The following is a 144,179-nucleotide window of genomic DNA, read 5'->3' on the forward strand; positions in this document are numbered from 1 at the left end:
AAGCGAGTACAGCCTGAGCCAAGCCTTTGATATCAAGGACCTGAGCCTTTGGTCTAATGAATAACTAGACAGGTGAAGTAGCACGTGTTAAAATGGCCTCAAGGAGATAATTGCTAACATATCAGAGAAAGAAACACTGAACCACAGTTGCTACTTTCACACGCACAAACACACACAGCTCCGGGGCAGAAGAGAGGTTTCAACACCTCAGTTTAAACGTCTCCATGTCAGGGAAAATTTGGAGTGTGTGAGCGCTGGACTCTGCTCGGAGCGACTTGCAGCAATTGTCGGGATGTTTGAGCTCACCTGACACCGTTTTACCTGTGAACCACCTGTCAGTCCGCCCCATAGGAAGAGCAATGGTGTTCACGTGCGTTGTGACAGAAGACCCACTGGAAACACAATCTGGGAGGGATTAGGGAGCAATTTGTGCGTTAACTGACACAAAATGGAGCGCTCGACCTCTTTGATGATTGCTGACAAGTCAGCAGCCCAGGTCACTTCGAGACATTTAGATCATTTTCAGAAAGAATTGACACAGTTGTTGCACTTGTCAAGATTTCTCTTTCTTCCAGTTGTTTGACTGACGTGTTGGAGCATATCTGATATTAATAGCACTAATTGTAATGATCGTATTTCAAAATTGTTAGAGTCATTATGTAAGCCGCTCCCTTCAGATGCAAAGTCAAGTTTACTGATCTCAAATACTTGGCTTGTTAGTGCATTTTCTGAGTATTCTGATGCCAGCAATTACACACACACACACACACACACACACACACACACACACACACACACACACACACACACACACACACACACACACACACACACACACACACACACACACACACACACACACACACACACACACACACACACACACACACACACACACACACACACACACACACACACACACACACACACACACACACACACACAGATGTTTCAGTGGCAGATGCAAGGCTTAGTGTAACTCTAAGCCTCTCGTTTGTACATGCCCTGGAGCACATCACACTGTGGGAGTCTGAGAGGCAGAGTGAAACTATGCACTGATAGGCTGCCTGTCCCCTTTAGGCAAAGAACAGTCTAGATTTGAATCTCACAACACTCGTAACAGTAAGCTTAGCAAGACAAATTGATTCTGAGTAAAATCGGTAAGATACTGTATGTTTATAGTTGTGTAAACACACCAGATAAAAGCGTCTTATCACGTTGTTGGGAGTTGAGACGCTGACAGAGCAGCAGTGGCCATCAGAAAACATCATCCTACATAAACCATGATGTTGTGAAAGTGGATGTCTTCCTAGTTTCTTGTTTTATTTTTGGATTCCAGTCATGTTTCTGCACTGTTCTCTTCATAGGTAACCACGGCCTGATTTCCCAAAAGCTATGATGATAATAAAAAAAAACATCTTAAGGCCTTTACACACCGGGAGCATGACTCGCCTGCAAATATTTTGCATCAAAACTATTCATACCAGCCAGGCTCTAGCCCTTTTGGTGCCCCAGGTGAAATTTGGATTATGATTTTTTGTTTCATAAATAACTGTATTTATTATAATATAAATAAACAATTGGTTCCTGATATTGTTGGCTTAAACGTGTTTAGAAGGCGACCAGAACTCCAACGAAGGTGGCGCCCTAGGCGACCGCCTATATGGCCTGTGCCTTAAACCGGCCCTTAGTCTGTCTGTGGTAAATTGTTATAGGTAGATAGGATAGGATAATATACTAAAGTCATACATGTTTATACATTAAACAAGTGCAAATTTTTTGCATTTGTTGCATTTTTTAAAAATGCAATGAGGTAGAGTGAGAGTATAAAGTTGCGCAAATTCACTTTTGCAAGGTTATGGAAGAAGCAAAACAGAGTGGAGTAGCCAATTGTTGGACGGAAACTATAAAGCTGAGAGTCCAATGCTGCTCCCCCAGCAGATGACAGCGAAGTACAGTGCACTGGGCACAGTAGACTGATAGAAGATTTCCAACATGTTGATGCACACGTTGAATGATCTCAGCTTCCTCAGGATATAGAGTCTGCTCATCCTCTTCTTATAAATAGCCTCAGTATTGGTCTTCCAGTTCAAAAAAATCCTGGTATAGTGTGTCGCAATAAAGATTCCTAAAAAAGTAATAATAGAGTATGTAGAAAAAAAAGTCATAAAAAAGTCATAATATTGAATGTCGAAAAAAAGTCATAGTATAGTAGGTTGAAAAAAGTCAGAAAATACTTTGTTGGAAAAAAGTCATTGTATAGTATGCCAAAAGAAGTCAGAAAATAGTTTTAGTATAGTATGTTGAATAAAAAACATACTATACTATGACTATTTCCGACATATTATATTATGACTTTTTTTCGACATACTATATATACTAAGAACTTTTTCGAGATACTATAGGATGGCTTTTTTTAAATCAATTTTTTCAACATACTATACAACTTTTTTTTATCACTTTTTTCCGACATACTATACTAGGACTTTTTCAAAATACTATACTATGACTTTTTTCGACACATTATAGTATGACATTTGTATCATTTTTTTTGACATACTATACTATAACTTTTTTTTTTTTACATACTATACTGGGACTTTTTTTCAACATACTCCAACACGTCCATTTCTGAGTCGCTCACAATGAAGGTTCAAAGAATATGTAAACAAATTTGATAAGACAAAGTCACTTGGTAAACCTAAATTTCAATCCAATCCAATTCACAGACATCCAGCCCTCTTCTAACACAAACTGATTATTTGCCAATCAGCTGTCAATTAAACAAGTTACGCTGCTGCCAAGTTTTTCGACATACTCTACTATGACTTTTTATCACTTTTTTGACATACTATAGTGTGACTTTTGTATCCCTTTTTTGACATACAATACTATGACATTTTTATAACTTTTTTCGTATCACTTTACTATGACTTTTTTCGACATAGCATACTATGACTTTTTTGTCACTTTTTTCAAAAATCATAGTATAGCATGTCAAAAGATGTAATAAAAACGTCAGCGTATAGTATCTCGAAAAAGTGATAAAAAAGAAATAGCATAGTATGACAAAAAAGTCATAGTATAGTATGTTGAAAAATTTGATAAAAAGTCATAGTATAATATGTTGAAAAAAGTCATAAAAAAGTCAGAGTATAATATGTGGAAAAAAGTCATAAAAAAGTCAGAGTATAATATGTGGAAAAAATCATAAAAATATCCAAGTATAATATGTTGAAAACAGTGACAAAAAAAGTCATAGTATACTATGTTGAAAAAAGTGATTAAAAAGTCATAATATAGCATGTCAAAAAACGTTATGAAAATATCAAAGTATAGTATGAAAACTGATAGTGTAGCATGATGAAAAAAGTCGTAATATAGTATAGTAAGTATACAGAGTATAGTAAGTCGAAAAAAATTATAAAAAAAAGTTATAGTACAGTATGTCGAAAAAAGTGAAAAAAACGTCATAGTTTAAAGTCAATAAAAGTCTTATGATTTTTTATGACTGTTTTCAACATGCACTATACTATGAATTTCTTTCAACATACTATAGTATGACTTTTTTGTGACATTTTTTAACATACTATACTATGACTTTTTTCACATTTTTTGACATTCTATACTATGATTTTTTTTACATACTATAGTATGACTTTTTCATCACTTTTTTAGAGAAACTATACTATGAATTTTTTCGACATGAAAGTATGAATTTTTCATCGGTATACTATACTATGACTTTTTTGTACTTTTTTCAACATACTACACTATTATTTTTTGTGCCTTCTTTCGACATGCTATACTTTGACTTTTTACAACTTTTTTCGACATAGTATGACCTTTTATGAGTTTTTTCAGCAAACCATACTATAACATTTTTGGGACTTTTTTCAACATACTATAATATGACTTTTTGTGATCTTTATGACATACTATACAATGACTTGTTTTTTTCTTTTTTCAACATTCAACATTTTTTTTTACTTATTTCACATACTATGCTATGACTTTTTTACGGTCTGTTATTTTTGTTATTTCTTTATAGCAGACCGTTGCTATGGGTGCAGTTCTGATTCCGGACTCTGGTGGACCGTTCTTGTGTCAAATCATTGATTTCATAAGTAAATAATCGTATAATAAGTGGGATAATGTACAGCTAGCGGGTCATTATTGTGAAATAAACTCTTCGGGGTCCATTCGCTGTACAATATCCCTTACTTCAGGCATACTATATCATGACAAATGTATTATTAGATATTATATTGTTTTTATTATTATGACATACTATACTATGACATTTTATTCATTTTCATGACATACCATACTTTTTTACATTTGTGATGATATACTATACTATGAAATTTTTTATGCCATTTTTAATGGCATTTTTAAGGTATTCTATACTATGACTTATTATGGCATTTTTGTGGTATCCTATTCTATGACATTCATTATGACCTATTATATTAAACCATTTTTGATGATATACTATATTGTAAAGAATTATGGCACTTTCATGGCATACAGTACTATACTATGGCTTTTTAAAGACACCTTTATTGCACACTATACTATGACATTTTTATGGCATACCATACTATAACATTTTTATGGCATACTATGCTATGACTTTTAATGCCGTCTTTATTGAGATACTATAATATTACTTTTTACTTTTTACTATCACTTGCGTTATGATGTTTTTTATGATATAATATACTATGGCACTTTTTATTACAAACTGTACTATGAAGTTATTAATGACATTTTAATGGCATACTATACTATGACATTTTATGGCATACTATACTATGACATTTTATGGTGTACTATACTATGACATTTTTATAACATTTTTTATGACTACTACAACTACATCAACAACTATTAATAACGTTACTATAACAACTATAACTACATGTACAGGACGTCAAGTGGTTTCAACACATAATATGTAATTCCCCTGGTTCCATTCTACAACAGCTCTTTTAAAAAAGAAAAAAGAAAAAGAAAGAAAGAAATCTGAAAAAATGATCAAAGTATCAAGAGAATATTTTGGCGCACAGAGACACAACAAAACAAAACACATTACAGGCACACAATCATTCAAATATAAAAATCATGAATGTTGCACACATTCAAACCAACCTCGGTGTATGAAATAACAAGTTTGCACTGATAAAATATCTTTCATTTAATTTACTGCACATATATTTTGTTGTTAATTAATTAATTATTTTAATACAATTAAGCTTGTATGAAAGTTTGTTTTTAGGAAACACTAAATTATCTATTTCTGTGACATTCCAGTAATCACAATAATGAAATGGGTTACATACCAAACGGAGGTTAATTATCCACTTTAGAAACTATCAATATATATTCACAGCTCCTTCAATCACTGAGTAAACTAATATGCCATTACTAGCACATGTTCACCTTCTAAAATGAGATACTTATGCTTACAAAGCCATGTTACAGTATTGAATCAATTGGTAATGAGAGGCAATGATAGAAATAAGAGCATCATGTGGAGTAAATTACAACTGCGCCAAAACTAATTAAACTGATGCTGAACATGTTACACATGCAGAGATTAATTACCTTAAACCATATTTAACCCTCATCCTACCAACTGGGGTACCCACAGACCCCAGAGGTTTACTTTTTGTCATATCTCACAGGTGCTTTATTCCATTATTCCAATTTTTCATGACCTTGTTAATTAATTTGTTCCTAATGACTTAAAGAACTTGTTTTCGGTTTCTGTTTTAATTAGTGCTTTTTAAATAATAAATTATCATATTTATTTGTCAAAAATATTTGCCCACATTAATCACATCTACCTGTGTTATATTTTGAATAGTATATTTTTTAGTCCAGTGTGTCCAAATCTAAGTCTTGACATTATTGTCTTATCTCTCCTGTTCCTTCCTATACACCTCATTTCTCACACTTTCTTTTTAACTCAGTAAAACCACCGCCCTTTCCTCTCTTCCTCCCATTGCTTCTGACACTTTTCCTTAGATCTCTTTTTGATAATGCTCTTGATTTCTGTTTTGCTGAAGCTAACTGCCAAATCAATGTAATTATTTTTTGTAACTTCCTTTGCAACATTATCTGCCATTTAATTTCCTCTGATACCAATCCATATCCATAAAAATATTACTGTAAGACACATCATTTTGATTCTGTATACTGTGTGTCGTGCTTCTATCAAACTGTCTGGTCTGCTGATGAGCTTGAGTTTGTATAAATGTTTGCTATCAATGGTCTTGTATCCTCTATCCACTGCACTGCTAACAATATTGCAAGCATTTCTCCTGTGTGAAATGATAATTCATTGCGGATCCTTTTCCCTCCTTTGGGATAAAACTCTGGAACATTAAATGCTACTCATATTTTACTAACTAAACTCGCTGATGCATCTATGTAGATCTGGACGTAACTGTGGTAACTATCAATATATGCCTGTATGGTATGTGAATTGACAATATACGTCCTGTTCTTGTTCTGGGAGTTGTTTCTACAGTTTTTTTTATGAAGTAGTTTTTGGAATGTAAAAAGTGGAGGGGTCCAATACTGCCTTGTGAAAAAGTGTGTGTGCGTGTGTGTGTGTGTCCCTTTCCTAGCACAATCATGACAGTAATGACTGAATAGCACTTTGATGGAGAGACATGTTAAAGAATTTCTCGTTTCTGACAATGGACGTTGTATATTAAGTGTTAATCTAATGACAGAGGCAACACCTGCACAAAATGTTGATGCCGCTCACTTATGTTTGGAAGCTTATGTGAAATGTCACGACTGGATCTGTAGGGCTAGTTCTTACTTTGTGCTTAGGGTTAATGCTTGTGTCTAGGAACAATGAAACTGATAAAAGCACACCAAGTTTAGTTTCCAAGACCCACTTTCACCTACTTTGTGTACTAAAGAAAAGCTCTGACTGCTCATAATATTTGCATAATTACTTTGTGTGCGTGTTATTGTGTGTATTGGAATGCATTATATTTCAAAAAGTCAGACGTCAACATACGTCATTTGAATTTCTTCTTATAAACAGGAAGATTTAAGAGTTCAATATAATTTGATAATTTTAATAACAGAATTAGACAAATTAACATTTCAGAAATAATTAGGTGTAGTTATTATTTAAGTTGCTATCAGTCTTAAAGTTTTATTGGTATATTTTCCTGTTTTCGGGAGGAGCTACTTTACCCTATATATCAATAAATTGAACTAACCCTAGTTAAACTTAACATACCTCCAAAGTGCCAGTACAGACATAAACATAAGAACGCATGACTCTGGTACCAGAGAAAAATAGTGTAAAAGAGAATGACTAGCAAAGTCGACATGCGTGTTTGGGTGTTTAGAATATGTACTTTGTGTCCGTTGTATAAAGGTACTCGTGTGTGTGTGTGTGTGTGTGTGTGTGTGTGTGCGTTAAAGCAAGCTGACCTCTCCAACACCACATGCTCACCTGCAGACAGCTGGACAGTCACCCTCGTCAACACCCCCCTCCTTTTACTCCCCCTCGCTCGTTATCATTTGAGCTCCACAGAGACTCTTCTAATGACAGCGCTTGTCTATAACGTCGTCGTCACGGCTCGTGTACGTGTGTGTGTTACTCCGTGTGTGTGTGCGTTCATGCACTTGTACGGGCGCATGTTTGCCCTGTAATGACAGCGGCTGTCTATAACAGCTCGTCCTGGCAGGGATCATTCGTTCCTCCCTCTCTCCCACGTCCGCTGTCCGGTGTCACCCGTGTCCGGGTGGACGATGATGTGATCTTTAGTCCCCTCTGCGATCTATAGACTGGCATTTGGCTCAGGGAGCGTCCCCCGGCCCTGACATGCATGCTAAAGCGTGCCGCTGTTCTGCCGATATCCCCCCCTGCCCGCCTTACCTCCCCCAAAAGGAAGTTAACGCCAGCCAGCGCAATATTCCGACAGGCAGCATTAGATACCGGAGTGGCAGTTAGCCACTGAAGTTTCGAGCCCCTGTAGGGAAAAGTATAGACGGTTTGTGTGTATGCATGAATGTGTGGTGCAGTGTGTCTTTTGTCGGTTAGCAGTTGGATGTCAAGATCTCATTTGGTTTCATTTGTGCATATTATTAAAAAGCCATTTCATTTTCATTAGTTGTTGAATGTTATTTGTATTAAGGCAAATGTTTTAAAGTAACCAACTCCCATTAAATGCCATTTTCTCTGCATATAGTCAAGCTCAAACTCTTTTCAACTCTTCCGACAATAGCCTACCCAGTATTCACATAGTCGTACTGCATTCTCACAGAGAGTCAGCAAGCCAATCTCGGAACCTATCAGCTATCGGTCTGGTAACGGATAAATCTCTGGGGGCAAGGCGCTATATTTTTTGGGCTCCGGTGTAGCCAATGGATATCTGGGCCAAGACTTCCTTTTCCATGCGCTGCTCATTGTTTACAGGCCAATTAGCAACTTGAGATGCGAGAGTTGGAGTTGAGAGACGATAGGTACGACCGGATTGTTTTGCCATTAACCAGTTAACAAACTGATTTTAAACCAGTAAAAAACAAAATCCTCGTCAGACCATAGTCGATGGGTTCACAGATTGCATTTCAACCAATGCATTCCAATGCATTTATCTGCATTCAACCAAAGCCTGCTCGAACGTCAGTGGTCAATACTACTCAGACTACAAACGGAAACCAGAACACTTTCAACATCAAAATCTTGTCCCGTTGCCTGTTTATAAAGATTATCAGCAAGCTGATGAGGCAGCTACCTCAAAGATATACCAGAGGAAATTCAAATTAGCTACCATAACATTGCCGCAAATGGTATGTAGTTGGGAAAGCTAACACGTAGATGCTTATTGTCATTTAACTATAAACCAGATTGTTGGTTGAGGCAATGTCATAAAGGTCGTAGGCTATCGCCAAAGATAGCACCGCCACAACACTAGATGGATGTATTGTACATTGTGCAACCCTGCGTTTGCAGAATGACAAAAAATTAACCTTCAATCAGGCAGTATCGTGCCTTCAATGATTTTACCCACAGTAATTGTGTTTACATTCTTTCATTTACTTTGTGATAGGAGCAACGGTGAAAGGTCCCCTTTGTTGGACAGGCCACCAGTCTGTCACAAGGATAAGTGAGAGTGCAATGCAAAACAACACATAAATCAACACTTGGCCCTATTGACGATGCTCTTTAAATAAAAAAAAAGAAAACAAATCATCTTATGAATTATCTCAATCTCAACCCTTATGATCTTATTACATGTATATTGACACATGTGTTCCGTTTATGTGTCCGTGTTTTCTATCTCTAATATAGGCTTATATGCTCTCTGATGTGCCATTCGGTGTGTGTGTTCTGGTTGGTGTGTTGTCCTGAGGGACTGGCTGTGTCCACTCCTGCATTGATGCCATCACACTCATCTGCATACCTGACAGCACAGACCTTCTTCTTCCTTCTTCCAACCCCCTTTCCTCCATCTCTCTCTGTCTGTTCCTCCAGTGCAACCTTTTACTGTCATTCCTCCTTAATTCCCACTGACTTTTTCTCCTTTCTTTATTCACCTTTCTTGGTTGTGCCGTCTTATGCTCTCGCTCTTTCTTTGCTTTCTCACCCCCTTGCTATTTTTCTCTCTGGGTCAATACTGTGTGTTGGGGATTCAGTGGTTGCAGTTTCTAGATAAACACCCTGTTAGCAGGATTATCCCTGTTGTCCTAACAATGTAAACCCGGGATTAGGCCCAACTCCCCAGGGATATGTGTGTGTGTGCATGTCTGTGTGAGCGTGTGTGTTGTCCTAACTGCGTATGCCCTCCGTCTGAAAAGGCTGTCTTTCAGAGCATAAGGTCCCAGTAGCTCACTGCAAATAGGAACAAATCATGTGTGTTTAAGGTGTCAAAATGTCCATCTTTACATTATATATTTTAGTAATTTGACGTAATAAAATGTATGGTGTGGAAACCTCTACTTGCCGTCGACACTGTAAACAGGATTAAAGGTAGCCTGTGAAAAAAACGAAGGAAAGTTATGTTAACATTAATTGTTAACTTGAGGTCTAGCAAATGGGTTGAGTGTATTTTCTTCCTCATAAAACAAAGCAAATTGCAAATGTGATGTTTTGAATATCTTTAATCGTGCTAGCTAGCAGTCTTCTTCTTCATTGCCTTTGCGGGCGCATTGCTGCGCTTCGTAGCACTTTTACTGCCACTAACTGTAAATCAGTGGAATAGCGTGAAACTAGCATGCTCATGTGCAATACAGATAAAAAAGGAGACCCACTCGTCAAAGAATTGCTCCATAGCACCACAAGTGGTCAAAAAGCCCACAGGGTACTTTTAAGGAGCGTTGAGCCCCAAAACACCACTATGCTAAAAATACACAAGAGGCTGTATTCAGCCCTATCAGATAAAGGTAGGCTTATCACACATCAAAACACGTTTCTCAACTGTTACAACTCTGACAAGTTACTATGTTGGCAATCATTTTATCCTCCATTGCAACAGTCGCCAGGTAAAAAGTAGAAATACCGATTTAGCCCTGGCTGTATCAATACAGTGGCCTAATTGGCATAAATGTGGGGCTGCCTTTTTTCATGCATTGCTAATGTCTGTCTAAACATGGCCTGAGGCTTCCCTCACATGAAATTGTGTTATGGAAGTAAGGCTTTTTCAAACATAAAATATCTAAAAGATGTTTTTATGAAATAATTTACTGGAAAGTTGTTTTGTTTTGCATTGATTTTAAACATCAGAATCAAACTGTGTCACTAAAAGAAAATTCTTTACATTAACTTAGAGATCATGACGAATCAGCCAAGCACCGTTCTTATAGCTCTGGGTAACCAAACTGCTGGCGAAGGGAGCGGAGGAGAGAGAGCTGAAAAGAAATTAAGGCGGGGAAGCAAGCAAGGGGGTGGTTGAGAAGGCGGGGCGAGGGCTGTGTGGTGGCGATGAGGAGGTGAGAGGTCAAAGGTCAGCCCCCCTAGTGATATCTCCTGTGCCAGCGAGGCAGTCACGACCCGGTCAGCGGAGGTTCAGGTGTCAGAGAGAGACGACTGAGTGACGAGCCCTCTCCTGCGCTCCGTCCCAGTTGGACCTTTCATCCTTCCTTCCCTCCCTCTCCCCGTCACTCCTCCGTGACCCATCCCTCCCTTCCTTAAACCGCAAACCCTCTTCGTTGCCTTCACTCTCTGTCTACCCACAGAACCCCCAACCCTGTCATCCTCTCATCCTTCCCTCCTTCCTTTCCCCCCACTCACCTTCTTTTTCACCCCTTAAGCTAAACATTACCACAGGGTTTCACTCAGCAGGCCAGGCTGACTGGGGCAGCTCTCTGTGGGGCTGCATGTCTTCAGTCCACCATCATATGCTCACACGGCTTACATTCACACTCACACAGAAACACTCACATATGCACAGGTTGTTGGCAGGAGCACATTCAGCCTACAGGAACATTTTGAGTATTTGAGTTTCCAGTTTTTACATACCGAGTCTTATCTTTCTAGTTGTTGCTATCATGCCTGTCGGTTATGAAAAAACTTCATTCACTGACTTCATTGTAGAGATTCTGCTCATGTCGTCACCACTAGACAATGTGGCAAAGAATATGACCTTGAATGTGAGAGAAGATTTCTAATATCTGTTTTATTGCTGAGCTTCTTTGTTATTTGACGTTCCAGGAACGGCCTACCATACCTCCTTCTTTAGGAAGTTTGCTAAAACTGAACTAGTTTAAACCTGTGCAAGGCTCACTGAGTTTCCCTTTAAGGGTCAATAAGAAAGTCGTGGCTTAAATTGACCTCAATCAGCAACTAAGGACCTGCAACATCATCTGCTTGAGACTTTATGTTATGTTAGTTTGCACAATGAGTTTTGAAGTATCCAGAGAACAACTGCTGAGTCACTGCTATTGATTCAATTAACCTCCACAGACATATTATGGTCATTTTGTGCTGTGCTTTTATTTATTGCCGCTTAAACACATATAGGGTTGTCATTTCCATCTTGTGGTGCACCCATTGAATCAATATAATACACCTATTAGTGTGGGTGGGTGGCATTATAGACTTGATACCTACTATTAAGTTGGGAGGGATTGAGCTGCCCATTTCATCACTCACTGGAATAGCTGCCCTCTTCACATCCGTCAATCCTCTAACAAATCCACATTCAAATACCATCTACGAATACATTACTTAAACAGCTGATCGATAGTCCAGTGTTGGTCATGTATGGTTTCTTTGTTTTCTTTGTTCCTTTTTCCCTGATGATGGGCCTTGAGGCTAAACAAAAAAAAAAAAAAAAAATTGTGGAAGATTTGTGTATGAATTTGAAATTTGAAATTTGAAATTTATATATGTTTGAAAATTTGAGTGTTATTAGTGTAACACAAATGTGATGTTGTATATAGTATGTATGTGATAAATTAATGTACATGATTTCGGACCCCAGGAAGACTAGCTGGTGCCATTGGTATCAGCTAATGGGGATCCTTTTTAAATAAATAAATAAATAAATGACTATTTCCTAATTACGGCACACTGTATTACCAAGAATTAAAACGGCATATCAGAAACCATGTTTACAGCATACTTTAAGTGTATGACAAACAATGTCATAACAATAGATACTCATAAGTTATTGACTCCTTCTGACCTGGTCGCCAGCCAGATCTGATAGAGTAACTACAGCTGACCGCAGGTCACAGAGATGGTGTCATCTCATCAACCACTGGTGATGGACGGAAAAAATTTAGCTATTAGTTATTGAAATAGTAACTATAATGCTTATTGTTTGTTCCGCACAGACAAATTATTACTTGTGGCAAAATGGTTCTTAATAGAACCATCAGCTTTTGATGAACCACAAAACCAACAAAAAACTATAGCAGCCTTTGTACATGTACAGTTCCTTTCTGAAGTATACTGTACATACATTTCCTTTCTGAAGTATAGATTTGTCCTATCATCCGTTTGTGATAGTGGATGGCTGTCTTCATCACAAATTGTGTTTTTACTGAAGTTACCAGATACACATTTAAAAAAATGATTGCAACTTTGTGATATGTGACGTGAACTCCAGTCCCGAGGCGTTGTCACGGCTGTCTGCGTGTCATATGAAACGCATCGGGCGTTCCATTAACTACAATGTAAACCCAACAGTAACAGTAACAATCAGAGAAAGTACGCCGGGAGTGTGGTGATGTATAGTTTAAAGAGTGAAAAGACACACACAGGGAGGGCGAGAGGGGACATTGATAGGTCCAACAAACACAAGGCTTTCATCCAGGAGACCGCTGTTCGTGACCCATACATTAAGTTTCCCTGTCACGTTACAATCAGCTGTAGTAGTTTTAAGCTCAACCATGTTGTTTTTTTCCTATACCTTACTAAGTGGTTTTGTTGCCAAAAATAAAGTGACGCCAAGGGGTGACACCAAGGAGTGACAAAGCGGAGGTATGTGACGAGTTAGGATGAGAATGTGTTGCCTACATGGAAGTCAGATTTCTTCATCCACCTGATCTCCACAACCGTACTTTCTGCCTTGCTACATAAAGGGCTCACTACTTCCTGCATTGGCACTGAATGTCGGATGTAAATCGTGAGGGGCAGAATCCAATGTGAGCACAATTCCGAGAAATACTGAGCAGGGCCTCTAAGGACATAGTTCTTAAGGATATTTATGCATATACGTATACTGAAACCTTTGCATTATTGTGGCTGCATGTGTGTAAGATCCCTTTGAGGCCGTCTGTGGGAATTTAATTTGCTGTATAATACTGTTGGCTAATGGTATGTAATGTACCTGCAGCTCTATCAAACGCTCAAGTAGTTTACATGTTTGATGGACTGATCTGCAAAATTCTGACACACTGTACATAGTCAATCATGTAATTCAGCGAGTCTCATTAAAAATACATATAACATTGTCACTTTTTTTAACTAGGGCTCATGACAATGGGGTCTAAAAATACAGTACAATGTTTTTACAATTATTTTTTTTCCGTCAGCTTTCTTATTGCAATGTGGGAACGGTATTTCATAACCATTTCACGTCTGCAGAACGAACCTCACCCCCGAAGGTATGGACGAGCTTCTCATCACTCTCTTACTGTCTCATCATCGTGTTGACTGGCTGGCACGCCCGAGGACACAAGACAGCCAGACATAAGGCACTGGCAGGTATGCACACACAGACATACACTTTGGCAGGTGCAGGCTGCACGAAGGGCCGCCAGTCGTTTCTTCTGTGTTGCTTTTCATTAACTTGTCTAATACAATCAAAGACTGTCAGCAAGAGTGACAGAAGGAGAAAGAAAGGGAAAGACAAGGAGGAGATCGAGAGATTGCCTCCTTCGTTTCACAGATATGACTCTGTTCATGCAGCTGCATCTGAAACAAAACTTCCTTTTTCTTTCTGATAGCATTGTGTCTGGCCTTTTGTTGATTCTGAAATGTTCTCGGGGCGTTTCGCAGACACAGATGCGTCACATACACACCCGTACAGGTGAGAATTTGTAGCGATAGAAGCATGAGCGCTCTGGGCTGCATACATTCTACACTGTCAGCTCATCATAGTATATCTCCAGGAGCGCATCACCTGCATGTTCCAAAAAAACATTGAAAAGGCAAGTATTACTGTTTTACAAAAGCGACATTTGCAGCAATGCAATCAGGACGTAAAGTGAAATGCCACAGCTTAATGAAATAACGACAGCATGCATTCACCTCTCTGCATAAACCGATGGCTTATTTCTTTGCTTTCGGGAGGCGCGTCACTCTGCTAAAGGTTAAAGGGAAGATATTCTAATCAGGGACTCTTTACAGAGCAGAAGCTCAATAAGGTCAACTGGTGTCACAACATTCAGGTTGGAGGGAGGAATGTGTGTGTGTACAAGTGCGTGCATGTGTGATGGTTACTTTGCAGTCTTCTGTTTACGCCTCTGTGGCTCGTGCAATGTTTCTTTTTCTTGTTCTCTCTATTTCTATCTTTGGTTGCTTGTTTCTTGCCATGAAAACACTATCACTACATTCCTCCAAGACACACACACACACACACACACACACACACACACACACACACACACACACACACACACACACACACACACACACACACTGAGTCACATTTAAAGCGCTGGTGTCTGACGGGGTGATCCGCCGGCCAATCGGCTGTATTGATTATTGGGCCAGGGGAGGTTGGTGGAGCGGCAGCAGTAATTAGGGCTTTTTGGTGTGGATTAGCCAAGAGAAAAGGTCACCCGCTCAACATCAGTGGCAGGACCACAGGCAGGGACAGGGAGGGTTGGACGGGCGGAGGGGACTGTCCCCAAATGTGATGACCATGATTGGCAGGGCTGATCTTGTATGTAACATGTATATAATGTATGTAAGCACATGCAGAAATTGAGTGACAAAGGATATTTCCATTTTACAACAACGTGGTTCTTATTTTTGTAGCTTTGTGCATCAATTTTTTATTGGTTTTGATAACACTGTACTCACCAAATTAATTGCTGAGATCTGGGAACACAGTGAAAATCTGACAGTGGTGAAGAGAGACTCTCAAAACCACTTTACTGGAGATAAAAACCCAAAGTGAGCTCATCTATAATGTCAGTAACAATCTGCCTTTGCACAGGAAAACTGTGTATACAGAACTACATTAAGTCAAGTATGTTAAAGTTAAACCAAGCGGTCAGTCTATAGTCGATTTGGATTAGAAAAAAAATACAAGTAAAGAGTTTTCCCTCTTTGGAATTGAGGGTTTTATCCACTGTCTGTGTCTTCTTTTTAGAAATGCTGACACATTCCCCAATCTTAGGGATTGTGTTATCATAACATGTAGAACCGATGGCCAAACCAACAAAAAAATTAGATCCAAGTTGTGAAAAAACAGCATTATCTTTTCACACATGTATAAATTAAGAGTATACATGTAGAGTATAACAACTTATCTTCATGCAAAGGTTTGTATCTTACGAAAAGTTATTCCTTATTTTTTGTGTGTTTTCCTACGAATGTCCAACAACACGTGTCAATTTCTGCTCCAGTCTTTTCAAAATAAATTTCCGTGCTTTTTTTTTTTTAAGATTAGTTTTTTTGCCATTTCAAACCTTTATTGACAGGACAGTGGACAGTCTAGAAAGGGGGAGACATGCGGAAATGGCCGCAGGTCGGATTTGAACCCGGGCCGCCGCGGTTAGGACTCAGCCTTACTATATGGGTGCCCACTATACCAACTGAGCTATCAGGGTGCCTATAAAATTCCATCTTAACAGGAAACAGCTTTGTTAGGGTTAGGAAAAGATCATGGTTTGGGTTAAAATATCTACGGAAGCGACGTAACATAAGTCCGAAAGTTACGGACAAATAAATCAAGGTTGACTTCTGGTTTCACACGGGGTCCAGCATATTTTGACACACTCATCCACCCTGACCTCCTCCCTATGCGACATTTGTCGCTCTTTATACTTTCTGGTTCACAATTATGTGGATTACATATAAATTGATTTTGTTGGATATATACAAATTCCAGTGCATTACTTTTATCGTAGGTATAGCTACGATAGGTGTATGAGAACAGCTTGAGTATATACTGTATGTGTTTGTGTGTACTCAGACTATGCAAATACATGTGAATATTATTTACCTTAAAGGGACTGTTTGTAAGAATCAGAAATGCTTGTTAACAGCGACACCTGTGGCCGTTAAGTCAACAAAAGTCAGAGTTGAGCAAAAAACAGTGAGGCGACACACGTCAGCTAAAACCACGATATTGCTCTATATTTCACCTGCTTGGCAGTAATGTTAGCTGACCAGACGAAGGTCTCTCCATGAATCAATGCTGATCCTAGTGTTGGCTTTTCCTGCTTCAGCCTCCGAACCGTGGCCGGAGGGATCAGGGGAGACAACGGAGTTTTGGTCGGAGACGAAAACGTTTCTCGCTGTGGAGACCCGTCACTTCACAAGACACGGGAAACCTCTGTTAGTCTGGAGGAGCTGCAGCAGTTATTTCTGCACAAACATCCACTATACATTCACTAGATATTCTCAGAGCTACTAACTCTTCTGCCGTGTGTAGTGTGCACGCATGCACGTGAGAGTGGAGCGAAAGAGCGAGAACAAGCGCGTTGTGTGAGTGAAGGCAAGCAGGCAGAGGAGCAGAGTACAGCAGAGACTCCGGCTCTACAGTCTCCCCCGCATCCTCCGACCGCGGCCAACACTGTTTTGCAAGACGGGCTTCACTAGATATAACTTTGCGGTTTTGGTGTTTCCGTGTAGTTTGTGTTGGAGTCTTATCTGAACAGCAGCCACACGCGAGCGCACATGGGACACCGACCCGGATTGATTTATACGTGTAAGAAATTACAAACAGTCCCTTTAAGTGCATAAACATGGCTTTAAATGACACTAGAATCACCTCATGTACTGCTGCATTAACAGTTTTGAACTTACAACTTTTCCTCTCTCTCTCTCTCTCTCTCTCTCTCTCCCTGTTTCTCTCTCTCTCTAGAGATGCAGGTTGACTTCTCAGTGGTATGGCAAGTCTGAGTGTATCTAGAGGGTCATGACCCTCCCAGGCTGTGACCTGGACAAACAGGACTGAGGAGCTGCAGCAGGACATGGAATGTCCCTTTTGTTTTTGTTTTGTTTCACTTTTTTGTTGAAAAGGTGGAAAATTCCTCCCTCTGCACTTGCCAGAGCAAAAGAAAACATTTTCTGGGCAACGAACGGGGCTGAGTTTACATAAGAAACGCTATGTGACTGTAACAAAAAAATCATAGAAGCTCAGGCAGTGCTCTGTGTTGTAACGGAGGCTGCATTATTCTTTCTTTTCCCTTTGTGATTGTCATCTTCTAAGCCACTGAAAATGTGATTTATTTTAAGAGCAGCCCTTTTTCTTTGCAAACATATTTTTGGTGTTAGCGCAGCCACTTGTCTGCATTATCTGTATGTCCCACATTATATATGTTCTATGCGCCTGGTACCATGTGGAACCGATTGTTTCTTAATAAAAAAAGAAGCCAATGTGAATGATTAAGAAGGTGTCTGCTTCTCTGCATTTACTGGGTGTCAACTCCCCTTCTTCTGCTCCACAGCAGCTCAGTGTGAGGCAGCAGCAGCTGTGGCAGATTTGGAGGAGCGCTGGTTTTGTGCTAAGCTGCAGCACTCCTAGTGGTGGAAACGCAGAAGAGGTGCTTCATTTCTGCAAAACCAACCAGACAGGAGGAGAGACAAGTGCTGATTGAGAGCGCTTGTGTGCCCAAGTATTGCTTTGTATTGAATCACCTTGTTTTTGTGTGCTGTGTTTCTGCAGTGGCATTGACACGCCTGTTTGTGTGATGGTGGTGGCGCATGCATACGTGACTTTTCTGTGTTTTGTCTGTCTCATCACACAACAAGCTAGTGCCTGTGTCACGCGTGCGAATATCACTGTGTTCACTTGCACATCCGGGCTTTCTATGTATGTAGCGTGCATGATTTGTAAATGTCAGTGGAAATGGCATGCCAACAGAGGTTCTGAAGAAGTGTTGTGTTGTGTGACAATGAAGGATATACATAACTGAGAGGCGAGTCGGAAACAAACACGCGAGGGCCAAACAAACCTTGAATCCTCCAAAACAGACCGCCTTTGCCTTTCAGATTTGTGTGAAGACAGTGAATGTGGCAGATCTGACGTCAACATTTGCCGCCTTTCTGCTGCTGCAGTGTTTATAGCTGGATATTTGACACAAGGAGACAATGAAATGTTCACTATGTCTGGTAAAGGTGAATAGGATTGTCCAGTGATTAGCATGTAACTAAAGGTGCCTGATTATATTTTAATCTACAAAGTCAACATTGCGAAAACACTTAATCCTTGTAAGAGCAGGTAATCCTGTTGTCACAGCAAACTGGTGTTGATGAAGACTTTGTTGAGATTTTATTTTGTTTCCATGACAAAGGTATGCAGCCTCGATCTTTTCTGATTGTGTCTTTGGTATCTGTTGTCATGGTGACCTGGTCATATAAAGCTAACAGTACACCTATGGTGCACTATGTGGCAGGATAGGCAGGGCAGACAGGGTCTATCCGGACCCTGCACAGCTCCTGCATTATAGAGTTCACCAGAGGGTCAAAAGTGTCACCACATACATCACAGCTGTAGCAGAACGGCACACACCGTTGCCATGGTGATCGGCCATTTTTTTCCCCCCACGGTGCTAAGCCAAACAGTGGTGGGTGGGTGCCGAGATACGAGAAAAGACAAAAAGGATTGTGTGCCCGGTCTTATGCATGTTTCAGAGTGTTTGTATGTAAAGCGAGTGTGTTTATTTGGTCAGGCGCATTTCGGTTACTCCCAAAGAGACACATGTGTACCTTCCTTGTTTGGTCTGACTATCTGTGGTCTCAGCTGTACTCATCAGGAGCGCTGTGCAATGATAGCTAAAGGTGCCCGCGGAGGGAGCTGCACAGCGTGATAAAACTGGCGAAATGAGGGTGTCAGAAGCCCCATTGAACATAATCAGGCGGTGGTAGATGGGCTCGGCTGTTGGGTTTGGGACCATAAGTCTGGCGATTAAACATGCATGGGGAGAATCCTTCATCACAGGGCGAAACAAAGCCGCCCTGCCCTTCCCACGTGTTCCAACATCGCCATGGAAAAAGCCTGTTTCCCTGGCAACCAAACTGGCTCTCTTTGTCACAGGAATGGGGAAGGAGGAGGAGGAGGAGGGGGAGTGGAGGCATGACACTCCACGCTGACCTCCACCTGACCTCTAGGTGAACATGCCGTATTGGTTTCCTGCTTTCCTGGAGGAGAACACTGTGATTGGTCATTTTTCAGCCAAACAAAGACGTCAGCTGAAGTAAATTTTTAAGACATTTCTAATGTTTCTGTTCAAAATATCATACATATTTATACAGTAAAGAGGAATGTTCTTGGACAGCGAGAGGAAGGACATTTACATGGGCTGTCATTACTCCATGCTGACAGACAGCGCTGCCTAAATGCTTTCCAAAAAAGCCGACATCTTTTCTTCTACTGCCCCCAGTGGTGCATTGTACGGCCAGTGAAGGTGAAGCGGGGAAAAGCATAAAAAGGGCTGAGTGAAAGAGAAATGACTCAAGGCGAGGAAATGGAGGATGCAGTTCAGAGAGCGTAGTGGTGAGAAAAAGACAATGGCTTGTTAATACAGGCGGCCAGAAAAAGAGAGGAAGGGAGACAAAGTGAGACGCCGCTTTTATGTCGACCCGCGGCTGCTCCCATAGCGAAGGCTGGTACTCTAGCTGTAATGTTAACCTAGTGTTTCCCTAATGGGCTTAATGACATATGGAGCACAGATTGCAGCAGGAGTCGACTCACTTTGAAACCACTGTCGCCTCCCTCAGGGCTCCACGAGCACTACATTATGAAGACGTGGTGACTGGAGGACACAGGTCATGTCTGGTGAACTTTAATGGTTATCAGATGATAATTGAAAGGATCTTTTCACGACCTGAAACATCTTTACATACGATTGTAATAAAGCGGCTCTCAACAGGTGCATTTCTTTCTTTTTCGATTCCCAAAACATCAATTCCCAACGATCATTATCTAAGACGCCACGCGATGATATGCCTTCTTTTGTAAATTCTCGCCACCGGCCCGTATGACATCTCCCTAAGCATCTCCCCGCTGCATATCACCCGCCATTTTGTTTCAATTTGTTCCCATCACCGATATCTCTTCCTCCTCTCAGCTGCTTTAGTCCGTCCGCATCTCACTTGTCGTCTGGCCGTCATCTTCTCGCGGACTGTTACTGATGATATCAGATTGCTGTTGGCTTTATGGCGCTGGAAAGTGGGAGCTAATGGGCTTTCAAATGCTTTATTGTGAATGCAACCTGTCAAGAGGGGAGAGATAGGATCAGATTTGATTAGGGGGCGACAGCGGCAGAATAAAACGTATTTAAAAAGAGGGAGGATATTGTTTGTTTTCCTGCATGTCTGTGTGCGTGAAAGAAAGAAACTTCATAAAGTATATTTAGCCAAATTTACTGCTTTGCACCGACCTTATTAGACGCCCTTGGATCATCCTTATCTCTGCAAGTGTTTTCAGCCCTGCTCCCATTCTCCTTTTCCCCTTTCCATATGCATCCCACCCCAGCGGAGCAGAGAGTAACACTGCCTCTTTTGGCTGGACGCGGTAAATGTGTTCCTCTCTGGCAGATGAATGATGTCAAACAGACATATTTATATTCATTTAGGACTGAGGAGGAGGAGAACCCATCTGTAACGGATGTGATAGAAACCGCTACGTGTGAGTGTGCGTGCATTTAGATGTGTGTGTGTGTGCGTGTAGGCACACGCGTGTGTGAGCATGTGTTCCAAGGTATCCATCGTTTGTGATGAATGAATCGTGCTTTTGTGCGAGTTGATACCGTGTTTGTGGATTTGTGTGTGTATGTGTGTGTTTACAACGTGTGTGTGTCTGCGCGCAAGCGAGGTCATTCCCCGGTCACTCGTTCAGGCTGTGTGATGAATGAAGAGGAGAGGTGCCTGCAAAGCCGGAGAGATTTGGGAGAAACATTGTTCCGCGGGGTTAAAAATGGTCTTGTGTTGTGCCAGAGGCTGAGGGAATGTTACTAAAAAAAATGTAAGACTGCAACTTAAGTGGATGTTCATCATATCCGATGTTTAATATGAAGCTCGGCAAAGTAATAAACTCATAAAATATTAATATTAGCCATTTTGATTGTGCAGATTTGCTCAGCGAGAGACTTTGCAAGTAAACGCAGTATCCAAAATTTGCTCCCTCTCTGTGTCCATTTCTTCTTTCCTACAGGAGAAGTGAGGTGGAAGTGGCTGTGTTTGGTTTGGACGGCAGGCCGGTGGGGTCAAAGACATTTGACTCAACCAGGAAGTATCAGGTTGCGGTAGACAGGAAGTCAGTGGACCAAACAGGAAAGACTTTACGCAGTGGAGGCTACTGAAAGCCAGCAGCATTCACAGCCATCAGTGTCTGTCAGCACGGGGACAAAAAATAGATTGTGCATGTGTGTGTGTGGTAGTTATGTCTATTTTCTGTCTTAAATATCTTGATGGGACTTTTTGACTCCACTTGCATGCTGGATTTCATCAAATTTTCATTTTTTTTTATCAAATATGATGGAAAAAGTCAATCAAATTCACTTTTTTAAAAATAAATCCAAATATTTAGTTACTGCAAGGTGTGTAAAAGAGTAATCAAGTCTCTGGATGAAGGCTTGATTGAGGTCAGCTCTGATCTGAGGAACTGCTGAGGATGATTTGTGTGTGTGCGTACACCCAAGTGTGTCTGAGAATATGTGCTTGGGACAATGTGGTCAGGCAGAAGTGCATTGTGGGATCGATGTCCACACCTCGTCCTAAATTATTCATCCTGTCAGCTGGCCTGTCCACCATCGCTGTGGAAACCGCTGACCAAAGAGCTTTACACCCCATCCCTACGGATTCACCTCTTCATCCCCTCCTCGGCCCTCACTTCCTCTCTCTCTCTCGCTCTCTCATTATCTCTTCCCTGATTCGTTCATTTACAGCCTCTCTCGCCCTCACTCTTCCTTACTTCTCCAATCTTTTCATCTGTCTTTCTTCTACTCCCATTACCCAGTATATCTGTCTTCCTCATTAGTCCTGAACTCCCACTGACTCACTTTCTATTTCTTTCTCTCCCCGTCTTTCCCCATGCTGACATTCTCTCCTCTGCTACCCCCGTGTTGCTGACTAAGATTATAATGTGTTGGCTTTGTACGATGTTTATGTTTGTGTCTTTGAAGTCTGCCCCAGTGGCCTCCTGGAAGACAGCCATAATCCTAGTGAGCCGCCAGAGGTTGTTCAGCGTGTGTGTATTCATCCTCATACATGTGTGAATGCATGTGTGCACATGATCAACTCGGAGTGCAGTGTGTGTGTGCGCGAGCGTGCGAGTGCGAGTCAGTAATTGTGACATGGCTCATACATCATGGCCAGAGCCCGTTTGATTACAAGCGGAGGGGCCCGGTGATTAATCGTCGGATTCAGCTTCCTGGCCCGAGTTGTGACACCCGGTCACAGAGCATCTGTACTGACACACCCCCCTAGCCCCACTGCCCTGCTCCAGCGTACCCCCATACCGCCTACACACCCCTATACACACACCCACACCCAAATACCCCCTGCCTTCCCTTCACTTCCTCCCCAGCACTCCATTACCTTCTGCCCTTCTCTCGCCCCCAACACCTTTTCCTTTCTGCTTCCTCGCCAGTCTCGCCTCCCTTCTACTCCTCTGCCTCGTGTTTTATCTTAGCCCAACCCTCCCACTCTTTTCCTCCAACTCCAGCACCACTGTATACTGTATCTCGCCTTTACCACTTTGCACTCTCCCACCTCTGCACTCCCTCATCTTGCTCTAACCTTTCCTTTTTAAAGCCAGTCTGTGCAGCCCACAGCTTCATATTAACCAAAGCCTCACTGTTTTGATGTTATCACCTTTAGCCTTGCTGTTTTTTCCTCTTTCCCACAAGCTATGACCCCTCCACTCCTTCTTTTATATATATATATATATATATATATATATACAACAGCCGCACTAACCCTTTCCCCTAATCTGATTCTGCTCCTCTCGAAATGTATCTTAACTCCCTCATGCACACACAAAGAATCACACATACAGTCAATTCATCCTTGTATGCGAGTCCGCAAAACACACACACTTTGATGCCAAGCCAAACGCGTCTTCTGTACTTCAGTTCCAGCATCTAAAAGGATCTTTAGCCCTCTCCGCCTGCCAGTTAAGGTCGTGTGATTCAGGTCCCTGAGGTCCAAAAGCTACCCTTAATCCAAGAAGCAAGCAACCTTGAGGCCAAGCAACTGCCCTTTAGTGCCTCGTATATGGTACCGTCAACTAAAATACCTGCAGTTTGCATTTGTGAACGTTTTGTTTTTAACCAGGATATTTCAAAAGTTGTCTGCGCTTTGTGTCCACATCATAGTCCTGTTTTTGTTTTTTTAAATATTGTTAGTATGGTTATTATAAGAGGAAACAATTTAAAAAAGTAAGCAATATGAGTAATAAGCATCAGAATATTGATGAAAATAAACAAAAAATTAAAGGATAAGCCTTGCATCATTCTATATTTTTCGTATTGTCAACAAATGTCATGATAAGACCAACATTTTGCAGATGCATGCCTCATCTGTAAGGTTTTACATGGGCCTGCACCTCCCACACTGAGTCAGTTCATAGAAGGATAGTAGCAGCAGGGCAACTACCAGAGGGGACAGTGTTGTACAATACAGACATAGCAAGCTTGGGCAAACTGTCTTCCTATTGAATTAAGAGACATCATCAATTACCAAACCTTTAAATATAAAGTTAATAAATGGTTTAAAGCAAACCAGACATGTATCATGAGTAATCATACAACCTCATCTCTGGCACTGCCGCTACATGCTCTCATTGATTTTATATCCGCTACTTTGTAATGTATTTATGTATTTTATTGCATTGTATTGTATTGTGTTGTTCTGTAGTGCTTGCTGAAGCATTGTATTGATAATATTTGTAATTTGTTATAACCTGCCTATAGGGATTACAGATGAAAATTAGCTCTTTATCTCTGGCACATTTACATCGAGGTAGAAACTAAAATGTTGATTAATTTGCACTGTCCCTCATAAGTAAATAAATAAAAGCAACAATTCGGACTTCACAAGCATGTCCGTGGCTCTCAACCCCAAGCTCATTGGTTCCTGGAAAAGGTAAATCCTTAAATATGTAATTACATTTTTAAATAAAAACAAAATAATTTCCTAAAACTGAAGGGCACTGTAGTTTTTAGCAAACATTATTCAAAACAAGAATTAATAGTGTATTTGCTGGGGACTATTTTCAGGCATGGATGGATACATATTGGGTGCACTACCTTGTTATTTATGGTGCTGCGTGTGGATTAGATTCAAAATAAACTACCTATGTTCATCTTAATGAAGTGCAACTGTGTCTCTCACTGATGACATCTCTAGCAGAGAGGAATAAGCTTTATCAGGCTTTAGTTACACAGACAATACCCTTGGATCAATTTACTGTTGTTTTTGGTCTTTTCATGGGAATTGTTGACCAAAAGGAAGCATATATATATATATAAAATATAATCTTACCCTTTAAACACAGGACTGATTGAGTGATTTGATGCTATGAGGAAGATAAGGAAAAGAGCATGAGGAAGCGAGAGATGCAGGATAGGAGTCGATGGGAAACAAAGGAGTGAGGTGAGTGTGAGCAAGCAAGCAAGCTAGTGAGAAGCAGAGACAGTTTGTGTGTCTCAGTGTGTGTGTGCATGAATGTGTGTGTGCGCGTTCCCCTGGCTCTCACCTCCATGCGGTATCAGGATGAGGGATGGTCCTGCCAGCGATCAGCCCAGGCCTGGACTCAAGCTCCGCACAAGGATTCCCTGCTGAAACCATTAGTCTGGGCATTAAACACCATTAGAGCGCACACACACACACACACACACACATACATACACACACACACACACACACACACACACATACACACACACACACACACACACACACTCACCATTAGACCAGCGAGTGGAGTAGAGTGACTGCCAGAAGGATTGGTTGTAGCTGAAGGTAAAAGAGCAATAGGAGAAAGAGAAGGAACAATGAGGAAGAGGAGGGACGGAGATATGCAGAGGGGGGGTGGAAGGGCGTTGAAAATCCACTTTTCCTTTAACGTCTCTTTTCCTTCTTCTCTATTTGCCTTTTTCTAATACATAATTAATTAAGGACAAGTAGCCTAAGAAATTAATTTCCTGGATGTCAGTTTTTTTTGCGTAAGCTTACCTCATTTTCCCCCACACTACACATGAATGCTTTTCTCATATCTGCATGTGTACCTGTTTCAGTATGTATGGTGAGTGGTTATGTACGTCCGCGCTCTCATGTTGCACGCTGGAGCGAGAGTGTCCCCGGCGATCCAGGTGTAATTGGGTTAGTGACAACCAGGACAATGTGACACCTGCAGGTCTCAGCTGTGCCTCTCCCCGCTGAACTGGCCTGGAGTCAGCTGGAGCTCTGTCATCTGGACTGGCCTGAGCCGAAATGGCCATTCTGGGACCGATCCAGGGTTAGAGGCTCCACGGCGTGCAGCACAAATATCAGTCTAAATAATAACCTTTTGTCTTTTAGCTGGACAGAAGCAACAATAAAAGGACAGAGAACGAGATATTTGACATCCATCTCAGATTATTTATTTTCCTACTCACTCACATGCGCATTTAAATAATAAAAGAGGAGCAACATGAAGACCGTTGAAATTAAAGTGATGCACAAGTGTAGTTTGGTGTTTACTCATTTTTACCTGTCCAACACACACTCAGCACTATGGGATGTCAACTTGAACACCAGTGTTACCGATTACACCAGACATTTTACATGAAAAGATGACGCTCAATAGCCTGTATGTAGAGTGCTTACTTTGATCTTTATCGTTGGATGGCTGTGTGTCTGGCCTCTCCGTTTGAGCTTACCCGGCGCCGCCGTGCCGCGCACACCAGCTGTGAACACTCCATCCTCCGCACGGCCATTGCCTCATTAACGTTATGGTTCCTTTATAGCATGGGGTTTAAATCTGAAATATTGACGAATAGGCGCTTTTGCTTTTCACTTGGATACGTTGGAACCTTGGATTCACCAAATCCTCCGCCATCATCTTCAACTCTCTCGTCCCGTGTGTGTGAAATCGGACTCCTGCTGCTTTGTGCTGAGACTCCGTACAAAGCAGACATTTTCACTTTCAGTTTGCAGCGTCCGTTGTCCGACTATGTATTGATAACACGGCACTGATGTGCAAAAATGAACTAAATGGGATTTATTTCTATTAAAAAAAAAATCTAAACGATGGTGGGGTGGTGGGCAAGTAATGTAATTGGTGTGTGCCCGAACACCGTGTAACACCGGTAGCACCGACTACAGTACAACTGTCACTTTTAGTTCAATATTCACTATTCATGTGGGGGGAAAACAACTTTTGATCTGAGTATCTGATCTTAATGATCCGTCCAAATTCAAAATGAAGTGTACAAGAAAGACTTTGTCATTGCCGGTCTGGCGCGTCGGTAACCTAGGCTTTTGTTGTTTTCTTTGCCAAAATGAAGAAAACTAGCAAACCATGTTAAATGGATATGGCGGTGAACTATTTGGGAAGTAATGTGAGGAAGCATTTTAGGTTCAACGACTATTTTCTAAATTGAAATTAGGGGATTATGAGGTTAACTTTGTAAAATATTTATGTAGCAGTTGTGAAAAACAGACTTCAGACTTCTTTACATCGGTTTCCCATTGGAGATTTGTTATTCATTTACATAAAGATAGATGGGTAAAGATACTGTATTATCAAGTAAAATCTTGATCCCCTTTATATATGTTTTTTTGTTTAAATGTTAAATGAATGCATTCATTCAAACAGAAAATAAACCAGTTGTTCCCAATCAAGATTCTGAAAAAAATGTTGGATTTTGCATAAAATCAAACAGAAGCAAAGAAATTCATCTTGCTTTTTTCTGAAAGGCACCTTGTGGTCTGAGCATTACTGACAAAATATCCCACATACATGCAGCAAATAAACGCTGCTGGTGTGTGACAGTTTCCCGGATGCCCTCCTCCTCTCATCAGGCAGAACTTGTGATCACAGACTGATATCATCACACAAACATCTCCCTGTCACATCAGATTTCTGCTGCTCAAGTCTGAGGACTGTCTCTCTAGGCCCGAGTGGCGGCAGACCATGCTAACCAGCGCGACGCCATCGGAAGCTAATAAATCATCTGTGGTTTTATTTCAGATTTATTCGGACCGTAATGAAGACGCGACGGGCCTCGGGCCGTAACCGACGGCGACAGGGTGACACTGATGAATGGCTGAAGGTGCGTTCTCTACAGTCGGAAGGAGAGGGAGGACTGTCAGGCTGCGACGGTGTAAGTGTGTGTGTGTGTGTGTTTGTGTGCGTGTGTGTGTGTGCGTGTGTGATCACTTACACTCCAAGGATCTGTTAGATCACACAATAGGTGTATAATATATGGCGTTACCGTCAAATATATAATTATTACTCTTCGCAAAGAGTATGTGGATCCTAGTACCAGGAAGCACCATCAGTCCTCAACAGCATTATTATCATCGCTGCCGTCATTATTGTTACTAGTTATTGTGTTTATACCATCCTCATCATCAAATGCATTATTAAATTTACAATCATCATTGTCCTTAGCGTCAATATCCATGATTAACACATTATTTACATTACCCACACATCATCATCAGCACAAATCAACATTGGCAACTCTATCATTATCATCGTCATCAGCACTGTCCAAAACCTCAACATCTTCATCATCTTTCATCTCTGCCGCCTGCTATTTAAATGTTGATTGTATTCTCTGCACTTGCTGTCTTGTGTGTTAAGTGTTATACTAGAGGATATCAATGGAAATACGCATTTGAGCTTTATTGTGTTTTCAACCTCGGTGATTTTGAAAATATGCAATGACTGCAATGCGGTGTTATGTGGTTTTTAATAATCAAATAAATGCAATCAATCAATCAATCAATAAACATCAACATCACCGTGATCCAACCCGCTCTCAATCCCAACTTGCCAAAAACCAGACGCGTTCTTCACCCAGGAGACCACCTGTTCATAACCCGCATGAAACCAAGTCAACGTTTCGTTATTACTTTTTTAAAGATTATTCTTTTAACTTTTTGCCTTTCTTTGATAGAGATAGTTATAGTCATGAAAGTGGGAGCGAGAGAGGGGACGACATGCAGCGAATGGACATGGGTCTGATTCGAACCCCGGTCGCTGCGGTAATGACTCAGCTTTGGTAAATGGGGCGTCTACCAGGTGAGGTACCGGGGCGCTCCAACATCTACTTATTTAACCTTATAGTTTTGTTACATAACTTCCGTACTAAACTAACTCCAGTTACTTATTTTAACCCAAACCACAATCGTTTCCTAAGTTTAACCAAGTGAATTTGTTGCGTAAGTCAACCTACAAACTAAGTAAACCTATGTTGGAAGTTTATTTTGAAAAGAGCCTGTATATAACGAGCAGAAACAGTACATTTCCTGTGAACACGGAAGTTTATTTTGAAAAGATACTATGAATGTAACTGAGAACGAGAACCGATACTTCGGTACCAAGTCGATGCCAACATTTTTAAAAAGTGACGGTACTCTTTTTCTACAGGTACCGTACGATGCCTGTAATGGTCGTTGGTAGGGATTTGACAGTGAGAAAAATTTCCCCACCGGTTAATAAACTTGTGACAACACCGGTGTCACCGAATACACCGGACATTTTACAGGAAAAGATGAAAGTCAATATTTGCAGAGCGCTGACTCTGATCTTTACCGTCGGGTGGCGGTGTGTCTGGCCTCTCCGGTAGCGCTTTTGCTGCGGGGCTCCGCTGCGGGGGTCTACCTGGCGCCGGTGCTCCGTGCACACCGGCTGTGACGGCTCCACCCACCTCGCGGCGATTACCTCATTAAATGTTATGGTTCCCTTATGGCATTGAGATTAAACGTGAAATATTGCCAAATAGGTGCGTTTGCTTTTCGCTTCGACAACAAATCCTTTGCCTTCTGTTCCTACTCCTACTACTCTGAGCTGACTGACCAAATGCATTCACGGTCAGTATGTGTGTGTCCGTCGTCTGACTATCGATTGATAGAATGCCACTGATACGCCAAAATGAACAAAATGGGTAAATTCTTTTTATGTATTACTTAAAGGCTACCTGCCTCTGTTTTTTGTAATGTTCAAATGTTTTTTTATAAAAGAGTACGTGTTGAATTACATGGGATTTATTGTTGTCGTTGTTTTTTTTTACCGTGGTATCAAATTTGGTATCGAGAATCGTGGAAATTCACTGGTATTGGTATCGACTACTAGATTTCTGGTACCGTGACATCACTAGTATCTAGAGCGTCATAGTTTGAAGCGTAGGGCCACTGACCAAGCGTCGTTGGAAGTGACATTGTGATCATTATCACCATCACTTTTATAATCATCTTCGTGTCCATTATTATCCCCACCCCCACTACCATTATCATTATTTTCAATATCACAGTCATCATCATCACAAGCACCACCATCAATTCCGTCATCAGTGTAATTATCAATATTTTTCATGTCATGTCATTAACAGCAGCCTCACCAACATCTTCATCACCTTATTAGTAACATTACCACCATCACCACCATCACCATGACCACCAAAATACAAATCAATGGCATTAACTTCATCAACACAATCATCATCAGCCTCATTACCACCATATCATAATCATCACCAACACCTTGAATGTTCATAATGACTCAATCATCATTGACATCATAACCTACATACAGTAGCATCATTATCACAAACATCACCAGCATGGTCATTAACTTACTCAAGGGTTGATCCAAGTGATCCAACTTTTTCTCGTCCAATACTTCAATCGATCAAATACAAATGATCTCTTTTCTGCAAATACAAAATCTTCATACCTCACTGCATGGATATCATTGGCCAACCATGACTGAATAAATGTAACTGGCTGCAGAAACAGTGAACTTTCACCATCATCACCATTATCACAATCATCATCATCATCAAACCTCTGACCTCTCCCTACCATGTATGCATTCCCATCCCTCTCTCTGTGTGTTGCTGTACTCTATTACCCTGACTTTGTGTTTTGATAGCGTGCCCGTTCTGTGTGTCATCACAGTCCTCTCTGTCAGCCAAGGACAAATCGACTGAACCAACTCAATGTTTCAAGCGTGGCAGCTTCCAGTCATCTTGTCAATCAATGAATCCATACCAAGCTCGTCTCACGCTGGCCTGACATAGTATGGCACAGCACTTTTTGAAGATCACAAAAAGACATGGGATACATTATACTCACACAACACTGTGGCAAACAATATGATGTTGAAATTCTCACCCAGCACTAAAAAAAACTGTATTTACACTGAATTCCATTAGTGACCCAAGCTCACAACGAAAAAGTGTTTCTTTCACAATTGTCAATTCATCAATAAATATATAAATATGCTTCTTCTGCTGGAGGTTACCGTCAGGAGACGATAGCGGGACATGGAAGTAATGCATTTATCTATGGTTGTGGCTAAATCTGGAGTGCAAAGGATCAACAGTGGACTAAACACCACTAGTTGTTGAGGATGAGGATCCTCCAAAGCCACACCCGCCTTTGGTTACTGTTAATACCTCAGCCAATAAAATCCAGTCGCGCATTTTCCATTTAGCCCCCTACCACAGTGTAGAATTGATAGTTACTAGGAGTCAAGCAACATATCCAAAGAGACTGACAGCAAGGCCTTCAATAAACTGTTTAACCCCTTTGCTAGTTTATCAGTATCTACACTCTACCCTTAAAACTGAGCCTTCTACAACCTCTGAAAGACCGAATAGCTGCCTCTGTTTAAGAGGTTAAACAGAGATTTGAGGAGAAATAATTTATCAAATCCATGAAAAGTTTAGATAAGTAGAGTAGTGTGTAGGATTTAGTGGCATCTAGCGGTGAGGTTGCAGATTGCAACCGACTGAACACCCCTCCGATTCAAAGCATGTCGTAGAACTATGGCATACTCGTCTACGGGCAACTTATAAATCCACGACTGTCAATGGGAAAGGAGTCTATCTTCTATTTTAGTGGGTTTTTCTGTGTTTCAAAAAAACCTGCATATACGCGCTAATTTTGTTTTGACTTGTAGCTGGGAAAGCAGATGATACCAATTCCGTTAATGATACCTCTGTTCCATTAAAAGCCCCAGTGAGGCATGACAGTGAGCCAGCATGTACAACACCAGCACCCTGGAACTATGGAGTGCACTTATATATGTTATTATTAACACCTGTGCTTTTCCTGCTATGACATGCCAACATGTTTGCCATGAGAAATGTCCATTGATGAGGGCAGTTGCCGCAATGTTTTTGATTGGATAAAGTAACCTTCTGCCTAGCCCAGTTTAGCTTGCTTGTAAATTGTATTCTCGACAACTGTACACCCCATGCCTTTTTCACACAAGACATTTTGACATCTCACAGTAAAAGTACAGGTTTAAATAATAAAATAAATGATGGCTGAATTCCATTTAGCTGCTCCAGTTTCAGGCTCCTGGTATTGTGCATGCTGGCTCATTGTCACACTGTTATGACTTACTGGGACACTTGAATAGAGCAGGTTGCTCTCATACACCGTTCGCAGCTATACCTATGAAAAGTAATCAACTGTAATTTGTGTATATCTCACAAAATCAGTTTGTATGTAATCCATGTAATTGTGAACAAGGAAGTATAAAGAACAGCAAATGCCGCAAAAGTGGGGAGGTCAGGGTGGATATGGGTCAAAAACACTGGACTGTCCCATGTGAAACCAGAAGTCAGTGTTGATTTATTTGTCACGTAACTTCCATGCTTCTGTTACGCCACTTCCAGTGTTGTTTTAACCCAAACCACAATCTTTTTCCTAACCTTACTAAACGTTTTTTGTCACGTAACTTCCATAATTAACTTAACTACGATCTTTCCCAAACCTAAATAAGTAGTTTTGTTTCCAAAACCTAAATAAGTAGTTTTGTTTCCCAAACCTAACTAAGTGGTTTTCTTGCCAAAAACCTAACAAAGTTGTTTTTTGTGAAGACGGAAGTTTATTTTTGAAAAGACTTGAGCAGAAATTGACGCTGGACATTTGTAGGAAAACGCAAGAAAAATGAGGAATAACTTGTCGTAAGATATCAAACGAAACTTTGATGAGGATACGTTGAATAGAGCAGAGACATTGTAAATGTTATCGCTAACACCTGTGCTTTTCCTACTATAACAAGTCAAAATGTTCATTGTGAAAAGGCATTGTTCTCGATGATCTGTTGTAAGATAAGCAATTCCAATCCTTTAAGGTGTAGTTGTTTTTTATCAAGTGTATATTTTGCAATCAGAAACAGATGATGTGTACGGATGCTTTTGCATCTCTCTGCTTGTATAATGTCGTGCACTGTAGTGCGAGTGTGTCGTCACTCCATCACCCTGTCTCTCCAATTACTGCTGTTAGTATATGGTGAGACAACATGAAGGCATTTGGCCTCTCCGGCTGACAACCGCCATGAAAGGACAGATAACACACTCCTCCTTTACACAAGACTGGCACCATCTCTCTCCTTCCATCTTCATCACTTCCTCTCACACACTCTGTTACACTCCTTCACTCTGCCTCTCCATCCCCTTTCTACTGCTCTACAAAGCTGTCACTCACTGGCTGCAGAAATCTCTATCACTATCTCTTATCCAGTTATCTACCCTGTCTTTCACTACTCTCTCTCTACTAGTCTGTGATCTGCTTACCGTATTTGCAGCACAGTTTAGTGAGTCTTTTAATTTTAGTATCATATGGGTGACAAACACGCATTCATACACACATAACAAAAGCACACACACACACCTTATAGGTGCACAGAGCCAGTTAATTAGAGCTGGAGGCCCTTCTCTCCTAATGAACCTGAGGGTAATTAAAGAGCCCCTGGACACGGGTGTGTCTGCGAGCTGCTTCTAATTAAGCCCCAGCGAGCTGATTTAGCTAATTAGCTAAAGGCTCGATGTCGGACACCAAAGCATTCCAGCCCCCGCGGAACACAGGAAGTTACAATGTTCCCACATCGTCCCTGGCAACACTTTCATTTCCTGGGGCATTAATCACCAGAGTTACAACTGTCGCCATAGTGACTGCCATACGGAATGGAGGAGGAGGGGGGGGGCAGCTGCAACCCTGAGGGTGCGAGGTGTGGACCGTTCGTGTTAAAGCTCTGGGACCATGGGACCAATCACATGCTGAGTTCACAGCCAGCAGGTAGGAGGGAGGGGCTGGAAAAACACTGTTTGAGAATTAAAGTGTGTGACATAAACATTTTCAGTATCAAACAGCTAGTGATAAAACTGTTATTATTTAACAAACCCTTACCTGATATGGACAATAACTAGTCATCAATTAATCACCTAAATCAGTCAGACAAATCAACACGTTCTCATCCCAACTTGTCGTATACTGACGCATTCTCAGATCCCTTGGCGTCACTTTTTGGTCGCAGTAAACACATGCTTAATGTTGTGGATTCAACAAAAACACTTGTTTGGGATTAGGCAACAAAAGCACTTGGTTAGGTTTAGGAAAAAACAACATGGTTGGACTTAAAATTACTTTGTTTGTGCAGTGAAAATGTTACTTGACATAGTGAACACGGGACATGAACGAACAGCTGATTGTAAAGTGAAATGTAACGCGTGGGACGTGAACAGCGGTGTCATGGATGAAAGCCTTGTGTTTGTTGGACCGATCCACCTCCCCTCCCACCCGCTCCGTGTGTCTTTTTCACACTTTAAACTACATCACCACAACACTTTCTCTGAGCGTTTACTCTTGCTGCAGATGGGCTGGACAAATTGGTTTCTTGGAAAACTAGGATTTAATTAGAGCTAAGAATAGGTCCAACGGAGCAACAAACACGAGCAAATCTGCAGGTTAGAATTTATTTTGCAGAGCAAACAAAGGACATCGGTAAAGTTATTACCAAAACTTCTGTTGTAAACATCCATCACAATTCACAGACCGACTTCCTGGACTTCCATAGTTGTGCGAACTCATACAGTAAAGGTGTACTCGCTTTTTGTTATACCAAATAAGTGGTGTAGATAATCTGTCATCACCTGACTACTCATGTTAATTTTCCCGTTGGTTCTATAACAGCCCCTTCTCATTCCCAAGGCGTCAAATACAGATGCTTTGTCACGGCCACTGGCACACAAGGCACCCTTTAGTGGCGGTAGCAGACACACCAGACTTTTCATTAACTACAATGTAAACCCATCCGTGGCAACAGTAAAAGCACAGGGAAAGTGCTGTGGTGACGTAGTTTAAAGAGTGAAAGATACACATAGGGCAGATGGGAGTGGTGATGGATGGGTCCAACAACACAAGGCTTTCATCCAGGAGACCGCTGTTCGTGTCCCGTGCGTTACGTTTCACCTAACAGTCAGCTGATAATTTACTGTAAAAACGTACTAATTTTAAGCCCAACTATGTTGTTTTTTCCTAAACCTAACTAAGTGGTTTTGTTGCCTAAATCTATGTAAGTGTTTTGTTTAATTCACAACACTGAGCATGTGTTTCCTGCAACATCAAATTGGCGCGAGATGTCTGACAAAGTGTCAGTATGTGACGAGTTGGGATGAGAACGTGTTGTCTAAAACCAATAGAACCAATGGCTGTAGATTCAAAAGTAAAATCTGAGTTATTACCCTGCAGGTTTCCTTTAAGGAGGCAACAACCATTCAGTGATGTGGTGTTTACTTGGCTTTAAAGTATTGCGCTGCAAAGAATATGCAAAGACTAGTTTCTTTATTTCCTTCATTCACATGTTCATATCAAAGCAGAGAAGTGTCACATTACAACCTGGTTGCCAAGCCAGTTTTAATAACCCATTACTATTCAAACAAACTAGTTCATACGACATGTCAGTGTCATCCGACCACGTCTAAAATGTTTATTCCTGTTCCTAATTGCAACATGTCAAGGCTGGATGAGGGGTGAAATGTGACGAAAAAGTACAAAAGAGGTAAATGGCGCACGCTTTCGGACAGTTTCTCAGACTGACAGACATTCATGGATTTTCAAAATGCAAAAAGTGACAGAAGTAGTTGTGAGAAGAATGAAAAAATACACCTTGAGCGTTCAAACCCTGCCTCCTTTCACATCACACCTGGCCATACATTGTTTAAAGAGGGCGTAATTGACAGACACAGATCTCACAAAAACAGCATTAGTCAAGTAATGCCAAAGCCCAGCTCATCATGTCAGCAAATGACATGATAAGTAGACATTAACATTTTATGCATACTTGTAGGATTACTTGGACATTTAACTACTTTAGGAGCAACGGAAGTCAGGCGGCGGCTGGCGGTACCACGGTTTTGCACTCTGCGGCTCACTTAACCACAGTCTAAAGGCTCTCTCTAGAGCCAGTGTTTAGTTTGTCTGTGGGGGCTACTGTAAAAACATGGCAGAGCAACATGGTGGACTCCGGGAAGAGGACCCGCTTCCTATGTAGATATGAAGGGCTCATTCTAAGCTAACGAAAACACAACAATTCTTAGTTTCAGGTGATTATACAATAATGAAAACATAGTTATGAATATTATATTCCATTTCTGCTAATAGATCCCCCGAAATGCTACATACTGTTCCTTTAAGGGTAAGCAGAAACAAAAATGCAGAGAGATACAAGTATGGGCTGTTCTCATATCACAGGCACGAGGACTTGGTATCATGAATTCAAGTGTTTCGTAACTCCTCCCGGAAATCACAAAACTTCTAAGAGCAAATACATCCCAGAGTAGATTCTCATCTCGTTTCATCTGCCTCCTCCTCATTTTCATCTCTCCTTCTCCTCCTCTCTCGATCTCGAGTCACCAATAACTCAGCGTCCAACTTCATAGCCGGAGCGCATCTGATCCCCATTCATTTCCGCGGCGGGGAGAGTGAGAGCCGGCGTTGGCCACTAAGGCCCTGATCAATCATGATCTAGCACGACAGCTTGTATTAGAGACGGAGAGATGGAGGGATGGAGAGATACAGAGGGAAGAGAGCGGGGAATATAAGATATTCAGACATGGATATTTCTCTTTCGGAGATGCGTGTGATTTGTCGACATGACCAGATGTGATCAGAAGATGGTCAAAAGAAAAAGAGTGAGAGGAGGAGTAAGAGATGTAAGGAAGAAAAACATCCCCAGCCCTGTTCGTTATTAAGAGATTAAATCCCATCTCTGACAGACTTGTCAGTGCGGGAGACAGAATCGAGCACGGCCGGTAATTTGACTAGTTCCCTATCTCCTCAGCGCTCAGTTGGCCGATGACAGCCGGGCGACAGAGCGTTGAATATGCAAGATGTCTCTCCTTCTATCCCTCTAAACTCTACCGTCTACCTCAGAGACACACATGCACTTACACACAATCTATGCATACACACACACAGCCCTGTGAAATGGCACATTTTCATCCATTTGCATCCTCACCAAGAGGTTTTGACCTCCGAGGATATTGACAGATGAAGGCTTGCAGGTTCAGGTCCCTCACATGCGTGTTAGCAATACGAATTCTCACTTTTAAGATGGAGCTTTAGCCTCTCTCTCTGTGAGTGTGTGCGCATCTCCACTGACAGTTCTTGTTAGCCTGCTGTGCAGATCCTTCCAGCACACCCACAGTGATTCCAGTCAGGCCAGGTGTTATTTTAACACTCACTTTCGGAAGATGAACGAGGGACGTTTTCCTCCTCCTCCTCCTGCTCCCATCTCACACATTCTCATCCCTTGTTCTCTCTTTCCCCCCCTAGTCCCATCCCTCCATTCGAAAAAGCCTGACCCAGTATTACGGTGACATTATGGGGCCACTTACCGCCCTGCTAAAATAAACCCCAGTGAAGGAGGCGTTGTGACAGAACGGGGTTACAGCATGCCGTCGCGCAAATTAATCAAACAAATAAACGAGGAATTTAGACTTAAAACAGGGAAGATCTCCCTCCCTCCCCTCCTCCTCCTCTCTCGTCTATTCTCTCGTCTTGCAGCTCCTGTGTTTGTTCTTGTCTACACTCTGAAACACACAAACATGCAGATGTGCAAGCACACACACATTAATGCACGAACAGATGCGCGGTCACAGGTGAGACAGCAAAGACCTCCGAAGCAGCTTCAGTCTGACCAGTTTGACATTCATCCACTCACTCATTCCTTTATTTCGTGTCAGCTGGAACTGTTCACAGTCAGGCCGTCTTTTACTCTGGACCGGATATCGGTTGCTGCTGGAACTCTGTGTACCGAAAAGCAGGGCTGGACCACATTATTAATTTAAAGATTTCTATCCAAATTTTAGTCAAGCAACCTATTTCTTACCAGTCTGGTCAAACTTTGCACATTTCAATGCCTACTGTAGGTAGCTATACCTACGAAAGGTAGTGCACTTAATTCATGCATATCCCACAAAATCAATTTAAGTGTAATTCATGTAATTGCGAGCAAGGAAATATAAAGAGTGGTGAACGCCGGGAGGAGGTCGAGGTAGATGGGTGGGTCTAAAATACCGAGCTTTTGCCCAGGAGACCGGTGTTCGTACCTTGCATGAAACCAGAAGTCAGCGTTGATTTATTTGTCCCGTAAGTTACGTAACACCACTTCTGGAGTTATTTTAACCCAAACCACAATCTTTTCCTAAACCTAACTAAGTAGTTTTGTTGCCTAAACCTAAGGAAGTTGCTTCCTGTGCAGACGGAGGTTTTATTTTGAAAAGACTGTATTCATGTAACAAGCGGAAATTGACATATGTTGCTGGACATTGGCAGGACAACGAACAAAAAAAGGAGAAATAACTTTTTCGTGAGATATCATACGAACCGTTGTATGAGGATACGTTGAAAATAGTAAGACCCATGACTTTGAAATGACAACAAGCATGACCTCTGTATCAACTGTATGCGTTCTGTTGTATGTTTTTGTATCAATGTAAAGCTAATTGCTACTTTAATGTGTGTTGGTTTAAAGTTTTCCCAAAATGCATGCAGCTTTTTACCTAGCTAACATGACAAGACAACAAAATAAAGGCTTTCAAATGTCCATTCAAACTTCTAACCATGTTTAAAACCTAACCTTGCTCAATTCTCTTTGCTGTGATAATGATGTAAAACTGTAACAAATTACTGTTGGAATATAAATCAGCTTTATGATGTGACAGCATTATGGTTAAGGCTTTGTTAATGTTTAGGCAAAACTAAATAAAACTGACTTGGTGAGGTTTAGGGAAAGATAATGGTTTAGGTTCAAAACATAAGTACTTTGCTAAGGTTAGATGACCTTTGTCATCATGGTAATAAGCAAGTAGTTAAGGTTAGGGAACAATGCAAATAAACTATGTTCACTGACGGTTTGAAATGGGAAACAGCTGTCTCCCGTGTTAGCATCTGGTGTTTTGTTGACCCATCCGACCTCCGTATACTGACTTTGCCGCTCTATAATAACGCCACCTTACTACTCCTTAATTAATTAAGTAATTAACAGCATGCTAACATTGCAGTATTCTGTACAGTGCATTACCCATGTGTTCATGTACACAATTATCTTCACTCTGGTCTTTCTACTTCTTCTACCGGATTAGATGTTTTTCCTACATTATTACTATTTATATATATTTTGAAAAGCCCTATAGGCTCTTTGACTGTAGGGAACTGGCAATCAAATCCACAGTTGCTGTAAATGCCCAAAAATCTTTATATGATTAAACTGTATCAAATGAGTAAAAGAAAAAACGCCCAATAATAAAATGGACCCATAAGAGTGATCCATGTTTCAGTATTTGACTCACAAACATGTATTGAGAAAACTGATCACTTGAACTTGTTGATGCTCAAACTGGTTAAAGGAACAGTGTGTAACATTTCGGGGGATCTATTAGCAGAAATTGACCATAGTATTCATAACTATGTTTTCATTAGTGTATAATCACCTGAAACTAAGAATCATTGTGTTTTCGTTAGCTCAGAATGAGCCTTTCATATCTACATACTGAGCGGGTCCTCTTCACGAAGTCCGCCATGTTGCTCCACCATGTTTCTACAGTAGCCCAGAACGGACAAACAAACACTGGCTCTAGAGCGAGCCTTTTCGCATTTTTACGTTACCTGAAGGACACCGTAGTTCTCCGACACACTTGTGAAACTGCGGTAACGTGAGCCGCAGTACTGTGGTACCACCAGCTGACTTCAGTTGCTCCTAAAGTAGTGTTATCATGGTAAAGATGACCTCTGAGCGAGGCGAACGGCGTTACAACGGTTTTGCACTCGGCGGCTCACGTTACCACAGTCTTGGAAAGGGAGGAGTGAGCGGAGGAGTACTCAGTTGGTTGCAATCTGCAACCACACTACCAGATGCCGCCTAAAACCTACACACTGTACCTTTAAAGATGCAGCTTATGGCTCTTCTTGGATGACCGAACTACACACCTTTGATTCTGTCTATGATATCATGGAGGGTGGTATTTGATTTTTCAATCTTGGAACAATTTTCTCACCACAGTCTGGAATGCAGTGACATCCAAGTCTTAGTGGCACATTTTTGTTGCAGCCATTTCATCTTTCTTCCAATTTTCTTTGGCTACAAAACCCCACTTGTTTCTTTTTTATTTTACTATTTGCTCTGTCCGGACAGTTTTTTCTGACAAGTGTATGATCATTTTCAGCATTTTATCCATTTTAAGCACCAGTTAGTTTATGCAAACATTCAATCCCCGTGTCATCTCTCAACACTTTTAGATTCACGGTGTTACAAGCCGGTTACCATAGCAACGGCTCCGAGGCCCATTCTGCATGCAGGCAGCATCTTGATTAATCTTGACGATGACAGTGCGACTCTTGATGTGGACGGCTCCACATTGATCCGTAATGAAGCCATTGAGCCGCATGACGAATGGAGGGGAAGGAAATGTGTGAGCACATGATTAATGAAATAATTAATTAAGTAATTGGATTGACTTAATTATTTATTTCTCAATCCTTGAAGTCTGAGAAAAAGTTTGATTGCATATTCAAATTAGGGGGCGCAATGAGGTGAGCTGTGTTCTGCTTTTGATTTGTGCATGTATACAGATCAAAGGCATCAAGTATTTTTCATTCAAGTATTAGCCAAATAAACTCTTTTCAGCACATTTCGGGGACGTCTTCCAACCGCAGAAAGCAGATTCCTCCACATGACAAAGTGAAAGTGGCTTCCAAAGTTTCGGGATGATTTGTTATTTAGATGATCGGATTAATGAACATCTGGGCAGCCCGTCCCATGAGCTCTCCAATTTGAGCCAAACACAATTGTTTCAGTTTTTCATATTGTTAATAATATAGATGATTAACTATCTTAATGAAGAGTTAAGTCTGTGATCCTATTCCCATATGTGACTTCCAGTGCGTCTGGAAATAGATTTTGTGATTCCACGTTGCCGTTTCCATCTGCTGCCTGCTGTTACGGGGTGTGTGGGATGTTTCCTGGACCTGCTGTCAGGACGGTGAGCTTTTCCAGAGAAAACATGCAGGAATTTTGGATCTTCTTTTAAACAGCTGGCGTGGTCTTCCTGCATGAGATTCTGCATATGTCATAGCTGGCATTAGAGATTTAGCTTCACACTAACTCACATGGAAAGCTTGCTCTAATTTCCAATAACTCACATCATAAATAGTCTTATATAGCAGTTATTCAGGCCAGCTTGGTAGCTATTGGATACCACAGCAGCACATTCTGCTTATGAGGCACAGCACCTATGATTACAGGTCTACAAATCCCAATCCATGCTCGTCTAAACAGATTTTCATCACTTTCCCTGTCTCTACTGAAACATTTGAAAGTCTAATAAAAAAAAAAAAATGTACAACTTGTATTTTTATCTTGCAAGGACTTTGCTGAGTATGCATGCTCTTTTTCCAGCAATCCCTTCGTTTCACAGTCCTACAGCTGGACAGCCACACCTGGGAGCTGCCCACTGCTGCCACAGTATTCCTCCATTGGCCGCAATCACTAGCAGAAAGAAATAAAACTATCTGAATGCTATTTCTTGCATTTCTGCATATGCCCGTGTTAAAATTACTGTGGCTGCCTGTCTGTCTTGTCTAGCTAAAGTTTATACCTATTCAACATGGAACATATGCACTTCAAAATCCAGGAAACAGGCCAGAAAATGGCTGGGATCCCGAAAAAGGTCCGGTGAATGGGCCCTCCCCAAATCTGCTTTACTCATATCAACGCATGCTCTCTTTATCCTACTAAACACATACATATAAACTGAGAGATACACTCAGTGATGGAGGATACATGCTGTTCACTCCAACATTAGTTTAGGTCAGTAAATTTCTCAGGCTGGCCGCCCGTGTTTTTTTTCCGCAACGGTTGCATACAGAGCCAGTCCTGACCTGTGAGCCATGTAAACCATTTGCCGTTGCCACACAGTCGAACCTGACACCCCAGCGCTCCCACTACATCCCTCCCTCCTTTAAAACAGTTTGCTCTGTCGGTTTCAGAATAAATAGACATATACAGAACAGAATGAGGTGTAAACAAACATTTATTGAATAGAATATTTTCTATAGATGGCTAAGATAAACATTGCTGTTTGGTAATTAGTCCAGTCCTCTGGCTCCCCCAGTTTTCCTTTTATACATTTTTAGATATAAAAGTCTATTTATAATATGGTTTGGCTGGATACTTGATGGTTATTGGACACACCACTGTACAAAACAGACAAAACTGATGTGAGGAAACCCTATTGTCAAACAAGAATACTGATGTTGGAAGATTCTGCAAAACCCAGTTACCCGTCCAGTGCCAAAAGTATTAAAATATTCACTTTATGCACTATTTTTACATGGCAACTACAGTATGGTTATGGTTAGGTAAAGGTCGTTATGGCAAATAAACAGTGGTTAAGGTATGGCTAGGGTTTGCCAACTAAAACACCTGGTTATGGTTAGGGAAAGATCATAATTAAGGTAAGTAAAATGATTAACGACATGCTAAACGCCCCTCCTCCACACTGACCTAAACACTTTTATTTTCCATCCTCACTACGGGCACACTACTTTATGTGTCAGAACCAATATGGGTGTTATTCATAGGGATACCTCGCTGCGCAGAAACATTCAACAAAGTTTCCTGTGTGATCACAACCTATTAAGTAACTGTGATCTATATGGTGTCTTACTGCCTGTGTGGTTGGAGATAAACATGCAGTATCCAGCTTTCAAATCTTTTAAAGAGTTGAGCACAAGATGTAGAGATGTGAACGTAAAGAATGAGTAAAGAAAATGGCAGTATACCAATAAATAATGTCATGTTTACAATGCATCCTCTCATGTTTGTGTATAACTGTAAGAGCATGGACTTATGAGTTTTTGCATGTGTCCGTGAGCCTGTGTGTGTTTGAATATGTGCTTGCGTGTGCATGTGTTTATATGCAGCGTGTGCAGGTCTGAGTCGTATTGGAGATTATTGTGCATCCATCAGTATGCCGTTAAGCAGTGGCCAGTGAGGATATGAAATGCCTCTCACTTTAGGGCTATCGCTGATCAATGCTCATAAACATTTAATGTCATAATCAGCCATCAGGCGGCACAATAACACATCAGCACTAACAGCTTTGGGGCCGCGGACAGCAGGACGGCAGCACACATGCTCGTACACACATGCATGCACGGGCTCACTTCTTCGGTGTAACATCTCTGGTACATTGAGTATGTATATTTTATACGGAGGTGGAAACAACCTCTGCTCTGCACCACACACACATTAAATATCTTGCCTCACACACCATTAAACAAACACACACCATCAACCATTTAGGCACTGAAATAATGTGTGTGCTCAGAGTGTGTGTGATGGTATGCTGTGGTCTGGGTGAGAGATGAAAGAGAGAGACAGGGGAGAGTGCTGGGGTGAGGAGGAGGAGGGAGGGTATTATCGGGGGAGGGCTTTACAAAGTAAGCCAATTTATACAAGGTATCCCGGCTCGAATTAGCGGCTAATGACTCTATTAGCTTTCATTTTTGCACCGAGGAGATTTGCCTGCATAAATTAGGACCCGATCATTGGCAAAGTGTCACGGCCAAAGGACAGTTTATAAATACAACAGCCAGGCCCTGTCAGCCGCGCCGGGCGCTGATATAGACGTCTCTGCAGACTTTGTCGTTGAGCGCAACAGACTTGTGCCAGTCAGACGGTGACAGGGGACCGTGGGGGTCCCAGGGGGAGCTCTCTCGCCGTCGTCCCTGAAAAGGTCAACTTGACGCGGGCACAGCCCATCGACCTGCCCCCCTGTCGGCTCCGCTGATAAAAATCAGATAAACTTAAGACCACTTATCGATCTAGGCTGCGGAGCCTTAGGCAAATGTTGGCCGAGCCCTCCTCCTCCTCCTCTTCTTCCTCGTCCTCTTCTGCTGTGCATATGATTACACACAAGCAAATTAAAATAGGGGATGGGGGGCGGTGAAACAGAGAGAGAGGGGAGAAAGATAAAGAGATGAGAGAGGAAGGCAGGAATTCTTGCTTCTCTGAGGAGAGAGAGAGAGATGGGGGTGTTATTAAGAGGTGAGAGGATGAGAAGTGGGAGAAGGGACAGTAAGATTAATCGCAGAAATTTGAGCAGAGACAGGGAAATTTCATTAACTATGAGAGCACTTGTTAGAGCTAAATGGTCAGAGAGAGGCGGGAGGTGGAGGAGGAAGGGGGGTTGAGAGAGGAGGGGATCTTAGAGGTGGAAGAAAAACATAGATTCACACAAATCATGCCCATGCAACTTCCTTTTCCACCCCCCTAAAAACAGCACAGATGATCTATTCCCTAATGTCTCGCTTTAACTGTAAAGTCTGAGATAGTTGCAGAGGAAAGCTGATGAGGACACAACAGATGAGTGAGAGCGGCTGTGGGAAAGAATGAAGGCAGAAGGGGCCCTGCGGCAGGAAGGATACGGAGCCGAGCAAAAGGCCAGGAGTCAAAGTTAGTGAGAAAAGACCAAGTAGAGACGGCTGCGGGGAGACAGAATTAGAGCAGGAGAACTGAGGGGGGAGATACAGAGGTGCAGCACATCTGGCCGGCAACACAGTCGCCTCTGTAATCAGACCACACATCCTCTCCAGTCTCACTCGCCGCCGTCCTCTCTCACAACGTCTCTCTCTTGCCAGGCTGGGTGTCTGTCTGCTGCCCTCTGCACCCGCGCTATCTTTCCACACTTCCTCCCTCCATCACTTCGCCCAGGCATCCACACGTCTACCAAACCCCTTTCTCCACAATCACACATACTGTATGCACACACACTCGCTCTGTGTCTCTCTCAGGAGGACGAGCAATACAGCTCGGAGCAAAGAGGTGCAGATAAGGGGACAGGAGTGTGACGCGAGCAGGGGCCGATGACCACAGATAACACGCTGACTCGTGTGTGTGTCTGTCTGTGTGTGTGTGTGTGTGTGTGTGTGAGGCCCATAGTCGTCAGGGTGTAAGTGGGAATGATGAGGGTAACCCCGTTATCAGCTCTGTCTATGTCAGCACCTCCATCTGGTGTCGGCTCTCTGGCTAGTGTGTACGTGTACGCGCAAGTGCGTGTGTGTGTGTGTGTGTGTGTGTGTCACTACAGGGCGATAGTTGTCTGGTGAGCAGGAAGTGCAGTCTGGGTCAGACTGGTGACACATGCAGCACAGCCTGTAGTGTCTGTCTGGTTCTCTTGCCTTGTGTGTGTGTGTGTGTGTGTGTGTGTGTGTGTGTGTGTGTGTGTGTGTGTGTGTGTGTGTGTGTGTGTGTGTGTGTGTGTGTGTGTGTGTGTGTGTGTGTGTGTGTGTGTGTGCGTGCGTGCGTGCGTGCGTGCGTGCGTGCGTGCGTGCGTGCGTGCGTGAGAGCATTAACCTAATCAGTGCAGAAGAAGAGGAATCATATTCAAGCAACTTGGAAAATACATCAGTTACTTGATCACCAATGCTTTTCAGCCTTATTTTTTACTGCTATCACTAAATTCCACATCATGTAGTGATCATCACATCTCCTTCTTATGTATAATTTGTGCAGTTGCTAATGTGTTAACGGTTACATTACAATCAATTTTTAGAATAATATGTGGCACATACTCTCAAATAAGTGAGTTGCATATATAAGCAATTTATGAAACTTAGTAGCATGTAAAAGGTGCCAAAAGAGATGAAGATGCAGGCGATGTTAGCAGCAGAGGAGGTGAGAGTGAGTGCTTGGATGAAGCCGTGATCCTCAGCTTTAGTCCTCTGCTGCCAACTACTGGTGGAAATGTGGAACAGCAGAAACTCAACCAGAATTTGAAGAACCCCTTTTCTCCTCTGTGACTTCTCTCTATGGAAATTCTCAGCCACTGGAAGTACAAAATGAACATATTATGCTGAAGCTGTATTAAGAGAAAATTGTGAGGCTTTCAAATTGAATGTACAAAGTTGTCAGTGGTGGGATGTATCCAAGTACATTTACTCAAGTACTGTACTTAAATACAATTTTGCACAGTACATTATTTTCATTTTATGCTACTTCATACTTTACTCCACTACATCTCAGAGTTAAATGTTGTTCTTTTTACTCTACTACATTTATCTGACAACTTTAGTTAATAGTTACTTTGCAGATTTAGATTATTACTACACATTTTAACTATAGGTTAAGTAACCCAGCATTAAATAAAGTCATTCAAATAAGCTCCACCTTTACCAGCTGCAACATTAAAGGAAATGGCCCATTCTGCAAGATGAGTACTTTTACTTTTGGTACATTAAGTACATTTAGATTCTAATGCTTTTGTACTTTTACTTAAGTCAAAATTTTAATGCAGGATTTGTAAAGTAGCAATAACACTGTGTAAGGATACACTGTGTTATTGCTACGTTTACTTAAGTAAAGGATCTGAGTACTTATTCCACCACTGCATGTTGTGAAACAGATTTTGTTCTTATTAGTGGAGGATTTACATGTGCATAGTGGAAGGATTTATAGGGAAGGAAGTAAGGACCTTTTCCTCTAAATTCATAAAAGGTTTTGAAATATGTTTTCTTCTATTTGAGAGTCAAGTCTTTTGGATTTCAACCTACATAGTTTTTTTTAAGAATGCATTTTTTTTTTTACTATATTTGCAAGAGTTCTTCAAGAGATGTCTGATGACATGATTTATTTTTTTAAATGTCTTAGTTCCATTGCGCAATAATCCCTCAGTTTATTGTCATTCTTTGTCAAAACATATTGCATCAAAATCAGAGATATCCATCTGACTACAGGACATCACAACCAACATATAGCTTGTTCTTATGCATAGAAACAAACTACAAACACAACGCTGCTCTCTTATCTGAAGCAATTTCGCCTCTTCCCTGCACTGCACAACAACACACACCACGAAAAAACACCTCGGATGATACACAAAAAGTAGACTTTTATCATTCCTAAATGTATGTATATGATGCAGAAACATGATTCATATGGACAAATCTTGATATAACTCATAGGAGATGGGTCATTATGATTACACAGAGTGCTCCCTACTGGCCATTATCATTCAAGTGCATCTTTACACTGAAGGACACAGTAAACCCTGTTTGGCTCCGGCACCATGGTACAATTTGTGGTGGCTCTTTGTGTGTGTGTGTGTGTGTGTGTGTGTGTGTGTGTGTGTGTGTGTGTGTGTGTGTGTGTGTGTGTGTGTGTGTGCGTGTGTGTGTGTGTGTGTGTGTGTGTGTGTGTGTGTGATGGAGGTGGCTTCTTATTTGGAAGAAACAGGTGCACTGAGTATTGCAGAGTTTTAAGTACAGTCTGATCAACAGTACATTAATAGTGGAATAACTCAGTGCATCTCACTATAGTGCGTGTGTGTATGTGTGTGTGTGTGTGTCTATTTCATCATAAGTTGCAGTGGACACTAAAAGATGCAAATAGGCCCCAATAAAATATCTGTTATTTTTAAAATCTAATATCGATGATTCAGTATGTATCCTCTCAATAAAACGCTGCAGTAAATGGCTGGTGGATTTATCTCTAACCATAACCTGACCATAAGGTTAAGTGTTCCTAATAGTTATAAATGAGAAGCTGCCCGTTACTTTTGTTTATTGGCAAAGCTTTTCTTTAGGCCCCCCCCCTCACTGATTCCAGTAATATAACATGTCGCTCTCACCGCGCTGCAAAATGAGATTAGACTCTGACACGAGGCCTCGCATCATCATCCGCCCGCCGACGAGCCCGCACCATGAACTCTTCACCCGAAGAGACGAGACGACGCGCGGAGGTGGAAGATCCGAGCAGGAAGGAAAGCAGCCGGCTGCTGCTGCTGCGCGCTCCCTGGAGCTCCAGGCGCGCTCCTCTACCTACCTCTGCAACAATTATTCATTCAAGTCTGCCATCTACCGGCGGGAAAAACGCAATGACACCTTCCACTTCACAAAATACTATTCCAATCTTACAAGGGCTCCAAATTGGGCTTATAAATTCTGCATAATGAGTACTTCTACTTTTGGTACTTTAAGTACATTTAGATTCTAATACTTTTGTACTTTTACTTAAGTCAAAATTTGATTGCAGTATTTTTATTTGTAACTGTATTCCTACACTGTTATTGCTACTTTTACTTAAGTAAAGGATCTGAGTACTTATTCCACCACTGCATGTTGTGAAAGAGATTTTGTTCTCATTAGTGGAGGATTTACATAAGCATAGTGGAAGGATTTATAGAGAAGGAAGTAAGGACCTTTTGCTCTAAATTCATAAAAGGTTTTGAAATATGTTTTCCTGAATTTGATACTCAAGTCTTTTGGATTTCAACCTACATGTTTTTTTTTAAGAATGCAATTTTTTGGACTATATGTGCGAGAGTTCTTCAAGATATTTTTTTTATGTCTTCTCGACATGTATTTGTTGCACTAGTTCAGCCATTAATGTTGTGTGGATGGCGAAGTATATCTATTGTGATTTTTTCAAAATTTTCATTATATTGGTATTTGGAGTCCACTGGTGACATTTTGGAAATATTCCTATAAAAAGTTGGATAAGACTTTGTTGTGGCAATTTTCAACTGTTCCAGTGTCCTTTTATTCAGTGGCCATCATGCACAGGTAGGAAGGAATCTTTTTCGATTTTACGCAAAATACAACCGATTTCCAGTCGTTATTATTTGCAGTTTAGTTTGTTGTTTATTAAAGTAGTTTAAACATAGAGATGAATGCACGTACCAGTTTTTTCCAAATGTTGTTGCTCTTTTTTCCTCTGGTCGGTGTGGTGAAAACTGTGTGCCCTCCTCTTCCTGTCACCTATGCCCCCTACACTACGACCCTGTGCCTCTAATGACCGCCACCAAGTGTCCAAAATAATACTGCAATACATCTCATCAACATAATATGACCACATGCCATGACAGTAAACAAAAACGGCTCCTACAGATTTGTTATGTATCTCTGAATTGCAGCATTGAGGCTTTCCTGTATCTGTAAGATGTGAGGTTTGATCCCAGAAACAGCCATGCGCCTTGTCACACTGTAAATTGTTTTGGATGAGAACTGCAGATAAAATATTTGTGAACTGTGGGTTAAGATTTGCATTCTGGTCATTAAAAGTACAACTGTTTATTATTTAATCTAATATCCTGACAATAATATTACTTAAATATAAGTAAAGTATACTTATACCACATATACAAGACAGATAGATGACCACTCTGAACACTCTTTAATGCACAATTTGTGCACAATAATGTACATATTGTCTGTGGGGTGGATAAATGCACAGGCTGGCCTATAGGCTGCAGCCTAGGGACCCCATGTTTGCAAGGGCCCCAGATTATTTTTAATTATTAAAACGTACTTCAGAGAAAAAAACAAAGAAACGTTACCCCTTTTGGCAGATAAGAAACATTAAAACAAATTAAGTGGGACACATCTACCCAATCAACTGACCTTATGAGCCTGGCCCCGTGATGTGACCAGGTTCATAAGGTGAATTTGGCTTTCGAATAATCACTATACCGGACAAAATAGTGGCAAAAAATGTCAGAAAGAAAATATGATCACGCAGCACAAAAACAAAAAGCACAACGGCTGAAAGAACACCATGACCAAGATCTACTAAAGAAAATCACTAAATTGACTAGATATATCAAGGTTTAGATTAAAGGCTGTCTCAATGTGTGTGTGTTCCCTGAGTGTGTGTGTGTGTGTGTGTGTGTGTGTGTGTGTGTGTGTGTGTGTGAGTGTGTGAGTGTGTAATATTCCTAGTACGCTTTCATACATGGTATGCTGCATAAATTACTTTTTTTCTGGTAACGTTAAAGCATGATGAGTAAAGGTGGGGGGCCCATACAAAGAGTAGCCTCGGGCCCCCTGACCACCTTAATCCGCCACTGCATATTGTCCATATATATCCATCCAGCATTTATTTCTTTGCACTATTTGTATTGTTTACAACTTCCAGAACACTTGACTTGTATATAGATGTTTTATTTAATTTTACTATTTTATTCGTATTTTATTGTTGGTCATTGATGCTTTATATTTCTAAAATATTTATATATACACCTATTTTTTCACTACTTGTGTACATAACAGTCCTGATTCTGACATACAATCAGTAAATACCCTAAAACCTAAATACATACATACAGTATGTGTAGAGAGAAGAGAAGGAGCTGCAGTAGGAGAAACAGAGGGCCGTTTTATTGGACTGGTTTTATTGCTCTCACTCAGGACTCATATCCTGAGTTTAAAGGCAAAAGGTTTTAAGTGTGTGTGGTGTGTGCATGTGTGTGTGGAATAGAGAGAGACGGTGGGGGTTAGTGAGGGGTGCACTGCCAACGCCACATTATGTAGCACCAAGTCAAACACAGTGTAACTATGGCCAAAAATTGTGTTACCGTCTACTTAATGTGATAAGAGGAGGGCAGTTACAGTTTATTTTGTGGTAGTATTTCACCCTATATTGATATTGAAAATAACAGTAATCTGTCATTTTTCACTCATAATGCTGCATAGAGCAGTTTCAAACTTTGAATCAATGGAAATTAGAAGACGGAATATATAACAAGGGAGGAAATAACCACCAAGCTGCCATCCCCGTCTCATTCTGCTCAAAAAAATTGTTTGACATGAGCGTTTCCACCAGTTCCAACATCACAATATTTACAGATCCTGTTAATAGTGTGAGGGATAGTGTTTCCCAGATGGCCTGAGAGATGCATCTTTGAGCCGGATCATTTTACAGTTTGTTTATAACGCGAGCAAACAACAGATTCCTCCCCGTTATTCAATCCATCTGAGAACGGACACAATCACTTTGAAGATAGAGTGACATAAAACCATTGCATTGTTTCATCCTGATATCACTGTGCAGTAATGAGGGTTATGTAAGCAGGGAATGGTGCTGCACAATCCCGTCGGGGAGTGCTGAGTAAACATGAGCTACAGTTTTAATGCTCTTTAATGGCCATATGTTATCTTTTACATTCCCTTTTAATGGATTTCAAACTCTTTATGGTTTGGGGAATTTACATGTAGGGGTTTGAGTAGGTCAATCCTTAGCCTATATTTTCTCTGAATATTGCTGCTTCCATGAGGTCAAAGTTCACACAGGAAATACCTTTGCATGGGGCTTGGTGGGGAGGTAGGTTTGTAAATCATTACAGACATTACAGATTTTAGCTTTCTATCTTTATGTCTGTGACCATGAAACTGAACCTAACAGCAGAAACTCTTCAGTATTTTTGACATAAAACAATGTTGGCTTGGACAGATGCATGCTGATGATCCTTGTTTACAGAGGCGTCTTCCTCTCAGCGCAGGACAACGACAGTTTACATCCAGAGTAAACTTTGCTGTGTCAAAACCCTCATAGCTGCAGTTTGATTTATATCAACACGCTGTAGGAATCTCTCATTCTTGGGGTGCAAATTAAGTGAATCTGTATAATTCCTTTCACATTAATTTGATTGCATTATTACCTCACATGTTTTCTGTCTGATTGATTGGTCACATGCATACATCAATGTATGTATTTTCATCTCATATTAACATGTAAACTAATAAGTGCAACATTCAAATAAAATGACGTTCCACCTTTACAAGTAATGGAGATTATGTTGGTGATTATTGTGATGATAAGTATGTAGTGACACTGATTTCTTTTTCTTCTTACTGTTAAAATTCACTTAGTAGTAGTAGTAGTAGTAGTAGTAGTAGAAACAGATTGTTCAAGGTGCTTCACTATAGGCCTTTCTCACCGTAGACATCATGGGGTGCGTTCCAAATTGCATACTTTGTCTTTTCACTTTAAGTATGTACAGCTGCCGTTACAGAGTACGTACTGTTGCATACGGTAAACATACAATTGGGACATACTACTTCATCATAACGTTGTACCTTGAACTTTGACCCTCTTGCTCATATATCCGCTACACAGAGGATTGTGTGTCAGAATAGCCAGAAAGGCATGCTGGCTCGCATACTGCAAAATGAACTGTCCCCATGTAGTAGGACATCCTGGAGTACAGTACAGAGTGCAGTATTTTTGGCATACTGCTCTTGACATACTATGTACAGTATTGGAACATACTAAATATTTTTCTGACATACTAAATAGTATGGGTATTGAAATGCACAGCTTGATTTGTCAGAGTTGGAAAAAGTATAGGTGTTATTAATAACATTAAGGATGGCTCCGTCCTATTCAAGTGTCCCCAGTAACACTCCCATGAGGCAGCATGCACAATACCAGGACCTTGAAACTGAAGCAGCTAAATGGAATTCAGCCATCATTAATTATATTATTATCTGTGCTTTTCCTGTCAAATGTCTTCAGTGAAAAAAGGACTATCGAGACAGATAAAAAGACAAGGGACAGATTAATAAAACAGAAAGATAAGTAAAACATGAAAAATGTAAAAATCCAAGCAATTGATATAAAATTGATTAACATCACATTTTTAATGAATTCACAAAATAGCTGACAAGGCAACAAAAAATTGAATAAATTGGTAATAGCATGCTGTAAGAAGATATGGCAGATTCATACAGAGACATGGCTCTTTGGAGCAACTTCCCTGCAGATTAGACTGGCGAGCTCCTTATCGCTTATTTAAATCCTTCTTAAAAACATATTTTTTATAAGTGTGCTTTCACTGAATTTTCACTTGTATACAAAGGCATTCTCTTAACTATTGATGACGATTATTTTAATGATTTTATTTTACTTATTGTACTTTTTTTCTCATATGTAGCTCAATTGCTCAATGTTGTATAAACAATCCTTTTTTTACATATATATATATATATTTATATAAACTTTTAAACTATTTTAAATTGTTTTTATCTTGTAAAATTGCTATACAAATAAAATAATAATAATAATAATAATATAATAATATTAATATAATCAAATTATTGTTATTATTATAATTATAATTATTATCATTATTATTATTATAGTTAGAAATAGCAAAAAAGAGGGATTTTTTAAATTGTTTTTATCTTGTAAAAGTGCTATACAAATAAAATAATAAGAATAATATAATAATATTAATATAATAAAATTATTGTTGTTATTATTATTATTATTATATATTTTATTATTATTAGAAATAACAAAAAAAGAGGGATTTTTTTTAGCATTTACAATTTGGAGGCTGTACCTTACTTTGACCTGTAGGTGGCAGTAGAAGACAACAAAGTGGCTGCTCCACTCATCCAGCTGACAGGATGGTGGTGTTGTGTTGTGATCCCCATCTACGCCTTAATTGTGCCCTAATGTCACATTTTTGGTTTCTTAAACCTTATCACAGATCACATTTAATCAGCTTCCACACTAAATTAACACTGTAATGTCTTGATAGACGAGATAAAACTGTGATTAGGTCTGTTTTAATAAGGATGCATCAGTGATTTCATCACCAAGGACCTCAAAGACACTCACAAAGGAGCTCAACTCGAGCAAAGCCAATTTCTAAAGTGTGTATAAATGTATACCTCGTTGCTTGATGATAAAAATTACTCTTGCCTGCTTCTGCTTGTGTATATCAATTCATCTCTGCCTCTGCTTTTGTGTTTCAAATGAATTCCATCTAATTCTATTACAAGCTGCTGAACCTGCATCCGCGATCATCTACACATAAAAACTGTAATTGACAATCTTCTTGGCTGTCGTCATATTAAGGGGTTGGGTTAAACGCAACGTGGAAGGCGAGCTGCGGGCGTGCAGACTATAATTAATATGAACTGTTTACTGCGTCGACGGGGCCACGTTGGTTAATGGTGTTGTTTATTGTGTTGCAGGAGCCCCGCGTTTCCGGAGCATCAATCCTCGTGTCAGTGAGCTGGGCCCCGGTGTGTCGCCGAGGAGTGATGGCCGTGATGGTGATTATAACGGAATAAAAAGGCCGTAATGAAGTGCTTTCCGCCCCGTTATTCCTGCGCGCTCCGGCCGCTGTCAGCCACCTTGATGCTCCACTCCTCCCACTCTCCATCTCTCCATCCCTTCACTGTGTGTTGTTCTCTCTTTTTTTTAATCATTTTTATCCTTCATAAGGTTCATATAAAGTTGAATCATTTAAAATACTTTTTATTTATTTATTATTATTTCTTTTTTTTATTCTAAGACAAAAGTCAATACATTAACACAACAACAAGAGGACGACAAGAACAGTGAAGACAGGCCAGTTAGCACGTTTCTGTGTGTGTGTGTGTGTGTGTGTGTGTACATGGAGAGAGGAGAGGTTAATAAAAAAAAAGAAAAACAAATATTATATTTATATACATACATATACATACATGCATATATACATATACATATACATACACATACAGCATATACACAAATAAATACACTAATTAAAAAAAAAAATAGTAAGTAGTTAACTATGGGGAATCATAGGTAAGGAAATAACTAAATAAATGAGCAAGGAACATGATTAATTCTAATAATAATTAGACTAATAGTTACTAATAGACTAACAGTTATAACAACGATAGAGTCAGGGGCGGCGCAGCCCCGTCCCTCGGCGGCGGGCACAACAGGGGCACTGTCAGGGACCTCCAGAGCAGGTCAGCAGGGTCAGTTCGGCAGGGTCAACTAGGTTATTGTTTCATATTGTACTTATTGATTCGAAGTTGTATTTTGTGCATCTATTCTATTTTATTTTATTTTTCTTTAATTATTTATTTTTGACTGAATGACCCAGCATTGGGCCGCCCCAAATAATTTAGAATGCTAATAACCTGACAGGGGGCACAGCTGTATGTGCTGTGTGTGTGTGTGTGTGTGTGTGTGGCATTTACATTAAACCTGCAGTAGGCAGAATGTTTTTTGGCATCACTGGGCAAAAAAATCCCTTTAAGCATATTGTAATCAATCAATCAATCAATAAAAATGTATTCGTATAGCCCTTTACAATAACCAAAAGGTACCCAAAGTGATTTACATTAACATCAAGAAATAAAAGGAATAAAAACATAACATATCATAAAATCCTAAAAAGGTACATAAAAAGCACAGGAAAAATGTCACAGAGCTACTAGGTATTAAAAGTCAATCTAAATAAAAAAGTCTTGAGTTTAGATTTAAAAAGTACTAGGTCAGTGATAGTGCGTATATCAGGGGGTAACTTGTTCAATTGTTTAGGAGCAGCGACAGCAAAAGCACGATCACCCCACAGCCTATACCTCGACCTTGGTACTTCTAAAAAAGTTGACTCGATGACCGCAAAGCCCTGTTATGCTCACGGAGAGTTAAAATCTCGGACAAATAAGGTGGGGCGAGGCCGTTAATGGCTTTAAAAACAAACATCAAGAGCTTAAAATCTATTCTAAAGCGAACTGGAAGCCAATGGTGCAAATGTTCTGACAGATAATTAGACTTCTGCACCTCCTCTTGGCTCTGTTTTCAGGCTTTAAAAAATCTAAGCCCGTGACGGGAGACTTTGGTCAATCACAGGTCATTCCAGAGAGAGAGAGCGTTCCTATTGAGCGTTCCTATTGGCTGTGCTCCGGCTGGTGGGCGGTGCTTGGTATTTCCTCGACTGATCTCGACATGGCTACCGGGTCACAAACTTTCTAATTTTACAGCTAAACAGTACACTACAAGATGTTTCTGAAAACATTTGAGGTAAGAAATAGGCATTACAGTAACAGAGTATTGATTCATATTTGATCAGCACTGCCTAGTTTGACCGGAGTTTGCGAGTGATTGACAGCTGCTCAGAGACAACAAGGCTCCAGCTCGGCTCTGATTGGTTGATTTCCTCCAGTCTGTGAAATCTTGCAGATGCCATTAGGAGCACCGGAGGACACAGAGACACATGATTTCCTGTCTCATGCACTACCGTCGGGATATAGTGACCGTTTTATAGAAATAACTTTTTTAAATCCCCTTTTCTCCAATTCTACCAACTGTAGCTTTAATGCCTTCCTTGTGGTTTCTGTTAATATTACTGCAACATGTCTCTGTGTAGGCTAGTTGCCATGTTTCTATATTTGATGTGTGCATATAGCTGTGTGTGTGCACGAGAGAGAGAGAGAGAGAGAGAGAGAGAGAGAGAGAGAGAGAGAGAGAGAGAGAGAGAGAGACTAATGGAACAGGTTTCTGGTGATTAATTGGAGAAATAGAGAGTTGATTGTAGTAATTAAACAAAACAAGGTAAAGCAAACGACTGGGCTGCCATCTGGGCCCGCAGGCTGAGAGCACATGCATTTACCCACTGCCAAGCACACCATTTATTTACCCATATAAAGATGCTAGGGGACCGGCTGGGGCTCACTGTGCTTGTTTGTGTATGTGTGCGTGCATGTATGTGTGTTGTCAGCGAGAAAAAATAATTTTATTCATCATATGGCGGTGTGCGTATACGTGCACGCGCAAACTAATGTTTTGTTTTCAATGAGAGACTTTGGTGTCTGAAATGGTAACACTGGATATGTGTGTGTGCGTGCAGAAGTGTTTGTGTGTGTTTCTATCATATTTGCATCTGTGCTGGTGGAGACATTCATCCGGTGTCACTCTGCTGATCATCTGTGCTGCTTTGGTGGATAAACATCACAATCAAGTGATGCCGCGATGGAGGGTGAATGTGCAGAGAGGCATAACAGAGACATGGATGGCACCAGATTAATTAACACACACACACACACACACACACACATAGCCATATGAACTCAAATGCTTTTACGCACCGAGCAGACATCAACCCACACGCACTCCCAGGCTGTGGGTTATTTTTGAAATCAGTCAACCATCAGCTGAATCTGGTCTCTTCATTTTGCCGGGCGCTTCGGAGAGAGAAAGCTGTGAGAGGTGGTGTGCGCATATGAAATTGCTTACATTATATGCTGAAATGTTTTTCCAATGGGCTGGAACATATTAAGCTGAAAATGAATAGCAGGTCTTCTCGACACCATGTTGAGCGGTGGATAAGCCTTCACTTCCCCTTCCCCGAGTGCTCCATCATAACGACAGCTGTCACTTTTATAGCGCGTGTGTGCGTCCGCCTGTGTGCATATACTGTGTTTGTACCATATGTTTGAATTTACACATGCATGTGTGCATTTGTGTAACTGCTACTGTAGGCCTATAGCTGTGTGCAGTGGCCCCTCCATGGCAGGTCATGTGTTGAGACAAAGGATCACATCTGCCTGACTCCCGCTGGAAGGGGAGCCGTGCACATCTATTTGCTTTAGCGCCGCTCGTACAAAGCAGGACGATGTTCGAATGATGTGCATGCAGATGATTATCATAAATATGACATCTTTTATATACCCCAGCAGGTACAGAGTGTATGCATCTGAGCATATGCATGTGTTGGGGTGTGTGGGTGTGTGTGTGTGTGTGTGTGTGTGTGTGTGTGTGTGTGTGTGTTTGTGATCTCTGTGTGTTCACATATGCATATTTATGCCTGTGTGTGTGTGTGTGTGTGTGTGTGTGTGTGTGTGTGTGTGTGTGTGTGTTTGTGTGTATCAGACGGTGGCTCATTGGTATGCTGAGTGTCTCCGGTTCCCCTGTGGTGCTGGGTGGGATAGGAAGCATCTGTCACCTCTGCAGAGATCCAGCATGCTGCCGACTTAACCCTTAAAGCGCCGCATCACCTGAGGGCTGATATCTGAGAGAGAGAGAGAGAGAGAGAGAGAGAGAGAGAGAGAGAGAGAGAGAGAGAGAGAGACAGAGAGAGAGAGAGAGATATTTCTATTGGCAGAGCCACCCAGATGGGTGGGTCGCTTGTCAGTGTTTTTCCTTGATTGATATATTCAAGGGAGGAGCTAATGCAGACAGACATGGCCTATCCCAGTAGGAGGCGGAGCCTGGTTGCCGCAGCAACCCCACACCTTGATAACCTATTGGAGGACCAAAAATTGCTGACATATTACTCTCTCTCTTCTTCTCCTTCTTCTTTTATCCCCCCTACATCCTTATTTCCCTTTCTCAGTTTCTCTTTTTGCTTCTCTATCTCTCTCTCGCACACACACACACACACACACACACACACACACACACACACTGGGTTTTGATCTGTCCTGTAGGTGTGTGTGAGAAGGGGTGGTTGACACAAAATGACAGCCATTACACACTGGGTCACACTGTTGGGGCCAACAGATAAAGCCCTACACACACTTACTTCACTGCACAAAGACAGTGTGTAGACCTTTTTTAAGGGAAACATTTTAACATGTCATATATCAGGAAAAGTACGCGTGTAATTATTAACATTAACGATGGCTGCATGAGCCAGTTGCAAGGTACTGGTTTTGGGGATGCCACCATCGTCAGTCTTATTATTAGTTAAGGGCCTTTCACACCAAACACAACAACGGCACCACTGTGCTCTGACCCCAATAGCCTATTTACAATGGCACCACAACAGGTTTTCGTTTTTTGCAGTGCTGCTCGCTGAGCGCACTGTAATTTGTGAAAGCCCCTTTGCACCTGTGGTTTCCCTGCTGAAGGCACATTCACACCAGAAAGCAAAGCCAAAGTCATCCTTGCGCCTTCCAAAGTATTTGGTTTTAGAAGCTTGATGACGTCACACTAGTTGATGAACTCCGGTTATTTGCCAGCCAGCTTGGAGATGCTAGTGCCAGTCAGTCAAATTAGAGATTCTTTTTATTTTCTGTGCACTGTGCCGTTTACTCCCCCCTGGCATTTTGTCATTCATCACAGGATTGTATCATTTCTTTCAACAAAGAGATGTATCTGTAGAGGGAAGAAGCTCTCGAAGCTAACAAGTTTACTAACTGCTTTGTTTAGCTACTCATTTTTACCAGCAGGAACAATCTGACAGAGGAGGGTTAAAGAAATGGGGATGGTGCAACATCGCTAATAATCTATAGCTTTCTCCATTTTGGGCACTCCGTTCCTGCGAAGGTCGGCGCTGTCAAGTCGGCTTGCTATTGGAGAATGATCAAATCAAAATGTCTCCCATGAAAACACTTTATTGATAACATCTTTAACCTCACAGGTGGTAGCCTACTGTAAGTTGTCTGACTCTTTATACTGTTACACAATTGGACACAATGTCAATGTAGACCTACGGAACATTTTAAAATGCAACACCAAAAGAAAGAAACGTATCAGTTTGTATATATCTTCCCTTCCTCGTCTGTGTGTGTTTGTGTGTGTGTGTGTGTGAGTATGTCCTCCGGGTGTCATTGAGCTCCGGTATAAATCAGCTGGGTGTGCGAGCGTCGGGCTGCAGTAAATTAGCCAGGTTTTAATTGTGTCTGTAATAGATGACTATAATTAGTCAAGGCTCTTCCACAGCCTCCACTGCCCTGACATAATCTTCTTCTAACCAAACTACGTATCCCTTCGTCTCTCCATCCTTCATCTCTCTGTAGCCTGGAGGGACAAGAGGGATCTTCTCCTCCTCCTCCTCCTCCTCGGATCCCCCTTTCTGACAGATTCTCAGAGAAAGGCCCCTTTTCTTTTGTCTATCTCCTTCCTTCAGCACGTCTCATCTCGAAATCGGTTCAACTAAAGAAAAGGAAAGTTTTGACTTCAAGTTAGCAGGGTCAGTCACCTTTTAACAAGTTCTGATTAAAGCAAGTTGTGTGTTTTCTGAGAGAACATTCCTTGTAGAGTTGTTATGAACATAATTAAACCAATTATCTGCAATTAGATTACTTAGTTATCCCAGAACTGGTCATGCTCTCACATTACAACCTCTGCAATCCAAATTAGATTTCTACATACAGCACATTGGCACCAGGCAAAACAACTCTATAGGGACAGATACATCAGATTATCTGTGTTGACATCGGTATTTTTGACACAATGTTGAAGTCATCCTTAGCTTTATGCGCAGGAAAGTAACAGCCACAGTCGTGTCAGGTAACATGCAAATTGCGAAACTCTTCCAAGATGGTTAAGGTTAGGCTTTGACCTTGAATAATAAAGGTTAGGACAGATCGTCGGGCAGCAGGTCTCGCAAGAGTGTTTTGCAAGTTTTTGCAATATGCGAGTTACCTTCTAGACATGACCCAGAGCCATGCCTTTATGGAAATGAAGCAGGTGTGCGTGACTGGCTGATACACCTCAAAATCAGCTCTTGAAAGTAAATAGTGTTTTTCATGAAAGGTTGTCCCATCATGTACATACAGCCTCCCCTCTTACGATACTGACCTCCTGCTCCTCAGATACTATATAGGCATGACACGTCAAAGAAAAAAAACAGCATAAAGTGTCTTAAGAGGTCAGTAACCTTCAAACAAAGTGCTTGTCCGATCGCCGTCACAATGTAACTCTCAGTCTGAAACCAACAATCCGATAAGCATCTAGTTCACACAACGACTGGCCAGGTGTGTGGAGGTGAGAAAGTAGGAGAGAACTGTACTTCTCTTTCGAGCTCTTTTTTTTTTTAATCTCCACACAACTACATTCGTGCATCCGTACATGCATTGGTACCAAAATCACCATAAACATACCGTAGGTGTTCAGTTGTACCCGATTTGACTGTTATCAGGCCATTAAATAGGAGTTATCCATCAATATAAGCACCATAGATGTGGGTCAATAGGGGCTTACCAAACCTACTACGTTGTTAAGACTAGAAGCGAAACCTAAAAGCACCTTGTAAAACTGAATGAAACGTTACGTTTTGAACACAAACAAAAAGGCTTCTTTAGGTTTAGACAACAAAAACAGTTAAGTTTAGGGGAAAAACAGTTTCGTTGGCTTAAAATAACTACATTTCAGAAATGAAAATGAAACTTTTGTGAAACGCTTGTGAACACAAAGACAACTACATGTTGTTGGTTTCACACAGGATGCAAACTCTGGCCTCCTGGGTGAAAACCCTTGTGTTTCCGGTTTTACGTTTTATTTTGTGTTTATCCCCCCCGTGCATACATTTCAACAGCTTCCTCGTGGCTCTCTGAGCTGTTGTTTGCAACTCATGATGTGTGAAGTCAGAATCCAGGTCAAGACCTATGTGGCAAACCATCCCCTCTCCCAGCTGATGTAAAAGAAACTTGCTTCCTCACCTGAACTTCCAAACTACCTAAATGTCAAAAACAGCTGTTCTGAAGGTGATCATAGACGTGTCATGTTGTGCAGCTGAACTTGTGCAGCAACACTTTGAACACACGGTCTTCCTGCAGGAATCCCAGCCCCTGCTTTATAATCTGTAACGCACCTAATCACCAGCGGGCGTAAGTGACAGAGGGGTCGGACCAATGGGGTTTGACATAGCTGACGGCCTGCACCTGATAAGGCAGGACAAAACTGAAAAATGTTGCTGCAGGGGGATCCATGCGCTGATTAGGCTTGTGTTCGATTCCTCCGAGTGCCGATTCATCAGTGTCCACCGGCGCCCGTTTACCCCGGTTCTCGGGTGTCAGTGTGGTCACATCGCTGCCGGGACCTCGCCAATCTCTGTCGCACAGAATCAGCGTCCGGGAAGGTGGGAGCTCACCCCTGCCCCGTTCAAACACACACACAGCATCGCTCCCTAATCACAGCAACAAACATGATAAACTGCGTACACTAACCCTGCCTGTACACATACAGACCACACACACACACAACTTCAGCTGGATCTGACCACACACACACACACACACACACACACATTAGTCCATTCTGAGATGTGACCCCCCCTGAAGTGCCTTGGTCACCAATCAGGACCACTTTGTCAAGGCACAGGTAACCGTGACGACTCTAATCCCTCGGCAATCGGCCGGTCATTCATCACCGCCGAGGGAAGGAGAACGAGAGGAGCGGTAGAGAGAGAGAGAGGGAGAGGGAGGGAGAAAAAAAGGGGGGCGGGTGTCACAGACAGGGGCAACGGTGCAGACAAATGGCCCCAAAAATTCAGTATTAATCAGCAACTGATTTGCTGCCCCTTTAAAGCCAATACCACTTAACGACTAGAGAGAGGGAGGGAGGGAGGGAGGGAAGGTGTGGAGGGAAGATGAGTGTGAGCATGGAAATAGAGACAAAACAAGAAGAAAAGATGAAGAACTAAATGAAGGAATAAAGGAGAGAAAGACAGAAAGAGAAGGCACCTTATTGGAGTCTACTGTTACATTAGGTGTTCAGTTTGTGACTTAGTAAAATGCTGCGTAAGGTGCTCCCCTCACCACACACACACACACACACACCAGTAGCCCCTCTGTTGATTTGTCACTGGAGTTGATCAATAGCCGTGATGGAAACAGAATCAGCTCAGATGGATTAAACGTCCCAGTGGCGCTGACGTTATTTTCCCATTAAAAGAAGGCTAATCATTACACACACACACATGCACACACACACACACACACACACACTGAAGCACATACATATGCATAAGTCTCTATACTGCACTGCATGGATGCAGTTTCATATCAATTTAGGCACAGTTAGCGACATTAACAGGACTTTATACGCATGGTGGCACGTCTAAACACACACACACACACATTGGATGTTAAAGAAGCTGTGACTAAAGTGCCAACAGTGTGACTGTATTGATCCAAGCTTGTTCCCCTCAACAACACACACTTTGCTCTTAAACAAAACCCCACTTATCACTTTAATTGACAAGAAAGCAACATTTTACAGGTTTTTCCCTTTTTATTACCTGTTAATCATGTAAGAAATAGAGTGGACATGGATTTTTCTGGATTATTGCCCACACAATGCTATAATTTATGTAATGTAATGCTGATGAGACAATGAAAAACGAGAAAATTCACTTCAGATTGATGTAATAGATTTAATTTGCATTTAAAGGATTGCAACGCAGATAGGTTTGGGTTTATGTGCCGAGGTTTGGAGATATTCCTCTCTAGGATATTTATGCCATTGTATTGAGATGGAGGCAAAAGTTGAAGGAAAAAACAACATATACAGTCCTTATAAGTTCCTGAGCCACCATGAGTCTCCAAAGCAGCTTCTCGGCATGGATTCTGCAAGTCTGTGGCTCTTTACTGGAGGGAGGAACGCCATTTTTCCAAAAGATTTTCCTCATTTGGTGTTGGAGACCGCAGTCACACATCAATCCAATGTCTCCCGTTGATGTTCGTCGGGTTAACACGTGGTGACTGCGAAAGCTGTACTGCAGTAAATTATTTATTTAACTTTCATACTTATTAAACCACTCAGTGACACTTCATGCTGTGGAAGCAACTGCATTTTCTTTCCACTTGTTCGTTCCATTTATTGTTCTTTAATTTGTCACCCATCAGGGGATATAAAACTAAAACTATTTGCACATCTAAATACCACTTGAGGTAAGTAAGAAAAATAGTGTCGTTGTTGTTGTTGTTGTTGTTGTTTTTTACATTTTTGTGAGCCAACGCATTAAAAGATAAGGCTGGTGTTCTATATTTTTTGGATTGTCAACAGATCTCATGAAACAAAAGAAAGTTTGTCCGTCTCTCAATACTTCCCGACAGTACTCTGTCTGTGGCACTCAGCACTGAGCCATTCATTTCTACTGAAGATATAAATCTTTGAAACTCGGTACACATAAAGTTTCATTCTAAAATAAAGTTAAAAACTTCCTAAAACAGCGGGGCACTGCAGTTGTTAGCAAAAGCTACTCAAACAGGAGTAGCTTTTGTAACATTTGTTAGGCACTATTTACATCCATGAATTAATACATATTAGTGAGTATTTACAGTATTACATTATTACTATTATTACACTCATATAGTAGATGCTTTTTGTCCAAAGCAACTTACAAAAAGTGCATTTAAAACACGTTGGAGAAAGATATCATCCAAAATTGGGAGTGTATCACTTTTAAACAAATAACTAAAACATGTTCAGTACTACGGGGCAAGTATGGCACAGAGGAATAAGCAGCCCGTTCGCAGGGAATGGCGTATGAATACCACGATAATGTGCAACGCAGTTAGCATGCAATAAGAGTGCCTTTCATGCATTTAGTGTGTCATTTGTGCACCATGCAGTCTGTACTGGCTGCAATGTTAACGCATCCGCATAAAAATGCTACGCTCAGAGCTAGTGATGTAGAATAAAAAGGGGAGAAAGACCGTTCACGTTCATTAACCAGAAAACCGGTGTTTTGTTATGAAAGTTACATTAGTGATGTTTGTGATGTGTTTTTTAGTGACGTTTGTGGCGTGTTTTCTGTACTTATGTTACGTTGTTACCGTACCTATACTTATTTTAAGCCCAACCATGAAGTTTTTCCTAAACCTAAATAAGTGGTTTTGTTGCCTCAACCTAACTGCGGAAATTAGTTTTGATGCGTGCCGTACAAATGACACACGAAAAGTGGTGTACAAAGAACATGCAAAAAGTCTAAAATGCATCCTCATGACACGCAGAATGTTGTTGTAATGTCGTGCTATTTATACGCCTTCCCATGAGACCAAGTTGGAATAACATATATCAGGCTCTGTCTACACAGGCGATATTGTTAGTAGGATAAATAGTTGCTTTTGGTATTTTTATGTGATTTGTTGACATTGAGAAAAACATGGATTGTCACTAGTATTACCCTTTAAGAATAACAACACCACAACAGTGACAGAAATCAAGTTAACCCTGCAAACCCCTGCCAACAGAAGGCATGAGTCAAGTGTAAGACAGCAAATAAGGTAAATACTATATATGACCAAGGACGGTGAGGTGAGGTGATGCATTATCCGACGTGTGATGCAGGAGAGAACATGAGGAGGGAGTGCAGAGAGAGAGAGGAGAGTGATAGCTCTGCAGGGAGGAAGCATGAGACCATCTGCTGTTGGCTACCTGCTGTTCACCCTCTCTCTCTCTCTCCACTCACCTTCCCTCTCTTCTTTCTCCCCATTTCGCCTGCAGTCTATGAAGGTACTCAGTCAGTTAGTGTCAGAGAGATGGCACACACATACACACACATGCACAGACAGTACAAAGCAAGCGTTCAGTTAATTTGTGGCTTCATATTTGATATTTATAATCTCCATTCACTGCATGCTCGTTGTTGCAGTTACTCCTTTACCCCTCATGCCTCTTTTCCCCTCCGTCTATGTCACTAAAAATGCATACATGACACACACACACATGCGTATACAGATACACAACAAACACACACACACTGCGAGAGGGTCTCTCTAATGGATTCTGAAGATTCCAATTTCCCCTCTGCCACCAAAGACAGAAAACCCTCTGAGCTCAATTACCCCTGTCTCACACACACCAGACGAGACCACATGCACACACACTCGGACGCATCTTCACTTGTAATCATAGACGCACACACACACACATCCATGCACACCTTAAGCCACTGTGACATGCCGAGAATCACACAATCAGAGTCACGCAAGGCAAACTGAGAGGAGTATTAGTCTAAGGTAGATTTCATGTGATAGGAGATAACAGGGTGAGGGAGGAGGGAAAAAATGAAGGGGTTGGTGGGAGGTGAGGCGCGGGGGGAGAGGTCAGGATACACAAAAAGTGAAGATGGTCGGATAGAAGATGGCAAGATGGGAGAGAGAAATATGGGAGCTGGCAGAAGTGCAGAGGCAAAGAAAGATGTGAAGGAGATTATATGAGCAGACTTGAGAGGAGGTGCAGGCCTATGGCTTTTACAGAACCCACTCTTCCAGAAACCTTATTAAATTCCACAATTAGCCGAACGTCTCAGGCTATAAATAGGCTCACTTTTCCCATTCCGTGATGTCAGTCAGCGAGCCAGGCTTCGACTGTGGGGGGAAACAAAACAATTTAAATTATAGCGAGGCTCTCTCTTTGTCTGGCCACCCTTTTAATGGGATAATTACTAGTCTATTCATTCGCGTTCGGCCAGGGCGATATATCACCTCGCTGCGCAGCGGCCCCGCTTTCTGTGATAAACGTCCTTTACTGGGGGGATGTGGGGAAGGAGGGGGTGAGTCTGAGGGTTAACGTGTGCCCGTTTGATATCAGCTCACTGTCTGCCGCTGGCTTTCACCGAAAGCCTCGTCCGCTAGATTGAATAGCCTCCTGCCAGAATCTGGAGAGCACCAGGAGTGCTGCACCTTGGTTTCCAGAGTGACACCGACACCCTCCCATGGGGCCCCTGCGATGAGGAAATGAGCGAGAGAGAGAGGGGAATGAAAGGGAAAGAGAGGGAGCGAAAGGCATCTATTATTCAGCACGGCCCCGACCCCTGCATACGCGAGCCATTAAAAATAGGAAATCCATAGCGGAGACAAATGGCTTCTAAATGAAGCGCTACAGGAGGAGAGCGGAGATAGGGACCCCTGTCACATGCGCTTTAATTGTCTCCCGGGGCGATAAGGGGATTTATCAAATTCATCGCGCTAGTAAGGGCTGTTAGGCCTGCGACGACGAGCGGTTGGAGAAACAGCGCAGCACGTGTTTGTTCGTTCAAAGATACGCGCCATGAGACGGGATGGGCGAGCAATTAGAGCGGTCATAAATTGTGCCGAGCTAAAACAACTCCGGAGCCAACTGACTGTTATGGTTAAATAAAAGCCAACGCATGGGCTGCTCCTTTGTAAGTAAAAACACAAAAGGAAACTTTCTGAGGACACAACAAGCAGTGATTGAAACGCATTTACTCAGCAGGTATGTGACAACAGCTGGTGAAAAGAATCAGTATACCTTCATCCCCATAAACCGCGTTATCGTCTTCACCAGCAGGAAAAATATATTGCCTTGTCATCAGCAAAGCAGACTTCACCTAAAACCACTCAAATGTTAGGAGACCTATTTGACCTTTCTGAGATCACAAGTGCTCCTCCCACAGAGGCCAGAGGGGAGGGAGCTGCTGAGAGAGATGTTTTTTATTTGCTTCTGCTGTAAGGGTGGCCGCATGGGGTTTAGAGCAAAAGGGAAGGACTGCAGGGTTAACCTCTGACCCTTAATTATGGAGTGATGCTTCAGGGTTGTTTTAGTTTATTAATACTCCCAAATGCACACAATAACATCCAAACATGATTTTTTAGTTGGTTAATACATCTATTTGGCTCCTTATGATCTCTGCTTTAGCCCCAACCATAAAAAATAAAAGACACGAAAATGGGAAATACTCGCCTGCAAATATTATATGTCTAGGGCTTTTATTGTGAAAGGTAAGAACAGAAGGAGTGGATCTTGTCTGCACGACCTTTGTTAAGATTGAAAGAAGAAACAAAGTTTGTCGTCCTGGTTTGGACTCCGTATTGTTGTTTAATAAATATAGGCACAACTCAACTCGTTCCGTACAACATGATTGGTTGATGCCTTTATTGTCAGTGGGAAAATCTGTTGCATGTGACGTCATGCACACTCGAGAGTACCTTACTCTCTTCAGCTCCGTTACAGGGCTAACAGTGTGCAACGATAGATAACGTTCGGCTAGAAAAGGAATCCGCTAACGCCAACAAACAACCAGCCCCCACCAAAACTCAGACGCCAACACCAACTCCACAGAAGCACAAAAAAAACAAAGTTTTATCTAGTTATGCCCTTATTGCAAATCAGGAATGTGACCGAGGTTTTGGAAAACTAGGATCAACATCGGCCGGGCCTTCGATTCATGGAGGGACCTTCGATTGGTTTTGTTTCCAAACGGAGCCCGAGCTGACAAATTCCTATTGGACAGGTAAGCTAACATTACTGCCAAGCATATGAAATATATAGTGATATTGTGGTTTTAGCTGTCAATCACGTTGTGTCGCCTCACTGTTTTAACCGATGCTCGCTCACGTCTACGTAGTGCGAGCACAAGCGCGAGCAGCAGGACGAGTTAACAGCTACAGGTGTCACTGTTAACAAGCAATTCCTGATTATAGCCCCTTTAAGATGAACCCTAACATACCCACACTTGCTTTATTTTCATGCAAGAAAGCATTTTGTCAGTTTATGACAGTTCAGTTGTTTGTGAAATGCAAACACACAAGACCATAATTCCTGCTAATCTATAAACAAATGTTGTTTTTCGACAAACAAATTCCTGCTGCCACTCTCGTCTCCAATCTCCATTTACATTAAACAAAGTGACATGTGCCCTGCTGCTACATTTTGGGATAAACACCAGTTACCAGACTGAGATTCTAATTTGGTGTCATGCCGTTTCTATTTTAGCTCTAGAGACACACGCATACATACATACATATTTGCCCTCTCGAAAACACACAGAGGCATACAGCGTGCACGGTTCTGTTGTTGAGACATTATAAATGACCCCATTAAAATTAATGACAAAAGTAATTACAATTTAATTAGAAAATGAGCACTTTTTATGATTGTTACAATTAACCCCGACTGATGTTACAACTGACCCTTGCTGCAGAGTAGATTACGCCAATGTGCCCCTCTGCTTTTCATAGCAGTGCATTTCTCTTTTGAGATTACACAGGATGCATTGAATCAGACAGATAGGAGTGCTCGGTATCAAATTTGGAGTCTCTGGGCGAAATAACCGCAGATTAATGGGGTAATAAAGCGAAGGCATTTCAGCAGTCCCTGCTCTCATTTAGAGCTGAAATTGGGAGGCAATTCCTTCTCTAAAATACTTTTGTGACAGTTATGGTCGGGAATAGAGACGGAAACAGAGCAGGAGAGAAAGATGTATCGATGGAGACCAAAAAAAGTCTTTTAATCTAAGTGGAAATTTAAATGAAAACAGAAAAAAAGTGTGTTTAGCTTTGTATCCCAGGGAGAGTGTATATGTATATGTGTGTGTGTCTGTGTGTGTGTGCTGTCTTTTGTGATGGATGAATGACAGTCGGCATGGCAGCTCATCTCCTCTCAGGCGGCTGGGTGACAGAGAGAGATGTTACAGCGCAGAGACAGCACAACCGCCACACTGGTGGGCAGGTGTCACACACACACACAGTCAAACACACACAGTCAAACACACACATATCCAAAGCATGCACCTGAATGCAACATCAAGATCCCTGTCTTCCCTTTCATGGCTTTCACCCGCCTCCCATTTCACAACCCCGCCACCTCTGTCCACCACCTCTGTCTACTCGTCTCCTGCGCCCGCCTCCACCCCCTCCATGTTCCCTGTAAGTGAGCTGTCTCTTTGTGGGCGGCGGCCTCCTCGTCTTCCTCATGGCCTCAGACCTGAGCCCGTCAAACGCTCACCCACCCACCACCCCCCCTCACCCTCTCAATACCTCCCACCCCAATCAATGGGAGAGCCATGAAGATTTCACACACCTCAGGCAGGCGTGAGGCAAGCTAGGAGGAGGAGGAGGAGGAGGAGGAGTGTCCCGGTCGCCTGGAGGAGAGAAAGGGGAGAAATAGAGGAACGGGGGGTGGGATGGAGGGTTGGGGGAGGAGGGGGTGATTTAGGCTGTCAGGGCGCCAGTTTGGTGGAGAGATGGGGCTTCTCTTCCTGAGTCAGACAGGGCCAATAACTCATTAGAGAGAGAGAGAGAGAGATGTAGAGGTGAAGATGTGGCAGAGAGGAAGCGAGGAGGAGAGGGAGATGAGGGGAGAGCTCCTCGCCACAAAAGCGAGGAGATTTTTTTGTCTCCTTTCTCTCTTTCTGCCTTTCTCAACCCCTCACTTCTGTCTCTCCTCTTTTCCTTCTCACTCCTCATCTCTCCTTTTTTATTACCACACACACACACACACACACACACACACACACACACACACACACCCCTTCCCCTCTTTCCCTCGGCAACTCCCCGCTAACCCCTCTCCCCCTCCTCCTCTCCTCTCCTCTCCTCCTCTCCCTCCATCTGTCTTTCTTGCTGCAGTGCCCATGCTGCCAGGCAGTATAAATCACATCTCTGGGCTTGGCTGCAATGGGCCTGAAAATAAAAAGGCATAAAAGTGTCGGGATGAGCTACGGGCTGGGGGGGAGAATTCCTTTATGATGGGTCTAAATCCTCCTCCCGCCCCGCGTCCTCCCCGGCACACACACACACACACACACACACACACACACACACACACACACACACATACATACACACAGATTGTTGATGCATACACATGCACAACATACGCCTCTACTCTGAAATGATCCCCCCAAACATCAGCAGTTTGGGTCTCTCTCTCTCTCTCGTAGACACCTGTGCAACCCCTACAAACACACACACACACACACACACACACACACTCTGCCACACATCATATTAAAATCTTTGTTGGCTGTGATCATAATTGAGACGTGGCCTGTCTTTAAAAGGAAGGGACAGTTCAACTAAAACTCTAAGACTATGTTGACATAAGCTTGTCACTGTCATCTGCCCTTGCTCACATTTCTCTTAAGGCCCAGACACACCAAGCCGACATCAGAGAACTAGCAGCGATGAAGGCCGACCGTTGCGTCGCCTCACGTCGCCTTTGTCTTGGTTGACAAGTTCCATTTGAACACACTGCAAAGACTACAGCCGACAGCCAGTTAGCACATACGTTCTGCGCCTGTGTGAGAGGAAATAACTCTCCACACCAGCAGGCAGCGGTAGTCTGTATTATTCATTCAAAAAGGGAAACAAGAAGGCCGAGGACTGTGGATATACAAGCCGTTGTTAGGTCACATACATGAAACAAAGCGGCAATTACCGACCATTTTCACACCACTCTCACTCACCACTTGGCTTCATTCCAGATGGCCATGTCGTTGTGAAAATATCCGTGTATTGGAATGATCAGATGAGATGAAGATGAAAAATGAGAAGATCCTTCTGTGTTTTTCCTCTTGACTTTAGTCATTTGCTTGCTTTCCTCAGGTCCGTTTCTCTTCTCATGCACTGATTCGTTTAAGCTGAACAGCCAATCAGAGTGATTTCTCTCACCGACAAGCTCCGCCGCCAATTTAACGTGCTGAATCGGCTGAAAAACCTCTGACACAGGCAGATTAGAGCCGACGGTGCGGGACACACTGCAAAAAATAGGGCGACAGACGCTCACCGATGGCCCCAAACTGTCCAACGGCCGACATCCGGACGAAATCACTCTGATTGACTGTTCAGCTTAAACTAATCAGTGACAGAACGGAAGTGAGGAAAGCAAGCCAACGAGTAAAGTCAAGAGGAAAAACACAGATGGCTCATCTTCATCTCATCTGATCATTCCAATACATGAACATTTTCACAATGACATGGCCATCTGGATGAAGCTAAGTGGCGAGCGACAGTAATGGTCGGCAAATGTTGCTTTGTTTCTTGTACCTTCATAAAAATGGCCTGTATATCTGAAGTACAAGGTCTTCCGGTTTCCCTTTTTGAATGACGAATACAGACTGACGCAGAACGTACACACTAACTGGCCGTTGGCTAGTCTTTGCGATGTGTTCGAGTGCAACTTTTGGCCAAGACACAGTGACGTGAGGCGACGCAACAGGCGGCCTTCATCGCCGCTAGTTCTCTAATGCCGGTTTGGTGTGTCTGGGCCTTTAGTGTTTGCAGTGACCCTGGAGACAAATTGCTCTTCTCTTTTTTTGAAAGAACAGGAAGCGATAAAGGATGGTGGGAGTGACATCTACAAATTGGCACATTCGATTCAAATGTGCAAGGGCAGGTTGAAAGAGCAGTCACGTTACTTGCAGCCCTTGAAGTATTTGAGTCCATTCCAATCTGAGTTTTACACAAAAATTAAACGTGTCATTTTGAAAAAATGTACACCAGCCCTTGCAAGATGATGCAAAGGCGAGAAGTCACAGGTGATAAAGGGATAACCCTTCTGCAGACAGGGATTCTCACAATTTGGGGATATCGAATTTTGTTCACAAAAATGATATACAGGGAGTTCCTCTAAGGTTTAGTCTGGTATTAATGAGGGCAGTGGATGTGAGAGTAAATGTGCACCGAGTACCTGAAGTCATCCTTTACTGTCTGAAATGGATCTTACAAAGGTGTTCACCCCGGATTATAGCACAAAGGAGAGTCACTTCACTGTGTATAATGGTAATTGTGGACAATTTATGATCTCTCTCGTCTCCATCTATGTATCGTTCTGAGTAAATAAACCAATAAAAAATGATTGAGGAGGCCTATAACATATTGAAATGAACCTGCTGGCAGAGATGCATTGTAAAGGTTGTCTAAATGATTACGGGAATGAAGATGGAGGTGAGCGAACGCGCGGCGAATGGGCAACTCCATCACCTGCTAAAATCAACCTATAGCTCAGAGTTCTCCTTTAATATGCGTCCCGATGTGCACTTTGTCAATTCTATTAGGTCACGCTGTGTGTGGTATGAACATAGGCACGCACACACACACATAGTGATGATGATAATGGTGAGCACCTCCCTAGGTGAAGCCTATTCAGTCACAGTGGGAGCCATCTCAGACCTAATTATGCTTGGTTTGGCGTTTTAACTGTATTGATCAAAACGCTGAAACAAACGAGAAATGCTTATCAAGCTGGAAAGGAAGAGCCCTCAGGAGTTGGTGTGTGTGTGCTCCACGGGAGTGAGCGAGAGTGATGGCGCAGGTCTAAGAGGTGGTGAGATATTGGTGGTTATAAAAAATTGCAATTCTGAGCTTATGAGTTATTAATTACAGCCTCCCCTCCTTCACCTCTTTTTACCAGCCATTACCAGCCACACACACACAACCAGATATTTCTATATGCTCACATATGCAGGCCTCGGGACATGCACAAAAACACACACACATCCAGGATCATGCACACACTCGCACGCGCAAATTAGCTCGTCCATATAGCAGCACTAAGTGTACAATACCCTGCTCTGATGAGCAAGCTCCCGTCGACCTTGGAACTCTCTGGAAAGACAATGCAAGGGGAGCCATGCTGCGAAAGGGAGGAGGGGGGGGGGGGTTGGTGGGAGTAGATAAGGCGGAGGGAGGGATGGAGAGAGGGAGACAATAGATGAGCGAAGGAGGGAGGGAAGGAGAGAGAGAGAGAGAGAGCTTCTCAGTATAGGGCAGGAGGGCAGTGCTCCCACCCTCCTCTCCATCTCGGCTCATCTTGAATGCAAATGTGGTTTCTATACGGTTCCTTTGTGCCGCTTCTAACTGCTCCAGAGAGAAGCAATTACAACTGCTCCATTCACTCAGAGAGAGAGAGACACGCATGGATAGAGAAGGGTAATTAATAAAGAGATAGGAGGGATGAAGGAGGAGGAGAGGAGGTGAGCACGTACCTGTGGAGGAGCTTCAACTGTATTGATTGTAGTGGCAGCTTTGCTATTGACACACACATCGACCGGCTCATAATTTCAGACCGACTACTCTATGAAAGGTCAAAGGTGAGAGGTCATAAGCATTACACCAGAAGTGCTATGTAGAGTGTGTGTAATGCAGCATTACACCGTGGCCCCCTCTGTAAATATACTTCATCTGTCTTAGAGTCGTTATTCCCCCGATCACCGCTTCACCCCGCAGAATATATGGAATCAAAAGAACTCCATCTAGATATGACATCACCCTCCATTCCTCTCCGTCTTCCCACAGACGGATAGTTGCAGTGCCAGCGCCGTACCCCTGTTGCAGTCACAGCGGCCGGGGCGGCGCTGCAAGGTGCGGCGGGACTTTTTATGGCAGTCATTTGGGCCGCTAATATGTCATCTCCATTAGCCGACTTTTAACACTCGCAGATAGATGGCCCTGTGACATTTATCTGCGCACGGGTCGTATTTTAGCTGTTAAATGGCCGGCGATGTGCGGGGTGCGTGCAAAATGAGCGTGTGTGTTTTAGGCGTGCGATGGTTGGGGTTGGGGAGGGAGAGAGAGGGAGATGCATTGACTTTTAATGATGCTCTATGCAATAGCACTTTAGAGGTAATAATCGCAAATACAATGCGAGTCGTCACCTTTGACCCCCCCCTACCCTCGCCCCGGCGCGAAACAGAGAGAGTAGAGAGCCGACTGCGAGGTCGAGACCCAGACCTCCTTCCTCAACAGTTAAGACGGCTGAGGTACAGTGAGCCGGGGCCTGCAGCGTCAGCGAAAAAAACTACAAAAGAGTACAGCTAATTAACTTAGCGGTCTACAGAGAGATGATGAGGGTTAGGAGAGAGGAAGGAGTGAAGAGGAAGAGAGGTGGAAAGACACTAGGGGAGCAAATATAAGGTGCAGGAGCAGGGTGAGAGTTACATCGGATAATTGCTCATATGGATTTTGCCATTGTTGGCTTTTGTAGGGTCAAGGAGGTGAAGTCATTCCCTGTGGTGGCTTCAGGTGAAAGTCTAAATGAGCTAATAATTTAAGCTCATAAACTAATACTAATATTGACGGCCACCACACATATTGAAAAGCATTAGAAGGATCCCTGCCATAAAAAACAGCTGTAAATATGATATACCATCTCGTCATTTAACTCGTCACATACGGCGGCACCTTTTCCCCCCTTTGCTCATAAAAGCACCATCAAACTACGCCGCATCAAAAAACTAAGAATATGTTCAGTGTCATTTTATGTGTTGCCTATACAGGAGCTTGGTCACCTGTCCAGAGGCACCGAAGTTGACTAATGTGACAGAAAATTAACAATTAAAAATATCACACGGGGCCCAGAGCCACCGCAACGTGGGCCGTTCACAACTCAGTGGACACCCTAATTGCTTTGAAATACAATTGGGTTTGGGCTTTGTTTGGTGTTTTGGAGGTATGAAGCGCATCAATGCACACTGGAAATTGAGTTATAAATTACCGAGCTGAAATAGACATGTACCGAGAATATCCAAATGTTCTCCGTTACAAAAAAGCAGATGCGTGCATGCACACGCACGCACACACACACACAAAAACACAAGATGCCACCACTTGAGATTGCATTTCATTTTGACAGAAAATTGACTGGCTCCGAACCAGACAGTGTGTGTGTTTATGTGTGTGTGTGTGTCGTGCTGTACGGCTGTCACGGGGTGCGTTGATAAGGTCAACCTTAACAGCAAACGGAGATGGAGAGCTACAAAACCACAAACCAGTGGGACTCGGAAGAGAAAATGTTCACTCATCCAAAGCTTCCCCACCAGTGTATATGTGTGTGTTTGTGCTCACAGCTGTCAGTGTGTTTTCAGACACGCCACTGTGTGTTTGCATGTATGTGTCTGTGTTTGCCGTATGAATACAGCTCAGTGGCTGCCTGGTGTGTGAAGTCACTGACAGCTTCATTATGGCTTGTGCGCACAGGGGAGACGGCACCATCCAGGGGAAAGGAGCGAAGAGGACAGAGACGGGGGACAGGCCAGGTTTACTGCTGGGGCCGGCCCGCGTCAGTCCAGCAGTTGGGTTGGAGGGAGGGGAGGGTGAGGACAGCTGCTGTCTCCTTTAATGAGCCTCCGCTTCTTTCATCAGCTTTCAATTTACAGGGCTGTCCTGCACTCTTGCACACCCATCCACATCGCCGTAACACACACACACAGTTTGATGCTGTCTTGTTTCTTGCAGGTGATTCCCAAGAGTGGTCTGTAATAGTTAAATTAATTTGCTGTCTTCCTTTAATTAGACCATCTCACCTGGGACGGCAGTGACACGAGGATGAAATGCGACCAGCACTGGACCTCTTTCTCATCAATATCACATCACTGAAGATGGTTAAAATCGAACATGCACATACACTTGGTAGATAGATGTGGTACATTATCACCTATACCTATAGCAGCAATATTACAGCTTGTATAGAGCAGTGAAGGGCTCTACAACTTCAAAAGATTTTAGCCAGATACTGCAGTTTGTTACATAGACCCAGTCCCCATGATGTTACATGCATAAATATGCATGAAAAGTATCTGTATAATACATTATATTAGCAAGCAAAGTGTCCTGCACTTTGTTCTAATTGCAATTTGAAGATACATCATTAATAAAAATCTACCTGCACTGAAAGAATACTAAAGAATACTCTGGACACTAGCATCCTTCAGAAACCTTTCTTGTATTATTGTGAGAGTCTATGTTGATGTTAAAATACACATTTTAGTCGTGTCACCAGGTTTTCACCCTGACACATTCCCCCCTTTAAAAATTTGGGACACAAGTCACATGATCAACAGGAAGTAGCATCATTTGAGTCTCCTGGATGCCATGAGGAGACCAAAAGCAAGTGCTCTCACTCCATTTTCTGTATTTTTGATCAGATGACTGAGCATGTCAATCTCAACGTTCAGTCCCGTTACCTAAATTATTTTAGATGGTTTTTTTTCCCCCCCAAGAGTTTTCATTTGGGGATGCTAAGTGCATTCATGATATAACATTGATGTCATGTGGCTACATTTCATGTATTTGCTAATGCTGTGCTACAAACTCAGTCCTGTTACTTTATTAACCATTTTACATTTAGAAAAAACTTGTAAAAAAAATACATAAAGTGGCCTGAGATTGACCGTTACACATTTTGAATGGTTAATGTGTGTTATGAGATACAGTGCTGTAAAATGTTTTAATTTTTAAAAGTTACATGCAAATGGCCCCGATTCTGTGGAATGGCCTGCCTTCACGAGGGTTGTAATGTTCAGTTGTTTGTTGAAAGTGTAGGCCTCGACTCAACTTTACCTTGGATTGAGATGTAGATTTAATTGAGACCTATAGATTTAAAAACTACTTCAGTAAAACCTCTCTAGAACAGTTTCAACAAAAAGTGATTATGAAGGTAGGTTTTTTGCTCACTGTATACACTAAGGTTTATTGGTCCCGTGTTTCCTTGCCCCAATAGGGACATGGATCATTTTGTACAACGTGATACCCACGTGGACGAGTGCATTATGGATGATCGTCACTGATGGGGATATAACAAGCATCATTAGGTGTGTTACATGCACAAACCCAGCAGCTTAATATTAGAGTTGCAATGATTAATCAATTAGTTGTAAACTATTAAATTAATCACCAACTATTTTGATAATCAATTAACCGGTTCGAGTACATTAAGAAAACAAAAGTCCAAATTCTCCAATTCCAGCTTCTTAAATGTGAATATTTTCTGATTTATTTACTCCTCTATGACAGTAAACTGAATATCTTTGAGTTGTGGACAAAACAAGTCATTTGATTTTGTGTCGATTTCATCTTGGGCTTTGGGAAACACTGATCAACATTTTACAGATCAATCAACTTATTAATCAAGAAAACAATCTACGGATTAACAGACAATGAAAATCATCATTAGTTGCAGCTCTATTTAATATTGAATTATTGATGTGGCCTGAAATTGCACTGTAGTCTTGCACCAATAATGCCTTAGAGAAAATTAAGAGAACTTTAAAAACGACACCATTGATCAGCACACAATCAACAGTGTAAATAATCAACTTTATCAGCATTGTAGACTTAAGTCCCCCAACTGTAATTCCTCAGTTTGAGGTCCTGTGATGTCTACGCTCCCTCTACTGGGCGGTTACAACAATGCAGGCCTGTTGCAGTGTATTCATTAGTTACTTTTTAAGGTCCAGCTAAAGAAAAGTAAAAGCTGGCCAAAGTTAATAATATAATATTCAATGAATATTTAAGAATGGAGTCTTGTTTTTCTTCAAAAAAGACAATTTATTCATCCATTAAATCGTAAAGGCATTCAAATATTTTTCTAAAAAAGTTCTGTCAACAATTCAAAACATCCTTTGCTAACCCAAGTACAGCTTCAGTGCAAATACAAATAAATACATAGTAAATATTTAAGAATTCACCTTTATAAATGTAGGTTTACTATACATTTTTTAAAACATGTTTTTTCTTCAAGTACTCACTAAGTTAAATAAACATGGTGTTGCTTTAAGAGAAAACTAAAGCAAAACATTAAAACAATAAATGTCTAAGGGAAATCATGGAGTTAACAAAAGGGTAAAACAACATTTTTTGCTCTTTTGGAGGTTAACTAAGAAATCAAGAGCTCCATGGAGAATCACCAACAGGTTGATCCTCTACAACTGCTGTTTGTCAGGGTGCTATAAGTGGGGAATTCTGAACGACAGCCGAGCAGCTCTAGGTCTCTGTCAGGACTCTAAGAACGAGACGGGGCTTCCTCGCACCGTAGTGTCCACACTTTGACCCAAGCCTGACGAAGAACAGCTGCAATGGGAGGGAAAAGGGATGGAGGGGTCAATTTAGGCATTGAAAAGTATTCTTTAAAACATGTCAACTATTCTGTCCAAGCTCGTACCTTTCACAGTCTGAGTCGAAGGAGACTTTGTCCTCCGGTCTGCTGATGATGCCGCTGCTGGAACGCTGAATGGCTTCAGCCACCGTGTACCTGGTCTTACCGAGAGCACACCTCTCCATCTTTGTGATGCTGAGGTCTGACTGGAGGAACATATGGAGTCGACTGTCCGATAACAACAAAGGTTTCTCAACAACACTAGAGAAGGAAGGACATTAATGGCACAATGTCAACCAGTGAACATAGACCAGGTTTACTAAAAATAAAAACTATGTCCTTTAAGAAAAACTAAACTGAATCGATATTGCCTGGGTAAAATAAAATAAAAGTAAATGTATTTCCATTTAGATTTTTTAGCAGTGATATATCACAATTGAAAAATGGAGACAACATGAATTGTTGAACCACAGAAATTGAATGTACTTGATCTTCCATGGGGTGGCGCTATGCCGCAATTGCTTCACAATGGATACTAAAGTAGTGCAAAGATTAAACGTTATGGCCATAGTGCTCACGGGGTTAATGTATTTTTGTAGGCCAACCAGGAAGTTAGCATCGCCCTGGTTCCCTCGACGAAAGGCCAATGTGATTTGTCCATCGGATTAAGTTTATGATACCTACATGTTTTGTTCAGCAAAATAATCTCCACAAATTAACGGCACTTAATGATTTTTGTAGTTTGAATGCAATCGTCAGAAGGAAAAGCTAACGTTGGGCTATAAACATTTAAACGTAAACATTTTGTACCCACTAGTTAGCAACCGCCTTTCTTTAAAAAAGGCATGTAAAAGCTTAAAAACTCATGAGTGGGAAATCTACTGACGTATTTTATGTTGTAGAAGAAAATGTTAAATTCTCTTACGCTTGCGTGAACCACAGACTTTATTTCAGGTATCTAACTAAAAACCCATCGACATACGAGACAAGGGAACTGGAAGTGCTAAAATGCTAACTCATTTCTAGGTTTTACAACTCATTCCCGCAGCATTTTATCCCTATACAGTTCTCCAACCATTTATTTTGTATGTATATGTAGCTACATACTTCTGAGACATTATAGCTGGCTTTAACAAAAAACAAACTAAATCTACTGTGAAACTAAGTATAAAAACTAAACCTTTTTAAGAAACTGAAACTAAAAATAGTAAACACACTGAAAACTAACTAAAACTAAAGTTAAATAAATACAACTGAAATAATATAAAAACTAAAGGGTACCATTAGATGGCAATGCTATAATTTGGTCGCTGCCATTGCTTTAGCTGTGCAGAAACTCACCTTTCTAAAAACTCCTGGAAGCCCTTCATCCTCTGAAAGACCTGCTCTGCGTTCTTCAGACTGAAGAACGGGTTCCAGGGCGGTAACTTGGGTAACTCCCTGGACCGAGAACAAAGACAATGAATTTAGCATGCTCGGTTAAGTCAGACACAATGGAAGTCTGATTCATTATAGTGAGCTAACGTGTCAATAAAATGATATGAACATACATGATCAGAGCATTCTGCGCCAGACAATGCCGCAGCCAAACAAACTCACTGTAACGCCGCCTTACACAGGAAGTCTTCTTTCGATAGCACATGCTGTTGGTCTGCAAAGTGGGACGGCAATTCAACATCACATGAAGTAAAATTACCCCCCCACTCGGAAAAAAAGTTTCACCCAAGTGGCACTTACATGTAAACAGATCTCGTAGTCGACGTGTGTGTGCCAGAAGTCATCTTTAAGAACCCTTGGTTCCCGAACACAAATGCTGATAAACTCCTACAAAATTCAAAACCACAGTTCCATTACATGGTTTGGAAAGATTAGAGCTTCAACGATTAATCGATTAGTTGCCAACTATTTTGACAATCGATTAATAGTTTTTTGTAATTAAAGTAAAAATTCTCTGATTCCAACTTCTTAAATGTGAATATTTTCTGGTTTCTTTACTCTATGACAGTAAACTGAATATTATTTTTTAGCATTTTATAAACCAAACAACTAAGCGATTATTAAATTAAGAAAATAGTCAATAAATTAAGCGACAATGAAAATAATAGTTGCAGCCCTAGTAGAAATGCGTGCACGTTTTAAATGAAAACACAATAGGTGCGTTTCAGCGAAATTATTTTCCATTGGTCCTCAATTCTGGGACGTTATCAGAATGTCAAATCAGTTGCGACTGCACAGACAACAGAACAAAACAGGAGATCATGAAAGAGCATGCTGGACCACTTACAGTTTTTGACAGATTGTCCAGCATACTGTCCATAGTGGGTACAAAAACCTGCCAGAGAAACAAAGAGAGCCTGTTGTATTGAAAATGAGCTGTTCCAACTTATTTTAGCACTACATTGTCTATGGTGACCCATGTGATAAAGAGTCAATTTTTAACAGTTGAACTATTACAGTACGTTACATTTCATGAAGAAAGCAGAAACGCATTAGTAAACACAGTAAAAGTTTAACACACTAGGCCTAATCATAAGTCCAGCAGCCAAAGTCCTTTGTTTTCAATGCTAGATCTGTTTTGGCAGGCGATTAATACTGTAAGGACTCAAAAGTGCCAACATTTGGAGCGGATGTACTGTAGTTTAAAAGGGGAACAGAGGGCAAGACACACATGCACACACAAACAAAAAAACAGTTGGAAACAAAGAAATCCTTTTCTGGCACACAGCAGGCAGAAAAACAGGCCAACAAGCTCTTAGCCCATATAGCTATTATAATGAAAGTTTAACAATAAGATGCATTTTCAAGCAAAGCAAATTAGATGAAAGTGACTGCATGGATGATCAGCATTTCTTTAAGATTCTACAACAGTGTATCCCTCACATGACAGACGTATCTAAAGGCTCCAGCAACATCATCTGCCCCTTGACACCTTAAAGAGTCGTGCCATTTACATGCACCGAGTCCAAGCAGAGCAAATCAATAAGTGCAAACAATGAATGAAAACAAAGTCCTGAGATGAACTCAAAGAGGGACATTCTGCAAAACATCACATGGAAGCATATCTAATTGGATATAGGTTAACCTTAAATAACAATGACAATAGTCTATCATTGAAAGGGGGTGGGGGGTGGGGGGCTCCCCTCCATCAGGTGCCCTTGCTCAGACCACACCTGTCTTCGAACTCTGCCTTCATTTTGATCTCAGTGACACACCTGAAAAGTTTTGTGACTCCATCTTGCACAGTTGCGACACCATCACGTTGATAAAATCTGTCTCAAAACCACTTCTGTGGTAGTTCCTGCTACAGTAGGTGTCTCCAGGAACATATTTAGCCTTGATGACTCACACACAGGCAGTGGTGGATTAAGGTGGTCAGGGGGCCCAAGGCTAGTCTTTGTATGGGCCCCCCCAACCTTTCTCATCAGGTTTTAAAGTTAGCAGAAAAAAACTAATTTAGTGCCATGTGTAAAAGTGTGCTAGGAATATTACACGGCACGCACGTACACACTCGGGGAGCACTGGCATATACACACACACACACATTGAGACAGCCTAAACCTTGAAATATCTAGTCAATTTAGAGATTTTCTTTAGTAGATCTTTGGTCATGGCGTTTCTTTCAGCCGTTGTGCTTTTCGTTTTTTGATCATATTTTCATTTTATTGCTATTCTGTCCAGTAATGATGTATTATTTGAAAAACAAATTGAATTTATGAACCAGGGTACATCATGGGGCCATAAGGTCAGCTGATTTGGTAGATGTGGGCGCGCTTAATTTTTTTAATGTTTCTTATAAACCAATAAGGGTAAAGGTTGTTGTTTTTTCTATGAAGTACATTAAAATAATTACAAATAATCTGGCCAATCTGGGGCCTTTGCAAACATGGGGCCCCTATAGGCTGCAGCCGAGGCCTGCATGTGCATTAATCCACCCCAGCACACAGGTGAAAATACCAGTCACATGCATGTTAAAATAAAAATAAAAAAATCACTGCTGTTTATGGAAATCAGCTTTAGGTAGGCCCACAATTGGTGCACTAAAATCATTGGTTTATGTCCAAAAAAGTAGCCCATGCCATCCATGTTATTCCAACCCTGATCCAGGATCATATGGCTGAAACAAGACATTAACATGTGCAGACCAGGGACGACCTAACATCCTGAAAACAATCAGATAATCACATTTTTAAGATATCCTACTTTACTATAAAACTACCAATCTATTTAAAAGTTGGTTTTAAAACATGATTGAAAATATATATATATATATAATTACCCTAGTAATTGTAGCTCCATGGCTTCTACTAGCCTCCCTACAATAACCGTCTGCACAAACTACAATAAACGTCTACAACAAAACATTCTCCAGTTTCATCCTACCTCTCCCGTCTTCTCTTCCAGCAGTAATCCGGTGTTTTGTGAGCAAACAGGAGCAGAACAGTGGTGGTGTGGTTTGAGACTCACAGCTGCCTGGACTGAATTGATACAATCTGCTAATACAAGCTGTTAACTCCTCAGTGAGACCTCTGACTCGGTGCTTGTTGTTGACGCTTTTTCAGCCCCTTACAGGTCATAAACGTTATAAAATACACACAAAATAAAATATCTTTAAAATATCAATTTAAATAGTTTATCTTAACCGCTCAGAGAGACAATGTGAGCCTTTATGAGTGAAACGTGTCGGCTATGTCCTCCATGCGTACCTGTCCTCAATTGATTGGCTGATTAAATGGAATCACCTGGTGGGAGGAGGTCACCTGATGAACCCTAGAACCTCAGATAATAGGCCTACCAATAATATATAATAAATTCAGCATACTATTGATAGGCTATAATTATCAAAGATATTGTAGTTATTTCTTTTTCATATTGTCCATCTCAGGGGGAAAAAAGGAAAATGTCTCTACTCAGTTTTTCTCCTTCCAAAATTTAATTTAAATTGATTTAATCAAATATGAGTATACACTCATGTCCTTTTTTTTCTGGGATTTTTTTTTTTTTTTTTAGCAACCTTGGGATTTCAATTAATATACATTCACACAGTATGATTCCAGTATTTTTTTAGACTGAATATTTGAGGACTGTTAGGTCAACCAGACTTGTATTATGCACAATGTGGAGAATTATTTAAAAATAAATGTAAACACTTTTGGAAATACAAATTACAGACTAACTGAACAATTGACTAAATTTAAAAAAAACAACAAAAAAAATTACTTTATTTTCTGGTGTTTAGGAGTCATAAAAAGCCAGGCTACTGGTGTCATTTTATATTTTAGTTATACATACAGTATATATAATTTATTTTACGTTGAATCTTACTAACCTTTAACATGATCTTCTTCCAGTTCAATTCTCTATTGAGTGATGCCCACAAAAATGCCCATGGCCAATCAGTGTGTAATACGTATTAAAAGAGTTTAGCTCAGGTCATCCACAACAGTAACTGTAAGAAAGGAGTGCAGCCACCAACCACCCTGCATGGTTCATTTAAACTAACACCCAGGAATTTTACAGTTTAACTCTCAAGCATTCCCTTACATTACCAAAGCATCAGATATAACATCTATGATCAATTTGTGTTACCAGTCACTTTTACTCTTTCACCCAGTCTCATACCAGTAATGTTACTCTCCAGACTAAGAACATTCCCTGTAAATACCCGGCGACAACACACAGTATACTATCACGATGGAAAGAATAATATCACCTCTTGTGCACATATTGCCTTCAATTACAGTTTAGATTTAAGAAAGAGATCTTACCAAAGTCCTCAGAAGTATATTCCAAAATCCTATCCTGCCCAGGAGTGGAGATGAACAAAACTAGTGGGACGTGGCCTTATATAACCTCAGGTAAGATCATTAAAGGGACACAATGGTCTGCTCATTTACATATAAAGGTATCTTTATCTATTTCGAAAAGTCATCGGGTAAAAAGTCTTTCAGTGGATATTCACTTTCAAACTGTCATGATAAGCTACAAGAGAGCAGCTTTATTTGAGTTTAAAGTCTCTAAGTAATCCAATTGTCTTGTTATGGCTAATAAGAGCAATTCAGAGAATGCTGAAGAAAGACATGCTGAGTGAGGCAGCTGCTCTATGATCCGGACTATAGACAACCATCATGTGCTGGGCACACAAAGCCACAGATAACAGCCTGGTAATACAGTCACGGACGTCCGCACAAAGTCCTTTTCTTCACTCATTTTGAGATGTAAAAAATAGATTTGACATTACATTAACATCCCATATCTCCCATAGCTCTTCAGCTTTGACCTTCAGTATGTGGTCATTCTATGCCACACAGCGGACATGAATAAAACCCAATTATATTTTTAGAAGATGTACCATTAAAAGTGCTTGATCAAGGGTTGAATCTTGTTTTCATTGTAAAGATGTCATGCGTAGTTTTGTGATCTCAGATTAGCATATAAGTGACGACTGTGCTGCACTGATTAGAGGTTTGACTTAATCAAGATATTCCAGATTTAAGATGGACCCACAGTTTTTAAATCTTCTCCTTTAATATAAAAGAAACACAAACCTGCTTTCCTTTTGTTCTTCAATCTCAGTATTACATTATTTACAAAACACTTTAGAAAACTGTCCGTTTGCCACTGTACTTGTAGATCTGCTTTCATGTGGGGATTCATAATTGTTTCCTGATATGATTAAATTTTAGTAGGAAAAATGTAATAGTTTTCTTAAACAACATGTTTGGATGAGGCCCATGCCACTTTGTCTGTTTAAGGATGTGATTTTTCCACGAAAACCAAATAACTCTTGTGAGTTGTCCCAGAAACTTAATTTTCACTAATGCGCAAAGGTCCAAAGTCCATCTCCCATGCCCTAATGCCAGTCATGAGACCGTTCTCCTCCACACTGCTGCAGTCAGAGGTAGCCATGCCATCTGGCCACATGGCCCGAGAGAGACCCATCACTGCTGAACTCAGCTGTTTGTTAGTTCTGAGAAGTACTGAAGGTGTCACCGGGGTTGAATGAGGTACTCAGTAAAAAGTAGCACTGCCACAATAGAAAGCTATCCTGGCATAAAATTAAAGTCTTACAAATTAAAAGCAATGAGGGACTTGCATAAGGAATATTGAGCTTCTTGTTTTCTTTATGTACAAATGAATTGGTAATTAAGGGCTGCATTTAGTAGAATAAAAGTCTCAAATCTGTGCTGAAGTATGGTATATAGTTACTACCAACCTATGCAGATTGGCTTCAGATTCAGGTAGACAAGAGGTGTTAAAGGAGGACAGCTGTCTACATGTACAATATGACTGGTTTCAGTATTAATAATAAGCTAACAGGGTATTTAGGCTCTTGTCTACAGTATTCATACTGTGTCTGGGCTAGGGATGCACCGATCAGACTTTTCGGTCTTGATACCAATACAGATACCTAGGCTCTGGGTATCGGCTGATACCAGTGTTTAATTAATAATCTGTATGCCTCACTGTGTGGAAGTCACTGGGGTCATTATTCATGTGTAAAACAACATCAGGCTTGACTTAAACATTGTTTCCTTAACTTTGTAAAAAAAACGTAACAAATAAATACATAGATGTAAATTTACTGAACTGATTGGATTTATTTGATAATTAGAAAAACACATAACACTACATTGCAGTCATTACATATGTTAAAAATCACCAAGAATAAAAACACAATAAAGCCTGAAGGCTTATTTCCATTGTGGTCCTCTGGTATAACACACAAGATAAACAATACACGACAAGACAACAAGTGCATACAATACAATCAGCATATAAATAGCAGGGGAGCTATGTCAGCATGCTCTTGTCATCTTTATCATAAAAATGTAAATATTTAAAATTGCAAATGAATGTGCTATGGTATTTTCCACTTTTAAACATGTTCTGTGAAATACTAAGTTTCAGATTTGTGGGCAGATTATTTTCCTTGAATTGTTATCTAAATAACAAATCGTACACCAGCAATTAGGTAAAAAAAAATCTTTAGAATTAACAGGAATTAACTTCAAGTCTGTTATATGGCATATAGACATGGAGTTGAATAGATCGGCCTCATTGTCACTGACATCCGATCCAGCTATGTGAGTCAGTACGGGCCCGATATCCGATATCAGCGCATCCCTAGTCTGAGCCAGAGTTAGTGATGAGCATGACTCAGCTCTTCAAGACTCAAGCAGTATTACACAAGATCTTAGACCCTGACCCGTCATGTGCAGGAAACGACAAGAAAAAGGAAAACATACTCGAGGTATAGGTCAAACATTATGTCATAAACTCCTTAGAGACCAGCTGAGAAATGTCATAACTGTGGTGACTTGTGGGAATTTTGTCATCACTTTAAGTTTAATTGTGTTTGTTGGCACCAAGGCAACGATTTCAATTTAGATATACACGTAAACATGCACGTGAACCACCAGAGCAAGAATTAACCCAAACTGTAACACCGAGACCAAATTAACAGTTAACCTTGAAAACTTAAAATCATAAACCCAGTTGCAGGTACGATCAAAATGTAAGCTCTACTCTGTCAACATCTCCAGTTTTCAACAAATCATCTCTTGATCAAAAATATTACTAAAAACATTTATAGTTAAAGCTGCATATGTATTTTACTTTACCAGTTAAGACGTATTTCATTGGAACCATCACAAATAAGCCGTGGAATTTGGTCACATAAAACCTTTATTAGAACTTCAAATAATATTTACAGACAGAGTATACAAAATGCACTTTCAGAACAAAACATTAGCACTAGTGTAGAAAACAAAACAACAAAAACCATCTTACAGGAGATTGAGGAGGTTGATGCCTTAACGGACCAAAGTAGCCATTTAGAATTTACAAAATTTGACCAGGTATGAATGAATGAATATGGGTGGTGGTGGGTTCTATCAAAATATGCTTTCTAAACTGCCATCACAGTAAATCATTACATGATAACGGAAGACTTCCATTCGTTATAAATCACAACACCATCACCTGCTCTCCTGCAATCAGTTCAGTTAATATGTACAACAACATAGTTCTCCTCGATAGCCAAACAATGCGGGGGCAGAAACATCTTCGAAAATAACTAAGACTAAAAGGCAAGCCAGAGAAGAAAATTCAGTCCTGAGGAAAAAGATTTAAGGGACTGCAGGGACCAGCGGACCGGACTACTGAGCTTCATCCTCTGGACATGAATGCCATGTCAGTCTCTCCTCATAGAAGGAAATGACCACCTGAGGGCAGCGAGTGTTGGCCTCACGGGCCGGGACCAAATCTGCTTCATCCGAGTCTTTCCTAAAGGAAAAAGGAGCAGAAAAACATTAATGCAACTGTGGACCCTCGTTTTTTTAAGAAAACACTCAAACTTTTATTCCAGCTTTTTCAATGTGTATATTTTCTGGTTTCTTTACTCCTAGGAGTAAACTGTCATAAATGACAGTATTCTGAATATCTTTGAGTTGTGGACAAAACAAGACTTTTGAGGACATCGTCTTGAGTTTTTGGGAAACACTTATCAACATTTTTTAGACCAAACAACTAACTTGGACGTAGACGTTACTTAAACTCGAGCGAAATTCTGCATTACCTGTCTAAATGTACGTCTTGCTTATCTCTGAGGGATATAACAAAGCCAGCGTATCATTACGGGGAATAATGGATTTACTGATGGGAATATTAAGTGTTTGCTTCAGGTGCAAAAAGGATTACAGTTTGAGGACCATTTCCTTCTGTACTCACCATTTCATCAAGAACATCAACTCCCCACTACTGTCCGTTGCGCCGATGATCCGTTCTGGGTCGAGGTTCCTAGCGAAGCCACGAGGTTTCTCAGGCTGTAAGTGGTGACAACAATTGCTATAAGAATCTTTGGGTGGTCTAAACAACAAGGTAATGCTTACTAGGGATGTAACAATACATCGATCTGAATTGATATATTGATTCAATAATCAACGATCCAATATCATCGATGCAAAGTGAGACTATCGATACATATCGTCATCTTTAAGATAAACCTGTATTTTGAAATTTCCACTTTATATTTATTCTTTTTATTAAAAAGAATAAAGAGCCCAGTAATAGAATTGTCAAATCATAATTACGTTGCTTTTTGTGAGTTGATATAAAGGTAACTGAATGTATTAAATGGGCACATGATATCGTCTCAAATCAATTGCAGGCACCTGATTTGAATCAAAATCTTATCGTAGCAGACTTTGTGATATATCGTGTTGTTGTCCAAAGAATCAATATAACATTGCATTGTGATGAAACCTGTGATTTACACCCCTAATGTTTACAAGCAACATCTTATCCTTCCCATTTTTCAGAATTTTGAGAAATGACCCTCACGTGAAGGATACCCACTGCTAAATTCAATTGGTGTCATCTCTCAAGTAAAATGTGGGTTGGAGAGGCATGCGAAACGGTTGGGTGAACTCACCACATCTTTTTTCTTGGCTTCCGTCTCTGGCTCATCTGTTGACGCCTTCCGTTTAACGGGAGCAGGCTTCTCCTTGACATCTTTCTGTGCTTCCAGAAACGCTGAAATTAGCTCTGGACAATCCAGGTTATCCTCTGGCTCCCAGGTATTGTCAGCCCTTTAAATGAATAGGGAGAGGATTATCATTTGCAACACCCAAAACATCCCTTAAACACTGATTTCCATACAGATGCAAACAACATAGTTAGCTTCTATGCAAAACGGCAGCTTAGTCATGCAACAACTAAAGGACAAAAGGCACAGCACAACCCTATACCAGGAAGTACGTCAGGCTCAGTGGGGGAGCAGGCTATACTTACTCTGTAAATCCTTTCCACTTCAGGAAAAACTCCACTTTCCCATTAACAAGACGTGAGTCGAGTACTTTTTCGACAACAAATTCCTCAGGCTCCTCCTGTGGGTCTGATGCATCCTTCTTACCCTTGGGATTCTGCTTCTTCCCCATGTTGTGCACTAAAAACGAGAAGGGGTGTGAAAACTTTAGCTGTTTCAAAATGGTCCTGCAATGCCAATCCAATAATTCACATGCATAAAGCTACTGCTTTTATCCACATTAAGTTGAAGGGAAAAGGGGGGCTGAGCAAAATGAAGAGATGAAGAGGCCTTGAACCAACTCTGTGTAAAAAAAACAAAAAACTAGAAGTAATCATAACGTGCATCATCAATGCTATTGCAATGCTTAGCTACAAACCCAAGTTGGAGTGTGAGAACTTTAACTGTTTAAAAGGGTCCTGCAATCCAATAATTCACATGCATAAAGCTACTTGCTCTTATCCACATTAAGTTTAAGGGGAAAAGGTGCAGAGCAACATGCCCCAAAATCAGGCCTTGAACCAACTCGGTGTAAAAGAAAAACTGCTGTTATTATAACTAAGAAGTAATCAATAAAGTACATCATGCAATGCTATGCTACAAACCCAAGTTGTAGTGTGAGAACTTTAACTGTTTAAAAAAGGGGATCCTGCAATCCAATAATTCACATGCATAAAGCTACTTGCTCTTATCCACATTAAGTTGTAGAGAAAAGGGGCTGAGCAACATGCCCCCAAAATCAGCCACAGAAGGCCTTGAACCAACTAGGTGTAAAAACTGCAACTAAGAAGTGATCAATAAAGTATATCATGCAATGCTATGCTACAAACCCAAGCTGGAGTCTGAGAACTTTAACTGTTTAAAATGCCAGTCCTGCAATCCAATAATTCACATGCATAAAGCTATTTGCTCTTATCCACATTAAGTTGAAGGGAAAAGGGGGGCTGAGCAACATGAAGAGATGAAGAGGCCTTGAACCAACTCAGTGTAAAAAAAAACTGCTGTTATATTAACTAAGAAGTAACATCATCAATACTATTGTAATGCAAACCTATAAACCAAAGTAAGCTTATGCAAAAGAGTATTCAAAGCTAAACAAATCATAACGGTGTGTAGGTTAGCATCAGAATCGTGTTTATTGCCAGGTGTAAGAGGTATACACCAGAAATGTGCTTTGGTTTTTGTTGGTGCAAGTAAGCAGTATAATAACAAACAGATAAAAACATTAGTATTAAAAAATGGTTTAATTCTACCAATATACAAAATAAGCTATAAACAAAAATAAACATAATATATGCTAATAACATCTCAGGCCTGGGCGGTGGATAACATTTCTTTGACTTTACTGAGCAAAGTTGATTAAGATGTGTTGTGTGAATAATCAAGTTAAAGTGATGTTACATTAGCATTAGCAATGAGCTAGCAGGCTCTCCCAGGTAAAAAGGCCCGAGGATGCAACAAAATCATTAAATACACATTTCCACGTGTAGCTAGCTGGTAGCTCACGTTAATGTAAACATTGATATATACATGACACACATTAATAATGCAACTTTACTGGTGTAAGTATGCTTTAAATGGTAGTTATCTAGCTAACATTGTTGTGTGGTAACGTAACGTTGTGACTCACTTTCTGCGCACAAACTCAGCGTTTCCTGCTACAAAGGTCCAACTTTACACCGACAGATATCGTTTACTTTGACCGAGTTAAACTACAACCAAAGTGTTGCACGATGCAGCATTCAGAATGAATTACTTCTGCATACGCACCTTTTAAAACAAAGACGAGCTTGCTTCAGTGATGTCTCCTCACCACGCGGTCAGCCTGAGCTTTATATCTCGTCTGAGTCTGAGTCTCTGCAGCGGAGCAGAGAGCCGGCGCCAAATGAGAGCTGGTGGACGTAAGCTACGGGAGCCCAGGAGGACATACGCGCTTCGCTTTTTGGTGACTTTTTCACTTTGTGACTAGATGCTACTGTATTTAAAGCTCAGGGGTCAGCAACCTTTACTATCAAAAGAGCCATTTTAGTCAAAATAAAAAAAATAATCTGTCTGGAGCTGCAAAACATTTGAGCATTGTGTCACAGTTTATAGTCTAAGTATATAGTACATTAGTCTAATGTAGTGAGGGCCAAAGAGCAAATGTACTACAGAGTATTAGGGCCACATTGAGGGAAAAACATCTGAGATTTACAGAATAAAGTCATAATATTACGAGAAAAAAGTCGTAATATTGCGAGATTAAAGTCATAACTTTACGAGAATAAAGTCGTAATATCACGAGAATAAAGTCCTAACTTTAGGAGAAAAAAAAGTCATAATATTACGAGAATAAAGACATAATTTTATGAGAAAAAAAGTCATAATATTACAAGAATAAAGCCATAACTTTGCGAGAATAAAGGCGTAATATAACGAGAATTAAGTCATAGCTTTCCGAGAAAAAAATTGTAATATAATGCGAGAATAAAGTCATAACTTTACGAGAAAAAAAGAAAATGACTCATAAAATTACTACTTTAAATATTGAATTTATTCTCATAATACTACTACTTTTTTCTCTTAAACTTGTGACTTTATTCTCGTAATATTACAACTTTTTTTCTCATGAACTTTTGACTTTTTTCTCATTATATTATGACTTTATTCTCGAAAACTCTGATTTTTTTTTTTACTGTCGTACCATAGACCTACAACAATGATAAATAAATATGAAAATGTAAACAAACAGTTATTCCTTTCCATTTTTAAATATCCACAGGGAGCCATTGGAGAGGGGCTAAAGCGCCGCAGGTTGCAGACTCCTGTTTTAGCCCAAAGGATGTGTGGTTCAGGGAACTTATAATAAAGGCTTCAGGGTCTAAAACTATTGAAGTGGTGGGACTTCAGCTTATGTCCCTGTAAGAGTGATTTATATATAAATATAGAATAATTTAGCCTGCAGATATCAGATAATAATGCACAGTGCACTTCATAGACTAAGCTACTGGAGTTACCCTGCAACTTCCTAATTTTTTAACAGTCTCTTCTGCATTATATTAACTTTTTTGTTTCAATAGTCGTGTATTCGTGTATCACAGCTGTGACCCTGCACTATATTCAGTTTTAACAGTTTTCTTCATCTCCTTGTATTTTTTTATCTGGTATATTTGTTTTGTACTACTAATTTCTTTACTGCCTTTTTACTAAAATGTTTTGCACTATGGAACTGTGATGCTGGAAACTTGAATTTCCCTCGGATCAATAAAGTTACTATCTATCTATCTATCTATCCTACCATCAATGCTGGTTATTCAAAGAGGGGTAGCTATGCTCATAAAACAGTGACACACAAGAATGAGACAGGCTGTTTTATCTTCTTTCTTTTTTTTAAAATCAGAAATACAATGTCTGCAATAGCATTCAAATTCCCTAAGCAAAAATCATACTATCAGCAGTCAACAATCACCATGCAATCAAAAACATTTTTGCCCAAAAAAACACAAAACAGAAAAAACTCTTGGTCAAACCAGAAAATTAAATACAAATTTGTGAGGGACTAGGAAAAAAAAGAAATTTCATGAGTTACACTATTACTTTATGCGCTTTTCTTCATTTAACTCTCACTCAGCTGACGGTGTGTCCATGAATAAGATGGTAACTTTATTAAATACTTATTTCACCTCTCAGATAATCTCAAATATATAAAAAGCAACATCCAAACGACATTCAAATCTATTAAATAGAGTTGGTGATTGTATTTTTTCTTCTTTTTTTTTTTCCAGAAATGGGATAGTGAAGGTCCATTTAGGGCCATTTTAATAATGAGTGCATTTAAGTTACCCTAAAAAGTTTTCTTTTTAAACTATTTAGCCAAAATCTATAACATAAACTAAGGCGTGAGGTAGAATGTAATCTTGCCAAAACGCTTAAGTATTTGAAATGAAAGGGTTAAGCAAAATTGTGCTTGAAACAAATTATTAAAAATGACTGTAAACCATAAGATGGTAGCCTCTTAGAAACATTTTTGTTATGATAATGTGCATCTGTGGATCATGTGCACACACAATAACCAAAACACTTATCCAATGCAAATTAAGGCCTTGTCAGTTTAATCATTGGTATATTGTATGTCATCAAGACATAAGGAAAACAACATTTCAGTACAAACCTCTACTGAACAGTACATGCCCTCAAATATAGGAAACAAATCTGTAAACTTTAGATAGGCAATGTCCCAATATTCTCACCACTTTGAGATAAACTTACCATTATGAAAAAAAAGATACTGCCCGTGACAGTCTCATGATGCATATAAGCATTTCATTTACCTCAGAAACTTTAATAAATACAATCTTCAACCTCTTCTTCATACTGAATAGGTATACATTGAGAGGCAAGATTACATGGAAACAAACAAACAAACAGAATCCTCCTCTGAAATCTCTATCCAGTAAGTGTCACACTGCTGGCCATGTTGACTTTAGACATGGTTGTCTATGTTTGTTTGTAAAAAGACCCAATGACTTTAATGTTAACAGGCACAAAGAGAGGCTGGTGGCATCGCCAGCAGCTTAGCTGATCCCTTAAACTGCCCCGGGTGCCTTGTCCATCTTCAATAAGCAAAACATGTCCAGTGTGTAAGCTACATTTTTTTCCCCATGAGAAATTATATTTACAGAAAGTTTTTTTTTTTATTTATCTATGATCTGAGTTTCTTTTGTTTTTGCAGCTTTTGCCGATTTAGGCTCCCAACAGCGGTGAATCCACACACACTTTTGCAAAAGAGGAGATCCCAAAACCAGAGTCAGGCAAGTAAGTTCAGAAATATCCAAAAACCTAAAAGCTCAAGTATCAACTGGCAATACCGCATCATTGCTTTTTCTCCTTCTTCCTCTTGTCTGTTTTGCTGCCTGTTGATGTGGTGACAGCAGGCCGCCTTATAGGCTGAACTACGACCCTCCCATTAGCCCCGCACTGCAGGGTGAATCTTTCTGGGTTCAGGGGATGTCCTGTATCATCCCTCAGCCGGGCCAGGACGTCTCTGGTCAGCTGCTTTATCTGCTGACCCACAGCACCCATTGTCTTGGCTGTGAGCTGCTTCTCCCTCAGCAGCCTGCCTCTCTGAGCATGCAGCTTCTCCACCTCCTCCTGCAGCCCCGTGATGGCATCTAGTTTGCGCTTCCGGCAGTTTTGCGCCGCCAGTTTGTTCTTTCCCCGCCTGCGGATGTCCCTCAGGAGGGTCACCTGTTCAGGGGAGAAGCCGTGACCGTCGAGGACCTCCAGGAACTCCTCCACGGGCATGTTGACGATCTGCAAGACGGAGAACGGGATGCACATGGTGCGGGCGCGCATCTCATCGCGACTCAGCTCCCGGTCTTCAAACTTTGGCCCGTCGTCGTCTTCATCGCTGAGAGGTTCCTCTTTGATGCCTTTGTGAGGAAGTGTTACTGATGGCGGGCTGAAGAGAGCCGGAGATGAGTAGCTGTGGTCATGCCACACGCTCTCACTCAGATCAATGGGTGACCACGTTGTGTTGTAGTCCATGATGCCTTTTGAGGGGACTGAGTCCACCTCACTGCTGTAGCCTGTAGCTCCACACTCGTCCTCACAGTATGAGCTGGATGACGACGACATCTCAGATGAGCCTGGATGAGTGAGGAGTTCATTATTGTATTAGTATGTGCGACAAAACAATTTCTTGGCTTCACAAAATATATTAAATATTAAGAGATTTGAACTAACCTGGTGAGACTGGACCTCCGGAGCTGCTCTCCAAGGAGAGACCAGAGTCTGAGTCCAAGTCCTCAAGCACCTGTGGGTCTATGCTCTCCAGAGAGCCCATCAGCTGGGTGTCCAGGCCTTCCAAACCTAGCTGATTGATCTGGTCAAACACGGCCTCGTCAAGACAGCCACCCAGTGCGCTATGCGATGACACATTTCCAGCTAAATTACATACTGAAGCAAACGGGAGAGCAGCCAGGCCCACCGCCATCCCTGGTGATGCGTCAGAGTGCGAGGAGCCCGTGGATTCCATTCGGAAGAGGGTTCTTTGTTGTTGGGCGACTGGCCTGGACTCAACTCTTTCAGACGCCACACCAAACACTCCACCGCTGGTTACCATGGCATCATGCAAACTGACATCCTGGCTGATGGCGCTGGTGATGTCTGTGTCGAGGCCTGTCAGGCGCTCAGTAACAAGGGAGTCCAAGTCCTGCACATGAGACATACATTTTAGCTGAATTTGAATTTTAAAAAACTCCACAACATGTAGATCATCACAGGATGCTAAATCTCTCCATCGTAACGTACTGATTTGTCCTAGATTATGCATCTGAATTACTGTTTGCAAATTGGTATTACGCTTCATGTAAAATAAATTTCCAGGAGTCTAATGAACATGACAAGAGAACTTACATCAAGGTCAGTAACAGACAGAGAGAGTAAATTGCTCCAATGCTGTTCGATATCAATGGTGGGAGGATGGTGGCGTGCTGGATCGGACAGCGCAGTGATGCCTTCAAGCAGACTCTGAAATAGGCAAAAAGAAAATACATAGAATACAGCACAATGTGAATTCAAGTATTTGTGCCAGAGTTTCAAATCATACCACAGTATATGTTTAAAGGGGCGGGTCCATCTGCATTTCTTGCTTGTTTTTTAAAAAAAAATGGAAACGCTCAGTTGTTTCGCAAAAAGCAGTGACGTAGGTTACCAACTTAGGCTAATCATGAAGCTAATCAATAAGGTTATGAATAATGTGAATGCTAGCTAGGGTCAAAGTCAGCTGCGCTAAGTTTGGAAACCACTGAAACGGTTAGTTTGTATTTTCTTGAAGTGAGGTTGTATGTATACTCCCGCGTTCTGTGAAGTCAAATTACTATTTTTGTGAATGGAGTCTGGTCAGTGAGATAACAGCTACAGTTCCCTTTTGGAAAGGGCTGTCTGATGGAGAGATAAAGCAGCTGTGAGTGGGAGCAGTAGAAAAAGGCATTTTAGCCACCTAAAAAAAAAAATAATATCAGTTGAAGTTTGCGCCATATTTAGAATATTTTCACCACTTCACCTTGCCATCAGACAGCCCTTTCCAACAGGGAACTGAAGCTGTTTTCAAAACCACTAGACCAGACTCCAGTCACAAAAACATTTTACAGTCACAGTCATTTTACCTCGCAGATTACGGGAGTTGCTGGTCTACCGCTGCATCAATCGGTTAGTTTGTTTGTGTTAGTGTGTGACTAACTGTTTGCTTCTCCAAATTGGGAGCGTGCCGACCGCCATTTAAGTTACTGTATGTGACGTTAATATACTGACTTTAAGGATGTATATAAACTGTTTATGTAGCAAAGTCATCATGCAGAAACCTACATCAGGTCACGTGGGAAAACTTTTTTAGAAGGGCTTGAGCAAATAGCATTTTGACACTAAAACATACATACTTTGACCAAAATTTTAATGTTCAGATTTGAATACATAAGGTACACCACTGAGAAGTTAGAGAATGATACAAAAACCACAAAACCCCCCCAAATAATGGACCAACCCTTTAACAGAATGTAAAAATACCAGACAAATACAAGAGAAAAAGGGTTGAAAATGCTAAATTATACTTTTAAATCCTCTTGAGAAAGCTAGCTGTATAGATCATTAGGAAAGGGAATTGAAACAGAAAGTCTTTCCCTGTGTGACAGTAATTATTGTGCTTCCACATCCCTAAGCTTACATGATGTGACCAAAACAGCACTGTCATTAGATTGGTTCTAATTTGAGTGATGAAATCACGTGGGAACATGAATTTCTGGTTAAAAATAGCACCATGTAATTTTGAACACTGACTGTAGATGTTATGCAAGCATGACACACATGTATTGTGAATGCCAAACCCTGTGGTGTGTACTCTTAAAAGAAAACCAGCACTGCTACATTTCAGTAAACTGGAACTCTTTAAAAACACAGATGCAATCTGCAACATTTTCAACAGTATAGAGCGACAAATGATGGCAACCGAGGCAAACCAGGATCATACCTCTTGTTCCAGTGTGGAACTGTGAGCCAGCTGATTGAGTGGGGCTGGGTCTTCCTCCTCTTTAACTTTAACGTCATCCTCCTGGTAAAGCAAAGAAAGGCAGATGGAGAGAAAGGGAAGACATAAGGGGGATAAGAGGATTAAGGATAGAAGAGAGGGGTAAAAGAAAAATAGTACATTTTGTTAGCCGACACTCCAAAGACCTTAAAGACAATTACATTTCTGGTTTGGTGACCCCAATCCAGATATCATAAACCATTGGACATCTTAGAAAATATTGAAAAGAACTGCTATGACTTAGAAAAGCTCTGTTTTAATAAGCGGTTGTTTGGACTATGTCTGGACTGAACACCCTAACTTCTTTCATTCGCAACACAGGTTAGAAATGCAGTAGCAGCTGTATTTGTGTATGAAAGCGGGGCTCAGGAATTTTTTAATATACTAATAGTCAGGCTAATTACAGAGATGACACAACCCTGTTAGATGTTGTAAGACACTGCTGATACACCGAGTACAGCATTAAATGTAGGTCACCAGCTGTCTGCCACAGACACAATATTCTTGATATATCCACACCGACAAAAAACTATTTTCCATGCCCGAGTGATAACAGGGATGTGGATTTGCACCCATTCCAAAAAGAGAAAGACTGCAGAGTCATTTTTTTTACGTTAATGCTAGAGGCAGAAATATGACAGCCTGTACGTTACACCCGCCCAGTTCTGCCTGAGCTTGTCGACTTCTACTGGAGCAGCTTTTCCAGCTTCAAATGGCCCACTGAATGAACATGTAGATAGTCATTGATCATTACTTTCAAATAGCACGGCTGTAGTCCTCTCCTTTTAAAATCTTGCCCTACAAGCAGTTAATCTATTACTAATTTTACAAAAGAGTGGGTAAGGAATGAAAGATGAATCAACATCACGTTATCCATGTGAACAACACCCCCGGGGGGGCAAGTGTTCAAGTATGGACCACCACTTTTGTGTAAGCAAACAGGGTGTGGGTGTAAGCCCCACTTCTCCACCTCTAAAAGGTCCACAGCTGGCGGTTGAGACTGAAGAAATGGGATACGGTTACACAATCGGCGACATCAACTGCCCTCAGGATGTAACATAACATCCACGGTGCAGCTGTTTCTACCCTGAAAAACTGGATCACTGAAAGGGTTGAATCTAAAGCTCTGGGTGGATTACAGTCTTACAAATATAATAGCAGTCAAAGATTACAGATGGCAGTCAACAACACACTTTTTAAATTGGTTATTATTGGTATTTTCAGTGTTTTTAACAATAACAACATTGCATGGTCACCCGATACACCGGTCTTATTAGGATCTTATTTGTGAAGTTAATTCTACTGTCCTGCCTATTCAGACATGGCTTAAGTCCCATAGTGAAGGGGGACAGGTGCAGCAGACAGTAAGCCGAACACTTGTGCTGCTGTACAACTGTCTGGTTGTCTTGCTAACTGGTTACATATTGGTAAGTTACTTGATTAACTAGACCGGGTAGATATTGTTTAAACTGCTTTACCTAATCTAACTAGGCAAGAACTTAAATCACTGAATTTGCAATTTGTGAGCCAAGACAGGAAGGAGCCATTCAAAGTGAAAGTGACATGTGCACATGTCAAGAATTGCCAACGGTTATTAACAGTGTGTTGTTTCCTGGTGCACCAGGAAACATTAAATAATAATAAGTTACAAGTGGATTGGACACCCATCATTGTATAACATGGGTTAGTGCTGCTAGTTAGCTGGTGATAGCTGTTCTGTTAAGCATTGAGGAAGTTTTAAAAGCTAGTTAGTTAATTACTTTAGCTGGACATGCCAAATGTGTTGGTCATATTTTATCCCTCAAAAGTTCAATCTTGAGTTGAATTTGTGCAATCTTACCGTGAGTCTAAGATAGAACACACTATTAGTTTGACCACATTATTATCACAAAAATACACGTTATTTAATCTGAATTCAAACATTAGTCCCTCTCAGATCAATATGCTGCCATTCAGACTAATGTTGTTATTGATGATGTAATGAGGTCAGCTTATCCTTGGCCTTGAAGCAACTATTTGGATTTTTCACTGTATGTCTTGTCAGTGGTTTTACAGTCAAGACTGTTCATATTGTTTAATCAGATCTATAGTTTTGAATGCACCTATATGCCTGTTCATTTATAATAACTCCTTCACATTGCTCATACTGTACTTGTACATTATCCCCTCATCCAAAAAAAATGGTGAAACAAGCGGAAGTTGCCCCCTTATAACTTTTTGAGGTTGTCCCTTCCAGCTGAGTAAGATTGATAACCTATATGTACTGTGTAGGCTCCTGCACAGTTAACTTCTAATGCAAGAGACACAAACTGATCCTAAGAATAAAATAAGGAATGGAAAGCCCTCTATGATATATTCTGTGTCCCGTTTTACAATCATAAGTCATACCAGAACCACATCATGCACAAAACAAAATGATAAAGGTTACACAACATCATTGTTTTGGACGAGCTCAGTATGTCCTCCAAGATCTCAGGCATTAACTGTTTGCCTTCATCAAGGCCATATCAAAAGGGCCCCTTATAACTTTTTGAGGTTGTCCCCTCCAGCTGAGTAAAATGATAACCTATATGTACTGTGTAGGCTCCAGGAAACGTCACATAATAATAATAAGTTACAAGTGGATTGGACACCCCATCATTGTATAACACGTGATCACCCATTCACTCTGTATCTTTTATATCTCTGTTATTGTTTTTATATTTTTTGTATACCTTTAGCTCTCCTGTGTTTAACTCTGTTTGCTGATGTTGCTGCTTTAACACCTGAATTTCCCTCCAGGGATTAATAAAGGTCCATGTTATCTAATCTTATCTTTAGTGCTGCTAGTTAGCTGGTGATAGCATTGTTCTGTTAGGCAATGAGGAAGTTTTAAAGCTAGTTAGTTCATTACTTGTTGGTCATATAGCTTAGTTAGCAGCCAAGTCTATTGTTGCATTTCACACACACACACACACACACTTGCCTCTTTAAGGTACCCGCAGGCTCCAGTGCTACAAGGCCTTGGTCCCAGTTCAGGGGTTGTTTGGCACACCTCTTGGCCACTATCAGGCAGGTGTTCACGGTCATCCGTGGCTTCCTCCCCGGGGCTTTCTAACCCTGGGTTGGTGTTGGTGTTGTCAGTGTTGTTGCTGGTTGAAGGCCCCGAGTCAGCCTTGTCAGTGGCAGACACTTGGTGCACCAGCCATGCGTTCAACTGTGTTGGGAACCGTCGTGATCCAAGCGTCCTCACCTCGTCCAGCAGCCGACGACTCGCAAAGAAATAGTCCAACTCGGGACATTTTGGGTGCACAGGGTATCCGTCAAGAGTGTCTCTCAGATTGTGAAAGGGTGTCTGGGTGTAGGCTGAGCTAGGACCCAAGTCTATCTCTATCAGAGGCGAATAATAGCCGCTTAAGTAGCTGTCGATATCAACACGAACTCCTATCAAACTGAGTAAGATGGTTAACTGAATCAGGCCTTCTGAGAAGTACTTTTTCGCGATTTGCATTTTCTAAATACTTTTAGAAGCTGCAGATAATTGCAAAACACTAACCCAACTAACAGTTCCTCTTTCCCGAGTGGACAAAGAGGTGGAAAAGCCTAACAAAAGAGCACGCCTTCCACTGTCAGACAAAGAGAGGTCCGCCTGTTGTAACGATACCGGCGAAACCCTTCTACAGCTAGCTGTTAGCAGTCAGCTATCAGCTTTAATAACCGGTTAATGGGGAACCTCTTGGCGCAAACATAGCGGAGATGTTGCTCTTCATTCAATAAGTCGGCGATGGTTAACGTGTTAGGTATTAAAATCCGTGCCCAGCGTTGTTAATTAAAGAGAAAATGAAACATCTGAGGAGCTAAATGTTGTCACCGCAGCGTGCTGCTACTGAGGAAACTTCCGTTTTTGCATGGCTCATGCTGATTGGACCAGAGCGCTCACGGCAAACGATTATGATTGGACGAGAGGAATGTCAGTCGGAATTTTGACCAATGAGAGTAACGAGATTGTTTTTAACTAGTCCCCACCCACATTTTTAACAACAACACACATTGTTTACAGAAATACTAATAACAGAAACCAAACTGATTTCACTACATATCAAATATTTTTGTTTGTTGCGTTCATTTCCTACATTTCCAGTAGTTCATTGATCCCAAAGGGGTTTCTCAGGAACATGCAGTTCCGGGATGTTTGTGCTACTGACCTGCATTTGTCCCATGTTTGGCCTACTGGTAAGTGGCTGAATTACAGTTTAAATTTGTTAAACTCCCTAACAAAGGGGAAAGCAAGACATTTTTCTCTAAAAACATGTCAGTTTATGGAATACAATTTATTGTAATATATATATATATATATATATATATATATATAACAATAAATTGCATTGCAATTTATATATATATATAATATATAATATATAATATATATATATATATATTATATATTATATATTATATTATATTATATTATATTATATTATATTATATTATATTATATTATATATTATATATTATATATATATATATATATATATATATATATATTATATATATATATATATATATATATATATATATATATACAATTTTCCATTATGGATTAAACTACTTAAAACCACAACACTATATAAAATACTTATAAATAGCTCCACCTCTACCGATTTCAACATTAAAATGCTGCTTATACTGCATCAATAATAATCCAATTATGCCCCCCACCATATTTATAACAACACACATTGTTTACAGAAATAATAATAACAGAAACCAAACTGATTTCACTACATATCAAATATTTTTGTTTGTTGCGTTCATTTCCTACATTTCCAGTAGTTCATTGATTCCAAAGGGGTTTCTCAGGAACATGCAGTTCCGGGATGTTTGTGCTACTGACCTGCATTTGTCCCATGTTTGGCCTACTGGTAAGTGGCTGAATTACAGTTTAAATTTGTTAAACTCCCTAACAAAGGGGAAAGCCAGACATTTTCTCTAAAAACATGTCAGTTTATGGAATACAATTTATTGCAATATATATAAATATATATATATATATAACAATAAATTGCATTGCAATTTATATATATACATATATTATATTATATGATATATATTATATATTATATTATATTATATATATATTATATATATATAGATATATAGATATATATATCTATATATCTATATATATATACAATTTTGCATTATGGATTAAGCTACTTAAAACCACGCCACTATATAAAATACTTATAAATAGCTCCACATCTACCGATTTCAACATTAAAATGCTGCTTATACTGCATCAATAATAATCCAATTATGCCCCCCACCATATTTATAACAACACACATTGTTTACAGAAATAATAATAACAGAAACCAAACTGATTTCACTTGGGAAATACTCATCAAATATTGTTATTTATGTTATTGTTCATTTCCTTACATCCAACAGTTCATTGATCCAAAAGGGGTTTCTCAGGAACATGCAGTTCCGGGATGTTTGTGTTACTGACCTGCATTTGTCCCATGTTTGGCCTACTGGTATGTGGCTGAATTACAGTTTCAATTTGTTCAACTCCTTAACAAAGGGGACATTTTCTCTAAAAACATTTCAGTTTATGGAATACAATGCATTATGGATTAAACTATTTAAATCATTATATACAATATTTAAAATAGCTCCACCTCTATTGATTTCAAAATTAAAATGCTGCTTATACTGCATCAATAATAACAATCCAATTATAAGATATGATAAGATAAGATATTCCTTTATTAGTCCCGCAGTGGGGAAATGTGCAGTGTACAGCAGCAAAGGGGAAAAGTGCAAAAAACAAGATTCATCAGCTAACACAGTAAAAAAAAAAGAGCTAAACATAGTGTAACAAAATATGAACCAATTAAATAGAAGGAAGTATAAAAAAGGAGCAGCATATACAGTATTGACAATAAACAGACTATTAACAAAATTGCACAAGTGGAAAATGATATTGCACAGTATGAATTACACCTGAGTAGTACTGATAGACAGTTGGTGTACAGTAAAGTGCAGTTCTTGTCAGTTTTTTGGTGTGTATGTGGTCTACTGGGAGCAGTGCTGGTTGTGGAGTCTGACAGCTGCAGGAAGGAAGGACCTGCGATAGCGCTCCTTCACACACTTTATATAATATAACAATCTAAAAAGGGCCATTCTGCATAATGAGATACTATTAGTCCATTATACTGACAAAATGTCTACACTTGTTTGTAAAATATTGAATGCAGGATGTTATTTTATTGCTACTTTTGCTTAAGTAAAATATCAAATACTTTAAATAACTCCAGCATGGTTCATAATATTGAAAGAGAAAGAACAAAGAGGGAATTTTATCCCTTAAAAGTTCAATCTTGAGTTGAATTTGAGCAATCTTACCGTGAGTCTAAGATAGAAAACACTATTAGATTGACCACAATTATTATCACAAAAATACATGTTATATAATCTGATTTCAAACATTAGTCCCTCTCAGATCAATATGTTGCCATTCAGACTAATGATGTTATTGATGATGTAATGAGGTCAGCTTATCCTTGGCCTTGAAGCGACCATTTGGATTTTTCACTGTATGTCTTGTCAGTGGTTTTACAGTCAAGAATGTTCATATTGTTTAATCAGAACTATAGTTTTGAATACACCTATGCCTGTTCATTTATAATAACTCCTTCACATTGCTCATACTGTACTTGTACATTATCCCCTCATCCAAAAAATGTGAAACAAGCTGAAGTTGCCCCCTTATAACTTTTTGAGGTTGTCCCCTTCAGCTGAGTAAGATTGATAACCTATATGTACTGTGTAGGCTCCTGCACAGTTAACTTCTACTGCAAGAGACGCAAACTGATCCTAAGATAAAATAAGGAATGGAAAGCCCTCTATGATATATTTCTGTGCCCCGCTTGTTTTTTAAACTTTACAATCATAAGTCATACCAGAACCACATCATGCACAAAACAAAATGATAAAGGTTACACAACATCATTGTTTTGGACGAGCTCAGTATGTCCTCCAAGATCTCAGGCATAAACTGTTTGCCTTTATCAAGGCCATATCAAAAGGGCTGAATTCATAATACCCGTGCTTTGACACACTCAGACATCCAGGGTCTCTGTCTGTCCAGAAACACACTTATGTTTACTGATATGTAGTTATCCAAGGTCTATGTAAGCTTACATACATGTGATTAGGGGCAACCTTGAGTTTAATCAAAAGAACAAAACCAGAGGACAAACAGAATTAAAAACAGACACTGGGTTCACCTTTAGAAAACATTTATTATGGAAGAAAATTGTTAAAAAGATACAATGGGCCGTCCTGTATATCCAGTGGTGGAAGAAGAACTTGTACCCTTTACATAAGTAAAACTAAATGTCTTGCATTCAAAATTTACTCAAGTGAAAGTAAGAGGTGTTGGCAGGAAAATGCACTTAAAAATCACAAAGTAAAACTTTCACACACACACACACACCTTCCCTCCCCACTGCCTCTGCCTCACTGGCTGCTGGCTCATACTTACTGCCTTACTGTACAATACCTGTACTATACATACTCTCACATATGTATACTACTGTCCATACTATATATATCTGACCTATAGTGTACTTGTATGCTACTGTATAGCCTATACTGTAGCATATATCTGATCTATATATTCATGTCATGCCACAGCTGCGTTTTACTATCAGCATTACTTGTAACCTGCACTATATATTTTGCCTTTTGTAAATGCTGCACATGTTCACACTGTATATGCAGTATATACATATATTCATATCCACCCTTACTGTTTATCATAGCCTATATTATCCATTGTACATATGCACATTAAACTGCTGCTTTTTTTGCACTTCTGGTTGGATGCTAAACTGCATTTTGTTGTCTCAGGTTTCTCTGTGCAATGACAATTTAATTGAATTGAATCTAATAAAATAGTAATACTAAAGGAAGTAGGCCTACAAATACCTACAAAATTGTAGGTAAACACTTTTAAAAACTTTCCTCACATTGTGTATATTTTGCTGTCGGCTATGATTAAACAAGACAATTTGACATTTCTGTGTTTTCATGCAGATATAAATTGTAAGAGGAAACAGGAGTACAGGGCTACAGAACTCCTAGTCACTGGGCTGGACTTTGCTGAAGGCCGATGCACATGAGTGTGTCAGTGATCTGGATCACTTGCGACCCCTGCTGTCAAAGAGTGGGAACATTAAGGGATATCTATTTTTAGGTCGCTTTTTCTACTTTTCAAATGAAATAAATTACAAAAACATGACTTTTATTTGGTAGATTTCGGGTTTGCAGTTTTTTTGCAAGAAAGATATGTTAATTTGTTATGTCTTTAGGTTATAGAGAAGCAATTTATTTTGTTGCGTTTAACAGCTTAATATATACTACTATTACTACTACTACTAATTAATAATAATAAGAAGAAGAATAAGAATGATTGATAAAATGCTGCAACTAAGACTTTTTCTGCGTAAGCTCCATTTTGCTGGATACGATTTGAATATAAATTGTTTTCTTATTTCTTTACTTGCTATAAAAGAAACCAAAAAAATCTATCACGCCACTGACACATAACTTCACCCAATAAATGTCTCTATACTGCACTGACCTATATTTACCTCTCAGTGTGGCTGCTGTAGTGGAGTTTTTTTTTTCCTGTGTAAATGAAAATCCACAGTAATCCTTAAAGACTTTCATTGCATCACAGAGAGAGAAGACCATGCAGAAACACGAGCAGCTATAGTTCAAACACAACAAGTTCAACACACATTGTCAGCTCGGCAGCAGTCTCAACAACAGCAGACAGTCTTGTCTTGCCCTCCTGCAGAGTGAGCACATTGCAGACAAAGTCAAACGTGCTGTATAGCTCATCTGACGTTGACCACATCACACATTTAGAATGCAGCTGCAACATTGTTGACCAACTGCAACAATGTGACATTCACACAATGAGAACAACTGTCAACTGAGATAAGCTCAGCTATTTGAGACTGTAGCTTTTAGTCCATCACCATGCACAGATTGTTGTTTAATAGCGCCCAGAGCTGTGTCAGAGTCTTGCAGAGTCTATAACAAAACCCCATTGAAAATAACAAGTGACATTTGCGGTCAAATCCAGATTCTAAACGCTCCAAATCGAGTTTAAAAAAAACAAAAACAAAAAAAAAGCTGTGAAGCTGTAATCTCCTCCATTTGATGTGACGCCAGCGTGCAGTCACTTGATTAATCCGCAAGTATTTTCATAACGATGTGAAACACATTTAAATCAACTTTGTGAAGTTCTGACAGATTTATTGGGGGAGAGCTCTTAAATCACCTCCACATACTCCTCCTGAGGACGAAGCTGATTGGTGGGAGAGCACATGATGTGTGGGAGGCTAGTACGCCTGCGTGGGTCCCCGCAAAGACTCATGGGAAACCTGAGGGACTATTTTGTCGCTATACTATTTATTTTTTTATTTTGATTTATTTATTTATTTTTACCTTGAGAATTACAATTTAAAGTCATCTTTATACACTGGTCTCGAGTCAGATGTAAGGATATATATACTGAGTGCAAAATTAAGTGTTTTATATAAAAAATTAAAAAATGTTTAGCCTAATTTTATTTATTTATTTATTTTATTATTTATTATCAGACTTTTTTGGGGCAGAGTAGCACTTAATTCCACCCTTCATAAAAAAGTGGATGAGAAATATTAATATTGAGCATGAACCTATCAATAGGTAACCATTATTCCATAATCTATAGTGATTTTACTGTCTATGTCATTAGTTGCAGTTTAAAAGAGATACAAATAATTAAAAAAAAGATTACATTAGCAAAGCAATTGATAATGTTCTAATTGCATTTGAAATAATATTGTCTTATGTAGGACTATAATTATTTGAAAATTATATTTTTCTAATAAAAAAACAAATAATTTTTCTTATGCCTTAAAAAATAACAAGTCAGTAAAAAAAAACATATTCATCCACTTGTGTGTCAATAGTCAATTGTTATAGATTTAATTCATTTTAGAATATTTTTTTTTCTCAATTACGTACAAGGCAAATAAAACTTGCTTAAATAAACTTTTTTCATGGACGATTTTACAATTCCCTACCCCAATTATTATAATATCAATTGTGTAATTGTGTGGTCAATAATTAGGCATATTTATGAATAAGAGACAATCATAATAGGCTATTAATGGTTTACCATAATTGCCTTCAAATATATTTCATCTACATCTATAGATATATATAATTGTATTGTATTTTGAAATATAAAAAAATATCTTGGTAAATGTATTTATTTAATTAAGTGTAAATGTTTTTTGGACAGCTTGTGTCTGTGACATGCAGTGTTTGTGTAATGTATATGTGCAGTGTGTGTGTGTGATGTGCTCATCCAGCGGAGCTCTGTCCTCCAGAGAGCAAAACAACCGACTGGCTGCTCTCTTGCCTCCAGACCCCATCGCTGCTTGATTGACACCCGCGTTTAGCCAATTAAACGACCGAATCAGGATTCGAGCTTCCTATTGGTTCTCCGCTGCAGCGCCCAGCGCTCCGCATCAGCCAATCACAGAGCTTGAATCATCATAAACCCTCTGATAGCAGCTCTGTATCTGGCAGACTGTGTGGCGCCCCGCAGCGGAGGCATATGGAAGCAATTTCACATCATGGCTCTCTCTCTGCAAATTGAGTTGTAATAATGAAAAATGCATTGCTATTTTCAGGGCTTTATTTCCTTTTCCTTTTCAATACAGGTTTTGTTTTAATGTTGATGGACTGTGCAGACAGACCTCTTCTACATTATGTGTCCCACAGGTCTGCAAGAAACTGACTGCTTTGTGTTAGTCTTGTTAGCAGTGTTACTTTATTCCAGCAATAGTAATACATCTCTTATTGACACTAATATAAGACTGCTGTTTTTATTACCTCACTAAGCCATTTAAGACACAATAATTCCCAACTTCTATTCACATTTTAATGTGATAATAATTTCGCAAAAGCAATTGTTTTGCCTAGAAAGTGCTAATGCAGCATTGACCACGAGGGGGTGCTACCGTCCAAGTTTTGTGGATCACAAGGCCTGACCTGTATTCACTCCTCACATCTAGAGCATTAGGAACTGGACCTGTTCACTAATTGAAATGTTGCAGCTCCATTAGCTGTTTAACTGAATAGAGACACCGTTATGATCAGTAACATCTCCATAATATCAAAGCTGCCTTTACACACACACTGATTTTAGGGCTCTTCCTCACTTTCTCCTCTCTCCTTCCCCTTTCTCTCACCGTCTTCTCAAGAGCCCAGAGGCTGAGGGGGCCAGCAGTGGGGCGAGGCGCTGACAGATTTTCTTTTTCAGCATGAGAAGCAGTCGTGGATTTGATGTCAGAGACTGAGATGGCCGCCTTGATAAAGTCGGTCTGGCTCGCTGAGATTGGCAGCCTTCTCCTTGGAAAAGAAAACAGAAATATCCCTACATAAACAGAGGAAAATGGCCCCGGCCGAGCAGGAAAACAGATCCTGTGTGATGTGACCTGGTAACTTTGGAACGATAGCAGCTCAGACGTGTATGGCGCACGCACACATATTGTATGTGGAGGGACCAAAACTTGTACATTTTTGTGCGTAATATGCATGTGGAAGCATACAGGATGTGTGTTTTCAGGCCTTTCATTGTGCTTGAAGGAAACCTCCCTGTACCCGCTCTGTTCCTATTGTGTCTGCTTTACTTATGGACTCCTCTCCCCCTGTCTCCTTTTCCTCCCTCTTTCTTCCCCTCCCTTTTTCTCCCATATCATATCCATGTACTCCCCCGAGGGCTGATTAAAAGGCTTTCTAGCTGGGGTGAGGGGAGACGAGAGGAGAGGAGGAGAAGGGGGGATGGCGGTGGAGAAGAGTGGTCCTTATTACCCCATATGTCTGGACAGGAGAGGGTGGAGTGGAGGTCCTCTTCCTGTTAATCAATAGAGATACCATCCTTCTACGCTCTCCGAGTCTCTCTCTCTCTCTCTCTCTTTCCCTGTCTCCTCTTCCTTCCACCCTCAGGCTCTCCCATTAGAGGTAATGTGTCTGGTATTGACACTGCACGGTCTGGGTACTATGACAGAAATACAGTTGTGCTCCGTGAGGCCGAGTTCCACGTCAAAATTCTGTGGTCGACGAAACGACCTGACTCATCGACTTGCTGTTTAACCAGGTTGATTGTGTGTTACATGATTTCATTGTTGGCCATTCACTGTGAGATTTACCACAGAATCGGTGCAATTGATTTCTTGGTAAAATTAATGATGAATTTAAAGAGATTCATGGTACAAAATATACATATTTAGTATTGAAGCTAATTCCCGTTCCTTTCATGAGAAAATGAATATAAAGGCATTACAATTGATTATACTGGCACTTTTTCTCAGCACGTACCCACGATATTCCAGTATCTTCCAGGAAACTGATGTGTGTAAAACCCTTTTATCCCATTAGCCATTGATTTTCATGGTCTCAAGCTGACTTTTTCCATATTCATATCATCGTTGTTTGGTTGCCAGTTGGCTTCAGTAAGTGTAGGTCCTTGTGTTTTGGAAAGAAGGTAAAACTGAAAATATTTTGACTCTCAGTTGTTGTTGTTGTTTTATTTTTATTTGATTTATATATGGATCTACAATGAATACTGCATGTGAGAAAGTAAGAACACATATTTTCAACATGGTACCAACCATAGACTGTAGGCCTATGTAAGAAGTGGACGTAGTCACTGCGACGTCACCCATTGGATTGTGGACTACTAATTTTGAAGCCTCAAGTTTAAAGCACTTCAGCATTGGCTTCACTTCTCAGACCCCGGAGATGCCCACTGGTACCAACATAAAATTACACAGTAGAGTCTTTAGAAGAAAACAAACTAAATTATGTTGGTAGAAACTAAACAAAATCATCAGCTTGGACCACTGATTGCATTGCGGTAGTGATTTGCTCCAGGTAATAGAGGGATGCTATTACTGAGCAAGTAAAGCTACAGTGTAACTTTAGAAAGCGATGACATTATGGGTGAAAACATAAATGCAAAATTACAAATGAAAATTATATTTAGTGGAAACAATTAGCCTGCCAGAGGAGACCGACTGGAACGGACCATTGTTGACTAGAACGGGGGGATCCCTGTCTCCCCTGGCTGGGCGAGGGTCATGCAGGGCTGCAGGGCTTCAGACAGAGAGACTTCTGAGAGATGCCTGGGGTAGCAGTGGGGAGAACGACCTCTGACCTCCCTGACTCGGTAACCCCTGGGGTCACAGAGGGAGGGGCCGGCACTACGGGGGATAGGCTGTAATTGATGTGGGGAAGGAGGGAGGGAGGGAGGCCTGTGGGGGCTGCTGGCAGCAGAGAGAGGGTGGGAGGGATGGAGGGGAAACCTGAGGCCCCAGAGGCAGGAGTGGGAGAGCTGATGAGAGCTCTGGTCTGTGTCCACGGGTCTATGGTGCTGGTCTGGATCCCATGGGGGGCAGAGTGGGCGAGATGACGGTAGATCAGAGCCTCGACTGTCCAAACCGCAGACAAATCTTATTAGTTGAACTGACTGGTTAACTAAAAGGAAATCTAAATCTTGTATGATTCAAAAATAATAAATTCTGTCTATTAATGCAACAGCTTGAACTTCCTTGCTGGCATATGCAATTAAAAGTCTTTATATAGGCACAGTTGATGTATTTCTGATTAATAAAGCTCTTATTTTAGACACTTTTGGGCATTTATTCAAGTATTTAAGTGTAAAAACTTTTGAAAAGACTAAATAACCCGAGGGGTTTCCACTTTCTCTTGTAATCACTGACGCACAGCTGGACTCTCTAAAGTCCTCTGAACCTTGAGCCAAACTAGTATTTGCTGTTATGATAACACTGATTTATCCATATACAGACATGCAGTTAAATCTGTCTCCCCTTTTGAGGTAGTTGTCAAAGAATTGCTAGTTTTTGGCAAAAAGTCACAGTTGCTCTTTCTTCAGTCGAAGGTCAAAGGTTACGCTGAATTGCTGGGGTCTTGGGAGGAGGAGGGGGAGACGAGGGAGGCAATGGCTGACAGATGTTTACAGAGGCCTGACTGCACTTCTGTGACCATGAGAAGGGAGAAGGATTTTGTGTGTGTGCTTGTGCTATACCTCACCACCACTACCACAGAAAAAATCACAGTCCACTCCATCTCCACTGTAAGGGACATGTGGTGAATGCTCCTCTTTGCTGTGGCAAAAACACTGGGCTCCCCTGTCAGCCTCTTTGGCCGCTACCCTATCCAGATGGCCTGGGTCTATCTCACCAGGGGCCCAGTGGGTCCTGTGTAGGCCCCCTATACCATCCATCCCATCGATTTCTACCCGCCTGGGTCCTTGACTGCCCCTCTTTCACAGCCACAGGATTCCTCAGCGCTCCCGTGTTCGAGCAGGCTGCTCTCGAGTTACCGGCAACCCGACGCAGATCGTGTCGAAGTTGTTGTTTTAGAGCGCTGGGCGAGGAGAGGGAAAATGTGTACGATGTTTGTGAGGGAGAGAGATTCAGAGTTTCCTGTCCACATCATAGCACTCTTGAGAATTCTAGTCCCGTCACGGCGTCGAACATAAACATGTCCTCCCAAAGCTATAAACACATGGTCAAAAAAATAATAATTTAGAGGTGTGTTGGTGAAGATCAGTGTGGCTTTAGGTTGATGCTCATCCTTAAAAATGGTGAAGGAATTCATAATCCCCACATGCCTCTGAAAATTTAAAGTCTCATTTGGGCCATCCTTTAAATTTCATTCCACAGTTCTTTACTTTTATTTCCTTCGACAGACTGTTTGGAAAAGTTTGGAACACAGCGAATTAAATTTAAGTGCTGATAAATTCACATAACCTTAAAACGACCGGGATTTACGTGGAGATTGCGGAGCGGGATTAAGCAAGCACGCATATTAATGATGATGACCCTGATTTGCCATGCTTGACTAGGAGAAAACAGATGGTGTTATGAGGGAAAAACAATTTGGCTCTCAGAGCATGTTCCCCGCTCCAAGACCACTGGTTCGTTAGGCCACCGAGACGGTATAGTTTGCATGTTTCCAATCCCCGTATTTGCAGTATTTCAGGGTGGTAAAATAGCAAAACAAACAAGCAAACAAAACCTCATTGGAAAATATAACCGCTCAGCCAGCTAGATCAGCTTAATGCAGGGCTTTCATTGCTATTTTGTGTCGTGCATTCAAAATTGATTTAATTTCGTCTCCCAGAGATGGTAAACTAGGACCCCACAGTATGTGTTGTAAAGTGAAATGAAGTGGAAAGAACGCACCACTTCAATAGAAAGTGGTGAAACATGATGAAAGTGAAACTAAATTATAATACACACCTGGAAATGATTTAAATGCATAAAAATAGGGAAGGATGTCTTACAAGCGGGCAGTATTTGTCCTGCCCGTGGTGCCACATTGTTGTTTTTACGAACCAATTTGAACGGGAAATACATCTAATAAATAGAGACAAAACTTCAAAAGGTGTTCATTTGCAGTTGTTACACGATAGGCTGCAAAAGCACACCCCTCCTCTCTTGTTTAAAGCAACTGATCCCCATAGCTAATACCCATGATGGAGCACTCCCTGTGTCTCTTCGGCCTCCACGAGTGACACCATTGTTGCAGTGGGAGGAGGTGTGTGTGCGTATTGGCGACACGGTGCTGGTTTCACAGGACTGTGACTGGTGGAGTGTAACGCCGATGAAGACTTCATCCAATCTCCTGTGTTCATGATGGGAGAGCGGAGAGAGTGACCCCTATCCTCCCCCGAACCTCTCGACCCCACAGCGCTATCTATCTCTTTTCTTCCCTCTTCTTTTCCATCAGTTCCCGCTCCTCATGCTGCAATCCATTTACACAGCTTGTGCATCTGTATGTCAAGTCCATTTTATTCATATAGCCAAATATCACGAATCACAAATTTGCCTCAAGGGGCACATGGTTGCACACAAACGTACACAGCCTAAAAAAACCCTTTTCAAACAGTGTCATCAGGATGCGTTTCAGTCATAGACTGTATATAAAGATGGACGATATGACAGCTCCCCAAAAGTGAAGCCAAAGCATCTCAATCGCCCCCTGGTGGCTGGCTGCAGTATAGGTCATAAATCCTACCCCCTTTTTGCCAATAAGTTTGGTTTTAATTAGTTATTTGATGCTATAAAAAGGGGGTGAGATGTCATGATTGACAGCTGTGAGTCTCTCTAGCTGCGGCCATGCTTCGCTCATGATTGGTTTGGGTGGGTGACCTCAATACCGCGGCTCCACCTCTCGATCACTGCTGCGCAGACTCTGGCTCCAAATGACATCAAAATCTCAAGATGGCAGCTCCTGTATCCGGGATATTTTGGCTTCACTCCTGTACAGTGGGAGGAAGTGGAGACGCGTTGTCCATAATATATACAGCCTATGGTTTCAGTATAGTTTTAGTGCTCTAACTGCTGTATGAGATGCTTTTATTCCCTGCAGAGGATATAGTGTAAACATTGTTGCATGCATTCACCTTATGCAATGTGTGAATGCAAACATGCACATTTGCAAACACGGAGCGCCATCTATTCCCTCACCTCACCCATGCATTAACACCATTAACTCTAGCACATAAGCACTACATGGAGTGTATTTCAGCCCGCCTTTGTTTGTGAATGGTAATGGAGGAGCTCCTAAAGGGAGATGGAGGGGGGAATAAATGGAGGATTTTCAGCTTGTTAAACGGGGCATTAGAGGGCTTGTGACTGGGAGTTGTAGGCCATAAAACCCAACGGTTCGGCTGCACTCATGTTTTAGTGTATTGGCTCACGGGCTGACAGCTTTGCTGTTTGGGTGTCGTTTTGGGCCATGCCTCGGGGCATGCTTTACGCTGCTCATTTGGCACAGGGGGAACTTTCAGGACCCACCGGACGCAGATTTAGGGAGAGACTGAGCCCCCACGGAGACCGGCTCCCCTGCACCAATCTGAGTGATATAACACAGTGTGCGGAGGAGGAATGTTTATCTCGCTGTTGCACTTCATTTCTGCCTCGGAGACTGTGTGTCTATCTCGTGATTTTTTATGTATCTCTGTGTTGTCGCAGGTTTTCGGCCTCTAAGCCAGATGTAAAGCTAATTGGGTTGGATATGATCTGCTATCAAGGTTTCTGAGAATCAGGCAGACATGTGTTTGAAATCTGCACATCTGAGTTCTGTACAGATGCGGAGGCATACATGTGAGCCTTCACGCATGCACACACACATTTATTATTTTGAGGCCTGGAGGTAATTTTAGGGGCGCTTAAATGATCCAGGCTGCCATAATGATGTCCGCATGCTGACATATTTTCATATTTTCAATGAAGTATTCCTCTTGTCTGTTCTCCATATAGCACCAAGCCATCTGGAATAACAACATCACTTTAAGCTGCAGAACCAGGGATGGAAAACAGATGAGGGAAAGAGAAGGAATAAAGGAACAGGGAAAGCTGTACAAAAGGCTCTCTGCATGTATCTGCGATGGAACATTCCCACTCAGCAGTTCTTACCAGAAATCGCTGGTTTTGTCCTCGCCGTACATCACTTTTATTACTCAAAAGGTCAGTGCCATAAGAGTACAGATTTACAGTCGTTAGCTTCATCAGCTGATACATCAAGACATACAATTCAGAGATATTATCAGCAATATGAATAGTAGGGTGTTCTTTTGTGAGCAGCAACCGTACGGGAATCGAATGAGATTTAGCTGTGAGCAACAGTGTCCCGGGCAACCGCTCTGAGCCCTCTGAGCATCCATGCAAGGCATTCAAGGAATCTGTGGACTGTCATGGTGTATGAACAGCCTCCTGGCTGCTTTCGCCAACGCACAAAACTGTCAGCAGGCAACACATCACAGACAGAGGCGAGGACATTCAGCAGAGCTGCCTGTTCTCTACAAAGGATGTCTGCATGCCTGCGTTTGATTGGTGTAAACCGAAGATCAATGGGGTTACACAAAGATAATAAACATTTTTCCTCTATAATTACCGGCGTAAATAAATAGTTGGATAAACTATGACCTGCAATCAGTAATGAATACAAGACAAAAACTTACAGCTTTTCAAAGAGGAAATCTTTTTCTAAATTAGTCCAAAATTATTCCAAATGTCTGCCTAATAAAATTGAGCAGAAAAAAAAAAATCAAAAGACGGATAAACTGAGTGCACTTCCTGTTGGTAATACCCAGCCATGTTTCATCTTTTATCTTTTAATCTCTGTTGCTTAATGTATGTGCTTAATGGTTTTCGTTTCTTCCGCAACCTTTGAAATGTCGCCTTTTGACCCCAATACAGAAAATCAGAGACGAGCCGGTGAGTAATCAGACCTCAGAAGACACAAGTGAGGAGAGAGAGGGATTTCCTCTCTGAGATGATACAGTCATCCGTCATAATGGCTGTCACAATGATATGGTTCAACAGTTCCCATTTCCCCATCTGCTGTGTGTGTTTGTGTGTGATGATGTGTGCGCCTGCGGGAACACACATGCGAGCCTGTGTAAATGTACACAAGCCCGATCTCGTGGTTTATAGAGTAATACAAATACAGGTACCTGCATTTCAGTGGTGGTAGAAGTACATTATTAGCAATAAAACAATGTGAAATACTCCATTATAAGTCCTGCATTCAAAATCTTACTTCAGTAAAATGCAGACGTATTATCAGCAAAATGTATGTAAAGTATAAAAAATTAATGAGTAGTATATTATTGTATATTTTATTTTGGATCATTATTATTATTGATAAATCCAGAATTGTATTGCTGTAGCTGGTTAATTTGGAGCTATTTTTATACTGTTGGGTAGTTTAATTTATAACAATACCTAATATTTTATAAGCTGATTATATATTTTGTGTGTAAATTGTATAAGAGTATCAAAGTAACTACAACTATAGCTGCCGATTACATGTAGTGGAGTAAAAAGTGTAATATTTGACTCTGAAATGTAGTGGAATAGAATAAAAAAAACGTACCAGTGCCTCCAAAATGTACAACATTTCACTAAACACACTTCATACAGCAAAAAGTAAACATAGGTTGCATTCCAGCGTTGCTTAAAGGTGCTAAATGTGAGATTGAGAGCATTTGATTGCACTGATTACAACACACACAGAAGGAGAGCGACTTCCTTCTCTGCTCAGGTAGACAATACTCCACAATATCTTTACATAGCAAATAGTTGTTTGCGGCTATATTAATGCTCTGAATATCATATAGGCCTAGAGCACCTTTAAATTAATATAATCAGTTGCTGAAGAAGTACTCAGATCATTGACTGAAAGTAAAAGTCCTTCATTACAAATTTTAATGAAGTAAAAGTACAAGAATATTGGTAACAAAATGTACTTATAGTATCAAAAGTCATAGTATTCATTAAGCAGAATGGCCCTGGTCAGTGTTATTAATTTATTGATTTATTGAATATTATTATTATTAGGGGTGGCACAGTGTTGCAGTGGAGGTCCTTGGTTCGATTCCTGGTCTGGGCAGCGTCTTTCTATGTGGAGTTTGCATGTTCTCCCTGTGTTTGCGTGTGTTCCCTCCAGGTACTCTAGTTTCCTCCCACCATCACAACAATGAATCCCCCCCCAGGGGGGTTGCGTCAGCAGGAAGGGCATCCGGCGTAATACCTACGCCAAATCTATGTACAGATCAATGATCCGCTGTGGCTCTCCCTAATGGGAGCAGCCAAAGGACAAACAACATTGAATTATTATTATTAATGCATTAGCTTGTAAGCTGTACTTACTTGTTGTTGTAGCTGGTTGAGGTCGGACTAATTTTAAATGCTTTATATGCTTTTGTGTAGTATCTATTACAATGAACCATATTTTAAGATATGTTTTGGAGTTAAAAGTAAAACATTTCTGTCTGAAATGTAGTGAAGAAGAGGTAGCAAAAATTGCAATTCAGAACAGTACATGAGTAAATGTATTTAGTTACTTTCCACTACGTCATATAACATTGTTATCAAACCATGGCAGAACCCTTCATTCATACTGTCAACTTTATAGTGTATTATACACAATAACCATCATTACAATTCAGTGATGTACACAAATTCAATGGGTGCCCTTCCCAATCAAACCCTGATTCCTCCCACGCAGTTCAAGTACACAGCAGGCGCTCACTTCTCTATGGTTTAAACGTGCCGACGTCCCAACCAAAACGCTGAATTGTGCTGCGTGAACCAATAGAGAGTAAAACACACGAGAGCCAGAAGTGTTTTTCAGTTGACAGTCACTTCATCATTATTCACAAGACGGGCCTTTGTCTGCTTTGTTTTAGTGACCATGTTAAATTAGCCCAAAACAGATGGGTGCTGTCTCGTTGCCAAGCCTTCTCTATGGAAGCTATGTGTGTGTTCTGTGCATGTGTGAGTGTGTAGGTAAGCGAGACAGGGTTTATTCATCTCCCTACGTTCGTGTGCGTGTGGCTAATTACAGCTAAGATGTATGCACAAATCTGTCTTTCCTCTTTGGCTGTCTAACTGTCCAGCTGTCGTATGTGCAGATGCATGTGTTGTGAATGCGTGTGTGTGTTCTGGTGTGCAGATGTCGCGGGGTTGTTGTCCTGCCAGTAACAAGGGCTTTTGGGGAGCAAAGTGGAGGGGAGGACAGCCAGGGGATTGGCGAGGCCGTGAGATGTAATCCACAGGGAGTCAAGTTGAGTGTCTTAATGTACACATGTGTGTTGCTGAAGTAAAAGGTCTTTATGGTATCCCATTGTTTGAATTTCCAAATTTAACATGTATGTTCTTTGTCACACACACATTTTGTGTATGCGTGCTCCAAACCTGATCTTGGATGATGTCATATGCAGCTGCTGCGTGGCTGACAGACAGTTTCCGCACCACAACATGGGGCCCTATGGTCCGCCTGTCAGGCCGATTGGCAGGTGAATGACACCAATGAGAGCCAGCCGTCCCTCCCCCTAGGAGCCAGGCCCTGAGTGACAGCCAGTAAGCAGCCAGAAAGAGCGTCTCTGAACCTGAAAGTAATCTCTTTAACTCCCTCTCTTTCTCTTTTTCGGCACCGCTCTTCGCTCTTTCTCCTTTGCCTCCCCTTCCTCTTCCTCGCTTTGGCTCTCTCTCATCTTCTCAGCCTTTTTTTCAAAAAAAGTCTCTGTTTCTTTATTTCTCTCTCTGTGGGTATTTTTCTCGTCCACTGAAGGCCTCTGTCTTTTTTCACTGTCTCTCCTCCTCCCCTCTCTTTCTCCCTTTCACTCTGTCTGTCACCGCTCTGCACTGTTTTCTATCACTGTGTGTCACCGAGTCTTTAAGGAGCAGCTTGACTGCCTCTCAGTCAAAACTGGGAGAAAAAGTGGTTTAAACCGAGTCAAAATAGGCACCCAGGGCTGTGTGAGAAGGACTTCAGTTTGTGTGTGTTTTCCAGGCTGTTCTCATACACCGTTCGTAGCATTAAAAGTAATGCACTGTAATTCGTATATTTCCCACGAAATCAATTCGTATGTAAACCACGTAATAGTGAAACAGGAAGTTTAAAGAGCGACAAACACCGCCTAGTGAGGACTTTCCCTAAACACTGGACTTTCGCCCAGTAGACAAACTGTTTGTTCCACCATGTGAAACCAGAAGTCAACGTTTATTTATTTGTCACGTAACTTCCGTACTTAAGTTACACCACTTCCAGATTTGAACCCAAACCACAATCTTTTCCTAAACCTAACCAAGTAGTTTTGTTGCCAAATCCCATAGACTGTATATAAGAAGTGGACGTAGTCACCATGATGTCACCCATTGGTTTGTGAACTGCTGTTTTGAAGCCTCAGCATTTTGGCCATCACCATCTTGGTTATTTGCAACCAGAAGTGACCCTAGAGAGTGTAGTTAGGTACAACCGAACGTTGAATAAGACATTTTTAGGCGACCAAAAAGGTTATAATTAACTTTCATGAACTGAAAACACACTGTCAAGGGTTGAAGTTCTAAGACGAAAACACGGACAACTCCCAGACCGGACAACGTCAAGGTAGCGACCTGTCAATCACAAGGTAGCCACGCTCTAAAGCATACCCTGCTTTATGGTCTATTTGACTCTAAATGGGACCATAATTTACTAAATGAACATCATGCTGTATTGAAGAAGACATGAAACTAGCGATTGAGACCATAAACTCATGTTTACAATGTTTACTGAGGTAATAAATCAAGTGAGAAGTAGGCTCATTTTCTCATAGACTTCTATACAATCTGACTTCTTTTTGCAACCGGAGGAGTCGCCCCCTGCTGGCTATAAGAAAGAATGCAAGTTTAAGGCACTTCAACATTGGCTTCACTTTTAAGACCAGGAGTTGTCCACTGCCTAAACCGAAAATAAAAAAACGCAATTTCCTAGACTGTATGCATGTAACAAGCGGAAATTGACACGTGTTGCTGGACATTGGTAGGAAAGCGGACAAAAAATGAGGAATAACTTTTTGTAAGATATTATACGAATCGTTGTATGAGGATACATTTGTGTGAATGTGTGTGTTTTCAGAGGAAAAGACAGAGACAGTTTGGGGGTGGTACTGGGCATAAATTCCTTTTCTCTTCTCTTCTCTTCTCTTCTCTTCTCTTCTCTTCTCTTCTCTTCTCTTCTCTTCTCTTCTCTTCTCTTCTCTTCTCTTCTCTTCTCCCCTTTCTTCACCCAGAATTTTGCGTTGACCCACTCCTCCTCATAAGACTCTTTGCTCAACATAAAGTTGTTCCACCCAAATTCAGAGGTTTCTTGGCAAAGGCTGTGGGGTGAGATTTTATTTGAGTATCAGCATTTTGGAAACATTACATGGTTGGGTTACTTTGGTGCTAAGTTGGCTTAAGGAAATCTTCCAATGTATGTCTCCACCCTCCGCTGCATGCCCCTCTCACCCATCGGAACCACAGTAAAGCCCACCCAAGTGCTTTTCAGCTTGGCACTCTGCCCGCGGGCCCACACACCCATCTGACCCCGTAGCCACAGGCCCATTGCCCCGGCCCCCCTTTTGCACCCACTGACCCCTCACCTCCTGACCCACTGTCCCACGCTCCCTCTGGCTTTTTTTTGCTACCTCAGCCAACCACCACCACCCACACTGGCCTTCCACCCACTGAAATGTACAGAAAAAGCTTGGAAATGTGTGTTTTGGTGTATATATTTGTGTGTTTACTTTGTATTTTTGTATATGTGTGTTAATGGGGCAGGGGTTTCCAGCAGTGTTTAATGAGGCTTGGTAGGATGTCTAGCAATGGAAGAAAAAATCTGCTTCCCCAACTCTGTCTCTCTCTCCAGCGTCTCTCTCCTCTTTGCCAACTTCAACTCTGCCTCCCAACCTCTTTATCTCAATATGTTTCTGTCTCATTTGTCCATCACGTCCTTTCAATCCATCTTCATCCGCGTGGCGTCTCACTCGCTCAGTCAGTCAATCTCTGAGCCTCGCGAGCGTTGATGTGTCTCCTGGTGAGTCTCTCGCTGTCTGTTTCTGTCTTCTTTCTTTGTTGTTTCTCTCTGTGTGCCTTCCCTTTGCCTTGTGAGAAACTCTTAAGGGTCTTTGTTACGAGCTCGAGTCACTTCCATGGTGACCGGCATTGACTGACAGCTCTTACAGAGGTCTCTTCATCGCGGGGGCCGGGGGGAAGGCATGAAGGAATGTGTGTGTATGTAAAATAGAGAGAGCGTGTGTGTTTGTGGGTGCATTTTTACATCTGAACATGTACACTTATACATGTGTGAGTGCTTTCTGCTCACCAGTGTGAGCGTTCATCCTGTCGCGGGTTCATTTTTCTTGTCGAAGGGTTACTGTGATGTTTATCTCGGTGACATAGACAAATAAACCAGGGCAGAGTCAATCTAAGCCGGGCAGTCACTGCAGAGCCTTCTACGGTTCTGCAAGTCTGTTTGTTTATCCTCCATGTTTCCTTTGAACCCCACCACCACCACCCCAAACACACATATGTACTTATATAACCCAAGAGAAAGAAGGAAACACAGTAGAGAACTAAGTGTAAGTGTGACATAGAAAGAAAGACGTGCAGGGAAAGACTGATTCATATAAATAAAAGGACACCAAAGACACCCAAAATTTCCATCATTGGGGTTCATTCAAAGTTGGTAACCTTGTAGCTTTGTGACTGAGGTTATTCTGCTAAGAGAAAACCCTGCAGGCACTATCTCAGACATCTGACAAAGTGAAACAGAAGGAAGCTTTTACGCGAGTATTTTGTTGTAATTATTTCAATCTTCAAAATGCTCAAAACAGCAAAAGACTGCGCTCTGCACTTTATCTTGGCTGGACGTTTTCTGGACCAGGCCTCATTATTCTCTGTCAGCACATTAGAGCCAAATATCTGAGGATCTGATTTTAATCAAAATGATAACATCGATTGCACCGAGGAATGGAAAACAAAATTGTCGAAATGAAAGGCCGCGTTCTAACTACCTTAAGTGGACCGAATGATAACAAGAGGCGGGACAGGACGTGGTCAGAGGTTGACCTTTTGACTGACAGGGAGCCCCGCGGTTTGATAGACAAACGCGATGGACCTGCGGAGCTCAAGAATGTCAGCTTGACTTGAAACTGAAGTCATTTTCCACATCTCTCCATGTCTGTGCAACGTCTAAGAGATGGAAATTTGTATCGGTATACCTCGTATCAATCCAAGTCAAACATCAACACCCTGGCAGTCCGAAACTCAAAGCCATACAATAACACGACCCATAGACATTCCATAGCACTCAGTGAGAGGGCTTGAACTACTGCGAAAACATTCAACATATAGGGAAACTACAGAAAATACACCGTAGTATTTTTAAAAACTGAAATGATCTGGAAGTGGGAATAAAAGCAGGTCTTTGCCTCCTCTGACTTGAAGCTTGCAAACCACATTACCAAAATACCCAGCTGTCGAAAGAGCAGATTATTTTGTGGTAAATGGCTGACAATCAAAGTGGTCAAACGGCTTAGAAAAGAACCATGTAGAACTGGCAGTACTAACAGCACACTGCAGATTGGTGGTCATTCATTTCAGTGTTCCAGTTTTCAGTGGGAACTGTCGTAATTTGCAAGTAATGGAGGAGAGAACGCAGATGGGCGAGCATGCAAAACGGAGACGCAGTTATTTATATTTTTAGGTGGATTTATCGTTTATCCTTTGAAAAGATCCAGCACTTTGCCTCGGGACAGAGATGGAGTGAATGACCAAAGCCCAAAAAGAAAGACGATGAGTGTCACAGTTTCTTGAAAGTGACAGCCCGCTGCCCCATCTCTCCGAGCTATCAATCTCCGGGGCATTCTAATTATCCATAATTGGTCATAATTGGATTTAATTGGCTTTGATTGGCTGTAATTGGGGGCGATGGGCTAATCTGATTCGAGATCAGAGGACCGGGGGTCCTGTGTGGTTTGTGAGTGAGTATTCCCTCGCCCCTCTGTTGACCCAAGATGTGCACATCAAACGCTTGTTTGTAACACAGCTGATTGCTACCGGTCATTGCCGTGTGATTTGGGAGTAGAACTACATAACATAAAGTTTTTCTGTGTTTATGTTGCTAGCTGCAACTTCCCTGACAATGCTGTGAGTTTATAGGAATTTAAAACTACTTCCTTGTATAAATAAATGCCTGCTGGGTATGTGTACGCATCATACGTGTAAGTGCATTCATGCGTCCAAACACACACACGAAGCGGCCTCAAAGAGAAACTGAGAGGGTGTGAGATGGCAGGAGAGATCATAAGTAAACAGTAATGTAATACAGCACTAATTTGAATCACATTTTCTTGCCTGGAGCCGCTGAATTCCTAATTGTGCATGAAGCTGTCCAGAAGTCATGCTGAATTATAATATCCCGGACAGAAAGAGAAAAGTGACTCTGCAGCATTTTGATTTGGTCTGACGAGGGACTTTGAGAGGAGGAGAGGGGAGGGGGGAGGTGTGTTTGTATTGGAGAGAAAAATCCCTGTTTTTTTTCCTTTCTCGCTCTCACTGTCTTTTGTTCCTGATCTCGCGGTCTACCCGGTGGCTTGACAGGCAGATGGAAGCGATTACATCGTAATAATAAACCATGGGAGGAAACCATGGGAGAGACGAGATGACAGAGAAGGAGAGGGGGATATCTTCGGAGCGCTCACGGGCCAGCACACGTGTCGATCGGGGCCCGCGGATCAGCGCCTGTGCTCATTTCCATCACCTTGACGGCTCAGACCTACATCGCACCGCCGGGAAAGAAATCGAGAACGTGGCCTCTTCGCCAAAAATATGCAATGCCTTTCCCAGAGATCTTTGATCACAGCTTGATTAGACTTGATTCAGCGTGCAGATGTTTCACACTTTGAGGCCCGATCTTGAAAGATGAACTCATTTTATTTAAATCAACAAAATCATTTCTCTCACTGTCTTTTCGTTCTCCATGGCAGGTGCTGTATGTTTTTCAGTTTTGTGCTGCGGTCAGGCTCTGACAGTAGCCCTGTCTCTCGCCCTGTCTCCCCTCAGTCACAGTGTGTTTAACATCTGCCCCGTAGGCCTGTACCTCTCACAGCCTTTCAGCACCTGTTGCTGCTCGCTCGACGTCGCAGCACCAAAGTCACACCCAAAAACAGCCCCTTATTAGCTGCAACTCAAGTGCCATCGTTGTTCAGCGTGGCATCACCATCAAACAGAGACTTGTATACTACAACCTGTCAGCGATCACAGAGAGAGCAGTGGACTGGGTAAATGTCAAACTGTGCCTGCAGGACAGATCTAGCAAAGACATCAAGCACCTGCATGAAAAATAGGGTGAATGATGCTGGTGAAAAAGTGTTTGTTGAAAATAGAGAGAAGTGATTGGAGCCTGGGGGGGACAGAGGTTGAGTGGGTTAATGTTTAGAGTGTGCTTACGCATGAATGTCAGCATATGTGTGTGTGTGTGTGTGTGTCAGGGGCAGCTGGTCTACGGATGAGGGAGAGAGCCGTCATCCAGAGCAGCGCCGCACCCTCCCCCTCGCCTCTCACCTCTAACCTCTCACCCCTCACCCTAACAGCAGCATAATACGTCTGTTGAGGGATCAGGGTAGGCAAGGTTGCTTTCTGCTCACATCAGCATCCTCTCTGTCCTCCAGATTGCCTTTGAAAGCACTCAGTGCCATGCGGGGGTGGTTGGTATAGCCTCTTTTGTTCTGTTTTCCACGGTTGTAGCATTTGCATGGCAGAGACACCTACACTGAGTGACTGAATGAATCGTACTGACAGCCTCAAGGTGTGGTCAGAGGGAACAGAAAGCTAATTTTAAGGGTGGTGTGATTGCACACAATATCATTGGAAAAACTGTGAGTGGAGTTATAGATGGCCGCGAACTTAATCAAAGATGCGTCTGCACAAGTTGACAATGTTTCAAGTTGAGCCCCAAAAAAATTATTTGAAGGCTTTATTATTCCATGTATGGAGACAAAAGAAAAAATGAGAGGGGTCTAGAGGAAGATATCCAAATTTTAATTTCTGGAATCAGTCAGAGTGTGACTCCTCTCACTCCACATGCACAATCAGTAGGCCTACATATGTTGCTAACTAGTTAAAGCTAACATCTGTACACTCAGGACATTGGCTGTTCAGGGCTAATAAGCTACAAAAATAATTAAGCGGCTAAATTTGTACAAAAATAATTGAATAAAATGTACTTCTTGGTCAATTTGAGCGCACCTCAGCTAACTTAACTATTCAGCAATGACCAGCCTTTAAGGATCACTAAAGGCCAGGGTACGCTTGAAAAAAATTGTTTGTATGATGTGTTGTCTGACCTCGTCTGACGGCATCGTTATAGCTGTTACATATGATGAATCTCAAAGGAGTGAAAAACCTGCCGGCCACTGCACCAGTTGTTCAAATGGGGATAGTGGTGCACACTTTTGTACAGTCTCTTGCCCAAGGCGTACACGGTGTTGCACTTGTTTGTACATACAAATACTGATGGAAGTAGTTGTGTGGAGAATGAAAAAGTTCAAATCCTGCCTACCACTTCCGCGCACCTGGCTGCATGAAGTGGGCGCGATAGTCGGATTGTCAGTTTTGTAACTGGTATACAAAAAGGACTCCTATGTGGTGGTATAAGAATTGGAGGGGTCTTTGTTTCTCAGAACTGAACACACCAGTTTGTCAAAATGTAACAGAACCACTGACATGTGTCACCACTGACAATGATAAAAAACGATATTCGTGCTTTTACCCTGTCCTCGTCTGCTTTGTCTCCCAGGTCCAGGGAGTCGCTGAAGCCATCACAGTAAAACAACCATGATTTCACCCAATATTCCTGTCATGTTTCAACAGGCTGTTTATTAAAAGCCCTCAGCCTGCCAGCAACCGCACTGCACACTCTCAGCCAAGGCACCCAGAAACAACCGTCACCTCCAATCTCTGTCTTTTCCCCTCTCTTCATGCTACAGCTCTTATTTTCCTTCCTGCTGTCCCAATGGTGGTTTCCTAAGAATGACATCATCACTCAGCGCCTGAGTGAAGGCTCGATGACCCGTGGTACACTTCAGATGCAACTCGAGTTTAAAAAAAAATAACATTCCTCAGAAAATCTTATGCAGGGGTGTTGAGTCATGGACTGTAACCGGTGTGTATTTCTGTCACACCCATCAACAAGGTGTCAAAACAAACAGACAGAAGACCACGCCTCCTATTCAGAACAGGATTCTAATAACTAGGATTTGGGAATGGCGGTTTTCCTTTTCCTCAGATGAATAGATGTCTGATTGGCACTGAGGGTACAGCGAGGCACTTCCTGGACCAGGGTTTCCTTCCGGCTACTACAGGGGCCTCAGCTCTGATTAAAGAACAGGAGGACGAGAGACACCTGAAAGAAACGGCGGCTAATCAGACAGGAGACATGCATGCACAGCACACGCAAGCAACATGTCCATACAAGCTGACAGCACTGGGAAAGAAACTTGTCATCAGCAGAAACATGCATCACATGCATACAGCCTTTAATCAAGATGGGTACTTCTCTTGCCAAATGTTTGTCAAATAATGATGTGTGTGCGTGTGGGATTGCTCAGCTGAACTTGATTTCCCAATGCCTGCTGCGCCGGATACCACAAAAACACCGCGCCGCCTCCATTGTCTGCCTCCCAAGGAATTCCCAACCTCTCCCATCGCTTGATTAGCAGCTTGCTCGATTGCGTGATCCTCGCTTGACTTGCAGACTTTCCCCATGTCGAGAAAAACACATGTTGTTGTTAACGATATAAAATCTGAATTACAGAACCTTGGAACCACATGTCCTCCCATTTTCCCTCCAAGGTGAGCAGAGGTACACTGGAAAAATCTGGAGTTTGAAGAGGTAGACATGAACACAGGATGGTTTTGCGTTTGCACAATCACAGCGATACAGTCTAGACACATGACCACACGTGGGTATAGACACTACGTCAGTTTGTGAAGCTGCCATTCATTGATTTCCTAGCAACTGTGTGTCTATTTTGATGTGATCGTCCGTGCGTCTCGGCAGGATACTGCTGGATTAAGACGATGGAAAAGCATTGGATCATTTCCCCATTCTGAAGGCTTTTCTCCGTCTTCCCTTGTTGCGATTTACACCTCTTCCTTTCAACTCTCAATCGTTTCATCCAACCATCTGGTGCCCCCTTCCCCACTGAGCTGAGTTTGCTACTAACAACCCACAGCTGGGCTCGCACACATCCATTTATTCTAAAGTTAGTAGAAATAGCCGGCAGCGAGTGATCCCCGAGTCTATCTCTCAAATGCTTAGCTTAAGAGACAGCATGACCTAAGGGTTGGGGTGGCACTGGGTAATGTTGTCCCAGCGTTACTTAGGGCTTGTCGGAGGCTGATCGCTGGCAGATGCTGTTTGTGTAATGGCAGAAGGTTACAGCAGGGTAAACCCGGGGCGACAGGAGCGCTGCAGATCCGCAGAAAATAGAGCAGACGTTGTTGTAGACGAATGCAGAACATAGAGCAGGTCTCTTCGGTCGTGAGCTGAGATCCGAACCCTGGTTCCTTCTCCTGTCAGGACCCCGGGGCCTGGACACCGTCAGCCACCAGATACACACATAGAGTTTTTAGCAGACTGAGTCCTTGTTGGAGCCCTTTCGCACCTTTCCCCAGATCCAAATCTAACATGTCATGAGGCCAGAGGATTAATTGTTAATCTTAACAGCCGTCATTATCTGGGATAATTCTGAATTCCTTCATTCTCGCCTGGCTAGCACATGTGGCCTGTCCGTTTGACTGCTGAGAAGGTCCAGAACACTTTCTTTCTCCCCTAACTTCACCCCTTTTTCTTTCACTCACATTTTTTTCCTTTCTTTTTGTCTCTCTTTAGGACTCGGTCTCCCTCCTTTCGCTTCCTGGAGCTAATTTTCAGAATGATTTCATGGCCGCAGAATGTCCTAATTGCGGAGAGCTGGTCTCCTTCGCTGCGGGGCTACTTTTTAGGCCTGGTATTTCAGTGTGGGTGTGTGTGTGTGTGTCTGCAAAAAGGGGGGGGGGAACTAGGTTTCGGGGTGGGTCGGGGAGTTTTAAGGCTGGGGTACCTGTCATTTTGATGGACGTCTGAGGGACCTGACTGCCCTCGCGCCCCTGACCTCCTTCTCCAGCCCTCCACCGCGCCAACATCTCACTCTGTCAGACAGTTAAACCCAGGTGGGGGGACAAGATGTGAGTGCGAGTGTGTGTGCTAAAGAGCGACATAAAGCAGGGGCTTTTTCGTAGAGAAACCCCAAACGGACAGAATAACACACTTAAACTCTTCATCTCAGGCAGTGCCATAAAGTAAAACAGGCCTTTTTGCATGTTTTGCACAATATGAAGAATCCCCATTTGATAAAAGCAAAGAAGAAGAATTCCCATTATCATCTTCTGAATGTAATTATGTCATTTGGAGTCGAGTCTATGCATTCGGTTCACTTTTTCCCCATCCCCAGTTTGAATGTAATGGGTTTTGTCTCATGGCTTATGCAATAGTGTTCATACGCGTTTCTTCACGTGTGTTCTCTGTGTTACACGCCATTATTTACACACGCTCTTTCTAATTTCACACTTCACACGCTTTCTGTCATCGGCTGGAAATAGAAAAATGAAAAAACAGGCGGCAGCGGTTGATGAAAGTGAAATTGAAAAATGAAAAAGAAGTCAGGTCGCCGGGAAAGGAGGGAGCGCTGTCGATGGTTTAGCCCTCAGACTCGTGATGGAAACCAATCACCGTGGAAACAGCACGAATCAGCAGACCACGTCGTAACCCTCGCAAACACACACATGCAGTAGATGCACACGCCTCGCAGGCACGGTAACCTCAGTATTGCTTTTGCCTGAGATCTGTACTGTTAAATGAACACGATGGGTTTCCCCAGCTGCTCAGATGTTCCATTAAACACACACAGTCAATCTGATACACAAGCACGCACAAACACGAAACCACCACGCCACTCTACATAGGCCTTCCATGTATCTCCCTGTGCGCTAATCTTTGGCCGCCTTTTTCTCTTTCTCAACCTCAAATCTGCTCAAATTATTCACTCGTTTTTTGCCTTTCCTCTTCTCTCTGTCCTTTCCCTCCTCCTTCTTACCCAACATTTCCCTGTCAGACAGTTGTGGCAGGGACTAGCGGCCTAGTGGTGGGGGTCCTGTGGTGAACGGAGAGAAAGAGGGGGGGTCGGCTGTCCATGTCTGTGCCTGACAGGAGCGGGGCTGCCTTTACACTGTCCAAACGGGCCGAGCCGTCACTCCTTATTAGCCCTCGTGCTGCACAGAGCCAGGGAGTCGGGGGTCTCTGGAAGCCATTACTCAGCCTGTGAGTGAGTACCCTGTCCCCTCCTCTCACCCTTCCAACCTTCCCGCCACCCCACCACCACCACCCGCCCCTCTGGCTCAACTTAATCACTCACAGCTGAGGAGAGCTAGAGGAGGAGAAGGAGGAAGAGGAGGAGGGAGAAGAGGCAGAGGTAGTAGGAGAGCTAAGGGGTGGAGTCGTGGCTCAATCAGCAACAAGTGCGATTGATTCCCTTTTGAGTGCATGACTTTTCATTGCCGTCAGTAAGAGCATAGGCATCCCTATTATTCAATTAGGGAGAGCAAAGTAGTATAATTTTATACTCCACTTTTTGCCTAAAAGTAAACTTATCCTCACATAAGGCCCCGCAATCAGGTGATTATATTTAAGCAGCCTATATCAGTGATCATTTCACTATTTTCCAAACCTTGCACAGCAGCTTGATTCTCGCAATGTCACGAGACCACACGAGAATCTCTGTATGAAATGCCACACAAAAATCCATCTTGTTAGGCTTCAAGTAATGCGTTTGTGTCCGGCTCGCCAGACAACAGACCAATCAGTGTCCTGTGAGGAGCTTCTGCAGCTACATGCGTGGCTATAAGGTGTGTGAGACCCGGTGAGACCATAGTGTGAGACGAAACGGAGAGGCGACTGTTCATTCTAAACAACAATGGAGGCTTCTGAAGAGGTTAGTATAGATGCTGCAATAGCATCAGTTATTGCACGGCTTTGTTGAATACTCGATTCTGATTGGTCGGTCACAGCGTTCTACGGTCTGTTATTTCTTTATAGCAGACCGTTGCTATGTATAACAGACCGTTGCTATGGACGCAGGTCTGATGTCGGACTCTGGTGGACCGCTTTTGTGTCAAATTATTGATTTCTTAAGTAAGTAGCCGTGTAATGAGCGGGGTAATGTATAGCTAGAGGGTCATTGTTGTGAAATAAACCCCTTAAGGGCGATGCAAGACCCCTCTGCGAACCACCCCTCTGCTTCGCTTCGGAGTGCCGCATCACACTGTCGGGGTTTATTTCACAACAATGACCGGCTCGCTGTATATTATCACTTACTTAGAACAGAACTAGAGAGTATTTCTTCATTGAAAGAAGAAGTACGGCATTGAAGGCGATGTTTTTGCCCTCAGCTATTTTCACTTTCAATAGTTTGATTGACAGATGTTTCATCCAATCACCTGCCAAGTGTTTTTTGAAAGTGCCAGCGCTTTTCCAAACAGTTTCCGATGACGGCGTTTCAGATGGTTCTGTGAAACAAACCATCTGACAAGGTCACGTTAACTTTTTTCAGCAACTGACAAAAACATGTAATAAAAAAAATCATACATTTTCGGACCACCCTTTGAGTCGGTTCAGTCGAACCCGTCGCTGATTGTTTGCCACGGCACGCTTTGGCTGTCCATCACAGTCTGTCAATCCACACAGGAGTCTGACTGTTTACAGAGGTAAGAAACATTTAGCTTAACTGCGATCATGGACTGAAAATAGAACATAGGAAAGATGAATGAACCTGCATGGCCCACTGACTCCAGCCAAACTTTAAAATAGCTAAAAGTAGGATTGTAATGTCGCCGAAATACCAAATCGATTTGTGAGTCAACATTACAACTTTGCCAGCCCGCCTAACATTTGCTCGCAGATCAGACAGGATTTGGCCGTGGAGATGGGACGTTTACGAAGGAGCCGAATCAAAGATGTAACGTGGCTGTTAATATTTTGAATTATCCCTTTTGATTTAACTATTTGGGATGCAGAAGGTTCATCCAAGAGGTTAGGTGGTGTAGAAATGCAGGAAAACCCCAGCCAATTATGTATCTTTCCAAGTTTGCTCCCCCACTTTAAAACATAAGCAGGCGCCCATGCAAGAGAACACACACACACACACTGACACACACTCACAACAGGCCCATTTGCCCCCCGACGGTGAGCTGCCATGTTCTGTGAGAGGAAAGTCTGCCTCACAGGAACAGGAAATGAAGGAGTAGACACATACACAGACTGCCTTGTGTCACCATGGGTACCAGCCGACACACACACACACATACACACACACACACACACACACACACACACACATTCACAGTGGCCTATCTCCACCCTCAGCTGGAGCTTGTTAAAGTCGAGACTGCTGGGCCAGCTTGTCTTTGTCAGAACTCTGATGCCACATACGAGCTGATGGCTGGGACATTTTCATATGTGTGTGTGTATGTGTGTGAGTGTGTGTGCAGACTGGCAAGGAGGCCGAAGGATGCTGAGCGATGGTGACACGTCAACCCCAGGCCTCCGTGTTTTCCCACAATCCCTCTCTTCCGTTAGCAGCTACCCATGATGGCTGCTGGGTGGGCACGAGTCAGAGCGAGAAACCTGAGCCTTCATCAAACACACGCTAATCAGCCACATGGACACAAACAAATGCACGGTTAATATGGATCAACACAAAGATCTAACGCCCAACAGCTGTCTGGTAAGCCAATTTTAGAGCTTCCAACTTTTCTCCTGTTATTAACAGTGAAAGTGCTTCCGGAGCTCTTGTGTAGTGAAAGGAGACAGTCCTCCTAAGAAAAATGACAGCATCCGTTTCCCAAAAAATGACATGTTTACATTCAAGGGTCAAAGCCTTCTAGCAGACGGAGTAATTGGGAGAAAAGGAACAAGTAGTATCCGCAGAAGGAGGAGGTCGGGGTGGATGGATGGATGGGACAACAAAACATCGGAGACCACTGTTGCTACACATTCTCATCCTAACTCATCACATACTGCCGCTTTCTCATGCCCCTTGGCGTCACTTTAGGTTTAACCAACAAAACCACTTAGTTAGATTTAGGAAAAAAATACATTTGAGCTTAAGACTACTACGTTTGTAAAGTGAAAATGAAACTTAACTCACGGGACATGAACAGTCTCCTGGATGAAAGCCTTGTGTTTGTTGGACCCATCCAGCTCCCCTCCCGCCGAACCTGTGTGTGTCTTTTCGCTCTTTAAACTACGTCGCCACACTCTCGGTGCACTTTCTCCGAGCATTTACTGTTGCCGCGGATGGGTTTACATTGTATTTAACGGAACGCCTGGTGCGTCTCATACAGGCGCTAAAGGGTGCCTCGTGCAGCGGGTATTCAATCGGTATTGAACACCCTGGGGATTAGAATGTGCTGGCTGTTCCTTCCTCGTGTCCTACTCTCAGTCAACGTTGGTTTCTTTTAACTATGACTGCGGTTTTTAACCTTTACCAAGTGGTTATTGCCATCGACATGACAGGGTCAGAAGAAAGAACCAGAAGTCAACATTGATTTATTTGTTACGTAACTTCCATACTTAAGCTACGCCACTTCTGGAGTTATTTTAACAATCTTTTCCTCAATCTAACTAAGTATTGTTGCCTAAACCTAACCAAGTTGTTACCTGTGAAGACGAACGTTTATTTTGAAATGACTGGAGCGGACATTGACACGTGCGTCACATGTTGCTGGACATTCGTAGGAAAATGCACAACAAGATATCATATAATGTTGTATTAGGATAAGTTGCCTTTTGATAGAGGCATGAGGTCAGTGATATCCGTCAGTTCTTCTGGACATTTTATTGTTCATTCTGCAGGACTTGTTGGGTAAAAGGCACTGAAAGGTGGATAAGGCCTCACGTCTGCTTTGATTCAGGGACACCCCACAGGAACGAGGGGGGGCTCAGGAGCTGAAAAGGAAGACCCGTGTGATGATGGATCACATTTCCCGCTCGCCTCTACCTCTCATCTTCTGTCTTCTGCTGTCCCTTCCCTTTCATCTTTAAAGTGCGGCGCCCAGGTGCAGAGCAAAAGATGCGTTTAACTGTGTGTGTGAGGGAGCGAGACACCCACAGAGAGGCAGAGAGGTGAATGAAAACATTCCTCACCTGTCGGCGGAGGAGCACGGTTCAGCTGACAGCTTATAAAGTGTGACCGCGGATCAGTTTGTTGCTCTTTGGGGTAATGGTTCAGCAGTCAAAGAACTGCGAGCCATAAAACTCGGAAAGGGAGGCACCCGGGGAACGAGGAAGATTGAAGGAGGAGGAGGAGGAGGCCACACGGAGGAGGGGGTTTGTTACAGAGATAGAAGAGCAGATAAAGGAAGATTGTTTATCTTCCAATTCCAATTATTGAAAACCCATGGTTGCATCACTCGGTTTTATGTGTTACACTTCATTATCTTTAGTACCTGGCCACGTCGGAATCCATTTAGTTTCTAAATCCATCTGCAATATCCTGGAGAAATCTCTATGAAAACACACATTATCCATTATTGGGAACATGACAGCCGGGAGTCTGCTGCTGGTTCCACGGCTACATTTCACGCGATGCAGAAAATCTAACTTAAAGGTTATATATTGTTACAAATTGAAAATAATAAAACTCCCCTCCTCGCGTCTCTCTCTGGGGGTTACCGGGCAGACAGGTTCCCCCGGCTGCTGTGACTCGCCGGCCAATTAGTGCAGAATTTGAGCGTGGTAACGAGCCTGGGGGGAATAAGGGGAGCTTGATTACAACACCTAAACCTTCCTGTCGCCCCCAGCCAGAACCCCAAATGTCTCACTGACAGCCAAGTCACAGCTGGGGACAGCGGCGTAAAACACTACAGCCCACACAGCCCTCTCTGTTCAGAACAATTTGTGAATGAGCAGTCAACGATGTGAAAACAGGCGGTACAGTTTTTCTACATTTTTTTTTTTCAAGCATTGTTTGCATTTATTACAGCGCTACGGAAAAGAATTTATCTCTCAGAACAAGAGGCTTATTGAGGGAGCTGCAGACAGAGAGTGGGAGAGGGAGAAATATACAAAGCATAAGTGCCTGGTTTTCCCCTACATGCCTGTTCGTGCTCAGGGCTTCATTTGGAATGCATGGCGTAAAAACCATAATAAACGGTGGGATTGAATCATTCAACAGTGCTGATTTGCTTGGCCAAACGCAGTCTTGGGAGTTTATTTGTCTCTGTTGCAGTGAATCAGAGGCTGGTAGAGGACTGGATTCAGTCATCCCTGGTAGAAAAATGATTCAAACACGCGGCTCCCACTATTTGGGGAACTTTGTAAACAACATTGTAAAATTTTAGTGGATTGGCACTTCATCTGTGTGGTGATTTTCTACCGACATGACATGTTTTCATGAGGTCTGGATTAGATTGAACTCATTGATCAGACCACAGAAATATGATGGAAAAAGAACTTCTTGTCAAATAGTAGTTCTGGACTAAAAGTAGGGCGTCCCAGCTTCTCTATCCACTAATAGCTCGCACACAGCACATGGATTTGTCCCCTGGACGTGGCCCAAACTCCTGCAAACTCCAGGAAAAGATCCGTCGGATCATCTGGGAACGCCGTGACCTCGTAACGACTCGACCCGGCCACCTCGGATGTCATCGTGTTCCACCGTAACCCTGGTGTGATACCGGCACCAAAGGGTTCTGTTGATGCCAATATTATCCTCAATGTCAGCTCGGATCTGCCGTCAGCCCTCTCCTAATGCACAGTGACAGGAGCCCCGCCGTGAGGACCCACACTCTGTCTTCTGATCGGGCAGCCAGATGGACAGCTCAGCAGCAGGAGGGGACCTGATATCAGTGTCAGCAATCAGATCTCACCCTCTGAGAGCTTGTGTGTGTGTGTGTGTGTGTGTGTGTGTGTGGGAGAGAGAGAGAGAGTGTGCACAGTGCCAAGTGATTGTTGGGAGCATATGTGCTGACGGCGGCCAGAGTGTGTGTTGAAATGAAGATTAATGAACAAGTGAGCTGAATGCGTGTGTGTGGACGAGACTGGAGGGTCAGCGGACGCATGTCAAAGAGCGCACAAACTTGAGCTTGTGTTTACCTACAGTATGTGTGTGTGTGTGTGTGTGTGTGTGCGTGCGTGTGTGTGTGCATGTGTGTGTGTGTGTGTGCCAGGTTATACTGTAAGTTTTCAACACTTCTTGTCCCACAGCTGTGAGGTGCAGAGTGACATGAGAGAAACTCACAAAGCTTCACTATAACCGCACGATTCAACAAGTCCAAAGCATATACTTTTCTTCTGGCGTTTGTGTGTGTGTGTGTGTGTTTGTCTGTTTTGTGTGCGAATAGAAAAGGAGAAAAAGGAGGAGATGATTATTTGCATGTGCACATTTGTAACAATTTCAACATCAAACTCACTGACTGACAAGTGAAAAAGTCCTGGCTGCACCACATCTATCAACCAGCAGACAGGAAAAATATGTTTCTCTGTCTTACGATTAAAAATGATAACTGTAATAGTGATGCCGACTTAACGAAGAATGAATCAAGCCCTGCATCAAAAGGAAATTAAACTGGTTTTATATCTTTGGCAGATGTAAATCAGAGTAATGCTGTGATCCCCTGAAAGAAGGAAAAAGTTGCTGCTCAATGCCAAAGAGCATAAACAGAGTGCGTATAGTAAAAAACTTTATCTCTCTCACAAAAGAGTTTGTATCATTTAATAGGAGACAATAACAAATAAGTGCATGATGTTTTTGGATATACCACTTAACATTTGCATGACCTCTGACCTTTAAAGTGCAATTATCGCTGCTGCTGTTTCTTAAGATGATTTGATGGACGACAGTTACTGTGCTGTACTGTAGCCAATGTATGTTGATGTAGCACATCCACTACATTAGTGCTTCATTGGGGTGTTTTTTTCATGCATGAACCACAACAAAATCTGTTTTTCCACAGTTCTCAGGCTCATTCCTTCACATTCAAGGCCCATAATAGGAAACAAAACTGTCAAAAAGGGTATATTATCGATGGCTCAACTGAATTTCCATATTTATACCTCGTATTTTTATGCGGAAAACACATACTGAAAGTTCTAATTCAGTTAGTAAAGTCAATTCATGCAACACGTTCTCATACCAACTCGTCACATACTGACGCTTTGTCATATATATATATAATGCAATTATGTCCTGTAGATCTCAAGATCTAGCCCATGACACTGCATTTCCTTGGGTCCTCAGCAATACATCGGATGAACGGTTGTCGAGAAAATCAAAGGACAGACATGCAGACGGAGGCTCCTTCCATTTTAGTTTGATATGATTATTGGCTTTCTTGCGGAGAGTTAGATGAGAAGATTGATGTCTGTTCCTTCAATATGTATCTGGACATAACACATATCTTTGTTTAATCTGTACAAAAACCAAAACGTCAATTTGCTGTTTTGCAGAGGGTTATGTGTGGGTCTATCTCTTGGCTGGGAGTCATTTCCATGAGTTGCCTGGCAACCTCACTTTGTTGAGGTAGTCACTGATCTGGTTTTGGAGTTTGTTACATTTGGACAGACCATCTTTTCCCCCAGACAGACTGGTATTGAATTCTCATCTAACTCTTGGCAGAAAGGGTATTTTGCAAAATGTTAAACTCCTTGACAGACAAATACAGCCTCGAGATCATTTCATGTCCAATTTCACAGTTTTCTCACAGTTTAGTGACATTTAGTATACATTTTCATTTACATTCAATCTTTACTTACTAAAAAACGATTTACATGAAGAAGGACTTGCACTGGAAGATTGTCTGCAGGAGAAAAAAAACTACATTTCCAGTCACACTGAAGCTGTAGCCTGTCTTTTAATTATATCTATGAGTATATTTTTGATGGATATGAAATTTAATGATCATAAGCGTTGACAGTTACAAGCCAGAAATGAAGTAGTGCTGTTGTGTGCTGGATCCACAATAAATACGCCCTACGACTGATTAATATCACAGCCTCTACAAGGCAGTTTGTCTCAAATGACAAAAGACAGTGAACGGAGACAACAGCAAAAACAAATGGGCAACACCAGGGACATAAATAGCAAGACGTCAACACTCACAGCAAGATACTGACAAAAGCCTTATGAGGGTTGGAGGCACGCAACGTAATTATGAAGTACAGATGTATTAGTCAAACTTCCCCACCCCTCCTTTCAAGCCCTCGTGTGTGTGTGTGTGTGTGTGTTTGATGGGAAGTGTGTTTCTCTGAGAGCTCTTCGTTTGCGCTCTCGTCCCGCCTTTCAGCCACAGCATTGATAGATGTGACGGGGCGAGGCAGGGAGTGAGGGGATCTACCCTTTTCAGAATCAGATGGCTCTATTGAGGAGAAGCAGGGGAATGCCAGCCACCCCCCCCCCTCCTCTCTGCCCATCCAGTCAAGCAGAAGATATCGGAAGTCCACTCTCCAACAGAGAGCCAGGACTAGATTAGATTCTGCTTCTCACTTACTTTGGAAGCTGTCAACACTTCAGGCTTCAGTTTGATGCCTGGAATGTGTAAAAAAAAAAAATCAGATTTGGTGGTAATTGTTTTCATCCAGCCAGTCGCACAGCACTTTGTGAAATAGTCCTGAAATTTAATGTAGTGATTTGTGTACATAGACAAAACAATTTTTCATGATGGTCAGCACGAAACCAATTCTTATGTGATCCACGTAATTGTGAACCGGGAAGAATAAAGAGCCGCAAACGCCACATAAGGAGGAGGTGGAGGTGGATGGGAGGGTCAAAAAACACCAGACATTCACCAGGAGACAGGTGTTTGTACCCCGTGTGAAACCAGAAGTCAACATTGATTTATTTGTCACATAACTTCCGTACTTAAGTTACGTCACTTCCGGTGTTATTTCAACCCAAACCGCGATCTTTTCCAAACCCTAAGTAGTTTTTGTTGTGTAACTTCCATACTTAAAGGACCAGTATGTAACAATTAGGGGGATCTATTGGTATAAATGGAATATAATATTAATAACGATGTTTTCTTTAGTGTATAATCCCCTTATGATAAGAATCGTTGTGTTTTTGTTACCTTAGAGTGAGCCGTTTATATCTACATAGGGAGCGGGTTCCCTCTCCGCGGAGTCCACCATGTTGCACCACCATGTTTCTACTGTTGCCCGGAACGGATAAACCAAACACTGTTATCTTTTCCTGCTTGGGGCGGAGTCGATAACGTTACTCGCTCCCGTCGCCGCCACCGCTCTCTCTCTCTCTCTTGCTTCACCACTCACTTTCCACGTACACACACACTCTAAGCACTGACTCTGCTCCAACGTGCTCTAGAGAGGCTTCAGTTGGTTGCAATCTCCTCACCTCACCACGAGATACCAACAGATCCTACATACTGGACCTTTGAGTTACGCCACTTACGGTCTTAACCGCAACCGCAATTTTTTTCCAAAAAAGTAGTTTTTTTGCCTAAACCTAACCAAGTTGATCTTTTCCTAAACCTAACTAAGTAGTTTTATTTTGAAAAGACTGGAGTGGGAATTGACACATGCATCACGTGTTGCTGGAAAACGCACAAAAAATAAGTTGTTGTGAAAAAAAGGGACAATGTGTGTCTATTTAACGAATCAAACAGATTAAATAATTTGACTATTTCACGAACTGCCGTGTTGTTTCATCACTCACCGGCTAAACACGATGTCTCCTTTCTGCTGTTACCTGAGAGATCATCATCATTTTTCTGTCCTCCCTTTTTTGTCACTTTGCGTCTCTATCTATCTGTCTGCCCTTCCATCTATCTGTCAATCCGTCCATTTATCCGACAGCATCTGTCATTTCGCTTGTCACTTAAATCATCCGTCCATTAGGCCATCCGTCTTTCAAGCTGCGCACTCGTCTACTTTTCACTTCTTCACTCATCTGTCCATCCTGTCTTTTGTGCGCGGTGACGTTGTTGTGGCTGCCGCTGTGATCTCGGCTTCTATTCTGCCGAGCTTACGGTGACAGATTTGGAGTAGAAAATCGCTCGCGCCGACACGTGCTTTCACACAGATAAGGCCAAACACACCTGTGCACCTCACAACAGATATATAGTGTTTCCCATGACCTTATGTACCTGTTGTTTTTCACCTTACATGCCAGGTGAGCTGAACGAGACTCTCACACACACACACACACTGGAGAGTTTCAGTGTGACGTAAACAGATTGTGTAACTTGTGAAATGAATCACAAGCTGGGTGAGCTAAATGAATAGGGAGGATGAATTTGCTATGTGTGTGAGAGAGTTTGTGCGTGTGAGTGTGTGAGTGTATACATGAGTTTGACAGGAGGTTAGAAGCCAGGGGCCCTCTCTCGGTCCCTCTCTTTAGCGGGCGAGTGAAATACAGACCTGGTTGTCAAGGTGACAGGCCCTGACAGCACACTCCAGCTAAACCGTCAACAGCCTTTCACCAAGGAAATACACACACACACACAAACACAGAGATCTCCCTCTCTTTCTAACAACTCCCTCCACGCTGTGTTACCTTTTGCTGAGCTGCTTCTGTCTCTGTATATTTCCCTCTGACTGCAAGTTCATACTTGGCAGCAGCTCTTTGCACACACCGATCGCCTTCCATTCATGCTCAGGCAAGTTTGCACCACTCAGAGCACTTCAGGTGTATTTTAGATGTGCCTGTACGACGAAGAAGAAGAAAACTGGGTGCTGCAATTTTGCAGTTTGTCCAGGTGAGGGCCGGGTGTTGAGAGATGAGAGGGCTAAGTGAGAAATCATACAGCAGAGGGATGTGATGAAATGAAAGGTGTGATGGTGGGAAAGGCAATATGGGGAGTGACTGAAGGTAATTTATTATTATAATGTTTTGCCTTTCAGTCATCTGTTTGTACCCATCCCAAATTTGCTGCTGCTATGAGTCAGTCATCCTCCTTGTATCGGCGCTCTTTATCTCTGGTTTCCTCGGTTTGTCGGTTTGTTTGACAGCTGGGAGGTCTGGCACCATGAGGTACCTGTCAAAGCCTGTCACAAACCTCTTTCTGCCCTGCGGGTACACACACACACACACACACACACGCACACACACGCAGGAGAGAGGAGTTAGAGGAAGAGACTTTTTTTGAATGAATGCATGTATACCACTTAAACAGTCTAAAAGTCTGGAGTCTTTAAGCATCCTGGAAACGAGGATATTGCTCTACTCTTTGCTGCACACAGTGAGAAATTGTTGATTTTACTGGTGTCAGTAAAGCACATGGTTTAAATATATTCCCCCAAAAAACAGTCCCTTTAGCCTGCAGATTGAATATGTACCATAGACTGTATATAAGAAGTGGACGTAGTCACCGTGACGTTTGTGTACTGCCATTCTGAAGCCTTGGGTTCAGCATTTTTTGGCCGTTGCTTTCTTGTATTTTTGCATCCAGAAGTCACACGAGAGGGTGGAGCTAAGTCCAAACGAATGCTGTATAAGACATTTTTAGGCGACCAAAATGTTACAATTAACTTTGATGAACTGAAAACACAATATGAAAGGGTTATAGTTGTAGACAAAAACACGGACAACTCCCAGACCGGACAACGCCGTGGTAGCGACCTGTCAATCACAAGGAAGCCACGCCCTAAAAGCATACCCTGCTTTATAGCCTATTTTACTCTAAATGGGACCATAATTTACAAAATGAACATAATGCAGATTAAAGAAGACTTGAAACTTGCGATTGAGACCATAAACTCATGTTTACAATGTTTACTCATTTTCTCAAAGACTTCTATACAATCTGACTTCTTTTTGCAACCAGAGGAGTCGCCCCCTGCTGGCTATTAGAAAGAATGCAAGTTTAAGGCACTTCAACATTGGCTTCACCCACAACTGTCATCACAATGGCCAAACACAGGAGCTTTGCTGGATTCAGCTCTCCCAAGTTTGGCTTGCCAAAGAAGAGTTTATTGTAGAGTCAGTCTTCACTTTCACAAGCAGAAATTAAATCCAAGACTCATTGGCAATAAGTACTTACAATATAAATCACCCGCACATGATTTGGAAAACAGATGTTGCCTCTTCAGATGTGACATGACCTTATCACATCACCACCAAATAAACAAGGCAAATATTTGGCTCAAATTAGTAGAAGTGTTGTAGGGGGTAATTATCAACATAGTTGTTATTGTTAAAAATATGTATTGCACAAGAATTGATTACACATATGACACATGATCTGAGATAATGTCGATGAGGTCTGTGTGTAAACACTAAAGACATAAAGATCAACTAACATCAGCTGAGACTGATGGAACTCTATTTCATGTGTTTCTTTATATGGATATTATATTTTTATTAAATATCACAGCTTGTTTGCCAGTGCATGTATTTGTTAGCCTCATCCTCTCTAACCACTAGGCCACCTAAGCCCCGGGGGTGAGCTGTGTCGGCCTTTAGGAACCGGCTGACTGAGAGATTCCTTCATTAATCGGAGGCCTCTGACAACTGTCTGTCAACAGCTGAGGGGGATTTCCACACTTTCTGCGTCTGGATGTGTCTGAGAACAAAACCGTTCATTAGCACCAGGCATAAATTTTGACGCGGGATCTCTCATCAGAGGCTGGCTTGACGTTGAGCGTCTCTGAGCTAATTCAGGTGTTTCCCTTTGAGCTGTACGCTCGTAAATTTAAGGCAGACAGCTACACAGTCGCATGCATTCACACTCCCACCTATGTAGGTAAACAGTCCTCACTAAATCACTTTTAAACGCAGGCCTAAAACATTTGCTAACCTGTCTGCACAATGCACCGAGTGTAAACACTCAAAGACAGTAAGATTGGAGAGGATACACAAAAGAGCTGATTCACAAAAGGTTTAAGCTGATGATGTTGACATAAAAGAATCTGTAAAGAGCAAATACTGACATGTTGTCATTGCGTCAGATACAGTTTAACAATAGCTGCTGATGAAAGGCAAGTGATGGTGTGGGTCTACGAGTTTAAGATTGTTGTGCGTATATGACAAGTCTGTTTTGAAACCTGCTATACTTAATATTTTTATCCACTTGGGGGCGGAGCAACAAGCTGTAAACACAATATCGACATATCATCACCTTATAAAATAGATATGGCCAACGTGTTAGCAAACATTTGCATACTGTACATCAAGCAGATACAGCCCAAAACATTAGTATTCATTGGGAGTATTTATATTTATTATTCATTATTTATAAAAATTATATTTTAAGTATAAGTATTTTTCACTTTGACTCGGCACTGATCTAATGTTGACACAAATCCCTTCTCCTCCAGTTTATCTCCAATGACTTTATAAATGTTACTATTTTTGTGGACTATATTTAGCATATTCTGTAAGTTATTTTTTGGCCCAGATGTCAAGCAAACATCGGACTTCTGCTGAAGTCCAGGTCAGTCCTCTCCCACTCATGTAACCTGTCCTTTACCTGTGTCCATCTCACACAGACAGCCTGTGTTTTGGTTCACTTCATGCAATTGTATCGGAATATTCTCACTGCAATCGAATCGCATTAGAGTTTGCTTGGAAACGGTTGAGACAGCTTGCAAGAGGTGGTCTTGGACCAGTTGTTTTTTGTCTGCACCACAGTACAATTACTGCGTTCACAACTGCCCAAACGAACCACTACAGAGTTTGATTATAAATGTTGGCTTGTGAAAGCGCCCTAATACTCTCCTTTTTGCTCTGTTTAGATCTCTACCAACTCCTGAGGGAAACATCTGGTTCTTTTGATGCTACACTATGTTTTACCAGCTAACTTTGTCTGCTGTTTGATGCTGGGCAGGTAATGCACAGTGGGTTTATCAGAGCTTTTTCACTGAAAACAGTAGCTGGAGATGATGATGATTAAAGCAGTGAGACTGGACCAAAACATTTAAAGTAAAGTTACGGGCTGTAATACCAAAACAAGGAGCTGAAAGACACTAAAAAGCCCCATAAAGCTGAAGGGAACTTCAGCTTTGGGTGAAAATTCTCTGTTGGATCATCACTATGAGTGACCCCTTTCACATTACACATAGTAATTTCATCCATTGTAAATATAGAAATATTGATTAGAGACACTTTAAAGCAGCTGTAATAAATATTTTAACAATAACAATATATCAAATGACAATAAGAAAACAATGTGTAAGAAACACGACTCCAAATGAATGATTATGTGTCTGCTGGATGTGTAAATAAGCAACTGCTAACAGGTTTGCCACATCAGCTTAAAAGGGGATGATATGTCAGCGTTGTGTAATTTGTTTCTGCTGCCCCCAGGTGGCCAAAAAAAATCGGTTATTGCAGGTTTAAGGAAACCTTTTGGGAATGTTACAGAAATAAATGGATAATTCTTGCTCTTTAAAACTAAATCCACCCACACACAAAACTTTTAACACATGTCAACACTGGCGTGTCCAGCCTGCTTTGATCTCTGCAGGCTTAAAGCTCAGCATCTGTGTTCAAAATCACAAAATACTCAAAGTCGCTCATTGAGTAATGAGTGGCAGATATCATATGCAAATGGAAAATTCCCTTGTTTGATGCTAGAGGATGGATGGTACGTGTGTTCACGGATTGCATGATTGCATGTTTGTAATGTGCATGTGTGGCATAGGCTCTATATATATATATCTGCTTGCGTGTTGTCGGTGTGGCTTTGCCTCCATGTGGGTTCAATGCCCAGTTGCAAATCCCAAACTTAGATTCTTGAGATACTCTCTCGCTTTCTGGCCGCTTTGCTGTCATGCTATGGCGTGACATGACTTCATGGCATGAATATTCACCGTGCCAAAGTACAGACCGGTCGTAGCTAGAGAGAGATCTGTATCTCCATTAATCCACCACACTTCTGAGCTCAAACGATACCAGATTAAGTTTTCTAAGCACGAGATGAAAGTCAAAGGCTTCTGCTCTCTTTGTTTCATTTTCCACTGCATGATGAATGCCTCTGTTGTTTTGCAGCATGTGTGCATCTGTGCATGTATGTATAGATGTTTGCATGCATCCACTCTCCCTTTCCACCATCCTCTCCCCTGCTGTTGTAACAGTTGCTCTCCTCGCTCAACCATTGTCGCTCAGAGAAACACCACACGTGTTCTCGTTCCCAGTGTAGGAGGCACGCAGACTCATTCAGTCACCACCTCTATTGTGTCATGTTGAAAGGTGGATCATCTTCATTCATATTTTCATACACTTATTCTAATATGATGCTGATTTCAGTCTACCATCCTGCTGCATTATGCGACCTGTGGGGGTCCTGGAGGTATACAGGGGGTCCCCTCTCCCACTCACTCTCACCAAGAGCAGATGGCCCTGGCTGGGCTGGGCAGCGTGAATGAGGCCCTATTGTCTCTGGATGTAGCGTAGCCTCCTAGCCCAGATGGCATTTGTACCTTTTGTGTCTCTGCTGACTTTCTGCGGAGTGAGACAGTGAATGCTGTCTACTCCAGTGGGTGGTAGCCCTCTGCTCGCTCTTTCATTAGCTCCTCTCTCTCTCTCCGTCTCTTTGTCTCTCACTCTCTTGTTTCTCAATGTGTCAATTCAGCTCACTTCTAATGGGTTTTACTGGCATAAAGGTCTAGAAACACTGTTGGCAAAGCAAAATAAGCATGTACATATATGTTGACAACTTATACTAATATGTGGACACTAAAACTAAGAATGTGGACAGGGGCCCTGCGAAGGCTTCACAAGATGTTGGAGCCTGGTTACAAGGATTTGCTTCCTTTCAGCCACGAG

General features: G+C 41.6%; 3 protein-coding genes across 4 annotated transcripts; all 3 read right to left on the reverse strand.

Moving 5' to 3' along the window:
• Positions 1-77,461: 77,461 nt before the first annotated feature.
• On the reverse strand, positions 77,462-82,764 carry snx10a (sorting nexin 10a). The gene is made up of 7 exons (XM_074613921.1): positions 82,413-82,764; positions 80,317-80,364; positions 79,770-79,856; positions 79,583-79,683; positions 79,374-79,472; positions 78,099-78,293; positions 77,462-78,007 (listed from the first exon to the last, which is right to left on the reverse strand). Exons 2-7 carry the CDS (start codon positions 80,347-80,349, stop codon positions 77,932-77,934), a joined length of 591 nt encoding a protein of 196 aa, XP_074470022.1. The 5' UTR covers positions 80,350-80,364; positions 82,413-82,764; the 3' UTR covers positions 77,462-77,931.
• Positions 82,765-86,699: 3,935 nt separating this feature from the next.
• On the reverse strand, positions 86,700-90,747 carry cbx3a (chromobox homolog 3a (HP1 gamma homolog, Drosophila)). Of its 2 annotated transcripts, none has more exons than XM_074612724.1 (5): positions 90,607-90,747; positions 88,824-88,977; positions 88,465-88,621; positions 87,762-87,856; positions 86,700-87,317 (listed from the first exon to the last, which is right to left on the reverse strand). In XM_074612724.1, the coding sequence occupies exons 2-5, from the start codon at positions 88,967-88,969 to the stop codon at positions 87,191-87,193; spliced, it is 525 nt and encodes a 174-aa protein (XP_074468825.1). In that variant the 5' UTR covers positions 88,970-88,977; positions 90,607-90,747; the 3' UTR covers positions 86,700-87,190. The 2 variants fall into 2 exon arrangements, with proteins under 2 accessions (XP_074468825.1, XP_074468826.1); XM_074612725.1 differs by having other exon boundaries at positions 90,467-90,699.
• Positions 90,748-92,171: 1,424 nt separating this feature from the next.
• On the reverse strand, positions 92,172-100,777 carry nfe2l3 (nfe2 like bZIP transcription factor 3). Its single transcript, XM_074613082.1, has 5 exons — positions 99,864-100,777; positions 96,842-96,922; positions 95,233-95,346; positions 94,561-95,029; positions 92,172-94,463 (listed from the first exon to the last, which is right to left on the reverse strand). Exons 1-5 carry the CDS (start codon positions 100,386-100,388, stop codon positions 93,688-93,690), a joined length of 1,965 nt encoding a protein of 654 aa, XP_074469183.1. The 5' UTR covers positions 100,389-100,777; the 3' UTR covers positions 92,172-93,687.
• Between the last annotated feature and the right edge of the window lie 43,402 nt (positions 100,778-144,179).

This window comes from Sebastes fasciatus, chromosome 17 (assembly GCF_043250625.1).
Source record: "Sebastes fasciatus isolate fSebFas1 chromosome 17, fSebFas1.pri, whole genome shotgun sequence".
Taxonomy (NCBI): domain Eukaryota; kingdom Metazoa; phylum Chordata; class Actinopteri; order Perciformes; family Sebastidae; genus Sebastes; species Sebastes fasciatus.

Excerpts from the sequence above, each read along its gene's own strand:
- nfe2l3 (XM_074613082.1), bottom strand. The coding sequence starts at position 100,388 with ATGCAAATCGCGAAAAAGTACTTCTCAGAAGGCCTGATTCAGTTAACC. Across the intron at positions 96,923-99,863 it reads CCTGCGGGTACCTTAAAGAG|GAGGATGACGTTAAAGTTAA; the intron begins GCAAGTGTGTGT and ends TTGCTTTACCAG. Across the intron at positions 95,030-95,232 it reads TGTCTGTTACTGACCTTGAT|GACTTGGACTCCCTTGTTAC; the intron begins GTAAGTTCTCTT and ends TCTCATGTGCAG.
- snx10a (XM_074613921.1), bottom strand. The coding sequence starts at position 80,349 with ATGGACAGTATGCTGGACAATCTGTCAAAAACT. Across the intron at positions 79,857-80,316 it reads TGGACAATCTGTCAAAAACT|GAGTTTATCAGCATTTGTGT; the intron begins GTAAGTGGTCCA and ends TGAATTTTGTAG. Across the intron at positions 78,294-79,373 it reads TTCCAGGAGTTTTTAGAAAG|TGTTGTTGAGAAACCTTTGT; the intron begins GTGAGTTTCTGC and ends TTCCTTCTCTAG.
- cbx3a (XM_074612725.1), bottom strand. Across the intron at positions 88,622-88,823 it reads AAGTGGAAAGGATTTACAGA|GGCTGACAATACCTGGGAGC; the intron begins GTAAGTATAGCC and ends ATTCATTTAAAG. Across the intron at positions 87,857-88,464 it reads AAGCCAAGAAAAAAGATGTG|CCTGAGAAACCTCGTGGCTT; the intron begins GTGAGTTCACCC and ends CACCACTTACAG.